Source organism: Sciurus vulgaris (assembly GCF_902686455.1).
Source record: "Sciurus vulgaris genome assembly, chromosome: 2".
NCBI lineage: Eukaryota > Metazoa > Chordata > Mammalia > Rodentia > Sciuridae > Sciurus > Sciurus vulgaris.
The window spans coordinates 104,554,359-104,698,537 of record NC_136462.1 but is presented as its reverse complement, the minus strand read 5'-3'; the positions used below and the strand labels follow the sequence as shown (position 1 = coordinate 104,698,537).

Genomic DNA, 144,179 nt, shown 5'->3' with positions numbered 1-144,179 from the left:
ACAGCTAGGCTAAGTTGTGCTTCAATTCCTAATCCAAGGAAACCATGAATAAATATTTGTGTTATTGTTTTAAGCCACTAAGTTTGTGGTGATTTGTTAGGCAGCAATAGAAAACTGATACAATAGCAAATCTGAAGTATTATCTTTGGCAACACAGATATAGGAGCTTCCTGTTCTGTGGTGGGGAAGGGCAGTCTCTCCAGAGCTTCCCTTCTGGAACTGTTGATTTGTTGGCTGGACACTGTACTTGGCCAGAGTTCCACATAAGTACTAAAGGCCAGCTTGAGTAAAATTCTTTCATACACTTATTCATTCAAAAAGTATTTGACAGGCAGGGGTTTCTATCCTCATATCAGATATAGTGAATTTTAAACCAAAGTTAATCAGAAGGGACAAAGAAAGCCATTTCATCCCGCTTAAGGGAATTATACATCAAGACATAACTATCGTAAATAGTTATGCCCCAAACAATGGAGCATTTATGTACATCGAACAAATCCTTCTCAATTTCAAGAATCAAATAGGCCACAAAACAATAATAATGGGTGACTTTAACATGCCTCTGTCACCACTGGATAGATCCTCCAAACAAAAACTAAACAAAGAAGTTATAGAAGTAAAAAATACAATTGATAATTTAGACTTAACAGACATATAGAATACTTCATCAATGACTAAATACTCTTTCTTGTCAGCAGTACATAGATCCTTACTTAATATAGACCATGTTATGTAAACTATCACATATGTTGGCATACCATTGTAATATTACAGTAATACATTTTTAGCATCTGTAGGGTTATTTTGATAGCTTCCTTTCCATTGATATTCATTTTTGTGTTCTTGCTTTTTTCTTGATTAGACTTGTTTATTTTTTATCAGATTTTGATTGTATTATTTCTTCTCTATTTCACATATTTCTGCTCCTAATCTTATTTTTTCCTCTCTACTACATAATTTGATACAATTGCACAATCTGATGCAATGATTTGTTATTCTAGCTTCTTTCTGATACAAGTACTTTAAGTTATACATGTTTATCTGATTATTGTTTCATCGCAGAGATGCTGATATTTTAAGCTTTTATTATCACTTACTTCAAAGCATCTTTTTTTAACTTTCATTGTGGTTCCTTCCTTGACTTCTGATATAAGTGTGCCATTTAATTTTGAAATAGTTGACATGTGGGGATGGGGTTCTATAGATCTTAAGGTGACTGATTTCTAATGTAAGAAATCATGCAGGAAACACAGTCTGCATGATTTTAAATAAAAAAGTAATGGAAATGCTTTTTATATTGATTGTATTGGTTATATACATGTCAAAACTGATCAAATTGCATACTTCAGATATATGCATTTTATTGTACTTTAATTTTACCTCAATAAAGCTATGGAAAAAAAAGTATTTGAGTGCTTACCATATACTAGGCATACTCCAGGTCTGCTTTTATTGATGATGTTGAATTTTGAGACCTACTCTATAGGAATTCAGTGTCCTCGATTCAGCTAATAGAAATAACTAACAGGAAGATTAAAGTGTAGAAGAAAGTGAAGTTAGGAAATTTATCTCTCTGGATTTTCCTCTCCTGGGCTGGTGACCTTGTTAGCTGCATTTTTCCACTCTTGTTGGCCCTTTTCCTAAGGGGTGCTCCCTCTCTATCCCTCCCTAGCCCCAGGCCCTGGACAATAAGAACTCCACACTGTTGGTAGCCCTGCGGTGCTGTGCTCTCTCTGGTTGGAATACGGATGCACCTTTGTAGACAGTTTCTTTAACAAACTCTCTTCATTTCTTTCAGTTTTGAGTTTGCTTTTTCCTCTTGAGAACTTGAGGTCTCATAATCCCCCAATAAAAGTTGGTATTTGGAAAGGCTCAGGGGACTGGATTCTAATCTCAGTTCATCCTCTACCCAGCTACTAGAGCAGTCTCTCACTATTTTCTTATCTGTACAATGAGAGAAAAGTATCTCTAAGGTTCTCATCAGGTCTTACAATCTATAAATGAGTGGGTGTGTGGTATGTTTTACATTATGTGAAGCAAGTGTCATTTCTTTATCTGTAACTAATCTGGACTTCCTCATGAATCTCAAGCCTTTGGTGTTGGAGAAACTATGTTCAGTCCAATCCAATGAAATAACTATCCCTTTAGGTAATCACAGGCTGTCTAGGTAAAAATGCTCAGTCTCTTGAATTTCTTAGTTCAGCCTTTGGTCCTTTTTCTAGCTTCTCTCCAGGAGTGCTTCTGGGTGTCTAGGAGTGGGGCACTTGTGTTAAGAGACCTCATGAATGAAGAGGCGTCTTTCGCTTTGGACTTGCCTGTGCCCTTCCGCTCCTCTCATCTCCTCTCACTCTGTCCGCTTTACTGCTTCTTGTCCTGCAGAGCACAGCAGCAGTTAGCAAACTTTTCCATAAAGGGCCAGCTAGCAAATATTTTAGGATTATGTGGTCTTTGTTGTAGTTCCCCAGCTCTGCAGCTCAAAAGCAGCCATAGATAATATGTAAAGGAAAGAGCATTTATTTCCAAATATAAGTCATCCAGCTGGATTTGACCCACGGGACCTAGCTTGCCTACTCCTGGTCTGGAGGCTGTGTCCTTACCACACAGGGCTCCAACCAGCCTCATAGCTCCCTGGCCCCAAGGGTCCACCCCAACCCCTGCCATGATGTCACCTCACTGATTTCAGGGTAAGCCCTCAAGGCCCCTCAACCCAGGACACATGGCAATAAAAGCAGGCTCCAGGCTCTTTCTCATGTGCTTGCTCCCTACATCGTGTGCTCTGCAGTTTAGCTGGGTGTTCTGTAACCATCTTGTCTTACTAATTTGTCCCAAGACAAGAGAGGAAATAAAAATCCTGGCACCCACTGTTTCTAGCTCCCTGATGTGTACTATTCCCCAGGGCCAGAAGGGTCAGTCTTTCTCTCCTGAAATTTATTCCTTTTCTGCCATATTGTTTATTATAAAATGATACATTTCTTGATCCATCTATAGAAAGAATACATGCACACACACACATACACACACACAATCTTCTCTGTTATGAGGGAACTCTTTTAGTTAGTGTTTCTAGACTGAGTTCTTAAGGTGTTCAAGGAGAAATAAAGGAATTTTGAAAATTCCATCTTGAGAAAATAGTCCAGTTTTAGGATTAACATCTTTCTGCAAAATATAATTTTTTAAAAATATTTTTTAGTTGTAGAAGTACACAAATGCCCCTGTTTTATTTTTTCATTTATTTATATGTGATGCTGAGGATGGAACCCAGTGCCTCACACATGCTAAGTGGGCACATTACCACTGAGTCACAACCCCAGCACCCGAAATACAATTTTCAATACCAAAAAATCTTTCCCTCTATTTACATGCCTTTTGGAGCCTTCACCATCACCACGAAACATATTTGGATGCCCTAGTGAACAAGGGGAAAGTCTTATATTCAGGAAAGTAAATGAGAAAAGCACAGTGATACATTGTCTAAATACTACCCCTGTTACCAGTGAAAGAAGATGAGGTAGCAGTGTAAGATACACCAGAAAAACAGCCTCATTCTCAACAGTTATATGTTATGTTTTATTCATATCAGGATTGATCACTCACCTTATTCAACAGATGTGGCTCCAACTGACTGGCTGATTACTATCCAATACACTCTAGAAAGACAAAATTTCCCTCTCCAAAGATGTCAGAAACATGTGCTGGCACCTCTGAATACTTCTTAGTTCAGGGAAGAGTATGTAGAGCAGAGGGAAGAACTTTACACTTTAGGGTCTTGCAGAAGCGCATTCCCATCTTTGTTTTGCCCCTCAGTCTTTGAAATTGTGGTCTACTTCCTTATTGTCTCTGAATCTCATGTTCCTTATTTTAAAAATGTTCCTTTTAGTATGTAACATACATATAATTGCCTAGAATAGGACCTAATATATGGCAGGTACTCAATAAAAGGACTCTGATGGCTACAGTTATTATTACTAGCAATTTTAAAAGTGTTTAATTTCATCAGAAGCAGATAGTCACAACTGTGTGTTTTGTAAATTCTGTGTTCTTATAAAGTGTTTCTCATCAGCTGAATTGAACTTGCCCTGTATTGGACACTGCCAGGATAAGGCTGCACTAACTTACACTGTGTTTCTTTGCTTCTTATGGGCAGATTCCTGAAGAGGAAAGCAATAATCAGCTTGTTGGTACTGGATATCAAGTGGACTTTGTGATAAGAATATATACATGACTACCTTTTCATTATTTTTTTTTTTTTTGTCTTTTCACTTGAAAAATCACAATTCTTGGTTAGCAAAGCATAAACACATTAGTAGAACATACTCCTTTAATTGACAGACTGACATTTAGAGCCTGTAGTTCACATCAAGGAAGGAGTAGGTTTCAGGGTTGTATAAGCGGTTTGAGGGTTTTAATGAGGTGCTCCACTTATCCTATTTTCAACAGACAAGAAAAACTTGCCCTCTCTCCCTCCCTCCATTTTGGCTTCATTCTCAACAATACTTAATGGGAAATGCATTGTTAAGTGAGGTCACCAAACCAATAGGCTCAGACCTGTTTAAAAGATAGTACCAATGGTTGCATTTCCCACAGCAAATCCACATGAGAAAATAATTAGATTTGGCAACAAACTCACTGATGCCAAATCCTAACTCCATAGAGATTCCTATTCTCTGAGGACAGGCAGATCCGGTCTTATTGCCTGAAGATTGTTTTATGATTTCAGTTTCTTAGTTCCCATGAGAGGGTTCAAATGGCCACAGCTGCCAGGTTTATCAAACTGTAGCTGCAGACATCTGTGCTGTTTTTCCTGATGTTTTTGATTTCCCTAGGTTTATTTGAATACAAAGTGGCTGACCTATAGCCCAATCAGTTTAACTTTAAACCAGGAGTTTACTGGGGATAGTGGAGGCAAGCCTCATGATGAAAAATTTCCTGTGCAGAGGTAAAAAAAGAGGTCATTGAAGAGAATGAGGAAATAGACCAAAGAGAAGAAAAAAGCTGGGTATGGTGGCGCACACCTGTAATCCCAGTGGCTTGTCAGGCTGAGGCAGGAAGATCACAAGTTCAAAGCCAGTCTCAGCAACTTAGTGAGGCCCTAAGCAACTTAGGGAGACCCTGTCTCAAAATTTAAAAATGAAAAGGGCTGAGGATGTGGCTCAGTGGTTGAATGCCCCTAGGTTCAATTCCTGCTACCAAATAAAAATATTTAAAAAGAAAAAAGAAAAGTTACATTCACAAAGGATGTTTGTGTAAGAACCCCATAATAAGAAGTAAAGAACTGTTGAAAAGAGGAAATAAAGTTAAGAAAGAGATCATGTGTCCTTGGTTCACCCTGCCCTCATTTTCTGTTTCCTTTTCCCATGTGGTATTTATCTAATGATTTAAGTCCTCCCCTGCTGACTTTGCCTGACCCAGAGAATCTCCCCTAAATCTCCCTGTTTTGCCTGTCATACCTTAATCCTCATGAGGAGGTACCTCTGAATCCCTGGTTCAGATAATGGAGTTGTTAATGTGGTAACCTGGCAGTCAGTGTACATTTGCTGGTGTCTGCAAGACACTGTCTTTGAATTCTGCAATGAGGGTTTGGGTAGCCTGGGACTTGTCTGACTCTAATGGAGAGAAGATCCATCATGGGAGGCAGCCATTTAGGGATATCTTTGTGGGAAGGAAGCTGCTCTGAAATGCCAGAATTCCTAGGATCATATCTGCTTAATATTATGGAATGAGCCAGCTCAGAACATGCATAGAACATCAGATTTCAGTTTGATGAGGATAGAAGTGTGAGACCGAGGGAAGATGGCAGGGTGGAAGGGCACAAAGGTGACGACAATTGCAGCAACAGCCCTCTAGGGAAAACCAAGAAGTCAGAGATACTAAGAAGATATATCTCCCCAGAACATGCCAGCTGCTGTTTCTAGAGTGATGGAGATGGAATGCAGGAAAAAGAAGAGGAGGTGGCAAGGTCTTTGACATGAGTTGGATCTTCCCTGAGTCCTTAAGAGAAGGAATCAGATGGTGAAAATTTTGAATATAATGCTAAGAAGTATAGGTTTTATTTTACAGGTGAAGGACAGGTTGATGGAGATTCATTTCAGACCCAGTTCACCTTCCTCCTTTCTTTCTTTCTGTAGGTCTGCACCCCCTTAAGAACGAAGAGCAGAGCTCACTGCAATCCTCCTTCATGGCACCCTGTCCTTGGGTCTATGCACAAACTCTTTCATTTAATTATATTTATTTTATTTTATTTTATTTTACTTTACTTTATTTCATTTTATTTTCCTCCTTCATCTAGGATCCCCACACCCATTCCTTCTTCCCTGTAGAGGTGTCCACTCTGATGGACCTGACACATATCCTCAGATATTGATGTATCATTGTAACTTGTGCTGTGCTATTGTGTTTAATTCACATGAATAGTAGTGTGATATGATTTTTTTTCATTCACCCTACATTTTGTAGTCTATCTAGTGGCTTCATGTATATTTTATTTATTGCTTCCTACCCCTGCATTATATCCCACAGAATCTGTTCACATTTTCTAATCCATTTTCTTCAAGTTGAACAAGGGATTCAGGGTCTTCCAGAATAAGCCCTGCAGCAATCAACATCTTTTTATATGTCTTTTTCTGGGTCTGGGCAAGAATCAAGACTGGGATGGAAGGAAAGGCCTGTGTGAATCTTTGGTTTCACCAGTTACTGGCAGATTGCTCTGTAGAATAGCTACACCAGTTTCTGCTCCCACTGATAGTACCTGAGAGCACAATGTCCCTTCATTCTCTCCAACATATTGGATTTTCTGACTTTGCCAAAATTAGCCATGTCAAGTGGTGTCTCATTCATATGTTTCTCTGATTACTAATAGTTGAGCATCTCTCCAGTGATTTGGTAAATGTTCGGATTTCCTTTTATATGTATTTATAATCTTCCTTATTTTCTGCTGGGTTTCCTTTCTTTATCTTATTGATTTGTAGGTAAACATAGATGCCCTTTCTGTGTTTCACTTTCTGCAATTTTGCTTACCAACAGTCAACATTAATCTGAATATATTAAATGGAAAACTCCAGAAATAAAAAATGCATGGGTTTTAAATTGCATGCTGTTCTGAGTTGCATGATGAAATCTCACCTTGTCTTGCTTTGTCCTGCCCTTGGCATGAATCATCCCTCTGTTCAGTGTATCCACACAGTATACTCTACACAATTCCTATGTCTTTCCCCTCGTTCCTCTCATATAGGCTTTACCTTATCTCCCATCATCACAAAAAGAGAAAAGGTGAGTATAGTGCAATAAGTTATTTCAAGGGATGGAGACCACATTCACATGACTTTTATTGCAGTATGTTGCTGAAATTGGCCTAATTGATTATTAATGTTAATATTTTATTGTGCCTAATTTATAAATTAGGCTTCATCATAGGTATGTATGTATAGGAAATAGCACAGTATTTATAGAATTTGGTGCTATCTGCAGTTTCAGACATTACTAGGATTCTTGGAATGTATTCCCCACAGAAAAGGTGTTAAGGTTTGGATGTGAGGTGTCCCCCAAAAGCTCACATGTGAGACAATGTAAGAAAGTTCAGAGGAGAAATGATTGGGTTGTGAGTCTTAACCCAATCAGTGAATTAATCCCTTGATAGGGATTAACTGAATGGTAACTGAAAGGATAGGGTATAGCTGGAGGAGGTGGTTTATTGGGGGCGTGGCATTGGGGTATAAATTTGTATCTGGTGAGTGGAGACTCTCTCTTTGCTTTCTGAGCATCATGTGAGCTGCTTCCCTCTACCACACTCTTCCACCATGATGTTCAACCTCACCTCAAGCCCTGAGGAAAGGAGCTGGCCTTCTATGGACTAATACCTCTGCAAACATGAGCCCTCAGATAAACATTTTCTCCTTTGTAATTGCTCTGGTCAGTCTTTGAGTCACAGCAGTGAAAAAGCTGACTAAAACACAAGGTAACATTCCTATTTTCATTGTGTATTTACAAATACCTTGACTTCTTTAATCATCGCAAACATTTCCCCCAGGTATCACCTGTTCATTTTATTCACAGTGTTCTTCATTGAACAGAAATACTCAATTTTAATAAAGTCAAATCCATCACTTTTTTTTCTTTACCCTACAACATAGACTTTTTTTTTTTTTCCTCAGTGGTGGTGACTGGGGGCAGTTATCGGGGATCAAATCCAGGGCCTCGCATGTGCTAGCCAAGGGCTTGTCACTGAGCTGTATATCTAAATCCATGACACAGATTTTTAACATTTTGTTTAAGTTCTCTCTTCAAATCTCAAGTAGGTAAAAATTTAAAAAAAAATTTTTTAATAGTTTTTAGTTGTTGATGGACATTTATTTATTTTTATTTATTTGCTTGTATGAGGTGCTGAGAATCGAACTCAGTGCCTCGCACATGCTAGGCAAGTGCTCTACCACTGAGCCATAACCCCAGCCCCCTAAAAACTTTTTTTTTTAACACTTTCTTCTGCTATCTGTATATATCTAATCTTTTATGTTTTTGACTCATTATTCACTTTTTTGAATGGTGAGGTAGGGATCTAAATGTGTTTTTCTCCAACTACTGAGCAAGTTACTCCAACTCTACCTATACAAGAATCCATCTGGTATGAGGTGCCATCTTTTTTTATTTATCAAGTACTGATACATCCATGGGTCCATTTCTGATGATTATATTTTGTTCCATGTTCTATTTTTCAATTTCTACAGCTTTACCACAATGCTTTATGATAAACCTTGTCTCTGATAAGGTAAATGTCCTCAACCCTCTCCTTCATTTTCAAAATTGATGATGTTGTATTTTATTCTGTAATATGCATTTTGGAATGTTTGTCAAGTTCCTCAAATAATGCTATTGAAATTAAGATAAAATTTCTTTGCATTTATAGGTAAATTTGAGGAAAACTGACATCTTGAAGTCTTCTGTTAACATACAAAATCTCTACATTTATTCAGATCTCTCTCTCTCTCTCTCCCTCTCTCTCTCCCTCTCTTTTTTTTTTTTTTTTTTTTTTTTTTTTGGCTACTGGGGATTGAACTCAGGGGCACTTGACCACTGAAACACATCCCTAGCCCTATATTTTATTTAGAGACAAGGTCTCACTGAGTTGCTTAGCATCTCACTTTTGCTGAGGCTGGCTTTGAACTTGCAATCCTCCTGCCTCAGCCTCCCAAATTGCTGGGATTATAGGCATGTGCCACCATGCCCAGCTCAGATCTTTTTTTAAATGTCCTTTAATAATTTCATATTTTTCTCCATAGAGGTCTTATATATGCTTTGTTATTTCACTCTGAGGTATTGAATAGCAATTGTTATAATTGTGAATGGTGCCCATTTTAAAGTTACATATTTTTTCTTTAATTATTATTGGCATTAATAGAAATACTATTGACTTTTTATAAATTGATATTGAGTTTGTCACACATTTATGAACTGTGTTATTAATTCTAACAGGTTTTTGATACTATAGAGTTTTCCATTCTCTACTGGAATCCAGGAGAGTTGAGAAACTTTCTTTTTCCTCTTTCTGGATCACCTAGCACATGGTGGGAACTGTATATTTCCTGAGAACTTGGTAAAATTTACTTGTACAACAGTCTGTGGATGGAGACTTATTTTTAATGGATGAGTGAATTCTTTATTTTTTCAATTTAATTAATAGTTTGAGTCAATTCTCATTTTTAATTTTATCTCTCATTAACTTTATGTATTTGTATTTGGCATTTGTATTGTCTCAGATGTGCTTGAAAAAGAAATGTATTATTTTCTCTTAAAGATGATACATACGTGATGTATGACAGATATAGGTAGTTAGACTAAAGTTCTTAATTTTATTATTCAATCATATATATGCATATATATATATATATATTTGAACACAAGTTGGCCATTCGTGCTTAAAAATCTCACAATCCAGAATTTAGTTTTAATGAAATAATATTGGCCATGTGCGGGGTGATGGCAGAAGGAGTATTTTGATGCTCTTTATCCAACATGAGTAGATTATGCTGAGAACCTACTCTCATAAAGGTGTGTGTTTTATTTACAGTTGTTGTGTGAAGAGTGGAAGTGGAAAATGAAGGAAGAAAGTAGAGGAGACTTTGCTGGATGCATCCTTCACATGGTGGCCTTACAATTAAAGAAAGCTACTTCAATTTAGACCTTGTGTATAGAACATAGCCTGAAGAAAGTATGTACACACACACACACACACACACACACACACACACACACACCAAAATTTCTTCGCTTTGGGACATCATGAATGTTGGGGGAACACAGAGAGGGAGCACATTTTGCTATTACCTATGAACTCCTGCAGTGCAACAAAATGACAAAGCTCTACACTGCAGTTTGCAGGGGCGCGAATTTAAATTGCAACTATTTTTTGTTTACAGTTCCCTTGTTTGTGTGATCTAATCTCAAATTTATCAGAAATACTGATAAAGATTACACATTAATGGGATGATTGGGCCTGAGACTAATATTTCTTATGCATATGAGTATTCCTCAGAAATATACTGGGAAATGGACTTTGTAAAAGACTGGAAATCAAGCAGGATAAGGGCCCACAGTCATTGTGTTTTGGATATTAAATGTTAATATGACTTAACTTGTGCTCATGGGATGGTGACCTAGTGGATTTTATATGTGTGAATTATCATATTATATGTATTTAGAAAAATATAAATAACATCTATATAACTTTCTTCATGACAGTATATAGCTGCGTTAACCTGCTTCATTCATTCAACAATATATCATTGATGTCGTATAATAGTCAAAAAATTGCTAATTGTCCACAGCCAGAAAGAATTAACACATTAAAAAATTTTAGGTATTCACCCACTACTAGTCTGTCTGATCAAGCCCAATTTACTTAGTAGGGATATAGCCAAACATTTAAGTATGCAAATGTATAAAGCCAAATGAGACATCATTTAATTTCTTTATTGTCTTACAGTGAAAGAGAGCAAATGAGCAAGTTGATGGCTTTATGCCAATTATTTTTAGTACGATTTCTTTTATGCTAAGGTATAGCTGAAGGCAAACCCTCAAATGCTAGCACGAGCATGCAGCAGCAATAACATGAATATTTTAGGAGCCAGACGATTCTTTTCGTGGGTTATGTTTGGAAATAAAATTTTTAAGTTGCAACTGCTTTGGCAAATATGTAACGAACTACTGGGAATAAGTAAGAATGTGTGTGTGGCTTTGGTCCCAGATCTGCTTCTAAAAGACCCAGATTAAGTCCTGGTTTTCAAGGCCATCCATAATGTGACTCTTTTTCCTCTTATCTTTTGAGATTAATCTCCCCCATCCACTTAATTCAACCCATCCCTCCCCTCCATCACACAAACTTATTGAGCAGGGCCTGCATTTTCATATTCAAGGCCTGTGGCCTACTCCTTCAAATACCAAGGCCAGCAATAGGACACTGGCAGCAGCACTGACCAGCTCAGAGTGACTGAAGAGAGTGGCTGACAGGGCTTAGTCATGGGTTTGAGCCCCAACATGGCAGCGGCCTTTCTTCTATTCTTTGCTACGAGACTGCACTGCACTTTACCTCTTCATCTTACAGAGTGGTTCTCTTGGTCAGAACTGGGTTCACATAAAACCCCTGCATTCAACAAACCTCAAAGCCCTGTAATGACAGCTGCTTGGGAACATTCATTCACTTTCAGAGGGAACTGGTCCTCACAGGCCTTTATTCCCCCTACTTGGAAGGCTGAGGCAGGAGGATCACTTGAGTTCACAAGTTTGAGACCAGCCTGGCCGATGTAGTGAGACCTTTATTTTAAAACAGAACAAATAAAAAAAGGAGACAAATCCAAAGAGAGATGTTATTATTCTTGAGTAGAACTAGCCAATCACATATTTAATCTATTTGTTTAAAAATGTTTTTCCCTCCTCCAGAGGGGAAAAAAAAAAAACATTGAATTTTTGTGTTTAAGGCACTTCGAGAATTAATGAACCTCATTCTCTTTTTCTTACCTAAGGCACATCACTGCTTAAAACCACAAACAAAGTGCTGACCTAGCCAGTGGTTCCAGAACCTGGGGCCTCAGCACAGCATTTTAAAGGCTCATCCTCATAATAAATTACGACTTTAATGATAGTCCTGGTAACATATGGTGAATGGAAAGCACTTTCTGTAGATTAAGCAACACAGTTCCCATTAATGCTTCACTGTACTTGAGACCTTAAAGAGATTTCACTAACTGTTCATTTGGTGCAGTTTCTGCTGAATTATTTAAAACACCTCCTTCCTGCTCTAACTTTGAATTTGCATTAGAAAGTACAATGCCAATTAAGACTCCTCCATTGCCTCAAATGCTCTAAAAATAAGTACAAGCTTAATTCTCACCACAGATACATTTCTTTCCCTATGACCTTTATGTTATTCTAAGCTTAGGCAAAAATAAATAAACAACACACAGAATTTATAGGAAGCTGCCAGAAGGTTGGGAAATTATTTACCAAGGTAACAACAATTGTGCTGGAGACCCGGGGTTCAGAATTCTTTACTTAGGTAGAAAAGTCAGCATTTATATTTGACTAGTACAAGTTGAACCAGCTGCAGAATTACATAATTTAAAATATAAGTGTAAGTACTTACACTCATAAAAATGTTGGCTCAGTTGGCTGATTTGAATTCTTAATAAAGATCAAAAGCAAAAACTGGATGCAAGGAATAACTTTGACCAGCCATGTTGTTTGTTTATTTGTATGAAGCTGATGTTTCTCTTGAAGCCCACCCCCACCCCCACTTTCTTCTCATTATATGAAGTTTGGCTATTGACTTTAAGTCTGTCTCAGATGACTTGTTCAAAGCAGACTCATCGTACTTCTTTGGTTTCCAAGAAACCTTTCTAGAGGACACTTCTCTCTGGAATGGCTGCTGCTTGCTGCCCCACGTCCCTTCTGCTCCCTTCCAAGCAGTCTACTTCATGAATCCCATCATGTTCTCAAGGAATCCCATCTGGTTCCAAGCATCCTGATGACTCTATTATGACTGGCACTGAACCCACGTACACGTCGACTTCTATAAAATAATTCTCAAACATCAGCTTGAGTTACGTTTGTGTTTCCACACATTTTCACTGGGGTACATCTCTGCAGTGTCCTGTTTACAGTTACCACTGAATAAACGGATGGATGGACAACAGGGAGAGTGGGAAAGCAATTTGAATCAGGGTGCCATCTACTGGTGTAATGCGGCATCACCACCAAGCTTACATTCTGCTCAATAGGTATTTAGTTCTCACAGTTTGATTAAAGAATAATATGCTACATCAAGCCAATCCTTTGCTCCCATCTTTGGTACAACCAATTTTTTTTTCCAAAAAGACATGACAATGACATTTTTCAAAAATTCTCTATGAGAATCCTATAAATGAAACTATCATCTCCAAAAGATAGATAGGAATTCTGGATCATACGCTCTGGCTGTTTTGTAACCTAGGTTTCTTTCTATTTATTGAAAAAAAATCATATGTGAAATGAAAAACTGAAACAATGTACAATAAAATATCTAAATGTCATCAAATTCCTATGCGAGTGGCATTGTTTTATGAAGAAGCTACTTTTTTATTTTGCTTTTTTGTTCCAGGTAATTAGCACTTCTAGAAGGTGACCTGTCCGTGCAGGATTGACCACCTTTGTCATGAATGGCTGAGTGAGCATAATTTCTCAGCATAAAGTGGAGGAATTATATAATGAAACAATATAAAAAATAATTCCTACTTGTCAGGATAACATTTTAATCTATTGAGTATTTTCTCAACCCCTTTAGCAAATCCAACCTTTTTACTTGCTCTAAGGAAAATTGCCTGGTAGGTAGATTTAAATAAAAAGCACAGAAGTAGGTCCATAAATTAGAAGAAAACTTTTCTTTCACACAGAGTCTGATTTGGATAGCGTGGGATCATTAGTGACCAAACAGATGCCCCATCTATAGCCCAGAGACAGCTCTCAGCTGTACATAGAACCCTTCATTTCCAACAGAGAGGTGAACTTAGAACTTGTCACTGATTTTTTGCACCCTCTTAATCTTCCTGTTTATTCTGTGCTTCATTAAAGTCAATCTCCACGGGGCAGACTGTCATCTGAGCTCGGCCTGTCCTGCTGTCTGCTCTCTCCAGAGAGCATCCTTCATCCTGATAAACGGGCTCTGAGCTGAACACGTGACTGAGCTCCTTAAGGTAAATAGATTACAGACAGTCGCTCCTTCCACGCTGGCTCAACAGAATTTGATAAGCAGGATCGTTGACATGGGCATCTCAGTGCAGACAATGCTCTTCGAAAAGATGGGGTTTCAGATTTGCTGTTATGAAATGAGATAGAGGATATTTATTTTTATCATTGTGTCACACCATAACTTCAAGACTGTGTTAGCTCGTGCCATTCATCTGCCAGGTGTCTCCCTGGGGATTCAGCATCATTTATAGATCGTTTTCTACATGCCAGGCTCTGTGCTAGGCAAGGAGGAGTAAAGATAACTTGGAGGAGGGAAATGGTGGCCATAGGAGGAAACAAAGCCAAGTTCCTTGGGAAGTCATAGGGCCTGTGTTCTTTCTTTAGCATATGCCTATTTTGCTGGAGCTGCAGATCATGTTATCCCAGAGGAACTGTCCAATCTGGATGAAAAGGCAATGCTGGGGCCAAAGACTGGTTTCTAAGCATGCTGTTTCCACTCTGTTCCCACAGGCTGCTGTTCACATCCATCATGTTGACAGATAAGACAACAAATTTATTCTCTAATGGTCCATGACTTTTCTTCCTACCTATTAAACCAAATGTATTTGTCTGTTTTCTGTTGCAGTAACAAAATACCTGGGACTGGGTACTTTATAAATAAAAAGGTTTATTTAGTTCACTCTTTTGGAGATTGAAAAGTTCAAGATCTGGCACCCCCATCACTTTGGGATAGCATTATAGTAGGAATGTATATAAGAGGGAAAGATTACATGGCAAGACAAGAAGTTAGAGAGTAGGGAGGGGCCAGGCTTGCTCTTTTATAACTCAACTCTCGTGGAATCTAACCAGAGTCCCATAAGAACTACATTAATCCCTTCCGAGGGCACACCCAAATGCCCTAATAACCTTGCACTAAGCCCCACCTCTTCAAGATTCCACGACCTCACAGCATTGCCACACTGGAGATCAAACTTCTACCACATCAGCTCCTGGGGGACATACTCAATCTATATTGGAACTTACGCCACAGGCAGACCAGACTGGAGGATGAAGGTTGGAGCTCTCAGGTAGAGGGCTTTGTCAGCATCTTAGGTCCCTGAGCACAATTAAGTTCCTATGACCACCAACTGAGTTGTGGAATCACTTTCCCTGTTGGAAGGATGGACACCGTGAAGAAGACACTGTGAGTGTCATGGCAAGGCAAGACAGTAAAAATAGGGGCAGCTCCCAAGTTGGAAGCTTCTATCCTGGATGATCAGGAAAAGGTCTATGCTTGACACTCAGAAAACATTACAAGCTTAACTTAGCTGAGCCTACTTAACTGAGAAAGATGAAGTCAAGGAAGACTCTCAGCCCAGTTTTCTCAAGCTCTGAGTAGGAGAAATCCAAGAAAAGTCCTGATAGTTGTCCCTTCTGGGTAACTACTGTAATATCTGCCCGGGAGACTGAATGATCAAGATAACAGGATGGTCCAAGGAAATAGTGTCCTGTTCTGCCAGGGACCATTCTGGGCCCCTGACTCAGCTTCAGTTTTCTCACCATTGGTCAAGTCCTGCACTAGCCTGATGTCAAGGGCAAGGGCTGCAACATCTGCAGGGCTGTGACCTGGGCAGATGCCACCCATCCTCCAAGTTTAGTTCAACAAACTACTTTTCCTTTTAGCTTTCCATTCCTTTTCTGGACCACATTCCTTTCTCCTACTTCTAAGCTCCTCTTAACAATGTACAATTTAGCATTTTTTTCTATTCAGTCTCAAAACCTAAGTGTTCCTCGTTATGTTGTATTTCCACAACAAAATCACAATTGTCTTTCACATCTTTGAAATCAAGAGACACGTGATCAGATGAATGTGGCAAGTGTTCAATACTTAATTTATTTATTTATTTATTTTTATTAGTCTTAATAACTGTATGTCAGTAACTGATCGTTGATATAGATATTAGGTGGCTGTGATTTAAAAGAACAATGTGCTATAGCGGAGGCTGCTTTTAAAGCTCTAAGCAGGAGTCTTGTCCTGTAGGACTTTGGCTTCAGGTGGTCTTGAGCCTCATCTCATATAACTACCACCTCCAGGAGGTTGTTGTCATTGTTTTTTTTTTTTAATTTTTTTTTTTTGAGGCAGGGTCTCACTAAGTTGCTTATAGCCTGACTAAATTGGTGAGCCTGTCTGTGAACTTGCAATTCTTCTGCCTCAACCTCCTGAGTTGCTGGGATTATAGGTGTGTGCCACCATGCCTGGCAAGGGGTTAGCATCTTGTGTGGGCCTTCCTGCTCTGTCAAATATAGTAGAAGGAATCACATGGCAAAAGCATGCCAAAAAGCAAGAGGGAACTAAACTAAACTAAACTCAAGAGGGACACATTTAAAAGAACCAGTCTTGCTATAATGAACCCATTCCTGAAATAATGGCATTAATCCATTCATGAAGGTTGAATCACATGACTAATTATCTCTTAAAGATACCTCCTTTTTTTTTTTTTTGTACTGAGTATTTTACCCAGGGGCACCTCACCACTGAACCACATCCCCAGCCCCCCCTACTTTTTATTTTGAGACAGGATCTCCCCAGGTTGCTGAGACTGGCCCTGAACCTGCGATCCCCCTGTCTCAGTCTCCCAAATTGCTGGAATTACAGGCATGTACCACTAAGCCTGGCTAAGATCCCATCTCTTAATGCTATTGCTTTGAGGGTTAAGTTTCCAACACAGGAGTTCTTTTTTTTTTTTAATTGCTTGTTCTATTTAGTTATACATGACATCAGAATGCATTTTGATTCATTGTACACAAAAGGGGTACAATTTTTCGTTTTTCTGGTTGTATACGATGTAGAGTCACACCATTCATGTAATCATACATGTACACAGAGTGATGATGTTTGTCTCATCCCACCATCTTTCCTTCCCCCCACCTCTCCCCTCAATCCCCTCTACACAATCCAACATTCCTCATTCTTCCCTTATAGCTCCCCTTCCACCTTTATGTATCAGCATCCACTTATCAGAGAAAACATTCTGCCTTTGGATTTTTGGGATTGGTTTATTTCACTTAGCATAATATTCTCCAATTCCATTCATTTACCTGCAAATGTCATAATTTTATCCTTCTTTATGGCTTCTTTATGGCTGAGTAATATTCCATTGTCCAACACACAAGTTTTGAGGGACACATTTAAATGACAGCATCTGAGCTGCATTTCCATCTGAAGGCTGATAGGTGATGAATCTGATTCTTTTTTTTTTTTTATTGTAAGCAAATGGGATACATGTTGTTTCTCTGCTTGTATATGGCATAAAGGCATACCATTTGTGTAATCATAAATTTACATAGAGTAATGTTGTTTGATTCATTCTGTTATTTTTTCCCTTCCCCCCACCCCTCCCACCCCTCTTTACTCTCTATACAGTACTTCCTTCCTCCATACTTGCCCCCCTCCCTAACCCTAACTCTAACCCTAACACTAACCCTTCCCTCCCCCCCATTATGTGTCATCCTCCACTTATTAGCGATATCATTCGTCCTTTGGCTTTTTGAGATTGGCTTATCTCACTTAGCATGATATTCTCCAATTTCATCCATTTGCCTGCAAATGCCATAATTTTATCATTCTTTATGGCTGAGTAATATTCCATTGTATATATATACCACAGTTTCTTTATCCATTCATCAATTGAAGGGCATCTAGGTTGGTTCCACAGTCTGGCTATTGTGAATTGAGCAGCTATGAACATTGATGTGGCTGTATCTCTGTAGTATGCTGATTTTAAGTCCTTTGGGTATAGGCCAAGGAGTGGGATAGCTGGGTCAAATGGAGGGTCCATTCCAAGTTTTCTAAGGAATCTCCACACTACTTTCCAGAGTGGCTGCACTAATTTGCAGCCCCACCAGCAATGTATGAGTGTACCTTTCTCCCCACATCCTCGCCAACACCTGTTGTTGCTCGTATTCTTGATAATCGCCATTCTAATTGGGGTGAGATGGAATCTTAGGGTGGTTTTGATTTGCATTTCTCTTATTACTACAGATGTTGAACATTTTTTCATATGTTTGTTGATTGCTTGTAGATCTTCTTCTGTGAAGTGTCTATTCCTTTCCTTAGCCCATTTGTTGATTGGGTTATTTGTATTCTTCGTGTAGAGTTTTTTGAGTTCTTTATAGATTCTGGAGATTAGTGCTCTATCTGAAGTATGATTGGCAAAGATATTCTCCCACTCTGTAGGCTCTTTCTTCGCATTGCTGATAGTTTCCTTTGCTGAGAGAAAGCTTTTTAGTTTGAATCTATCCCAGTGGTTGATTCTAGCTTTTATTTCTTGTGCTATGGGAGTCCTGTTAAGGAAGTCTGATCCTAGACCAACAAGGTGAAGACTTAGACCTACTTTTTCTTCTATAATCTGCAGGGTCTCTGGTCTGATTCCTTGGTCCTTAATCCATTTTGAGTTTAGTTTCGTGTATGGTGAGAGATATGGGTTTAGTTTCATTCTGTTGCATATGGATTTCCAATTCTCCCAGCACCATTTGTTGAAGAGGCTATCTTTTCTCCATTGCATATTTTTGGCACCTTTGTCTAGTATGAGAAAATTGTATTTATTTGGGTTTGTGTCCATGTCTTCTATTCTGTACCATTGATCTACCTTTCTATTTTGGTACCAATACCATGCTGTTTTTGTTACTATTGCTTTGTAGTAGAGTTGAAGATCTGGTATTGCAATACCCCCTGTTTCACTCTTCCTGCTAAGGATTGCTTTAGCTATTCTGGGTTTCTTATTCTTCCAGATGAATTTCAATACTTAATTTAAATTAGGGAATTAGAAGCAAGAGTTTGTGGGAACATTTATGTAGCTTTCTCCTTTAACAGAACAGGAAACAGATCAAGAGAATTGCTTGCTTCATGAATCTCTAGTGGAATTTTCAAGTCACGCTGCTGTGAGGGAAACAGACATCCAAGAGATGGATCCAAGCCTCATGGACCTTTCGGAGAAGGATGAAAAAGTGTGTAACCAACCATGAAAGGCGGAAGCCCACAAGGAAGGGAGAAATAAAGCTTGGGGTTCTCAGGTGAGGGAGCAGTGGGTCCACTGAGGGAGGTTTTATGATGATTTATGGGCACCTGAGCCCAGTCTTGAAGGATTTGCTATATGGGGATGAGGGAAGAATATACAAGTGTGAACGCATTTCGGTCTCTAAGTCTGACTCAAAATCAGACCAGAGTCTTTTGTGACAACTGTGATTGTGGCCACCATCTGTGCTGAGTGCTTTGGTTTGACAGCCCCCAAAGTTTGTGTGTTGGAAACTTGGTCCCTAATGATGCAGGGGAAGTGGGGCCTAGGAGGAAGTGCTCAGGTCCTAAGGGTACTGCCAGATTAAGGCTGTGATTGAGGGAATGAGGTTTTGTCCTCTTACCCTGTCTTTGTCCTTCCATCATTTGATGCCTTCTGCCACGTGATAATGCAAGTACTGCTTGGACGGATTTGATTTTAGACTCTTCTACCTCTAAAAATGAGAAATACATTGGTGTTCTTTGTAAATTACCTAGTTTCAGGTACTCTGTTGACAGTAATACAAAATGGACTCAAGACACAGATTCTCCTGAGGAACTACTGACAGAGGATGCTTCCATCTGCTAGAATCGAAGCTCCTCTTCACGTGGCTGCCCTAACTCCCCCACACAGAGAACGCTCTCCTTTTGTTTCTCGTTTTCTCTTGTTCCCTCCTCTTCTCACCTCATATGTGCAGGGCAACTTCTAGGCTAACTTGCCTCTTGCGGAGGCAGGTGGAGATGGGGAATGACCCCACTTGGTCCTGCCCTCATGTTAGGCCAAGGGTCACCTGTGGGCACAGCATCTCCCTGCTCACACATGGTGGGCGTTTACACTCCCTGCTGTGGGCCTGGCCCTGGAATTTAAACGGTGCACGCTGATGTGGAGTGGCAGTGCTGCCCACTTCTCTCTGTCAGCAAGGTCCACGTGCTCGCTCTAGGGTTTGCACTTCCTCTGGAAGGAAGCCAGACTGGACCTGTTTCTGAGAAAAGCCAGAATGACTCAGCGGCTCAGCACAGGCAAGGAGCTGCGGCCCCTCTGCTGCTGGGCCCTGCACCTCCAGCCCCGCCCCTCTGCCTTCAGGTTGGTCCCCACAGTCCTCTGCCAGCACAGAAAGCTCCTTGGCCCAGTGTGGAGGCTCTTGGTTGCTCTCCCTGACCCCTGCCTGGACCTCCACTCCAGCCTTGTTCTCACTTCTGCTCACCGGGCTCCCCACACCAGGCTTCTAGAGGCCACAGCGATTCTCCCCACTGTGTTTGCTGTTGTTTCTTTTCTTACTCCTTTTGTAGAAATGGGGGGTGGGGGGAGAGAAGGCCTCAGGATGCCTGGACAGCAGCACAGGGCTGTGGGAGGTTGGCACAGAGGGACCCTGGATGATGCTTCTTTCTCCTCACCTCACCTTAGAAGCCCATCCCTACAATTTCTCTCCATTTTCCTTCCAGCACTGGGTCTTCAGTCTCCTGTCTTTGACTTAACCAGGAGCAGGGTGACAGCCTTGTGTGAGGAGTTCTGAATGAAAAGGGAGCCTGTTGGGTGTTCCCCTTGCCCTTCACATCTCTGCAGCGGCTGGTGAGGCCCTTGTGCCTTCTGATTCCTGTCATCAGTCGGGAAGACCCAGGGTAGGTAGCATGGGGAGACTCTCCATGCTGGGGTACCCTAGAGGGTCCTCTTGGCCCTGAGAGTTCCTTTACTCTTATGCCGCAGTGAGCTCCAGTTTACCGTTGCTTTAGAGTCAGAGGATCCTTTTTATTTCTTAAGTTCTTGCATCCCAAAGTTTAGAACAAATCAACACTTTTTTACACAGCAAAAAACCATGATTCAGTCTTTCAGTAGACATATGATTTCACATTGCTTAATGTCACACTGTTTGAGGTAGGGTAGCGAATCAGATTTACCCAATTGATTTTCGTACCCCCGACTCAACCTCTCCTCACTCTTAACACCTGCCACGGAGGAAGCCTCAGCCATAGGCCTGAACTGTCCATCCAGACCCTGAACAGGGTCTGTCTGGTGATGTTGGCCAGATCGACCTCACACTATGACCCCAGAACATCCAGGTAATTCTAAACACTACTAGCTTAGGACTTCCTGTGGGTGGGACTGATTAAAAAGACTAGAGGGGTGACCTCTGTGTCATGATCAGTCCCAGAGGTTTGGGATTGGGAAACATAGGGAGACCCTCTGGACACCAGGCCTATTGGGGTGAGGACCAGGGCTCTGAGAGCAGGGTCCCTGGGGCAGCCCAGCTCTGGGCCAGTCCAAGTGGGTGGGAGGTTCATGGAACAGGGTCCCTCATGATCCTCATGTACTTCCACCCCGTAGTGGGGTGGTTGTTAAATGTCTTAGATTAGCTCACCGTTAAGGCTCAGGAGACAGTCACTGGCAAAGCAATACAAAATAAAGACATCAGGTGCTTAGTGTTTATTTTCTCATAAGAGGTTTAATATCAGCCAACTGAAAAAAGACAACATAGTTTGAATTTTAGAAACTCTTCTCTAGATGCATCTGAATGTGTGATAAAGATTAACCTCTTCAACTTACTAAGCAAATGTTTTAGGATTGGTGAACCCAAGGCTGATTGAGTCAGGAAGCATTCTCTCCACACTGCAAGCCTTGGCTCCCTCTAGTGTCCCTGGCTCAGCCTTAAGTTGCTCAGGACTTCCAAACTCTTAAATGGGGATTCAAATCCTGGTTCAGCTAATGACTCTTCCATTTCAATAGTTCACGCTGACTCTTAATCACATACATTTCCTCCATCTAGAAGCAACTTTGTTATCTTCTGTTGCTTACAACTAACATCTTATTATATTTCACATATAAGCTAACTGTTTCTTGTCTATTATCCCCTTCCCCACAAAAAAATCACAATTTTCTTTCAAAATGGTAAGCACACAATATCAGATAGGTATCAGACAGTGGTAGGTGTCAGTATTTGATACCTACCATAGGTATCTAATGCTTTAAATTCAGGGATCAGAATGTTACAGTTAGTAGGAAGATTAATATAGCCTCCTTTCTTTACAAAATAGGGAACAGATCCAGAAAAATGCTGCTCTATGTATTCCACAAGTCTCTAATAAAACTTTCAAGTCAGGATGCTGGACACTGCTTAGGAGACAGAGGCATCCAAGAGAGGGACCCAGGTTTCACAGACTTTTCAGAGACAGGTGCACCAATCACCAGAGATGGAAACCAAAAAAGAAGGGAAAATTAAAGTCTTATGGATCTAAGGTGATGGCTCAGCTTGGGTACTGGAGGTGGTTTTATGGAGAGGTAGGACTTAAACTTGACCTTGAAGGATACGTAGGATTGGATTGTGTGGGAACAGGGGTGAAGTGTGACACTGTGAAAACACATTCAGGAAAGGTAGTGTGAAGGGAGAATCCCAAAAGCTAAGCCAGGAATGCTTTAAGCTGGGAAAGATCTTGAATACCAGCAAGAGCCTTAGTGCTCTCCCTAGTAAACAGCAAGGACTGACACAAATTCCCAGCTTTTTGAACTTGTACTGGGCTCCTTTCATAAAATGGAATTGTCTGTCTTTAGAGGTGTTTAAGGTAGATGTGCTTTTATTCAGCTTTCCACTTACCATTTAGAGATTCATAAAGGGCATTCATGAATGAACTAGGTAACTGCTAAGGTTACCTCTAATTGATTATTATACAGTTCAGATGTTTGAACCAGAAATTGACCTTACATTATAGGAAGACCTTGTTTTTTTTTTTTTTTTATTTGTGTGTACTTAGTAGGTTGTTCAATTAAAGTTCATGTGATTAACAAATGACATGAATAGTGTTGTGTTTCAAAAAGAGGAATCTGGCAGCAAGGTTTAACCTGGAGAAGGAAGAAGGGAGAGATTGTACAAATGGACTGGTTAGGGCATTATTAGTCATTTTCAAGACCTAAACTAGTTTAGTAGAAATGAGGATGGAAAACAGATTGATACTGATATAGAATCAAGATAATTATTGTGTTGTAATTATTTGTGACCCTCTTCCTCAGTAAATTGAAAATTTCATAAGAACAAAAAGTATCTTATTTGGCTTTGCATCCCACTGCCTAACAATAACTAGCACATACAAGTGTTAAATATGCACTAAATACGTTGCAGAATACCTGTTACCTGGTAAGTAGCTGAAATAGTGTTATTTGAAGGGCACTGGGTATCCTAGCACCTGGACAAGAGGAAGTCAGAGATGTTGGAATTGAGCCCTGAATTTGAGTGGCCCTGGCCCCAAATCCCATCCCTGGAACACAAGAGACAGCAGCTGTATGCATCTCTCCTCTATTCTCTCCCTAAACCATGCCAGGCAGGCCTTCATCTCCACAGCCTGTTGAAACTACTCATGCTCAGGCAACCCACCCATCATGCCCTTCCCTCCCTTCTCATTTTTTTAAAAAAAATATTTTTTAGTTGTAGATGGACACAACATCTTTATTTATTTTTTGTGTGTGGTGCTGAGGACCGAACCCAGTGCCCTGCATGTGAGAGGCAAGCGCTCTGCCACTGAGCTACTGCTAACTCTTCATCAGCATTTGACACAGTCGACCATTTCCTCCTTGGAACACCCTCCTAACAAAGCTTCCAAGACACTCCTGTCACGGTTTCCCTCTATCTCAATGACGGTTTCCTTCATTCCAGTCATTCCAGCTCAACTCTGTTGTCCCAATCTCTGGATCCATGGTTCTCCCTCTGAGCTGCACATTGGAATCACCGAAGAGCTTAGAAATCTCTTGACATTCAAACTGAACCCCAGACCCATGAAATCATAATCTCTGAAGGATGAATGCAGTCTCAATGTTTGTTCCATGTTGTTGTAAAACACCTCCCTAAATACTGAAGTTCTTCAACTCTGAGTCCTTGACCTCTTTCCTCCCTTCTCTAGCTCTGGCCCCATGGGTTTTGAGAGCCTCTTCCTCGGCCAATGTGTCGATGTGCACTTCTAGCCCTTGCTTCTCTGACTGCAGAGTTGTACCCACAACTCTGAGATGTAGGCACCTCAGATTTTACAGATCCTAACTCCTGACTTTTCTCGGCCTCCCAAATCTCTTCAATGACCTCATTATGTTTAATGGGTTTATCATCTATCCAATTGTTCTGGTAAAGACAACTTTGAAGTTATTTTTGAGTCCTCTTTTTTTGCCATTCCTCACATCTAATCCATCCTTGAGGTCTGTTTTGTTTTGTTTTTTTCTAAAATACATTCCAGAACTAACCACTTCCCAAGACTCCCTCACCTGCTCCACACCCATCAATTCCTAGCCTTATCCGACCTCACTCTTGCTTGTTTAAACAGTAATTAGAGGAACATTTCAAAACTTATCACGCTTCTCCCTCTTAAAAAAAAAAAAAAATCCTCTAGAGGCTTTTTGTTATTACTTAAAACAAAGTCTACATTGTTGATTCTGGCCCTCAAGATTCTCAGTGATCCAACACCTGCCTTCCTCTCCAACCCACCTCTCATTCTCCCACAGTGTTTGCTGGGCTTTTGTTACACGGCCTTTTTGCTGTTTGTGGAATATGGCCTTTGCGTAGAATGTTCTACCACCCGAATCTTCACATGCTCATGATGGCCATTCAAGTGTCTGCACAAGGTGACAGAAAGGTCTTCAGAAATGCCTCCACGGCCTCATCCTGCACAGCCAAAATAGCCACCACCATCCCAGCTGCCCTCTACCTGAACCTTGTCTTGTGTTTTTCTTAGTACTTCTTGTCATCTGAAATGGTAATGTTTGCTTATGAGTTTATTTCCTTGTGTTCCTCCAGCAAAAGGACATTTTGTTTACTACTATATCTCTCGCACTTGGTAGATTCTCAGTAAATGCCTGTTGAATGAATTGTTGAATCCATAGTTAAAATTTGAACTGATAGTGAAACAGCCTATATTACCAATGTGTCACTGTGAGCTGGATGAGTAATCTCAGCACAGGCATGATTAAAGATTCTATTAAAGGTGTCTCGGGAATATGTAGCTCAGACACTGGGTAGACTGTCTTCCCTAGTCATGGTATCTGAAGCTTTCCTATTAGCATTTCAGATTTATGCCTATATGCTGAAAAGCTTTGCCTTTTCTTAAAATCTCTGCTAAACTTCAATGGCCCATAGCATATTCCTATTGGCTAATAAAAGACTAGAGGAAAAATACTATTCTGAAAGATTAGATCAAAAGCACAGGAGCGTAGAACCGGAGGAAAGGCAGATGATGGACATACTAAATTTTCTCCACTACATCATAATGCCTTAACCAGGGCCCTTTGGAAAAATTGGTCCTGATCATCAGGAAGCCATATAGGCCTTAATAAAAAACTTTGCGTAGATCCCATTAGCAATAGCAACCTCTTAAATGCACATGCACACACACATACCTGCAATTCCATTCCCCAGTCTAATTTCCTGAATACAGGAATTTGATAATTTGTTGGTCTACTTCAAAAGCTCCTCTTGACTGTTATTTCCAGCACAGCAAATCTACCAGCCCTACCTCTTCCAGAGGAAAGTAGTTTTGTAGCACATAATTTTAAAATATCTAAACAATACCATGTTATCAACTTATTAAAAACTTGTGCCTCTTTTAATAACATGTTACAAAGAATTTGACTGCCCCAGGATTACAGTTTGAGTTCCCAGAAAAGCAAACTCACATATTAGCAAACAGAATATGTATTAGTGAGTGTTCTTGGGATCAACATTTGTGAAGGGAAGAAAGCCAGACTGGGCAAAGGGAAAAAGTGAACTCGAAGCAATATCAAAGAAAGACTTAGCTCCTCTCTTTGGGAACTCTAAAGCTGGATAGGCCCTCAGAGTTGACTCCCCTCCCACTAAGAAATCGAGGCCTTCATTCTTCCACATCATTCAATCACTGGATGCAAACTGATCCCAGAGAATGCTCTGGCCTGAAAGGAAATTTCCTGAGCAGGGCAGACAGCTCAGGGCTGTCTACTGATAGCATTTTTGGTACCCAGGAAAAGAAGTCACCAAACTTGAAGGCAGCATCCATTACAAAGAGTGTTTTCATATTGAGGTCACACTTTTTGGTTGCTAACATTATTCTGTGTGTCCGTGGTGAGGTAGTTGGATAAATGGTGTACTAGAGTCTCCGCTGGTTGGTTTTGTTGCTGAGGAATCTTTCTTGCTGATGCCGTGCCTCCAGAATACTTGGACTTTTTATTTTCAATATGTGGTCTAATCCTAGGCAGATAAGAATGTTGCTTTTGATGTCATCGTTTTTCCTATTTAACATCTTGTGAAGAATTCATAGTGTGCACCAGGTCCTGGGATTGTTTCTTAGTCACCTGCAGTGGCCAGTCTGGCTGATTAGGAAGATAAGAACCAACTCTTAAATGCTGCAGCCTCATCTACATTCATGTCCCCTGAGTTTTCTTTAAAATAAACAAAATAAAATCCTCAGCCTGGATGATGTTGGAAGAACTAATTATTCAGGTTTCCTATTATAGTTTTGCCTATGTAAGAACTGCAGATTGGGCCCTGAGTAAGCATAATTGAGAATTAATGTGTTCTGTAGCTTAGAGGTGGGAAATAAAGCAGAGGCAGCCCTCATGAGGGAAAAATGGATTCTCGTGTCAGTGAAGCAATAAGGCTTTATAACTCAGACCTGGCTAGTAGATACAGACAAAACACCCTCTTTCTACCTTGATTTTTCACCCTGGCAAGTTAAGTCTCTGAAATATGACTAAATTACACTGTTCCATCTTTCTGCAAAAACATGAATATGAAAGAGAAAGGAACTTATAGTAAATTCTGCTTGTGTCTGAACAGCATTTGGAAAATCAGATTCTTATTATGTTCCACTTGTCTGAAATTCTAACACTGTGGTTGGGCTAAGAGTTGGTACCAGGCACTTCTTAGGCCCAGTTCCTTCTCTCTGCACTACTCCCTGCATCTGGGGATGATGAGAAAAGCTCATCTGCTTTCCTCCAGTTTATTGCCATTCCTGTGTCGTTTGGCTAGCAATGTGGTCCAGTGGCTTGGCACAGGGAGTAGCGAATCCTACCTTCACCATTTCACAGTTGAATCATCTTAGATATCCTAAATTAACTGCTCTGGGTCTTCATTTTTGTCTCTATCAACAATAATCACAGTGCCTACTCCTAGAGTTGTTAAAAAGGTTGGATTTGTGCATGTGAAGTGCTAATAGCAATAGGAAAATGAGTAAGCATTAGGTCCTACTTGCTAGAATTGAGTTCACAGACATAAGATGAGGTAAAGAATCATTTGGACCATTTCTGGAGCATCCAGTCCTGGATAAATTGAAAATACTTTGAATTGATACCAAAAAGTAAATAGCGTAGCAATAAAGAATAGTTTTCATGTAGAATAGAAGCCAATGAGATAATTGCCTCTTTATATTTAGAATAATGGTGGGAGCTAAATTAGGCATCTATTTTGCAGCCCAGGGACGAAGTTATTTTGACTTTCAAGACTTACTATTTAAGAAATATATTTAAGAAATGTATTTTGCATTGCTTCTCAGCCTTTTGGCTAAGATAAAGTGAAGAAATACGTTTCATAATGTTGTAGTTTCCTTAGAGTGATTCCACTGATGGATCTGGGCAAAGTAAATGGAAAACTTGGAAAGGATCAACCATTCTAGATGCCATTAAGAACATTTGTGATTCACAGAAGGAGGTCAACCTATCAGCTCTAACAGGCATTTGGAAGAAGTTGATTCCCTCAAGGGTGCGTTTGAGGGATACAAGACTTCAGTGGAGGAAGTGACAGCAGATGGGGTGGAAATAGCAAGGGAACTGGAATGAGAAATGCAGCCTGAAACTGAAGTGCAGCCATCTTATGATAAAACTTTAGTAGATTTGAAGTTGCTTCATACGGATAGATGAAGAAAGTAGTTCCTTGAGGTGGTGTCTACTCCTTGTGAAGATGCTGTGAGCATTACTGAAATGACAACCCAAGGTTTCAGAATATTACATAATCTTATATAAGTAATGGTGGTGACAGGATTTGAGAGGATTGGATCCAATTTTGAAAGTTCTACTGTGGGTAAAATGCTATCAAACAGCATTACATGCTACAGGGAAATCCTTCATGAAAGGGAGAGTCAGTCAATGAGGCCAATTTCACCGCTTCATTTTAAGAAATCACCTTGGCCACCCTAGTCTTCAGCAATCACCACCCTGCCTAGTTGACAACCAGCTATATAGAGGTAATACCCTCCACCAGCAAAAAAAAAAAAAAAAAAAAAAAAAAAAAAAAAAAAAAATGATGACTTCTTGGAGGCTCAAATGATTATATATATATATATTTTTTTTTGGCAATCAATTACTCTTACATTAAGGTGTATGCATTATTTTTTAAGCATAATGCTATTATATACATAGTGGACTACTATACACTAAGCAGCATAATATAAATTACTTTTGATGTTCACTGAGAAACCAAAGCAACTCATGACTCACACTATTGTGATACTCTTTTCTTAGTAGTAGTCTAGAATCAAACCCACAATATCTCCAAGGCATGTTTAAAATAAACTCGGATGGCTAACTCACATTTGACAAAATATACAAGTACATCCTAGGTGAATTAAAAGTATGTCACTTAAAGCTTTATGATCTCATATTTTAAAGGATTGTTTAAGACAAAAGCATAAGACATAGGAAAAAATGATTAAATTTGACATTAAATTTAAATTTTATGTTCATTAAAAGGTATCTTAGAGAAAGTAAAAAAATATAAACCATAGCTTAGTGAAAACAAAGTAGATGTGCATGTAATATCATAGACTAACCTCACAGATAATGTGAAATTAAAAGTAGTTTGCAGAAGTATGATTCGATCTTACTAGAGCATGCAAAAAAGAATCACAAATTTTAGAGGCACGGCAAGCATAAAGACATGCAAAGGGATGACATCTATTAAATACAGAATGATGTTACCTCTTGGGAGGAAGGATACACAAAAACAGCTTCTATAGTTTTCATGTCGAGTTATAGGTACATGGGTCCTTGTTTGTATGTCAGAAATATTAGGGCAAGGAGACATGAGACAGAGGTAGAAACTGGATATTAGAAAGCTATCAGAATTCAATAAACTAAAGTTTATTGAAGTAGTAAGATTGATTTTTAAAATCTTAAGTAGGTAGCTGGGTATAGTGGCACATGTCTATAATCCTAGAGACTCAGGAGTCTGAGGCAGGAGGATTATAAATTCAAGGCCAACCTCAGCAATTTTTTTTTTTTTTTTTTTTTTTTTTTTGGGGCTGGGGATCGAACCCTTGTGTATGCAAGGCAAGCACTCTACCAACTGAGCTATCTCCCCAGCCCTCAACCCCAGCAATTTAATGAGGCCCTGCCTCAAAATAAAAAGGACTAAAGATGTAGCTCAGTGGAAGCACCTCTAGGTTCAATCGCCAGTACCTAAAAGAATCTTAAGTTAGGTGTACACTATAATATCCAGGAGGAAAGTGAGAAAATGTCAGCACTGTTTAAATGTATAAGATTAAAAGGATAAAATAGTTCCTTATAACTAGAAATCAAAACTGATTTTGTGGTTTGCTAAAAATATTGCTGGAAAATCAACCATGTTTTTCTACAAATAGCTCAAAGTTGACCCAACTGCAGTAAAGGCAAAGTAGGGGAATGCGTAAAGTCAGTAAGAAAACACAATGCAATTAAAGTCTCCGATTGGATATCCTCGAGCATTTTAGAAATTGGCAAAGAACTTCACAAAACCAGAGTCTATCATTGTATAAAACTTGGGTAGAGTACCTGCTGAGCTGTGTTTTTTTTTTTCTTTTTATTGGTGCATTATACATAACAGTAGAATTCATTGTTACATCTTTGAACATGCACATGATACAATAATATAATCCTGCTGAGGTTCTGAGTACTAGAAGAATAAAGAGAAAAAAGTCAGCACAATGACAACTTTTTTTTAAATGGGAAGGAATGAACTTAGTATTGTGATGTGTCTAGCAGGTCAAACTCCTTGCCCAGAAAGCTATTGAACCTTTTGTGAAAGCATTAATTTGCAAATCTTAAAAAAAATAATGTTGGACTTAAAATCAACATGAGTTTGTGAAGATTAAATCTGTTGGTTGAATCTAATTTTCTTCTGTGATGGGTCTCTTAAAGGGCAGCGACAGTGTAATTAATTGCTCCAGGCTCAGAAACCCAATTAATCTCTAAGTTGACTTTTATTTCATAGAACGTTATGCTAGAAGAGGCCTCAAGGATCATCTAGCCCGCCCTCTTCATTTTATAGAGGAGGAAACAGACGTCAGGGAGGTTAAATGACTTGTTCAAGGTCAAAGATACTGTTTATCCTTGCCACTGCACTCTACAAATTGATTCAGTATTGCATCTTTAAAGCTCCTATGAGTTTGTGTTTCAAATATTACTTGAATACTTTGTTCTTTTGTCATAGCCTTTCATAAAGTACCTGAAGATTTATCTCATGAATGTTTCCTTACAAGGTTGTCCAAGTCTCAGTTTTTAAAATTTAAATCTTTTCCGTATTGTTTATGCAGCAAGGGTTGCAAAAGGGGAGGGGGCGGATTGTGTCCTGATCTGCATACCTCACAGGTGAACTCTGGGAACAGAGGAGAAGCAGGATATGGACTCCTGGGAAAACAGGGGTTGTGGGTTGACAGCATGAGTGATTCCTGGCCCTGGTTGTACTTTGCTGGCTATGCGATCCCTCAAGATTCTATGTGCCTGATTACAAAATGTGGGCAGAACAGACTAGCATGTGGAGTGATTTTAGAAAACAGAGAAGGAGCGCAGCAATGACAAAGATGACATGGGGAGATCAGAGGAAGTGATGGCCACTATAAATGTGGGAAGCATTGAGGCACACCTTGTGTCAGTCTGGAGGTATCCTGCTCAGGTGTGCCCTTAGGGAAAATCTCTGGCTACAAACCTCCAGATGCTGCATGTCCATGTTTGCTGCTGCATCCATACTGAGACCAGGCTCTCCCTGAGTGCTCCCGGTCAATGCCTGAGCACAGTCAGGGTATGAGAGCCAGGACTTTGGGCCCATCGTGGGACATCTCTAATGGGAAGTCTTTACTCTGAAATTTCCAATAACCTGGTGGAGCCTTCCTGCAATTTGAGGTGTCTCCTTCCCCCCCCCCCTCCTTTTACAGGTGTCAGACCTATATTAAGTCTGAAGGCCCTCCCAGCCTTCCCCCGCTTCCCCACTCTCCTTTTATTCTTTATGGGCTTTTCCCCAAAGAAATCTCTTGACCGTTCAATTCCGAGTCGGTATTTGTTTCAGAAAAATGAAATCTTAGCCGATGCAAAGTGTAGTGATTAACCTGGTTGATGCCAAGGAGAAAGGAAAAAAATGTACCTGTAGGAAGAGTTAGGAACTCGCTCTTCTGGTGAGGGCCTAACAGCACTGCTTTCTGTTTGGTTGTAGTTGCCATTTTCACAGTTCCACATTTGTACTCTTTCAGTGGTAGCGTTGCATTCCGACATGTGTAGTGGAATAAAATTTACATCTTGGGAAAAAAAATCCATGCCTCAGATTCTAAGATACACATTTTTTTTAAAAAATTAAACTTTCTGCAATTGAGATGTCTATCAAAATAGATGATTTAGGATGGTTTGGTTTGCAGGGCTTTTTCTTTCATATTGATGAATAAAATGTTAGTTCAATTCCAGTCACCAGATGCCAGGTTCTTTAATAAATTCTAAAGAATTAAGGGGCTAGATTAGCCTTTGAGGGTTATTTTTTGACTATTTCCTAGGAATATTTACTAAGAAAGGAAAGTCTTAGGGAACAATGTGTGGTAGAGAGGTACAGAGTGGGTAATTGTTGATGTGAACACATTAATCTAGAAATTGAGAACCAAGGAAGCCCTAACCAAAAAAAAAAAAAAAAAAAAAAATCACAGGCAGCAGAACATGGGCTCTTGCCACTTGCAGTCTCACTTTTTTTTTTCTTTAAACGTTTTTTTTCTTTAAACTTTTTTTTCCTTTTTTGGCTATTTTTATGACTGATGCTTCTTTATTGGCCATTCAGTTTGTTTTAGTTATTCCATAATTTTCCCAGTAGCATCTTATAGAACAAGAGACCAATGATAATACAAGTTTTCACTCTATGTGTTTAGCCTCTTGTTACATGTGACCAGAAGTCACTGAGTGGAGAACCAAAGTTTACCAACTGTCTCAGAGAAATGGGTTTCCTTGGCACTGACTGCTTCTAAAATTAAGCTTGAAATTGTTGTTTCTTCTGGAGAGAAGCCGCCTTCGTGGCTATTTAAGTTTCCCCTAACATTCCCCATATTTCCAAAATGGGCAAGTTTTTGCCCCTGAGAAAATTAATATTTATCTGGACATAAATCAACCAGCACTGGATATTTGATAAATAGTTATCATTGCCGTAGAACATATATTGTATAATGCATTTAGTATCTGTATTTTATTGCATATAAAGTGTTATATAATATATATTAATATATGCTATGATTATAGTCATGCATATTTTTATAAAACAAAGTTGGGTCTATCTAGGAAAGAATAAATGAAAGGTCACTATGGTTTTTAATGCCGGAATCATGGGAAGAATTAGTACACTTTGTTAAACAGTTTAGACATGTTCGATTCAGTGATTCTTTGAAAGTATTGTCCTAGAGTGATGCCTGAGATACTGAGGAAAATATTCCATAAAATGTGAAATTTGCTATAATTCAGAAAAGGATTTTCCTAAGATTGAGAAAGAAAGGCATTGTGTCCTAAGCCATTTTCAAATTTTTTTTTACCATGACCCATAGCAAGAAATACATTTTCATCCTAATCCAATATATGCATTTTGTCTATTGTCTATCACTATATTTTCACAAAATGATACCTAACTTACCAGATCTGTTGTTCGCTAATGTTTTCTGGACTATTCTCTTCCATTTGTGATCCACAGTTTTGTTTTGTTTTTTTAATTTTTTTTTTTTTTTTTGATCCACAGTTTTAAAAACACTGGACTCATGAAAAAAATCATGAGCTGGGTAATCAGACTTAGTAAAAATTTCTGTCCCACTTGTGGCCCCAGTTTTGAACTTGGCTAGTTACTGCTTTGAAACTCATTTTCTTCAAATGTAAAATGAGTAGGGTGGTTGTGATGCGTGAGGACAATTAATATCTGTAGTGACTAGCATGTGATAGGTGCTCAATAAATGCTAAGGTAGCAGGATGGTGCTTTCCACTGCATTTCCTTGCACACTTTGTCGTCTGTTACCTTAAAGCTGTTCTTGTCTGCTTGTTCTTTTAGTTGATTGATTCGCTCTCTCTCTCCCTATCATCTCTCTCATTTTTCAGGCATGGAGCTCATATACTGTAAGTGACTTAGCTATCCCCTTGTAGCATTTTTGGATCACCCTACCCTCATTTTTTGCTAAATTTGAAAATCCTATAATAAATAAACTTATGTGTTTAGTGGTTTTAAATTTTTGGTCTGTTTAATTTTCCATGAGAAAAAAATATCAAATAGAAAATTTTGATCATATTGGGCACTATTTTTTAAGAAAAGAAAAAACATTTTAAAGGTATTTAACATGTATATGAACATATGCATCAATATAGGTATATATATTTTTTAATCAGTAAGACTTACAGGTTTTTTTTTGTTGTTGCTGTTGTTTGTTTGGGTACCAGGGGTTGAACCCGGGGTGTTTAACCACTGAGCCACATTCTCAGCCCTTTTTAATTTTATTTTTTATTTTGAGATGGGGTCTTGCTAAGTCGCTAAGTTCCTGAGGCTGGCTTGAACTTGAAATCCTCCTGCCTCATCCTCCCAAGTTGTTTGTATTATAAGTGTGCGCCACTATGTTTAATGTGATCATGTTCACCATTAATCAAATAACAGTCTCTATGTACCTCATGACAAATCCCTCTGTGACAGTCTGACCTCATGAGCTCTATACTCTGTGTAAGTGTATATAAGTACATTCTGGTCTCCTGTTTTACTACCAACTTACCTAGCTTTTAATGATTCTGTGCCTATATCTGTTGTGTACATATTCTCTCCTATGCTTAGAATGTGACTTTCAATGTGTGGAAATGGATAATTAAGGGAAATTATCTGGAGCAATTATCAGTTATATGGTATTTTAAACAAATTCATTAAAGTAAATTTAATGAAATTACTCAGATGAATTTGCACTCATACCCACAATGAATAAGCACTTTTTCTGTATAGCACTCCCCACTATACAGAAAATGAGGATAGAATAAGTCTGTCATTCTTTCCCAATTTCTTTTCTTTCTTTTTTTTTTTTTTTTAAGAATTCAGAAAGTCAGCAATCCCCTATTTCTGGTAGACTTGGTGAAGATGCAAGAGCAAATAAGAGTGAGAAAGCAGGAAAGACCACTAATAAGTGACAAGCCATTTAATAGTGTCCTTTTAACCTCCAAACAGCACTTGATCACATCATCACATAGTTAATCTGATTTCCAGACTATGGTGGCTAATATACCCAGGAACACATTTTAAAGTCTTAATGAAACAATCAGATTCAACATATGGAAACTGGTTTATTCTGAATCAACTGGAAAGTAGTCACTTTTTAACTGCATATAACAGAACAAGTAGGAAAAGAAGTTATATACAATGATGCCATTAAGTGCAGATTTGCCAGGAGGCAAGATGGTAATGCTTGAACATTATGAAGTGCAAAAACTGCATGAACACATTATATTTTAAACACTCCATCTATTTAACAAACTATGTACACTCTTCAGCTAAATAAGATAAATTGAGATTCAAGAGGCAGCACCGTACTGGCAAATCTCATCCTAAAGGCATCCATTAATATAAATCAACAGTAGCAATTTGGTTTGATCATTTATTTGCAAGAATCATTAAGGTTTATTAGCATAATTATTCCCTGTGGGATTTCATGTCGAGGAAATGAAAAATGGCATTATCAATATTTAAAAGATAAGTGTGTAATGTTCAGAGTGCTTAAATAGTCATCTGCAGGTGGTGTCCAGCTGCAGCAAATTAGATTAGATTTGGGCATTTTTATGAATGAAAGAAAAATTGTTTTGTTCTAATTGCTTTATTTCATAAAGCAATACAATTTGGGGAAATAATTTTTACCGTACAGTAACAAGTCATACTGCATACCCATGCTTTGTTTCAGATAGACAACTGATGTGTTCAACCCGGTTATGTTGTAACTCTCAGGAAACATTAATCAGTATAATCCATCACTTAATAGTAGGAAATCTCTTTCTCTTCAGTACCCAAGACCTTTAATATAGACCTGTAGGTTAAAAACCACTTTCCAAAGGAAAATGAAACAAAAAGTTTTACCCTAATGCTGGGAGGACATAAATCTTCCCTTAACAATAACTATTATTTATGATGGTAATGATTTATCCCTAGAAATAATCTTTTAATAGTTTTTTAAAATGACATACAATGGAATATTATTTAGTGATAAAAATAAATGAAGCTATTAAGACAGAAAATATGAAGGAAACAAATGTTGCTAAGGGAAAGAAGCTAAGGCCACATACTGTCTGAATCCAGCTACATGACCTTCTAGGAAAGACAAAACCATGGAGACAGTAGAAAGACTCATGGTTTCTAGGGGTTTGGGACCTGGGAGGGAGGGAGAAGGAGGAAGAGGCGAATCAGCACAGCACTGAGGATTTTGATGGTAGTGAAACTGTTCTGTATGATCCTATAAGGGTGTATGCATGACATTATACATTTGTTAAAAGCCATAGAACTGTACTAAATAGAGTGAGCTCTAATGTAAACCATGAACTTTCATTAATAATAAAGTATCAATAGTGGTTCATCATTTACAACAAATATACCACACAAATGTATAGTGCTAATTATAAGGAAAATTATAGGTGTGGAGGACATAGGGAATTTTGATGTATTCTGTCAAATTTTCTGTAAAACCCAAAACTATAAAGTCTATTAACTTTCAAAAAGTAATAACTGTTAGGTTGTTTTGCCCCATAATCTTTTTCTTGGACAGACCATCTATTAACTACATGAATTCTTCTATAATACTCATGGATAGATTAGAAGTAAGGAGCTATGACTGAAATTCCCTATAGAACCAAAGGACTTCAGCTCGAAAGGCAAATAATAATGCAAAAGCATACTTGTTTGCTAAAATATTTTGCAATGCTGCTATGTTGCTGTTAGGAATTAAATTGTTCTAACTCACATTCCATTGGGTGCAGGTGTTTTGCCCTCAACGTATCCCCATCTCCTACCCCGACCACAGAGACTCCAGCCCTTTGGGGAGATGACTGTGCCAAGAAGAGAAATCTGCTTAGCAGGTTGCCCACTTCTCGCAGTCCTGACCAGTTGACACAGAGCCACCGAGAGTGTGTTTGTGCCTTCTGTTTCTCTCAGACAGGAAAGCCAATGAGTAGAACAGTAGAGATAACATAGTTAGACAACCATGTTGTAAATGACCCCAGGACAGAGAGGAGCAAAAAGTTTGCAGCTCCCACATATTCATTTTTTAAAATTTGTTCTATTTAGTTACACATGACAGCAGAATGCATTTTGATACAGTGAAGTACAACTTTTCATTTCTCTAAGTGAAATAAGCCAATCCTACATATTATTTTTTAAAAATATTTTTTACTTTTGTAGATGGACACAAATCTTTATTTATTATTTTTATGTGGTGCTGAGGATGGAACCTAGTGCCTCACACATGAGAGGCAAATGCTCTACTGCTGAGCTACAGCCCCAGTCCCCACATATTCTTTTGAGGCTCAAGTTAAGCTTCTTTAAAATTTATGCTTTATGTTCTTTTCATCATGGTGTTGGTCCTTGGCTGCATATATACAGTTCTCACACTCTTCACCACAATTTCCTTCAACGTGCATGTGGTCTCTCCTTTCATTAGTTCACATGTTACTTATCATAATGCCATTATTTGAGGTGAGAGTCTTTTTGCCAAGGCAACTGGATCCTATCGCCAGTACCAGTGTGAGCACCACTGTACTTGGTCAGAGTTCTGTCGAGTTTCTGACTTTCTTCACCCTTGTGGTTAAAAACATGCAAACCATCTGATACTTCAACCTCTCAAAAAATTCTTTTACATCAACCTATATGTCTTGACTTACATGATTTACCCTTTGTTTTTCTATGGGTTAAAATGTATCCTCCTACAGGATAGATTCTCCTTCTGAATTACTCTTCTGATCATCCTCTCAAATTACTTCATTCTATAGACATGGTCAATCCTTCAATGTACATTTGTTAAGCTATTCCATGCTCAGGGCTCAGTGCTAAGGAAATTTTGGTAAATTTAGAGAATTAGTAATGCAATTAAACTATGGATTGCTGTATATAGTATTCTGAGATATTAACTGTGTTTTAAAAAGTGATTGGTATTTGACATATCTAACTGCCTGACTAAACTGATAATCTATATATTGACAAGTAAAGTACTTTGTGCATTTCATTGATGAATTAGTCTTTAAGTTAGTTATTTCCTGGCAAAAATAACATATTAATTTTATTTAGAAGTCTATTTTGTAAGTAATATAATTTTAGATTTAACAAAACATAACAGTGTCTACCTTTTAAAATAAGTGATCAGACTTCTACCTGGTTAATGTTTTAATGACATTTATATTTATTGATCTGTGAACATTTCAAGTAAACAATGTTGACCTGAATATGTGCAACCAAAATAATTTGTTATTTCGATGTCAAGAAATCAATTGAATCTTGCTAGATAAGAGCAAAGAAGAAATCATAATTTATTTGGACTTTAGTGAAGTAGTTTTGGAAAAATCCCCCAGTAAATTCTTATAGAAAAACTAAAGAAATATTGGTAGTACATTATTAGAATGAATGCATTGGTAACTAGTTGAACGACCAAACTCCAAGTTTGCTACTTTTTTTCTATTGGCAGAAATCTTCTAGTGGTGTCCATCAGGCCTCTCTCTTCTCCTAGTTCTGGCCTATATTTTTATATGTGAGATAGTAAAAAATATAAAATGCATGCTTATCCAATTTGTAAATGACATGACTCTTGGAAGTACCAGATTACTAGGCAAACATGTTATATTGATAGTTTGGAGAACAAAAGCAAGAATTGAAACTTGTCCAGACTCTGAAGCCAGGGATTAAAGGAAAGGACTTGACTTGTAGCCTTTGGAAGATAAAAAGGGGAAAGGGAAAATGTGAGAAAGAAAATCAGAGGTTTTTCACTCTACTTACTCATAATCTTTAGAATAAAATATCAATTAAAAAAAGCACTAAAGAATGTTTAAGTTTTGTTTTTCTTAATCATTTTACCCATGAGATTAAACAGAGATACTGGTTGTATCAGGTAGGAATTGCATTTGACTAACAGTAATAGACCGCTAGGGAGAGAGGCAGACATGGAGGCTTAGACTAATTAGGCATTCATTTTTATGTTATTTGTTTCATATATATATACACATATATATCAATATCATGAAGTCAGGAGTTGGGAAGACCAAGGCTGGTGTGGCTTCTCTGTGGTCACAAAGAACCAAGGCTATCTTCTGTTTTTCTGCTCCGCAACCCAAAGCACATATTATCTTGTGGACACATGAGCTGATGGATTTCCAGTCATCACATGCTCTTATTTGGGGGTAAGCTGGGGACCGGGCATTTAGCACCTACTATTATGATTTAGTTATGAAGTGTCCCCCAAAAGCTCCCATGTGAGACAATGCAAGAAAGTTTAGATATCCTGCTGCCTTCCCCAGGAGACTAGAACCTTCTGCTTTTCAGCCTGCGTCCCTCAGCCTTCATAAAGCTGCCCCAACCCGTGTTATTTACACAGTGAGATAAGTGCTCCAAGTATTTTACTACAATGAGAGATATCTGACTAATACTAAATACGTAATACAAAATAAGAGAGAAGACAAAGGCCTCCAACAAGCTCTTTTAGTATCATGTCCAATTTAAGAACTAAACATGTTAGATTTCTTCCACATCATTTCCAGGCCCGAACTAAATGGCTTCCTTGTTGCTGGGCCCCAACTCCAGTCACTTCAGAACATTCTCTCAAAGATCTCTGAGCAGCTTCTCCCAGTCTTGGCAGGGCAGACAATACAGAACTCCTGAATCTGGGGGTAGTGTGGCACCTCTCCTTTTCCCTCACTTGGCTCTCCTCCCCCTGGGGTTAGTAGCCTAGAAGGGGCAGGGAATCCAGAAAGCAGCACATCTGCCTGGAAGGTGAGTCTGAAAAGGTGGCAAGTCAAGGGGCCTACACATCCTAGGCCCTGAGGCCTGTTGGGGGTGGGGGCCGACTAAAACCATATCATCTGCTGAGAGCCCCAGTGGGTTATAGGGTGCCCCCTGGTGGGCAGGGATTGACATAGAATAACAGATGTGCTCTGAGAACCCTGTCCTGCTGGTTCCATCCAGTAGTTTTTTTTTTTTTTTTTTTTTTTTTTTCCCCTTTTGTTTTGTTTGTTTCTAGTACTGGGGATAGAATTCGGGTGCACTAAACCGCTGAGCTATGTCCCCAGCCCCTTTCATTTATTTATTTTTTAAATTATGAGATGGGGGTCTTGCTAAGGTGCTTTGGGCCTTGCTGAGTTGCTAAGGCTGGTTTTGAACTTGTGATTTTCCTGCTTCAGCCTCTGAGCCACTGGGATTACAGGCATGCACCACCATATCCAGCACCCTCTGGTGTTTTGAGAGCACAGCTTGTGCCCCGATTTGTAAATGTTCCTATGCCACATGTCCTTCTGCTGGCACCTAGATAATTTCTTTCACTAGAAATGACTCCAACAAAATGCTCCCTTGCCTCTGCTCCCTGATTTCCTCCCAGGTTCTTCATTATTGTTTGCAAAAATAAGGTAAAATGAAAACCTACCAGGACTTCCCTAATAGGTGATTTGCAAAGTAAGAATTTTAACTCAAGAATTCAAAAGCTGGGTCTTCATCCGTTCTGCTGTGTGGACCTCTGGTCACCCTGTGCTTCACACAGAATGAGCCGCACTTGGAGAGCAGTTCTTTCCTTCCAACTTTAGGCAGTGCCCCATTTTCCTTCTCTCCAGGTATGGCCCTGAAAGGTCATCCATGACTGGGGTGGAGAAATCCAATCCACAAGGACTCACCTGCATAACCCAGGAGCATACCTCTGGGCCCCAGGTGTTCATGTGCAAGCACATGGAGCCAAGTCCACAATGCAACTCTGGGACTGACCATTGGATATGGCACTAGGGCCTCATCCACAGTCCCATGGTGACCAATCCTATTGGCCAAGGTCATCCTCCCGCCAAAGCTCTCCCCTCACCTCTCCCTCTTCTGCCCACCCTTCTCTGGCTCTACTTCAAGGGCCGAGTTTTCAGTGAAGATCTTGATTTCTGTCTCCCAGCAACCTTTCCTGAGACTCAGTCTTGTTGGTTCAGCTTCCCACCTTACCCCAACAGTTAGCAAGCAGGCTTATTTTGCCCCAGATGATTCTTATCACACAAGGAAAATATCTAGTAAACAAATTAAGATGGTCAAGTATTTATTGTGAAAAGCCAAGCATTGTTCTAGATATAGCCAATAAAGTAGTGCACAGAATAGCAGAGCTTTGATATTCAGAAGTTTCAATTCTGCACCATACTGTGGAATGAGTTCGTGGTGGTCAACCTGGGGTCAGGGCATCAAGATAGGATCATGCACTACTGTGAGTGGGGTGAAAGCACCCAACCAACCTCCCTGGCAAGGTGATGAGAGACCTGTAGGAGGTGTCCAGCCCCTTAAACAGATCTAACAACTGCAGAGGCAGCCTGGGACCTATGTGTCCACAGTATAGCATGTGAGACCCTGGGGAAGATCACACAGAACTAGACACCAAGGTGGGGGCAGAGCAGATTCAGGCCATCCTGAGTCTGGCTTTGTCTGGCTCAGCTCTCCACTTAGTTGGAGTCACACTGTTTATGGATCTGACATGTTTCTTCTCTGTCCTTGGAGCCACTTTATTGCTGACACATGGCACACAGCAGCACAGTTGTCAGACACAGGTAGCGATCCTTCTCCTCACCCATTTCTAGCCATTTCTGTTGCCAGGGCCTTGACCTGTGGATGTATCTTGGGAGGAACTGCTACTGTCTGTTGTAGACCACTTAATGAAGATGGTGCAGGGAATGGGCATGTGGAACCCAGAGTCAGACTGGGAGGTACTGCTGAGAGTGGGGGCCCCTGCAGGCAGGAAGCAGAGAGGAAGGGCAGGTGGGTTGGCACTTCTGATGCCCTTCTACCAAGGCTGTTGGGTCTCCTCAGGCAGCTGAGGTTCACGGGGCAAGAGGCACGTTTGCTGGTGCTCCTCTGTGGAAGGACAGGGACATTAGAAAGATCACTGGGCACGGGCAAGGTATAATCCTCAGAGGCACAGACTTCCCCTGGAACATGCACCCTACCCCTTGGCCTTTCTGGTACTTCAGTATCAGGTATGTAGCCATCGTTGCATGGAACTTCCTCTGGGCCAGCGAACCCAGATTTTGTATGGATCAAAACCCATGTCAAACAGGATTGTCATTATTGCAGGGTCTGGGTGTTTGAGAAGTGCCTCACTATAATGATGGGGTACATACTGCTCACCCTGCCTCAGCCATGGGTGCTGTAGGATTTGCTTGACTGTGGGCCACTTCTTGGGGTTCACAGTCAGTATTTGTGGATAAGCTTTGATGGGAACAGAGTGTGGGACATGGTACCTTTCGAGAACGATCTGCTTCAGCATCTCCTGAGCCTTGGTCTCTGTAAGGTGGCTCCCTGTCAACATAAAATATACAATGACACCCAGGCTCCAGATGTCCCCTGCATACTCTTGCTGCAGGACAATTTTGGGGGCAAGGGATGGGAGAGTATCCCAGAAGTTATTCAGCTTCTGTCCACCTGTGAACCTGGTGTTGAGGCCAAAGTCAATGAGTGTGATGTTGCATCTGGAATCCTCCATGATGTTCTCTGGCTTCAGATCTCAGTGCATGATGTCCTTCTCATAGCAGTAGCCCATGGCACACACTATCTGCCTAAAAAGTCTCTGAGCCTCCTCCTCTTGCATGCCACCACGTGTGATGTGCTGTGATAGCTGTTCCCCACCTGCATGCTCCACCACAATGTAGATATTTTTGTGGGTCCCAATAAACTGAAGTGGCCGGATCACATTGGGATGCTCCAGGGTCTTCAACACTTGTGGTTTGAAGAGGACCAGGATGTTCTGCACTACCATCCTTAGGACTTTCACGGCCACCTCTGCCCCAGTGAGGCGATGGTAGGCTAGGTTTACCTACAGAATGGGAGAAAAATTACCACATGTACCTCAGAGTACTAATCTCTAGGATATATAAAGAACTAAAAAAAACTTAACACCAAAAAAACAAATAACCCAATTAATAAATGGGCTAAGGAACTGGACACTTCACAGAAGAAGAAATACAATCAATCAACAAACATGAAAAAAATATCCATCATCTCTAGCAATTAGAGAAATGCAAGTCAAAACTACTCAAGATTTCATCTCACTCCAGTCAGACTAGCAATTATCAAGAATACAAGCAACAATAAATGTTGGTGAGGATGTGGGGGAAAAGGTACACTCATACATTGCTGGTGGCAATGCAGAATGGTGCTGCTGGTGCAACCACTCTGGAAGGTAGTATGGAGATTCCTCAGAAAACTTGGAATGGAATCGCCATTTGACCCAGCTATCCCACTCCTTGGCCTATACCCAAAGGACTTAAAATCAGCATACTACAGAGATACAGCCACATCAATGTTCATAGCTGCTCAATTCACCATAGCTAAACTATGGAATCAACCTAGATGCCCTTCAATTGATGAATGGATAAAGAAAATGTGATATATATAAATGTACACACACACACACACACACACACACACACACACACACAATGGAATATTACTCAGTTTTAAAGAAGAATGAAATTATGGCATTTGTTGGTAAATGGGTGGAATTAGAGACTATCATGCTAAGCAAAATAAGCCAAACCTAAAAAAACCAAAGGCCAGCTGTTTTCTCTGATATGTGAATGCTAATTCACAATGGGTCGGGGTGATAGGGAAGAATTGAATTACTTTATATTAGGTAGAGAGGAGTAAAGGGAGGGGAAGGAGTATGGGGGTAGGAAGGATAGTAGAGTGTAACAGACATTATTACCTCATGTACATATATGACTGCCTGACCGATGTGATCCTACAATATGAATGATCAGAAAAATGAGAGATTACACTCCATTTATGTATGATCTATCAAAATGTATAAATGCATTTTACTGTCATGTACAACAATTGAGAATAAAAACATTTTTTAAATCAAAATAAAAAAAAAAAAAAACAAGACAAAACAAAAAACCCAAATCAAATAACCAACATCCAAAGATCACAACCACCAGCCACCAAACTCACTATCTGGGAGTCTGACAAGTCACCAAAAGCTTCCTATACTTATGGACAAAAATCCTAGCTACAGCCACCCTCTTATATACCTGCTGTTTGGAAATTTACTTGCAATGGCTACTTGTGAGGTCAGAGCAAGAAACGGCCCAGTCATGCATAATCCCCAGTAGTCATCTCCCTTTGGGTCTTCCAGAACTTTTTCCATTTTCAGAATAAGAATAAGAAAGGACTCCAGATTTTTTTTTAGCTAAAGTGGGTTATGGAAACTGATATTACTTGTTTAGAAATTAAAATTTGTATAATAAAAAGGTTTAGGGGTGAAATGATTGGGTTATAAGACTCTTAACCTAATCAGTACATTAATCTCCTGACAGGGATTGACTGGGTAGTAACGATAGGCAGATATGTTGTGGCTGGAGGAGGTGAGTTATTGGAGACATTTCTTTGGGTATACATTTTGTCCCTGGTGAACAGAGTTGGTTCTCTCTGCTTCCCACTTGTTGTGTTCTGAGCTGCCTTCCTCCACCATACCCTTCTGCCATGATGTTCTGCCCATCTAGGCCCAGAACAATGGAACTGGCTGTCTATGGACTGAGACCTGGGAAACTGTGAGCACCAAATGAAACTTCTCCTCCTCTAAAATTGTTCTTGTCAGGTCTTTTGGTCACAGCAATGAAAGAGCTGACTAAAATATCTACCTAGCACGCATGAGGCCCTGGGTTTGATCATCCCTAGCACTGTGCAAAATAAATAAATGAATAAATAAAATAAAGGGAGAAGGGACTAGATAAAGTAAACTGAAAGTGTCCAGATTTTGTATGGATCAAAACCCATGTCAAAGAGGATTGTCATTATTGCAGGGTCTGGGTGTTTGAGAAGTGCCTCACTATAATGATGGGGTACATACTGCTCACCCTGCCTCAGCCATGGGTGCTGTAGGATTTGCTTGACTGTGTGGGCCACAGTCAGGACAACATTTATTGTTGCTTGTATTCTTGATAATTGCTATTCTGACTGGAGTGAGATGAAATCTTAGAATAGTTTTGATTTGCATTTCTCTAATTGCTAGAGATGATGGACATTTTTTTCATATGTTTGTTGATTGATTGTATTTCTTCTTCTGTGAAGTGTCCAGTTCTGTGAAGTGTCCACATACAAAGACCTTCTGGCAGAAAGGAGAAGTAGTCTTAAATAAACATGCAAGCTTCCACAGAGAAAGAAAAAAAAAAAAATTAAACCAAAAGCAAACAGAAGGAAGTTTTGATAGTAAAAGCAGATGTCAGTAGACTTGGAAATACAATAAAGATTAATAGAAAAACTGAAAAACTAATGAAGCCAGAGATTCGTTCTTTGAAAATATAAATAAAACTGATGAAACTCTTAGCTGGACTCACAAAGAACAACACTTCTCCAAAGTAATTTCTGGGTAGAGCTTGCTTTGTATGCGTAATAGTGATCATATTTCAACAATCTGTTCATTTGACAAATATTTATTTAGCACCTATTATATACTTGTATTTTCAATACTTGGGGTACATCAGTGTTCAAAAGCAAAATTTCTGATGACAGCTCACTGAATAAGTTTTAATTAGGAGCTACTTTATAAGAAGCTATACAAGTCACAGTCATCTTGAACAAGAACAAAGCAAGAGCCAGGTATGTTGGTGCAAGCCTGTAATCCTGGTGGCTTGGGAGGCTGAGGCAGGAGGATTGTTAGTTCAAAGCCAGCCTCAGCAAAAGCGAGGTGTAAGCAACTCAGTGAGACCCTGTATCTAAATAAAATACAAAATAGGGCTGGGGATGTCAATAGTAAAACAACGAATAACCTGGTTAAAAAAATAGCAATAAATCTAAATAGGGATTTCTCAAAAAAAAAAAGATATACAAGTAGCCAACAAGTACATGAAAAAAATGCTCAACATCAATCATTAGAAAAATGCAAATCAAAATCACAATGAGCTATTACCCCAATAACAATGGCTAAAAAAAAAAAATGAAAATAACAAATGGTGAGAATAGGGAGAAAAGGGAACATTTGTACTGTTAATGAGATTGTAAATTGGTATACCTATTATGGAAAACAGAATGGAGTTTCCTCAAAAGCTTAAAATTGAGCTAAGATCTGATCCAGCAATCCTGCTACTGAATGTATATATATCCCAAGGATACCAGTATGTTGCAGACTATTCACAATAGACAAGGAATGGAAACCACATAAGCTATCATCAACTAATGAATGAAGGAAATGTGATAAATAAACACAATGGAAATACTAGTGAGGCAAAAAAAAAATATGAAATCCTGTTATTTGTAACAAGATGGATTGAACCAGATATCATTTTGTTAAGTGAAATAAGGCAGGAACAAGAAAACAGTATAGTATTGTTCTCCCTCATATGCAACATAAAATAGTTGAAGCAATCGAGGCTTAGAGTCGAAGAGTGGTTATCAGAGACCAAGGAAAGTAAGAGGAAGGAGAGAAAGATGGGGAAAGGTTGATCAATGGGTACTAAGTTAGGTAGGAATAACAAGTCTAGTGTGCACAGTGGGGTGATTGTAGATTACAATAATGTGCCATGCATGCTTAAAAACTAGAGGAAAGAATTTAGAAAGTTTTCAACATAAAGAAATAATAAATGTTTGAAAAGATATATATGTTTAACCTGATTTTTATATGCAATATATACATGTACTGAAACATTCCATGGTACCCTGTTAATATGTAAATTGTTTTTATGTGTCAGTTAAATATATGTGTGTATGTATAGGTATATGTATATCATATTATTTTGTAGAGTTCCTGTGGGGGTTTTTAATACTAACAGGGAATTTTATGCATGTAAGAGTTGCATACTGAATTCAAAAATTTTTGCATGTAAACACTTTTCAGTCAATTTTATATTTGTGGTAACTGGGTTTATAAGATCCTCAAAAGACCAAAACATTGATACCCTTCCCCCCATGCCTCCCACAAGTACTCTTTCCATGTAGGAGAAGAATTTGGGTCTAACATGAGGTCTAAATGCCCAATAGGGGTATATAAGTTGGTATTCATCTCTCTGCATTTCAGTTTGGAAACTTTCTGTAGATATACTTTCATGGTCACTGATTTTTCACTTGTGTCCATCAACTGATAAGCCCATCAAAGGTTTTCCATTTCCAGCATTTCCTTATGATTCTTTAAGTTTCTCTCTCTATTCATATTACCCATCTGTAATTTCATGTCATTCACATTTTTTTCAGTCCTTAGCACATTACTCAGTTATTTAAAATTTCTATCTAACAATTCTCAAAATGCATCATAGCTGAATCTGGTTCAGATGCTTACTGTGCCTTTTAAAATCAACTCACCTTTGGCCTTGTTATTGAAAGCTGATTGTTAATTTGTTGGATTATAGGAACTGTTAGACCTTTAGTGAGAGGTTATATATTATGTGGTTAGGACTTAGGCTGTGTTTAATATCAGCTTTAGCTGAAAGTGCCAGAGACTTCAAAGTATTTTTAGTTTGTTCAACCTTTATCTGGTGGTAAGGATGGGAGGGCGATTTCTTACAGTTTTACATATGGAAAAAAACGTTAAGTTCATTTTTGTATTAATCTTTAAGCAGGCATATTACTACCCAGGTTGGACTTCGAATTGGGATAACACAAACCAAGTTATGCTATCTTTTAAAACAAATTCAGCTTTGACAGTGTCTCAAATATATCACCTTTAAAATCAGTATATTTAACTAATTTCTCTGATCACTTTTTTTCTTAAAATTCTTCCATTTAAAATGGACGTTAGTGTCTAACCTGACAGTGAAAATTCAGACCAACATCGGGCCATCATCTGTTCTGTTCTCTCATTTGTACCTGGACCATGTGGCAAAATAAGACCCATATGGCTTCACATATTTTAACCCCAAAGCTTATTAACGGCCTCTGTGAAGTGGGAGGTGAAGGTTCCTGGAAGCACAAACCACCCACAATGCATCACAGTAACCCAGCACAGCAGCCGGTGACCAGGACTCCCACTGCTAAGGATGAAACCAATCACAGTTCCGGCTGAATAGGGCCAATATACTAAACGATAGTTTGTGTTTTTCTTGCACGTAGTTGACACAGGTCTCAGCATGGCTTCTAAACCAGAGTACAGCCGCAGGAGGGAAATCTTGAGCTCCCTAGCGGTCTGCAAAAGGCTTACCTCGGGACCTGCGCTGATCTGAACTTCGCGCCTGTCGAGTTCAGACCTATTAGAAGGCCCCCTCTGCCGGCCTGCGAAGAAACTCAATGTTGATTGGACCTTTCCGTGCCCAATGGGAAGCCGCGTCCTGCGCGGGCGGGGCGGGCGGGGCGAGCGGGCGGCAGCCGTTGCCCGGACACCGCGTCCACTCCGGAGCGCGCGGTCAGACCAGGGTCTTTTCTACCCAGCGGCGCCTGCATTTGCAGGGAGGTGTTGGCTGTGGGAGCCGGAGAGGGAGATTTTGCCAGCCAAGATGGTGAGCCAGTCGTGGGACTCAAAACTGCCTCTTTATGGTTTAGAGCTCGTCTGCCTCTGTCAGAGGATTCGAAGTGCCTAATCTGAGAATTCAGTGGGAGACTTTGTTTTTCAGGGGCGTTTGCACAGTGATTTCCATTCACTGCATTTCCCCCCGCACAGTATTACATCTATTTTAAAATCTGCCTTACAGAACCTCTGAACAAATGAGTGGAAATATAAGTCTGGGAGAGAGCGAACAGCCCAGTAGCAGCGGTTTACCTATTAGTTTGTATTAGAAAAATCTGACCAGCTTCTGAATAGTACTTTGTGGCCCTGTAGTGTGGTAGTGGGTGGAATGAGAGGAGGAATTCCCTGGGTCGTGGTCTCTACAGGGAACAGCTAGGTCTCTACAGTTCCACGGCCTATCTTCGAAGCCTAGTATTGGTGCTTAGAAGCTGCGGAACCTTGGGTTTAATTACTTTTACTTTTAATGCCTTATCTATAAAACAGGGAATAATATTAGTAGTTATTTAATTGATTAATGTGTTAAGCTATCACATTTACTCTTTTATTAGGTATACTCTGAATTTAGGAAGGAAACCAAAGACTCTTCTTCATTATTATTACTTATTTTGTTATATTACCTCAATATATTTTAAAAATTGGACTTTGGAACATTTCACTATGCCCATTTTATCCATTATAGACTTCCAAACAGAGAACTTTGAATTTTAGTGAAAGGCACCAGAAATTAGTAGATGAAAACTTTCAGAAAAATTTGGATATCAAAGCACTAAAAGAGATGCAGAGTCAAATCAGTAGCCAACTGGAAAAGAATAAAAATGATGACAGTATTGAGTGCAAGAGATTCCTCAGATTATTACAGAAGGAACAGTTCGAATTGGATATGGAAGAAGCCATCCAAAAAGTAAGTTTTACTGTCGATAGTTACATTCTTTTTCCCCTTCAGTTTCACCTTGGAAATCATAAAAACCAAAGGCTAATACTGGAGTTGACTAGAGAGACAAGTATCAGGTAAGGGATGCCGTATTGTAAGTCATCCAGAATCGTTATAAAGAGCCAACTTTCTGGAACTAGACTGTCTTTTAAAATCCTAACACTATATCATAGCTGCAGAACCTCAGGTGAATTGCTTTTACTTTTTATCTTCATCTGTAACTTGGGGAATAATAATGGTACCTCCTACTTAGAAATTTTTAATAATAAGTAAATACATGCACAACCTTTAGAATAGTTCTTGGCAAAAAGTTCCCAGATTTTTTTAACATAAATATGAAATCCATAATTATTAACTTCCACAGTTCATGTAAGTGTAATTGTGTTACTTTCTGTATATTTCTAAGGACAATAATATAAGGATGTCTTATATTTATTTACTGAAATTAAACATGTTCATTATCAAGTGGTAGAAAATGAACACTTATGTATTAGTTACAAATTAACTCCTATTTTTCATTTTTTAAATAGTACCTGGAAAAATTCAGGTACCACATATGTGTATGAAACTCCTAAAATATGGAGATTTTTTCAATGATATTTCTAAATATTTTAAAGGAACAAATTGGTAGAAAAAGAGAAACTGATAAGAAGTGAGATACATGAGAGAAATGAGTTCTCATAAATGTAAAGGAAATATGATACTATTTTTTTGAGTGCTGGCTGTATGTTCCCCATTTTCTAGGATATTGCAGGGAATAATAAAACCAAGTTTTAAAAGTGGTATCCATTCCTCTGTGTTCCAAATTCCAAAAACTTAAACATGATTTTTTTTTTTAAACTCTGAGCAGGCAGATTCTATTCAATTTTTTTGTCATTTTTCTTATTTTTCAGGAAAATCCCAGATAGTATACTGTCTTTCTGCTATTTTAGTATGCATCAAACAAATATGGATAGTTTCTTTCATGGAATACCCTAATGACATCATCTTACCCATTCCTTAAACAAATTTTCGTGATTGTGTCAAAAATTGACTTTTTCAATTGTTTGTTTTAATCAGGACCCAATTCAGTTCATACAGCATATTTGGTTGCTGTGTCTAAATAATCCCTCAGATTAAGAGGAAACAGCCCTTCTTTCATCCTTTGTATTTTTAACTTTGTTTTTTAAAAATGTATTTTAATTGTTGATGGACACAATAGCTTTATTTTATTTGTTTATTTTTATGTGGTGCCGAGGATCGAACCCATTGCCTCATACATGCTCAGCAAGTGCTCTAATACTGAACTACAACCCCAGACCTAGCTTCATGTTTTTAACTTGTTAAAATTAACTAGGGCATTTGTTTTATAGAGTATCCCACATTCTGTATCTGTTTGCTTCCTCATGTTTCCTTTCATTTGTGTCTCTACCTCTAATATTTCCTCTAAATGGAAGTTAGTCCTAAAGATATTTAGTCTGAGATCCAGGTCTCTTAGCAAGAATGCCAGGTGATACAAGCATTGTGTCACATCATAAGGCACATTAGGTCTGGTCATCCCACTTTTAGCAATATCAGTGCTAATCATTGGATTCAGTGAGATAGCCTCCTTCCTTCATTATAAAAGTTCCCATCAAACTTTCATAGATAGTTTCACAAAGTTTTTTTCTTTCATTAGGGGTTGCAGTACACTTGATTTTTCTGTTATTCCTTTCACATTTAATTAGTGAAAATTCCTCTGTAATGAACTTTTCTTCATCAGCTAGGCTATTCTTACTGGAAAGGGAGATAAATAGTTAATTTTAGAGTAAAGAAGTGGTGTCTATGTTGTTATAAAAATTTTGTTTTTAGTTTTTGACTATTTTTAAAAATATCTGAACTCATGGGTCTTTATATACTTATATTAGTATTCTTTTTGATGCTCAAATTATCTTGTCCTTGGCCAATGGATGCTTTTTTATATTGCTTCTGTGTTCTTTTGACAAGACACCCTTAATCTTTGATATCTTCCTCGCTTTTTATCAGAATAAAATGTTTCAGGCTTTTGGTCGTTAATTTTGTTTCAACTTGACCGGGCTGTGGGGTGCTCAGGTTATTTGATTTAACATTCTGGGTGTTTTGGGGTAAGATTACCATTTAAATTGGTAGATTGAGTACAAAAAGATTGACTCTTCACTAAATAGGAGAGAATCCCTCGTGTCTGACTGCTGCTTTTTTTCCTGCCTTTGACTTCATACTGAAACACTGGCCCTTCTTAGATCTTTATGCAGGAAGCTACTTAGGCCCTCCTGGTTCTCAGGCCTTCAGAAGCAACTGGAATGAAACCATTGCCTTGTCAGCTTGGCAGTGTAATTTGCATTTTAGTCTTCTCCTTTCCTTGTAATTGCCTTTTCCAAAACAAAGAAGGTTGGCTATTGTTATCTATACAGCTTTCCTTTATCCTTTCAACCCTACTGTATAAGTAAAGCTCTTTACAAATAGCTTACCTGCACCCCTATGAGAAACAAATTTACATCTGTAGTACAGACTGGTATAGTTCTTTTTGTCTTTATATCTAGTCAAACAATGTTTTCCAAAAGTTTACGTCCACTCCTGTTCTCCTTTGGTGTAGTTATGTGTTTCACTTTTAATAGGTTAATATGCTATAGTCTGCACTCCATTGTTTCCCCCACATCTGGTCATTTTTGTTCCTTTCTTTAATTTTTTATGTTGAAATAATTATAGATTCTCAGGAATTTGCAAAGATGGTATGGTTAGAGGTCTGTTGTGCTCTTGGCTCTTCCCCCCCAGTGATCAAGTCTTACATAATTGTAGTATAATATCAAACTCTGAAAAATGACATTGGCACAATATATGTGTATACTTAGATGTTATTTTTTTCTCATGCATAGATTTGCTCAACTACCATCTCAAAATATAAAACTGTTCTAGCTCCACACAGATCTCATGCCTGCCACTCTGTTGTTGTAACACCTATTCCTTTCAACCCTTCCTATGCCTGGCAACCATTATTTTTTTCTCCATCTCTGTAATTTTTTCATTTCAAAAATTTACATAAATGTATTTAAAAAGTTAAACACACTAATTCAGCAGTTCTTCTTCTAAGCATGTACCCAAGAGAGTTGAAAACATACGGGAACTCTTTGTATGTTTCTATGAACCCAAATTCCTAAGAAATAAAGTCTATCTTTTTAAAGAGATAATGGTAATGGTTGCACAATATTGTAAGTATACAAAAACTACTGAGTTGTGGATTGTGAAAGGTGAATTTTATTCTATGTAAATTATATCTCAATTTTTAAAAAAGAATATGTTCCAAGAATGTTACATTGGTAGCATCAGTCAGTATTTTACCTTTTGGGGATTGACTTTTTCCCCCACTCAGCATAATTCCTACAGATTGATCTAAGTTGTCATTTATATTTTTTATTGCTGAGTAGTATTCTTAAGTGTCGATATATCTCAAATTACTTGATCATTCACCTGATGAAGTTTATCTAGTATATTTCTTTTCTTTCCTTTTTTTTTGCGGGGGAGAGTACTGGGGATTGAACTCAGGGTACTTGACCACTGAGCCACATTCCCAGCCCTATTTTTGTATTTTACTTAGAGACAGGATCTCACTGAATTGCTTAGGCTGACTTGAATTCACAGTCCTCCTGCCTCAGCCTCCTGAGCCACTGGGATTCCAGGTGTGTACCACTGTGCCTGGCAGTCTTGTGTATTTCTAGCAGTGGCTATTATAAATAAATCTGTAAATGTTTGGGTACATAAATAAACATGTTTGGGGATGAATGCTTAGAGTGTAGCTGTTGATTTGTGTGGTAATTGCATGTCAGCTTTAAAATAAACTACCAGACTGATTTCCAGAGTGGCTGTACTACTTTACATTCCCACCCAACAATATTATAAGTATGCAGTTTTTCCCCATTTAGTGTTGCCACTATTTTTTATTTTAGTCATTCTAATAGGGATGTAGCAATATCCCAGTGTAATTTTAATTTGCCTTTCCTGACGGCTGATGATGTTGAACATTTTTTTCAAGTGTATTTTTCTTAAATATAGATCTGTATTTGTAGATCTGTCATTTTGTAGGAAATATAAAACAGAAACAAGTGACATACTTTTGACAATCAGTCAAATGCAGAATGTGGGATATTCTTTAAGCTGTCTGCCCTGATTTCTACAACAAAGCAATGGCTTGGAAAAACATTGCATGCATGAGGGAGCGGTAACCATTATAGAATATAAAAGAAACTTAAGAGGTAACTACATGTAGGGTATGGACCGTGTTTGGATTTTGATTTGAACAAACAACTGGAAGAAAAAACATAAGATAGGTGTGGAAACTTGAATGTGTACAGGTATCAGACAGTTTAATGGCATGGTTGTTATATAAAAAGAAATTCTTATCAGGTAGAAATCCATATTGAATTATTTACATGATAAATGACATTATGTCTAGGATTTGTTGTAAAATACTATAGCACAAAAGAACAAGGAAAATAGAGTGGAATGTTAATGTTTGAAAAAATGAGTGATGAGTAGCCATGGGCATTTTAAAAAATATTCTCCCAAATTTTTCCATGATAAAATATTTGAGAAAGGACTTATTTAAATATTTTATGCTTTAAAATAAAACATAAATAGTTGACTCTTGCTCTTAAGGCATTTACTTTTCCATTGTAAAATAAACAGACTCAACCTTGGTGAAGAAATAAGGATAAATAACTGAAGTTGTCTTTTTTTATTCAGGCAGAAGAAAACAAGAGATTGAGGGAACTCCAGCTTGAACAGGAAGAAAAACTGGCTATGGAATTGGCAAAATTAAAACATGAAAGTCTAAAGGATGAAAAGATGAGACAACAAGTAAGAGAAAACAGGTATCTTGGTTTCTACCAATTCTATTTATTGTCAAACTTTTAAGTAATTCTTAGAACCTGAAAGTGAAATTTCTTTGTTTAGATCATTGCACTTAATTGATATTTTGCCTGGAGATTTTGCTTTAAATCCCAAAATATTCATTTGAGAAAATAACTTGTATTCATAGAAGTGATTGATGACATTTACTAAATATCAGCCCCTTCTGTTCTTTCCTAACTCTAACACTTCTGTTCTTTCGTTAAGCATAAATTTTAAAATGACCTTTTATAAAAAGTAGGCTCACTTAATTCTAGTATCAATTTCTTTTTTCTTAGTTCATTTTATTCATATATAATATTAGGGTTCACTTTGACATAATTATACAAGCATAGACTATTACTCCCCAGTACTATCCCTTTTCTTCCCTTCCTCCCTTCCCCTGTTCCCCTTCCTCTACTCTACTGGTCTTCTATTTATTTATAGTTTTTTTTTTTTAAATTAGTGCCTTATGGATATATCTAAAGATGAGATTCACTGTGATATTCATATATGTAGATAGGAAAGTTTGGTCAGATTCATAGAATAGATTTCTTAATGCTGCCTAAGATTGAATTACTTTTTGGGACAACCATGTCACCTGTTGATCAGAACTTATGGCCAAGTTAATGTTAATCCTGTTTCTGCATATTTGAATATTGGAAATTTACTTTGATCATTGTTCTACTTTATCTTAAAGGACTTCTATGTGTATCATAGGAACCATGGATAGCTTCAGGAATTTTGAGCCTCATTAAAATATATATTCAGTAAATATACCCATGTTGTATTTTTCTGGCTCTACAATTTTAATCTAGATTCTCTAAGAAATTATTAGTCTTGGGGTAGAGGTGGGGGCTTAAAATTACTGCTAAAATCTATATGCTGTACTGATCTCAAACTATCTTTTTGAAGTCTTAATTCTCTAATCATTGTTAGCTATCACTTATGATATCATATCATCTGAAGATGAAACAAATATTTCCTCATGTCTTTGTCTAATTCACTGACATTAGGAGTTAAATAGAAGAGTTTTCCACTTCTGGCATTGCAGACTAGGTGATTCAGATTTATGTTCCCTCAGAGAAAAGAAAGTCTGGAGAAAATGTAAAAATAAGAACCGGGAGAGGAAGGAAACCAAATTGGTGAGCTTGGCTTTGGTAGCTACATTTCTCCTGGAGGATTCTGCTGAGACTGAAAGCATGACCGAGAGTTATGCAAAGCAGAGCTTGACTGATAAACTCATGGCAACGTGTTCAAAATTCATCAAGCTTTACTCTTAAGTTCTGTGCACTTAAGTTTGTTATTCCTTAATAATACAGTTTTAATAGATTTTATTACATAGGCAAGATGAATATTTTGTGAAAGGTTAGTATAAAATATCTAGAATAAAGCATGGAGAGATAAAAGGATCAAATATAAAGATAAAAACTTAAATATGGGCTATGGTGGACAATTCTAACAGGTACATAATTTTAGTCCTGGTTGCACAGGGGAAAGATCATGATGCAGAAGCATTTTTTGAAGAGATACTGGTCAAGAATTTTGTAAAAATGATACAAGACATAAAGCCTCAGGTTCAAACATACAAAATAATAAAAACTCTATCTAAACAGCCTTGTCAAAATTTTGAAACCCAACAATATAAAATAACAATTAAAAAAATCTGGGGAATATAGTTCAGTGGTAGAGCACTTGCCTAGCTCACAAAGAGGTCTTGGGTTCAATTCCCTGCACTGTTAAACAACAGAATATATAAAAATAATAAAGCAGCCAGACAAAAAAGGCCATTAACTTCAAATAAGCAATAATAGAAGTATGACTGAATTTTGAACAGAAACAATAGAAACTAGATGATAGAACTGAATGAAAATTGTAGCTCATCCAGAATTCTATGTTTTGTGAAAATTTTCTTCAAGTTTAAGGGCAGAGTCAGTCAGTTGAATACGCTTTGAAATTGAGTATGCTCACTCAGCAGTGTCAAAATTGCCAAGTTTTATTTTTTATTTTGTGTGTAAGCCATGCTGACATTTTGACCAACAGGCAGGAATAGATTATTTTTTAGTTTGGTGTATTTATCTGCAAATTGGCAGGTCTAAATTCAGAGAACTGTTTGCTGTGGTGCTCAAAATGTATCATAAGTAATTCAAAATCACCAATATTAAATTAGGTTATTTATTTTTTTTAAACAAATACTTGTTTTTATTGTCAAATTTTAGAAGAACATGAAGTGGATAGATTCCCTTTATTATAAGGCATTTTATGCAATCATTTTCCCCAAAGAAATTTTAAAATACATTTTTCCTAGATGCAGGAAACTAATCCCCACTCCCTTTGTTTTATTGGTGCATTATAGTTCTACACACTGATGAGATTTTGGGGGGGATTGATCCCAGGGGCACTTAACCACTGAACCACATCCTCAGCCCTTTTAATTTTTTTTATTTTGAGATGAGTCTTGCTAAGTTTTTTAGGTTCTTCCTAATTTGCTGAGACTGGCTTTGAACTTGCATTCCTCCTTCCTCAGCCTCCTAAGCTGCTAGGATTACAGGTGTGCACCACCACACTCAACATTTGTTGTTACATATTTGTATATGCACACAGTACACAATGTAACAGTATAATATGGCCAATATTACTCCCAGGCAGTTCCCCTCTCCTTCCCAACCTCGCACCCATTGGTCCCTTTCTTTTATTGATTTCCTTTTGATTTTCATACCCTCACCTTTTCCTTTCTCCTCCCTAGCTTCCACATATGAGGGAAAACATGGGACCTCTAACCTTGTGGGTTTTGCTTATTTCACTTAACATAATGATCTCTAGTTCCAACCATTTTTCTGTAAATTATATAATTGCATTTTTCTTTATGACTGAATAAAACTTCATGGTGTGTGTGTATGTGTGTATATATACACACACACCCCATTTTCCTTATTCATTAATCCATTGAAGGACACCTAGACTGGTTCTATAGTTTAGCTGTTGTGAATCATGCTGCTATAAACATGGGTATGCATGTATCACTGCAGTATTATGACTTTAATTCTTCAGGATAAATACCGAGGTGTAGCTGGGTCATAAGGTGGTTCCATGCCTAGTCTTTTGAGAAACCTACATACTGATTTCCATAGTGGCTGTACTAATTTACAATCCCACCTGCTGGGATTATAAAATTCTTTTTCTCCACATCCTCTCCGGCATTTGTTATTCATATTTTTATTATATGCATTCTTGATGCCTGCCATTCTGACCAGTGTGAAATGAAATCTTAGTGTAGTAGGGTTTTTTTTTTTTTTTTTGCAGGGAGCAGGGTGGTTTGGCACTGGGATTTAACCCAGGAACACTTTATGACTGAACTACATTCCCCAGCCCTTTTTAAAAATTTTTTTTCTTTTCAGACAGGGTCTCACCAAGTTGCTTAGAGCCTAGCTAAGTTGCTGAGTTTGGCCTTGAACTTGTGATCCTTCTATCTCAACCTCCTGAGTCACTGGAATTACAAGCATGCATCACTATGCCCAGCCTCATTGTAGTTTTGATTTGCATTTCCCTAATTGCTAATCATGTTTAACATTTTTTCATATAGTTATTGACCATTTGTATATCTTCTTTGACAAGTGTCTTTTTAATTCATTTGCTCATTTCTTTTTTTTTTTTTTTTTTTTTTTTTTTGCAGTGCTGGGGATTGAACCCAGGGCGTGCATGTTAGCAAGCACTCTACCAACTGAGCTATATCCCCAACCCCTCATTTTCCCCTTTATTAATTGGGTTATTTGATTTTTTTTTTTTTTTTTTTGGTGTAAATTGTTTTGAGTTCTTTGTATATTCTAGATATTCAGCCTCTGACAGAAGAGTAGCTAGCAGAGATTTCTTCCATTCTGTAGGTTCTCTCTTCACATTTCTAAGTGTTACCTGTGCTGTACAGAGCTTTTTAATTTGATGCCATCCTATTTATTAATTCTTGGCATTATTTCCTGAGCTTTAAGCATCCTATTGGGAAAGTCATTTCCTGTATCTATATGCTGGAGTGTTGACCCTATGTTTTCTTATAGGAGTTGCATAGTTTCTGGACTAATTCCTTGGTCTTTGATCCATTTTGAGTTGATATTTGTCAGTGTGATAGATAAGGGTCTAGTTTCATTCTTCTACATATGAATAACCAATTTTCCCAGCACCATTTGTTTAAAAGGCTAGCTTTCCTCCAATGTATGTTTTTGGCACCTTTTTCAAGGATCAGATGACTGTAGATGAGTGGGTTTGGCTGTGTCTTCTATTCTGTACCATTGGTCTATGTGTCTGTTTTTATGCCAGTACCATGGAATTTCTGTTAACATACCTTTATAATTTGAAGTCAGGTATTATTTTAGTTAGTTTTTCACTGCTGCAAGTAAAAGACCCAACCAGAACAATTGTAGAGGAGTAAGAGTTTATTTGGGGGCTTACGGTTTTAGAGGTTTCAATCCATAGACAGCAGATTCCATTCCATAGGGGTTCAGGTGAGACAGAACGTCATGGCAGCAGAGTTGGAGTGGGGAGCAGCTCACATGATGATCAGAAAGCACAGAGAGATTCTCACTGACCAGATAAAAATATATATACTCCAAAATCACGCCTCCAATGCTTCGCCTCCTCCAGCCACACCCCACCAGCCTTCAGTTACCATTCAGTTAATCCCATCAGGTGATTAATTCACTGATTGGGTTAAGGCTCTGTAACCCAATTGTTTCTTCTCTGAACCTTCTTGTATTGTCTCATGTGTGCTTTTGGGGAACACCTCACATCCCAACCATAACAGGTATTGTCATGTCTCCAGCATTGCTTTTTTTTGGCCTAGAATTGCTTTTGGCTATTCTGGGTCTTTTATTCTTACAAATGAGTTTTTGGACTGTTTTTTTTTTTTTTTTTTCCCCAGTTCTCTAAGAATGGTATTTTAATGGGGACTGTGTTGAACCTATATTTTGCTTTCAGTAGTATAGCCATTTTAATGATATTAATTCTGAAGATTAGGCTCTTTATAGTAAAAAAAATTAATTTTCGAAATACATTTTTGAAATGATTTTTAAAATCATTATTTTGGAAATATTTGTTTGATTTTACAAATCATGAGACTTACTGATTTTGAACACATGATTTTATAATCCAAGAAAATACTTAAAGGAATTAAATTTTATAGTGCTTTTAACTGAAGTTGGGAAACTTGGTGCTTATTTTTAAGAATCCTATTTTAATCACATCATTGATCAACTAGTACACTTTATAATAATCATAATTCATGGACAATTAGTAACTATATTTATTATATAGTTAGTACATAACTTTGTGAAAGCACGAAAAATACCTCAGATATAATTTGTACTTAAATTCCACAAAACCACCACAAAAAGAGTTTTCCCTTATTAAATTAAATTAATGCTAGATTGACAGGTTAAACCATTAATTCATAAAATGAAGTAGAAGAGGGGAATAAAAAGTGAACATAAAGTGCTAATTTTAGATTTAAAAAAAAACAATATTTTTATAGCTCAGGGCTAGAGAGCTTGTCTACTGTGCACAAGGCCCTGGGTTCAAATTCTAGCATCACAAAACAGTTAATCAAACAAATGAAAACAAACAAAAAGAAGATTGATAGAATCCTGCACTAAAGGAAATACTTGCAGTTGTTCTTTATGTAGAAGAAAAAGATGATCCTAAGCTTATTTTAGAACTGAAGGAGGTAAATAATTATTAAAGGTAGGGTAATTTGAGTGTAGAAAATCTTTACTATCATGTCTTTTGGGTTTTAAAATATTTAAGAAGTTAGAAATATAACAAAAGTGAAATAGGAAGTAAAAATATGAAGGCAAAGTAGTCACTCTTTCAGTGTCTAAGAAATAAGGACAAAATTTAATAGACTTTAAACAAAGAAGCATGCTATAATTTCTACCAAATATTTATAAGACTATATAATTGACAATAGAGGAGAAAATGATGACCTTAAAAAGTGGTTATGCAGAAAACAACTGACATAGGCTTGAGACTGCAATTCTTAGAAAGTCCTGCTTTTAAGTTTGGTCATTGGCAGGCATCTGGAACTTTGGATTTCCAGTAAGTACCTGAACTGGTAAGAGTGACTCATTGTGTCTAAACTGAGAAAACAATATGGTTTATACTGAACATTGTTTTCCTTCTTGGATTCTGAAATTTTGTATTTGATATGGAAAGATTTCTTAAGTGACCAGCCCCCAATAAAAATTCCACATGTGGTCTTTCTAATGAGCTTCCTTGGTAGACAACATTTCTCATGTGTTGATACAACTCATTACTGAGTGAACCAAGCATGTTATGGAAGATTCCACTGAGAGAGGACCTTTGGAAACTTGTACCTGGTTTCCTCTGGATTTCACCTCCTGTGCCTTCTTCCTTTGCCAATTTTGCTCTGTATCCTTTCACTGGAATGTGTTATAGCAGTTGAGTAAAACTACATGCTGAGCCCTATGTACCCTCTTAGTGAATCATCTAACCTGGAAGTGGTTGTGGAACCCCATTGAAGAGTCAAAAAGGGGAGAAAAGAGAACACAGAACAGAGGACAAGTAGAAGATACTAAAATTTTCAATTTAAACTCAACTCTATTAGTAGTTATAGTAAACATATTTGAACTATTTACCAAAATAGATGATACATTGTACCAGAATGAAAGGATCAACAGATTGTCAAAGGATTCAATTTATACATATTACACATAGTATGCTCTCTGATAAAAGTGGAATTACACTAGGTACCAGAAACAAAAATATTACCGATCTTTGTAGGTTAATATATTTAAAAATGTATTTCAAAATAACCTTTGAGTCAAAAAGTAATAACCAAAATTGAAATTCAAAAGTATTTTAACAGATAATAACTCATAATAAAAGTTGTAGGATTGGAGTGACTTGAGCAAAATAGCAGTGTGAGCAGCTCCAAACTCCTGCCCCTCCCCACCTCTTCCCCTACCAGAAACATCAAAAAACCTGGAGAAATTGTCAGAACCAACTTTATAAGAACTCTGGATAATATCCAAAGGTTTATAGCAACTAAGCAAATGCTGAATCAAGAAAAAGGCAACTTAAAAGTGGTAGGAAAGTTTTGTGGTATTTTTATTCACCCTTGCCCAATCCCCTCCCAGCTCAGAGGCAATTTTAAGATAGTAGCCCACGTTTCTGGTGAGACCTTGCTTCCTGGTTTAAGGAGGGAGCAGAGCATACTTCATTTACATTTATTGTGTATGTCTCTTCTAACTTACCTTGAGGCTACCTGGAAGATTGGCACAAAATGTTCATTTCCTTTTGACCTAGCTCAGAACTCATTTAGGTTGGAAGAACAATTTGCATTTCTGAAGGATTTAATATTCAGAATATATAAAGAACTATGATAATTCAACAACAAAAACCAAACAACCCAATTAAAACAATGGTCAAAGCACTTAAATAGACATTTATTCCAAGAAGATACACAATAGCCATAAGCACTTGAAAAGAGATTCAACATCATTAGTCACTAGGGAAATGCAAATTAAAGCCACAACAAGATGTTATTTCACACCTGTTAGACTAGTTAAAATAAAAACAATGGAAAATAACAAGTGTTAACAAGAAAGTGGAGAAATTGAAACCCTCAGACATTGCTGATAGGAATGTAAGGCATCCATTACGGAACTAACTTATTTCTCCTATGGATCTAAAATACCAGTTGTATACTATCTTTGAGAAAATTGAAAATGTTGTCACTGAATTTTCTGAGGAGCTTAATTCTCTTAGGATCTGCAGATTTAAATTTGACTTTTTTTTCCCCCACAGTATTGAGCTCAGAGAATTGGAGAAAAAATTAAAAGCAGCTTACATGAATAAGGAAAGAGCAGCCCAGATTGCTGAAAAGGATGCCATTAAATATGAGCAAATGGTAATGTTGTTTCTGGTTATTATGCTTTTAGTGTCATATAGAAAACCAAAATAGACCAGTTCTTTTTTTAATTGTTTCATTCTTTAAAAAATTTACACTGCTAGATTTCAAAAAACTGGTATACCTTTCAGATTCTTAAGGTCTCAAAATCTTCAGTGATTTCATAGGAAACCTTGTTTAACTTAATATTAGAGCCTTTCAGAGGCCCAGACAACTCTCAGCATTCTTTATGGCCACTGATTATTCTTTGACAAACTAGTATAGTACAAATTGCTACCTAATAAGTATATTTTTGCATGTTATTTATTTTTAAATGATACATAAAATTTTAGAGGTGATATCAAAATAGTTAATAGTGCAGTGCAGTATGGGTATTCATTAGGAATAGATGAAGGCTATAAATGGTACATGTTTTATGCATGTATGTATATTTGTGTTACATTTATTTTATATAGCATGCTAATTAATAGTGAAAACCTTAGGTGTGGCAAGTTGGTAGGAAAAGGTGAGAGAATTTATTTCTTAGAGCCATGTGAATTCTATCCTTTCATAATAAAATAGAACACAATGTATGGTTTGTTCCATGGTTTGTAGTTTTAATTATCCTGATAGTTGAGGTTATTCAAGACCATTACAGATATTTTAATCAGATTTCTTAAAGAATCGCTACTATTTTCTAAGTCAAAATTGATTCACAAAATTAAAGCCAGATACTCCAAGGACTTGACTAGGTGTCAGGATATTTAGATACTAGTATTTGGCTCTGTCTCTCTGAGCCTAAATCTGTAAAATGAGAACAATATATTTCTATAAGTATGTAGTAATCTGTACATAAAAGTTTTATCATTTTGTACATATTGTAGGCATCAGTTATATCAGGAATGACATTTATCATTCATATTCTAATCTGCTTTTAAAAATTTTTTAAATTCATTTTTATTGTAAACAAATGGGTACATCTTGTTTCTCTGTACATGAAGCAGAGGCATACCATTTCTGTAAACATACATTTACCTAGGGTAATACTTTTTGATTCATTCTGTTATTTTTTTTCTTCTCCCCCACCCCTCCCACCCCCTTATCCCTCTATAGAGTCCTTCCTTCCTCCATTCTTGCCCCCTTCCTACCCACTATATGTGTCATCATCCGCTTATCAGTGAGATCATTCGTACTTTGGTTTTTTGAGATTGGCTTATCTCACTTAGCATAATATTCTCCAACTACATCCATTTGCCTGCAAATGCCATAATTTTATTATTCTTTATGGCTGAGTAATATTCCTTGGTATGTATATATACCACAGTTTCTTTATCCATTCATCAATTGAGGGGCATCTAGGTTGGTTCCACAATCTGGCTATTGTGAATTGAGCAGCTATGAACATTGATGTGGCTGTATCTCTGTAGTATGCTGATTGTAAGTCGTTTGGGTATAGGCCAAGGAGTGGGATAGCTGGGTCAAATGGTGGGTCCATTCCAAGTTTTCTAAGAAATCTCCACACTGCTTTCCAGAGTGGCTGCACTAATTTGCAGCCCCACCAGCAATGAATGAGTGTACCTTTTTCCCCACATCCTCTCCAACACCTATTGTTGCTTGTATTCTTGATAATCGCCATTCTAATTGGGGTGAGATGGAATCTTAGGGTAGTTTTGATTTGCATTTCTCTTATTACTAGAGATGTTGAACATTTTTTCATATGTTTGTTGATTGCTTGTAGATCTTCTTCTGTGAAGTTTCTGTTCATATCCTTAGCCCATTTGTTGATTGGGTTATTTGTATCCTTTGTGTAGAGTTTTTTGAGTTCTTTATATATTCTGGAAATTAGTGCTCTATCTGATGTATGAGTGGCAAAGATTTTCTCCCACTCTGTAGGCTCTCTCTTCGCATTGCTGATAGTTTCCTTTGCTGAGAGAAAGCTATTTAGTTTGAATCTATCCCAGTTATTGATTCTTGCTTTTATTTCTTGTGCTATGGGAGTCCTGTTAAGGAAGGAAGTCTGATCCTAAGCCAACAAGTTGAAGATTTGGACCTACTATTTCTTCTATAAGACGCAGGGTCTCTGGTCTGATTTCAAGGTCCTTGATCCATTTTGAGTTGATTTTTGTGCATGGTGAGAGATATGAGTTTAGTTTCATTCTGTTGCATATGGATTTCCAATTCTCCCAGCACCATTTGTTGAAGAGGCTATCTTTTCTCCATTGCATATTTTTGGCACCTTTGTCTAGTATCAGAAAATTGTATTTATTTGGGTTTGTGTCTGTGTCCTCTATTTTGTACCATTGATCTACCTGTCTATTTTGGTGCCAATGCCATCTAATCTGCTTTTTATATTTGATGCTGCTAAAGCTAAGATATGATCAGAAAGGCAAAGGGTAATTTCAAAAATTGCTCCATTATATTTAATTTAAAACTTATTTTGTTAAATGATTTGAAACCGCTCAAAAGAATTAATCCATCCAAGAAAAGGATTGTCTTTAACTCCACGGGAATGGTATTGAGTGAGTGTACTCAAACTGCAGAAAACAGGCATAGTAGCATATAGGACCCTTTTAAGTTAAAGAGATTACAAAAGGCTTTAATACATGAGAAAGAGAAAACTCAAGGGCGCATGGCAGGAAAGAAAGCTTCAATTAGGAGAAACTTAATAGGTGCTCAGAATCATTTCATAGCAGACCTGTGTGAAAATGGCAGTACTATCTTGACTCCAGATAGCAACTGATGAACAGGGAGCTAAAAGCCATGAAAATTGATATGTAAAAAAAGATAACTACTGCTTTGACAGTTTAAAATGGTTTTTAATAAAGGACTTATAATTTTACTTTCTGTTTTTCAGATGTGTACTTACTAATTATCCTTATCCTTATTCAGGTATTACCCAAGCATCTCTAGAGGCTGCTCATCATTCAAACCCATTAGGTCACAATGACTTACTTTGATTTTTTAACCTAGACAGCTGAAAAAATTTATTTTATATAACAGGCTTTAAAACATTCAGTTATATTTATTTGAAGTATTCTATCATACTGGGTTGTGATTTGACAAGGGAAAGATAAATTTTGTTTTAATATCAGAAGCGTGACGCTGAAATAGCCAGAACCATGATGGAAGAGCACGAGAGAGTAATGAAGGAAGAGAATGCTGCAGAAGACAGACGAAACAAAGTGAAAGCCCAGTACTCTCTGGACTTAGAGAAACAACTGGAAGAACAAGAGAGAAAAAAGCAGGAAGCTTATGAGCAGTTGCTGAAAGAGAAACTCATGATTGATGAAATTGTTAGGAAAATCTATGAAGAAGATCAATTGTAAGTGTATCATGTAAACTTAAAATTCTTATGTGCCTGAATATTTACTTCAGATTTGTCTTAGGTTTGTTGTGAAGAGGTGGAGCACATATAACAGTGTGAATACATAGTAAATGCTCAATAAATATTAGTTATGATCACAAAAATTGAGACCAGCTTTTCTTCATCTTTGTCAACATGATTGTTAATAAGTTATCTCATAATTAATAAATGCTTATTAACTAGCCGAGTGACCTAAATCTTTGTTTTTCTTAAATATGTCCATACCATGTTATGGGACATGTTTTCTGATGAATTTTCTTGGTGGACGGCTTAAGTGTAGATTATGCGGCTCATGTTAATAGGTTGTAGCCTTTCTGAAATGAAATGCTTAAAACTTCATTAGTCAGTTAGAAGTACAGTAGGATTTTATCCTGAGAAAATTTGTAGTGGCCACATAGTAGGCACTCAAAATGTTTGTTGTATTAATGAACAAATTATAAATAGGAAAGTTGTTTTCCCCCACATTATTATCAACAGAAGTAAATTACTGTTTATTTTTTGATATTTTGTTATTTCTGTTACTATAAAACTATACCCACTATTGCTCTTTAGGGAAAGGCAACAAAAGTTAGAAAAAATGAATGCAACAAGAAAATATATTGAAGAGTTTCAGAAAGAGCAGACTATCTGGAGAAACAAGAAACGTGAGGAGATGGAAGAAGAAAACAGGAAAATCTTAGAGTTTGCCAACATGCAGCAGCAAAGAGAAGAACATAGGATGGCAAAAGTTCAAGAAAATGAGGAAAAAAGGTTGCAGCTTCAGAATGCGGTATTAAAATAACCACTTCTCTGATACTGGTGAATTTCTGAAATATTTGGTATAGAATTTGGATCCTATAAATATATATATATATTTTTTAATTTAATAGCTGACTCAGAAATTGGCAGAAATGCTGCGGCAACGTGAAGACTTGGAACAAGTACGACAGGAATTATATCAGGAAGAGCAAGCTGAACTATATAGGAGGCAACTAAAAGTAAGTTTCAGATATTGAAAGAATTATTAACAGAGAAGAATATAATATTCAGGTGAAGGAGTAGAATGAGTAAATTTAAACCCAGCCTATCAGTAATCACATTGTATATAAATGGTGTAAACAATGCAGTTAAAAGACATTTTCAAGATGGATAAAAAAGCTCCACCCAGGGAGCAGTTCATAGACTGCATCATAAAAGGTATACTATAACTATGTTGTCTACAATCAGCACAATTTCAGTATGAAGACAACATGCAGTTTCAAACCAAAGGGATAGAGAAAGACATACCACATAGACAACTAGTCAATTAAAAGCAAGTTAGAGTGCCTGTTTCAATATAAGACCAAGTCAACTTCAGAACAAGGATTAATGTAGTGGAAGTAATAACCCTAAAGGCATATGGACCTAACTAGCAAACCTTCACAATACCTGAAGCAAAACTGACAGATTTGAAAGGAGAAATAGACAAATCCACAATCAAGAGTTGAAGATTTTAATACTCTTTTCTTATTAATATATACACTAAGTGGTCTGAATCACAGGATACAGTGCTGAGCAACAATGTCAACAAATCTGACCTAAATGACATTTAGAGAGTACTTCACCCAATAACTTCAGGGTGCAAATTCCATTCAAGTACACATAGAACATTCACCAAGACATAATATTCTAGGACATAAGTAACTCTTAATAAATTCACAGGGTTTTAAAATATACCAAGTATATTTTCTGACTACAGTGTAAATCAATTATAAATCAGTAATGAAAATATACCTGTAAATTCCTTAATATTTTGTAAACAAACAATATACTTTTATATAAGCAGTGAGCACAGGAAGAAATCATAGTGGAAACTAGATTTTTCAAACTGATGATAAGAGTGTACCAAAATGTGTAGGAAGCAACTAATGCAGTACTTAATGGGGAGTTTATGTCTTTAAATACATGTTAGAAAAGAACAATAATTAAAAATTAATGATCCTAAGTCTACACAAAAATTTGTATATAAATGTTCATAGCAGCAGTATTCATAAATGGCTAAAAGTGAAAATAACCTAATGTCTATCTACTGATGAATGTAGAAACAAAACATATCCATGTAGTAGAATGTTATTCAGTGATAAAGAAATGAAGTGCTGATATGCACTGAAGTATGGATGAGCCTTTAATTTTATCTTAATTTTTAAAAACTACCTCAGGAATGTTATGTAAGTAGGAAGAAACAAATGTGCAACCTTTTGAGAGTGACTCCTTTTGCTGAGCATAATTTCCTGGAGATTCATTCATGTTGCTTTTATCAATACTTTGTTCTTTTTATTATTGAGTAGTATGTTTTGGTATGCATGTACCAGCTAATTTGATACTTCACCCATTAAAGGGCATCTGAAATGTTTCCAAGTTTGGGCTCTTATGAATACATCTGCTATAAATATTTAGGTATAGATTTCTGTATAAACATAAGTTTTCATTTCTCCTGGGATAAATGCTCGAGAGTAACTCCATTAGTCTTGTAAATGCCAAACTGTTTTCTAAAACAGCCATATCATTTAACATTCTGACCAGCAGTGTATGAGTGATGCAGTTTCTCTGCATTCTTGCCAACATTTGGTATTACCACTGTTTTTTAATTTTAGCCATTTTAATAGCTATGTAGTGATATCTTATTGTAGTTTTTCTTATTTTGTGTTCACCTTCTGACAGTTTTGAATATTGCTGCTATGAATATTTGTATATAAGTTTTTGTTAGAATGTCTTTTCCTAATTATTTGTGGTATATTCCTAGAAGTAGAATTGCTAGGCCATTTTGTGTGTTAGTTGGAGAGACTGGAGACTGAACCCAGGTTGTTAGGCATGCTGGGCAAATGCTCTATTGCTGAGCTATCTACCTTAGCCCTAGTACGGTAATTCTGTGTTTAAGTTTTTACAAACTGCCCAACTTTGTTTTTTACAAAGGCTCTACCATTTTATATTCCCATTCATGCTATCAATGTCTAAGTGTTCGAATGTCTCCACATTTTTACCAACACTTATTTTATTTTGTAACATATTAACTCAAAATGGATCTCAGATATGAACAAAAAAGCTAGAACTATAAAATTTACAGAAGCAAAAACTAGAGGGTCTTCATGAAATTTTTGATAAGCTAAAAGAAGTTATGTCTATTAAAAAACATTTAGAGATCAGTCTTTTTCAACATTAATAACTTCCTAACATTTCTAGGAAAATGAAAATGCAATCCACAGTCTGGGATAAAATATTCCCTATTCTGAAATAATTTTAAAGGCTATTAGAAATCTAAAGGAAATTTACCAGCAAATGCAAAGGGGGGAAATGTTTGACACATTACAAGAAATTAGAAATATTTTTATCAACTAACTAAAAATCCAAAAACATCCTTCTCAGTTATTATTGATTAAAGAGGAAAACTGCAACTATTTAGAGGATGCCATTTCTACACATCAAATTTGATGAGATTCTATAATACTGATACCTGTAGCAATTATTGCAAAATTCTGTGAAAAAAAAATAGGCAGTGAACTTTGAAAAAGGATACAAATTCAAGTAATAAGCAAGAATGAAGAAGGAAATAAAGATTACAAGTAGACATTAACTAAAATCAGGAAAACACTAGCATTAATTAATTCAATTTCTTAATATTAGGGAAAAACAAAAACATTTTATCTTCTAAAAGATAAGAAAGAAAAAAGTCTGAACAAAATTAGAAAGGACAAGTGGTCTATAAAGGAAACAGAGAAGACAGGAAAAAAATCAGAGGTTACTTATTCCATTATATATTAATATGGAAATCTCAACCACCTGATTTTCCAAATTAAAAATAATTTCAAAAAATGTAGAATGTTCAGGCAAAATAATATGATGGCCCTCTCCTGTCTCCAAAACCTTTTGTGCCTTGCCTCACATCCCCTTAGTCCCACCTCTGATTTCAGTGACAGCTCTGGAGAACTTTTGTGAAAGCTTAGACAGACTCTGCCCTGACACTTTCTGGGAGCAGAAATATCCATGCACTCCTTACAAGGTCCTGGCAGGACTGAGTCTCAGTTGTCCACGGTGGTCACTCAGCAATGTGCCATTGTTTTAGCTTGCTTTCTTTCCTGTTTGACTCTGCTTGTCCTTCACTGCTGTTTATTGCAATCATCTCCCCAGTAAAACCTATCAGTCTGTTTAAAGCTGTCTTTTAGAGGAGAATGCAGACTAGGAGATCTCCTGAAAGTTCTCAGAATCAAAGTAGGTCTGCAGCAGATCATTTCAGACTTTCAATGAACAGCTGTTTCTGAAACCACAGAATGGGTTTTATCGTGTAGTTCATACTATATAATTAGCATAATACTGATCTAGACTTATCAAAGGGTACAGGAACACTCCATATTTGAAACATTTTATTTTTGCCAAACATTTACCTGATTTTTAGCCAGATGCCTTCACTATTGAATTGAACTAAAATTTTTTATGGAAGATGGATTTCAGGAAATATCAACTATATTACTATGTTAAATTTGGTATATATGACATTTCTGTGAGCAGAATGTTATGATAAACTCTAGAGGAATTCCAAACCAAATGAGACAGTAACTCTGCCGTCAGTGAGCCTTCTATATAATACTGAGCAAACAAACAAAATATATATTATAAAAACATTTATGTACCCAGCATCCCAAAGAAAAACAAGATATATCCTATAGGAATTTATTTTCAGTGAGGAGATAAGACATATTGTATATATGAAATACAATTAGATGATAGAGAAATTGGAGTCTCTTAATTAAGAGGCCAGAAAGGAAGACAAATATTAGACTGGAGAAAATCTTAAGGACAAAGTAGGATTTGAAAGGGCATAATGAAGAAGGGATAAAGAAGGAGAGAATGAATACTCAGAGTAGCAGAACAAAGCTAATAAAGCTGATTTTCACTTACTCCTACCCACCCTTTTTGGAAACACTTGTTTTGCTATATTATAAAAACTAAAAAGTAAAAACTACACTTCTTTTAGTTAAGGTCTTCATATGACCTAGATTATCTCCAACACTTATCTCCCTTCTTTTAAGGTGTAAAGATACAAGTGAGCAAAATGAAATAGCAGCCACACAACAGGAAGAGCAGATCATTTGGAGGCAGTTTTGACAGCATTGTCAAGGGGAAACATTGGTTTCCTGGTCCTTCCGGAAGTCCTGTGTGCAACCTAATGTCTTATAGTAAATCCTTTGTAGTTTCTGTTATCTCTAAGACCCCTGAACAATGTGGGGATTAAGGCAGATTTTATTTTATTTTATTTATTTTATTTTGTATTTTATTTTATTTTACTTTAACTTTACTTAGGATTGAATTCAGGAGCACTCAATCACTGAGCCACATTTATTTAGAGACAGGATCTTACTGTGTTGCTTAGCCCCTTGCTTTTGCTGAGGCTGGTTTTGAACTCTTGATCCTCCTGCCTCAGCCTCTAAAGGGCAGTAATTTTAGGCGCATTGAGAATATTGGCTTGCATGGGAGCCTGTGCTAGAATTGGGCAAGGGTTGGTTAGATAAGAAAAAAGGAATTATATCAGTCCTTATCAAATAGATGATAAAGCAAGACTTGTAAAACTTAATTGGAATTTAGGTGTTAGGTATGTGGATGATCACTGTAAAATTCTTTAAATTTTTTGGTGTGTTTGAAATTTTTCATAAGTATTTGGAAAATAAAAGCTTGCAGGAAGAGTTATGCTGCTCCAAGTGAATTTGAACTTCCCTGAAAATTGTCTAATTGTCACAGTTAGGTTATTGTTTTTACATTTTAGAGAATTTTGAGAATGAAAGGAGGACTAAAGATGGATAAACGCAGCTTTGATAAACAGGAAGTTGGAAACTGAAAAATACTTAGTGGTTTGGACAGCTGTTTCCGGCAAGTTTCTAGAATGATTCATAGTTGGTACACATTTCAGAGACCACAGATTAAAAAACTCAGGGGTGCAAAAAAGTTTTCATATTAACTCTTTTCAAAGTGTTATATGTTAATTATGAGTATAGAACCAAGATTATAAATATGCACAATAATAGAAGGCTGTCCAAAGGAACATGTCCTTTATCCAAATAGTTTTAAAGGGTGGTGCAAAGTGTTATGAAAAGGCATTACTTTTTGGTTTTTCATAATTGATTTCATTTTGTAATATTAAGCTTGACCAGATTGTCTCACTCTTTGTAAATTAGATTTAAGGAAATGATTATTAAATTAACTTTTATCTGCATTGTTGTTTAGGAAAAAGCAGAAGAGAAATTGAGAAAACAAAGAAAGATGAAGCAAGATTTTGAAGAACAAATGGCTTTGAAGGAATTAGTATTACAGGCTACAAAAGAAGAAGAGGAGGCCTTTAGAAAAACTATGCTAGCCAAACTTGCTGAGGATGACCGAATAGAATTAATGAATGCTCAGAAACAAAGAATGAAGCAACTGGAACATAGAAGGGCTGTGGAAAAACTTATTGAAGAACGTCGTAACCAGTTTCTCGCAGACAAAGTAAGAATTTTTTTGTTAACATTGAACAGCAGCCAGCTTATCTGTTCATCCACTAAACGTTTACTGAGAATTTTTTATATGCCAGTGTTAGATATCTGTTTATCAATCTGTGATATGTTTTCCGACCAATCTTTTATTAAGGCATTAAGAAACTACTTATTGATGTTTATATGTGCTACATACAGTCTGATGTTGAGAAAGGTAAGTACAACTAAGTCCATGACATTTGTGAATTTATGGTCTTGATTAAGAGAACAATACAAAAACTAATTATAAAGATATGTCACATGCTGGGGCTGGGGTTGTAGTTCAGTGGTAGAGCCCATGCCTAGCATGTGTGAGGCACTGGGTTCAATCTTCAGCACTATATAAAAACAAATAAATAAAATAAAGGTATCGTGTCTATATGCAACTAAAAAGGTACTTTAAAAAAAGATGTCACATGCATGTGCTGTTATATAGATATGCATGTGTTGGTATAGCAGAGAAGAGCTGTAGATCATGAATACCTGGAATACTGTGTTACCATAAACTTTTTCCAGTGGGAGTCACTGAACTGGAAGGCCTGGGAGGTCAGGCAAAGTGTAGCAAGGTCAGAATCCCTGCAGGCAATCCTTGAGAGGGCCAAATGTAAAGCTGTTCTTATCAGGTATTTTGGTCACAGCGGCAAAAGCCTAACATACCTTGGAACCATTCCCTCTTACTCACTCAATGATTTTTAGTTGGTCACCAAATTCTGATTCCACCTTAGCAATTACTCTGAAATCTAGTTTATTTGTAACTTTGTTCAGACATTCAATAGCATTTCCATAGACTATGGAAATTGTTTTCCACTGGTCTCTTTGTAACTTTAGTCTGTCTGCCACAAGTTACCAGGGTTTTAAAAAATCTTATGTCCTCTCCTGCTTAAACTTCAGTGGCTTTTGTAGGATAAAATCTCAATTCCTTAGCCTTAATATAAACCAATCATGATTTAACTATACTTTAAGGGAGATGATTATTTATAAAGCATCTAGCAGTCTGCCTGATGTGGTAAATACTTTATAAATGCTATATTAATTAATGTGATCAACCATGTTAGGAAGTACAGTAATTAAGAAGGCAGAAAATTAAAAGACTTTTGGAATTCCCTTAAGGCTTTAAATCTTGCTTATAAAAAAGTAGAACCAGTGCCTGACTGTCCTCTCTCATGGCTTGCAGAGATGGTCAGAAAGACCCTAGAGGAGTCAGCAAGACAGCTACAAATGGCAGTGAAATAAAATCACCTGAAGCAAAAATTGTAAATTATAAAATTTTTGTCTTAATTTAAAAAAAAAAATCATAGACATCCTCAGTATGAGGCTGTGGACTTAGCTTTAAGTGTCAGGAGGATTGGGCAATGTTTTTGTTTTGGCCTCTGGCAGTGAAAAATGATCATTCCATTAGCCTTACACTGCTAGGTATAAGGCTCTAATTCTTCTTTTTTAGAGTTCAGAACTGCTCCTAGCTACTGATTACCTCTGAAAAATTTTGAAACTCCCCATAATTTCCTATAAGAGTTATTCAGAATTTCTCTTATATGGGTAATAAGTCTCATGCTTTCTAAACCATTTATACTATTTACTAGAAAATTTTTTTAGGATTTACACATAATGTGGCGTACTGTATCCCAAGAACGAAGATCCTATATCATACCCAAATCAGAGACTCTACATCATTAGACAAAAATCTAAGTATGCTTTCTCCACAACATTACAGAAGTTTCTTGCATCTCCCCTTTATAAAGAAGGGCTCAGGGCTGGGTTTGGGACTCAGTGGTGGAGCACTTGCCTAGCATGTGTGAGGCACTGGGTTTGATCCTCAGCACTACATAAAAAAATAAATAAAATATAGGTATTGTTTTATCTACAACTAAAAAATATTTTTAAAAAAATGAAGAATGGCTCAATCAGGATTAGGTTTGATTAGAAATTGAGTCTCAAATTAACAGTGGATTAGTTGGTAGTTTATTGTTCTCTCACATGAAAATCTACAGGTAGGCAATTCAGGGATGAAATGAAGGCTCTGTTCCATAGTCTTCAGGGACTCAGGCTCCTTTTAGCTTCTCACTATGGCATGTGTATAGCCCTCATGTGTGTGATCTAAGCCAGATATTTAGCCTTTGTATCCACGTTTCAAGCAGCAGATAGTGATAAAAGGTTGAAGTTTCCATATGAAGGTCACTTATATTCCACTGACCTTGTGGCCATAACTAGCTATAAGGAAGCCTTAGAACTGTAATCTCAGAAAAAAAAAAAAAAAATCAGGTACAACAATTTCATGGCAAATTCTATTATCCTATTTCACCTTAGAGATAAATTAAGAGCAACTCAACCCTTGATTCAGTAGCAAGAAAAATCAGTGAGTAAAAGTTTTTTCTCAATTGACCATCACCATTTTCTTATTCTGTAAAAAAAATAAAAATTCATCTAATATAGTAGATAAAAATATTTTGAGAAGCAGTTCCAGTTTTAAGTGGCATTGGATATGGCTGTGTGCCAGCATTTTAATTTTTATCCAGTAACTTAGAAGAGTTATTACCTTATGTAGAAGTTTGCTTTTATTGTATCAAAGACAGACATCCTCTTTTATGGTTTACATATCTTTGATAAGGAGTAGACTGAATTAGTAGTGACCTCAGAATATTATTTCAAGGGAAACTTTAGCATTACTCTAAAGCAGTTCTTGGCAGAGATTCATCACTATTTCAATGATCTGCATGTTGTATCCTTAACCTTTTCAATAGGCATATTTGGATACAGTTCTGTGAGTCCCTTTAAGACCTCAAACTTTGAGCTACAGTCATAAAACCTGCATTATATGGCATAGAATTTTAATGTGGATATCTAAGAGTGTTAAAAGAGTTTTTCCTGAGAAATACTGGTTCTTCTGGAATTCTTATTGTTACTCTTGTGCTTCATGTGGACTTTGAAAAATATGATGCATATGAGAAAATATTTATTCTTTGGATATCCCTGTTTTATTCACTAATTGTTTTTGTCCTACCCTATAAACTGTTTTTACACTGTTTATTAGGAAATCAGTGGGTATTGACATTTTGCTGTATGCACTTGTCTCCTTAAAAATTCCAGTCGTAACTATTACTCTTGTAACTTTAAAAAACGAAAAAACCTGTGTGTACATATAAGATACGAGATATTATACACTAGTTTTTTTGGACTTAGTATCAAATAATTCAACAATTTTATCACATAATTCACTGAAAGTTTTGTTTTAGTTTTGTTTGAAAACTTCTTAAAAGATTAACGTTTTTCTTGACCATTAATAAAACCTGATTTGCGTTTCCAGCAACGTGAGCTGGAAGAATGGCAGTTACAGCAAAGAAGACAAAGGTGTATTAACGATATTATTGAGGAAGAAAGGCTAAAACTTCTCAAAGAACATGCTACAAAATTATTAGGATATCTCCCTAAAGTAAGTGACCTTTATCTCAAGGCCTCTAATAGTGAAAAAAAAAAAAAAAAAAAGTGATATTAGAATATCAGAAGATGAAGATGTCACACACATCTTGCTGTTATAAAGTAACAGTGGCCAGGCATTGACTCTCATTGGGGGATCATATTTAAACGTCTCTAAAATGAGGGAGTTGGTCTTGGCACATTGAGCTATGACATAATTTACTGAATTTAGATTTTAGGTTATTTTCTCCCCTTTCAAGCACTGGAGATCCAAAAATAAACCACCCTAAAGCAACTACAATACTTTATATTCCAAAGATGATAACTTATGTGAAAACATTATAATTGATAACCCAAAGATAGGCCCAAGCTTGAACTGAATCTGAAACAGATCTTTTCTATATTAGGAGGGTATGTTATAACTAGGTCTAGGTAACATCAGTTTTTAAAAATAATTCCAAAAGATAGTAAATTTTCATATATATATCATAGTGAGTTTCATAGGTCACGTAATCATCTAGATTCACATAATTAAAATTACCATCCTTCAAATATAGAAATCTACCTTTTGATTTATTAATGTGGTAGAATTGAATGCATCTTTAATGTTCAGTCCAAAACTAAGGAAGGAGAAAGATAGATATATGAATAATTATTGCCTGGTTTCAGGACATTATAACCTAATTGCTTAGAATTAACGAATTATATATATTAATGCTAATGGACTTATGATAAAATCCATTCATAATAGATAAATTTCATAAAATAGATTATTAATTCTAGGAGAGTATCTGGGTGTCAATATTTTTGTGGTGAAAATAACTATGGAGGCAGGAGGATGATTTAATAATCCTGATACCCCAAAAGGACCTTTATCCTTTGTCCTAATGGCCCAAATGACCTAAATGATTTTTTAAATTCTTTAGAATGCAAGACAGATATTTCAGTTTAATTTTGTTTTAAAGAGACTTTTGCTGTATTCTATAGGGGAAAAGAAAAATGAGTGGAAGTGTGAAGAATTTCAAAGGCTTGCTTAAATGCCTTAACTCTAAATCTGAATTCTTTCCTGCCAATTCTTTCCTGTTCACTGATTAGCTATAGAACAGAGGCATGGAGAACTGATCCCATGTGTGAATGTAGTAGAGCTTAGTGTCTTCATCTTTAACCTCCCTCATATTATAGAACTGTTTAGACAAGAGTAGGGTACAATATAAATTAAATTCTTTTCCTTTCAGGCAATCCTAATTTTAAAGTAGAAGAGCCCAGATTCCTATCACAAGTACCTGCTCTGGATCTGATAAATAAGGAAATTGGGTCAATAATATAAAGTCATATTTCTGGAAAACATTAAGTTTATTGAATAGATTTAATTGTTTTGGATAACTTTACTAACCTCATGTCAGTGTATTTGTTATCTTAAAAGTATTTAGTGCATATTCTGGCATTCAAAAGTAACACAAAATATTGTTCTTGTAGGGAATATTTAAAAAAGAGGATGATATTGATTTTCTTGGTGAAGAGTTTAGGAAAGCATACCAGAAAAGGAGTGAAATTTGTGAAGAAAAGTGATACCATCAACATTTGGTAAAACCTGGATTTTTCTGTACATTACCACTAGATGTCAGTGTAACTTTCGTTTTACAGTTTAGTGACAGGAATGTTTTATTTGTATTTTCTATCACTGTATTTCATAATTTATAAACAAGTGTCAGATTAATATTTTAACTGAAAAATTTATATATGTGCATATGTGCTCCCAGGCTGTCCTGTTCAGAGATTTTTCTTGTTTGCCTTAGCTAGTACTGAGTTCTAGTTTCTAGTGAACTGCCCTTCATCTATATTTATGTTTGGGAACTTTACTAATTTGGTTTGGCCAGGGAAATGCATATTTAGATTTTGGTTTTAAAGTACATTATTCTGTCTACTATAAAGGAGGATTAAAGTAAGTAAAAATAATTTAAAATGCTTTATTACTAAATGAGCTTGATCATCATAAGTACTTAAAAAGAATCTTTATAGTTCATAATTGAACATAAAATTATTAGAACATAAAATAATTTTTAATTGACAATGAAATTATATGTATCATGTTTGACAGTGTTTAGAAGTATAAATACATTGTGGAATGATTAAATCTAGCTAATTAACCATTTTTGTGTTAAGAGCACATAACATCCAGTTTTGCATTTTTTAAGAACATATTGTCATTAACCAGCCACCATGCTATATAATAAATATCTTATTCCTCCTAGCTGTGATTATGTATCCTTTGTCCAACATATTCTAATATCCCCTCTAATCACTCATCCTCTGGCAATTATAATTCTATTCTATTCTCTACTTATGAGATCAGCTTTTTTTTTTATATACCATATATGAGCTAGATTGTGCATTGTCTTTCTGTGACTGGCTTATTTTAATAATGTAATGTCCTCTAAGGTCATCCATGTTGCAAATGGACAGCATTTAATTCTTTGAATAGAATTACATTTATCTTTTACATTTATCATTTTCTTTATCCATTCAACCATTGTTAGACATTTAGGTTGATTCCATATTTTGATTATTGTGAATAGCGTTACAGTAAACATAGGAGTACACATCTCTTCAACATATGGATATCTCTTTGGATATATATCCAATAATGGGATTACTTTTTTTAACATATGAGGAACTTACATACTGTTTTCCATAATGGCTCTACTAATTTATATTCTCACCAACAGTATGCAAGTTTTTTTCTCCATATCCTTGTCAGCACTTGTTACCATTAGTCTTTTCAGTAATCACCATTCTAACTAGAGTGAGGTGGTATCTTGCTGTGGTTTTGATTCACATTTCCATGATCATTAATGATATTGAGCATTTTTTTCATATACTTGGATTTGCATGTGTTCTTTGGGAAATGTCTATGTTTTGTCCATTTTTAAAGTGGAGTGTTTTTTTGTGTATTTTTTATTAAATTTCCTTCACTCAGTATTCTGTAGCTTTCAGAACAGATCTTTCACCTCCTTGGTTAAATTTACTGTTTTGTTTTTTTTTTGATAACTATTTTAAAAAGGATTGCTTTGTGTTTTTTTCCCAGATATTTTGCTATTAGCATATTGAAGTGTTATTATGTTGATTGTCGTATCCAGTAACTTCACTGAATTTATTTGACCTAACATGTTTGGTAGAGTCCTTAGGGTCTTTTATATGTACGATTAGATCATTTGCAAATAGGGACAATTTCTTCTTCAATTTAGATACATTTATTTCTCCTGCCTAATAAAATGCTCTGGCTAGGACCTCCTCTACTATCTTGAATAAAAGTAGCAAAAATGAGCTTCCTTGTCTTTTTCCAGATTTTAGAGGAAAAGTTCAACTTTTCTGTTTGGTACGATGTTAGCTATGGGTTTGTCATATGACTTTGTGCTGAGGAACATTCCTACTATACCTAGTTTGTTGATCATTTTTATCATGAAGGGATACTGAGTTTTATCAAGTGTTTTTATGTATCTGTTGAAATATAGTTTTTGTTCTTCATTCCACTAATATGATATGTTTTTATGTTGAATCATCTTTGCATTCCTGGAATGACTCCCATTTGATCATGGTGAATGATTTTTATGTACTGTTGAATTTGGTATTTTGTTGAGGATTTTTACATCTGTGTTCATCAGGGATATTAGCCTCCCTTTTTTTTTTTTTGTTATGACTTTGTCTCATTTTGGTATCAGAGTGTTGCTGGTCTAGTAGAATGGAAGAATTTCTTTCTTTTTTTTTTTTAAAGAAACAGAAGAAATCCTATTTAAATGATTGGTATAATTCAGCAGTGAAACCATCAGTCCCTGTGCTTTTATTTGGAGACACACTATTGGTCTGTTAAGTTTTTCTGTTTCTTTGTAATTGTTTTAATCAGCTTTTTTCATCGCTGTGACTAAAAGACCTGATAAGAACGATCAGAGGAAGGAAAGTTTATCTTGGTGGAAGCCTCCATGATCCCCTTAACTCTAGCATCCTGCATTCCTGCAGAACCAGCACCACATGGTTGATGCCAAGGTCTCCTGCCATCTTTAGCAGTAGCCAAGCTACTAAGGACCATGGCTGTAGCAACCTCTGAGTGGCTAGCAAGGTGAAACTACTTCCTAACCCTCCCTGCACAGGGTTCCCACAGGGTCTCTTCTCAAAATAACTTTTACATCCTGGAGCCTGAGATGGTTGTGATCTTGCCAATTTCCGAGATTCCTCAAGCCATCTCTCCTATTGTTACTAAGTACTTAGCAGTGTCTCTTTAGTAATAATTTCTTTAACAACCACACTTTCCTTAGCACCAGTTTTACTCACACTTCTCTGACAAAGTTTTCAAATCTTTTTGCTTTCAGCTCCTAATTATCACAGTAAACGTGGCTAAAAGCTGCCAGCTATATCCCATGTTGGGCTGTCTTGAGAAATTTCCTCCACCAGATTAATTAGTCCGTCACTTAAATTCAGCCTCACAAAGTCTTAGATGGGCAAAATGTAGACAACTTCTTTGGACTGTAGCTTAATTTCTAGTAGAGTCCTCATCCTCTGAAACCTCATGCACCAAATCTTTGTCCTGTGGGCATTCTAGTCTTCTGAGCTCCCACTAGAATCGCCCATTAAGCTTTGCTTATCACATTTAAAGCTCTTTCAGTTTCCATCTCCAAATTTTTGCAAATTCCTCTTGTATTTACAACAGGTTATTATGTTAGACTGATAACTGATCACATAAAGTCACTTCCCATTTTATATATTTTGTCAGTTTACATTTTTGTGCATTTATATATATCCCTTAACAAATTGGTACTTTCAATTTTGCCAGTAAACCTTCGTACTAAACATACATGACTTATATACCACCATTAGAGTCTTCCTTGGCTGTGGAGTATTGGAGACACTAACAGCAGGCCCACTGCAGTAATACCCAATGCTGGGCAGACTTAGCCTTGACTCCAGCTAGTACACACACCCTGGTACCATATAGGAATTCATATCCCTGTAAGACAGACTCAAGCCTGCTAGCCAACTGCAGCAGCCTTAGATTATGTACAAACCTTATCAGCAGGCAGACCTCAGTACCTGTAGGTTTCTGGTACTAAGTATTACACCTGTGAGAAGGATCACTGGAGAGTCCTGTTTACCATTTGCTTCATCTTCTAGAATGTAAAATATTTTTAAGTGCAGTTATAAAAAATCAAAAAGGATATGGTCATAAGAAATCGATTAAAAATTAAGTCTTGCTAATTTTATACAATATTTCCTTTTTATTAATAATTACATATCAGAAAAAGTTTTATACATCTAATTAGGGAATCTTTGAAATTATTTTGATTTCACAAATATCTTCAAACCCCTTATAAGTTTTTAAAGTTATAGAGACCAATTGAAGTAGATCATTTATGAATTGCCCCATTCAAGTGCCTTCATAAATTCCTCTTCAGTGAAAGATAGCATCTTGGCAGCTTCAATATGCATCTGTTTAAAAAGAAATCAATATTGTCTGACTTAATATTGAGTAGACCATAGAACAAGGAAAAGTTTGTAGATAATGCTATCAAAATATAAGTTGTAGAAACATGTATTAGAATACAAGCAAACTATTTAAAAAGGCTTTCTTATCCAACAGTAATACTGAACCAACCTACCATTAAAATTCAGTATTGTAAAATACCTGACCTTTATAAAAAAGGAAAGTGGGAATATTATGAGTTCATATCCTTTTACCACATATTTAGAGCAAGGAACAAAACTGATTTGGACTGTGTTCTTTAAGGTTTGAAAAGGAAAATAGTCACCTAAGTAGTCATTGTTATATGTGAATCTATATTTGGCACATAATAGTACCAGTCCCACTTTCCACATAACTAATTTACTTGCATGATACATTATACAAGCGTATGTGTAATAGATTTTATTTAGATAGAAATTTGTCTAGGGGTGTCAAAATAAAGTAAAAATCTAAGTATTTTAATAGAAAGGACCAGATAATATCTATAGTCACTCATTGATACTCACCTTCTGCCTTTTTAAAACATCAATTAATTTTAATTGTTTCTTAAACCCTATCATTAATTCTCCTTTTTGTTTTTCTAGCTTCTTGTTTTCTGTTTTTAACATTTCAATTTTTTTGTGTTCTTCATTTGCTATGTCCTACAAAAGAAAAAAGTTTCTAATATGTAATCTTTATAATTCTTTTCCTTAAGACTATCACATCGGTAATAAAAATTTTTAACTGAAATATACATGTATTTAAAATTTTCTTTGCATTACCAAATAACTGGAATTTGATAGGTTCAAATCATGGTCAGGTCTCATTAAAAAACTTGCATTGAATGAACTCTCCTGAGAGTAACAAATAAGTCATAGATGAGTAATAAGTAGTAAGCAAAATATGATCCCTGAAGGACACACCGGTTGAGACCACATTCACCTCATTTTTCATTAGTGTACTTAACCAGTTCATGAGTTCATAGGGATAAACCTCAAACCAAAAATAGCCATCTTGCTGGAGTAACAATACTGCCAGGGTGGTACAGGTTTCTATGTGAGAAATCCTTTGTAAAAACCCCTTGGAATCTGCATACATGTTTCCCTCTTTATAGGACTGAGGGTCTTAGGAACCTGTGAAAGGGAACAGGTACAGTCTGAGCAGAGAATACATGCACTGCTCATAAGGTAGACTAAGTCTATAATCTTGGTAAAATTGACTTGGACAATGCAAAAAAGAATCAGTGAACTTTAAGGTGGATCAGTAGAAGTTATTAAGTACAGAAAGATCTGTACTTGAAATGTTTAGTCCTTCATACAATAAAATGATAACAAAGGAAATCTCTACCACTGAGCATCCCAATTCCCTTCTGTTTTGAGACAGGATCTAAGTTGTTGAGGCTGGCTTTGCACTTAGGAGACTTTTACCTGAGCCTGAATCACTGGAATTACAGGCATGTACCCAGCTATACTTTTTCTTTAGAAAAAACAACTCTTTAAAAGTGATGTTAGCAAGATGGCATGTTAGGAAGCTCCAGGCCTATGCACTCCCATATCCAGACCAAAGTAGTTCTGTGAGAACTCTAGAACATAGGCAGTGATGAAGAGAATGCTAATCAAGCAAAAGCCACATTAAAAATGGGCAGAAATCGGGGCTGGGGAGATATCTCAGTCGGTAGAGTGCTTGCCTTGCAAGCACAAGGCCCTGGGTTTGATCTCCAGCACCCAAAAAAAAAAAAAAAAAAAAGGGCAAAAATCAAATGGTGTTTGCTCTTTCCCCACATCCTCCCTGGTATAGCCACTCCCCATTTCCTTCTCTGAGATGGAAGGGAAAATAGGCTAAGTCAAAACTGTTAATTATAAATATTTATGCATCAAACATCAGAGTGCCTAAACGTATTAAGTAAAAATTAACATATTTAAAGGAAAAAACAGCTCTGCAATAATAGTAGAAAATATGAGTACTTTGCTTTGAATAATAGATACAACCACTAGGTAGAAAATGAAAAAGGAAACAGGGGACTTGAATACTACAAACCAACTGGACCAAAGAAAAATATAAAATACTCTTCCCAACAATGGATGAATAGTTTTCTCAAGTGCACATGGAACATTCTCTAGGACAGATTATCACAGACCACAAAAATGTCTTAATAAATTTTAAAATGCTGAAATCATACAAAGTATCTATTCTATTATTGGAATGAAATTAGAAAAACTGGAAAATCCAAATTAAGCAACACAGTCCTGTGTTAGTCAACTTTCCATCACTATGACAAAAACCTGAGATGAATATTTAAGGAGGAAAGGTTGATCTTAGCTCATGGTTTCAGTCCATGGTCACCTGGTTCTGGTGCTTTGGGCACAGTACATGACAACAGGGGGTACCTGGCAGAGGCAGCCTGTTCACCTCATGGCAGCCAGGAAGCAACAAGAGGAAAGGGTTGGAGTCCCAATATCCCCTTCAAGGGCATGCTCCAATGACCTAACTTCCTTCCATAGGCCCTATCTCCTAAAGGTCCGTTAATGCTCATAGAATCATGGGCTGGCAACCAAGCCTTCAACACATGAACCTTTGGGGGACATTCAGGATCCAAACTATAGCACATTCAAACTACCAGTGGGTCAAAGAAGATATAACTAGGGAAATTAGAAAATCAGTACGCCAAAACTTAATAGGGCAGAGTGTAAACATTGCTGATACTAAGGATGTGATACTTATATTAAGAGTGGACAAAGATCTCAGACCAACCTAATTTAACATATTAAAGAACTCAAAATAACTAAACTCAAAGCTAGCAGAAATGGAAAATAATAAATATAAGAGCAGAGATAAATTAGAGAAAAAAATCAAACGAAACAGTTGATGCTTTGGAAAGATTAACAAATTAATGAAACTGCAGGTAGACAAAGAAAAGAGAAAGAGAATTCAAATACTTAAAATCAGAAATAAAAAGGGAGGGCAATACACCAATTTTACAGAAATAAAAAGTATCATAAAACTACTCTTGTGGCTTAGTGGTGGAGTGCTTACCTGGCATGTGTGAGGCACTGGGTTCGATCCTCAGCACCACATAAAAATAAATAAAATAAAGGTATTGTGTCCATTTATAACTAAAAATTTTTTTAAAACTACTATGAACACTGTAGCCAACAAATCAGATAACTTAAATGAAATTGATAAATTCTTAGAAACTCAGCCTACCAAAACTGAATAATGTAAATTGTGAGTAAACTTATAATTAGTAAAGATACTGAATGAGTGAACAAAAACCTTCCAATAAAGTCAAGCCCAGAAATGCCTGGCTTCACTTGTGAATTCTACCAAACATTTAGAGAGGAATTAATACCATCCATCCTCACATACTTCCCCCAAATTGAATAGAACACTTCTGTATTCTACAGAAAACCATAAACCAATATCCCTGATAAATTTTGATATAAAAATCCTTTACAGAATAATAGCAAACTGAAGTTAACAGCACATTTAAAGAATTATACATGGTGACCAAGTGGGATTTATTGCTAGAATGCAACCATAGTTAAACATTCAAAAATCAATGTTAACATACCACATTAAGAGAATAGAGGAACCCCACATGGTCATCTGAATTGATGCCAAAAAAGTATTTGACAAGATTCTGGATCAAAAGTCTCCATAAATTTACAGTGATGTAAATGAGACCACATACATTCTCTGTCCATGATATAATTAAATTAGAAAGGTCAAAGAAAATCCCAAAATATTTAGAAATGAAATGGTAAACTTATAAATAATTATGAATGAGTCAAAGGAGAAATCAAAGAAAAATTAGAAAGTATTAAAAATAGAATAATTTTAATTTGTGTAAAGTAGCTAGAGGAATGCACAGAAGAAAATTTTTAGGGCTAAATGCTTACATTAAAAAAGGGTTCAATTCAGCAGACTCCACTATAAGAAATGAGTAAAGAACAAATTGAACCCAAAATAAAGAGAAGGAAAGAAATAATAAAGAGCATAAATCTTTAAAGAGACATAAAATAGAGAAAAATCAGTGAAATTAGAATTAGTAAGGCTCTAGTGAGAATGATAAGAAGCAAATTACCAATAAAAGAATGAGGAAGCTGGTGCGGGGTGGTCAGCAAAAAAATGTAGAAGGAATACTCAGGAAATAGTATAAAAACTTTAAGCCAATAAACAACATAGGTGAAATGGACAGATTCCTTGCAAGATGCAAACATAAAAACAAGAATATTTCTTTAACTACTGAATATATTGAATTTGAATTTTAAATTAGTTCTACAATAAAACTGCAGGTCCACATGGCTTCACTTGTGAACTATACCAGACACTCAAGGAAGAACATACCAACTCTACAAAAGCTTTTTCAGAAAGTTAAACTTTTCCAGAAAATTGAGTTAGGAATTAATTACATGACATCTCTATTACCCTTATACCAAAAGAAAACAAAAAATTTTATAAAAAACTATAGACTGGAAATAATTTACAAGAAAAGTAAAACAAGGGCTTGAGGATGTAGTTCATTGGTATAATGCATGAGGCCCCGAGTTCAGTTCCAACACCACAATCTCACACATACAAACTACGGACTAAAAGTATGTTCCCATGTGTACATACATACAAAAAAAGAAAAAAAAGTCTCTAAAATTTTCACTAATTTGACCCAATATTATATAAAGTGGATAACGAAACACCCTCAAGTGAGGTTCATCCCAGGAATATAATGTTGTCTTAGCATTTGAAAAATCAACCAATGTTATTCATATTAACAGACTAAAAGAAAAATATGTTATCATCTTAAAAGATCAAGAAAAAGGCGACTGAAAAAAATTCCATAGGCATTCCTGATAAGATCTTCTAGGAAACTGCAGTCAGTTTTTCTATAAGGTCATGAATTAAAAATGTTTTTAGTTTTAAAGGGTTAGATGAATTTTAAAAAGAAAACCAGTAAAGAGTACACAAAAAGGGACCATATATAGCCTATAAAACCTAAAATATTTACTAATTGGTACTTTATCCATGATTTGTACAGAAAAAAATCCTAAGGAATAAGTGAGTCTAGCATTACTGCAGACATATAGGATATACTGAAGTTAAATTGTATTTTTCTATTCTAGCAACAAAGATAAATTTGAATTTAAAAAAAGCATTTATAATAACATCAAAAATATGAAATACTAAGATAAGTTGAGACAAAGGTACAAGACCTACATATTAAAATGTATAAAATATTGCTTAGAGAAATTGATGCCTTAAATATAGTCTCTATTTGTGATTTAAAAGACACAATATTGTCAAATTTCCCAAAATTTGTCTATGGATTAAGGTAATGCCAACCAAAATTTCAACAGGTTTTTTGTGGAAGCTGTTAAGATAGTTCTAAAATTTGTAAGAAGAGGACCCAGAATAACCAAGCGACTTATAAAAAGAAGAAAGTTGAAGGACTCACTGATATCAAGACTTATATGGCTCTAATCAAAACAATGATTAGCATAAAAACAGGCATACAGACCAATTAAATAAATATTCCAGAAATAGATCCACACCTATCTGAACAACAGATTTTCAACAGAAGTTTCAGGATAATTCAATGATGAAAGAATCATCTTTTCAATAAACAGTACTGGGATATATGCCCCAAAAACGCAAAACAAAACAAAATAAAACCTTACTGTTTATTTCACATTGTATACAAATACTAAACCAAACATAAAAGCTAAAAGGCATGCAGCTTCCATAAGAAAAAATCTCTTACCTTAGATTTAGCAATATACAATATAACTCAGACATTCATCTCCTACGTATTTACTCAACAGAAGAGAAAACATATGTCTACACAAAAACTTATACGTGAATGTTCATGGCAGGCTTTGTAATAGGCCAAAATTAGAAACAACCCACCTGTCTATCAACAGGTTAATGGATGGGCAAATACTGGTGCATTTATACCATGGGTAAAAAATTTTATTAAATGAACTATTGTCACATGAAACAACATGGATGAATCTCAAAATAACTGTCCTGAATAAAAGAGGTCACACTGGGAAAAAAAAATTAAAGAAGATAAAATTCTAGAAAAAAGTAAACAAATTACCTGGGGATAGAGGATTATAAAGGGACACAAACTTTCAGAGGTGACAGATATATAATGGGCGGTTATTTCATAGGTGTACAGTCAAAAATCAATACATTTTATACTAAATATCTACAGGTTTATTGTAAGTTGATTATATCACAGTAGGTATATTAAAAATAGAAATTTTAGTTAAAAGATAGGCAAAAAAAGTTCTGGGACTTAGCTAAAGCATAATTTAAGGGAAACTAGCTTTAAATGCTTTAGAAAAGGAGGGTCTAAAAATCAATGATCTAAGCCTTCAACTTGAGAAGCTAAGAATAGAAGAGCAAATTAAAACCAAAGCAAGTACACAAAAGGATATAATAAAGAGCATTCAGTGAAATAGAAAACAAATGATAAAGAAAATAAAAACAAAAGTTGAGTCTTTGGAAAGAATAAGATGAATCAAGAAAAAATAAAAACTCAACATAGGTCAATCGTATGATCATGATTATGCCAAGTGAAAGAAGCCAATGAAATCAGAGCAATGCAGTCTCTGGGAGGGACCTAGAAAGGGAAACAAAGGCACTTTGGGGAAATGTAAATATTCTATATAGTGACTGGTTATACAGGTAAGTAGAAGTGTTTTGGTTTAGATGTGAGGTGTTCCCCAAAAGCTCACGTGAGACAATGCAAGAAAGTTCAGAGAAGAAATCACTGGGTTACAAGAGCCTTAACCCAATCACCTGATGGGACGGAGTGGTTGGTGGGGTGTGCAAGGAGAAGGGGGCATTGGAAACGTGGCTTTGGGGCGTATATTGTATTCTGGCAAGTAGAATCTCTCTCTGCTTTCTGATCATCATTTGAGCTGTTTTCCTCCACCATATTCTTCCACCATGTTGTTCTGCCTCACCTTGGGCACCAAGGAATGGAGCCAGCTGTCTATGGATTTTGACCTCTGAAACTGTGAGCCCCCTAATAAACTTTTCCTCCTCTACAGTTGGTCTGGTCAGGTCCTTTAGTCATAGCAGCGAAAAAGCTGACTAAAAGGAGCAGCCCAAACTCGGTGTGCACTGTACAATTTGCATTTTATTGTACGTAAATTATCCATTAAAAAATTCACTCAACTCTGTCCCTCCAACTCAGCCCTTTTGAGTGTCTTTGAAGAATTACACACATATATATTCACTATCTCCATTTCCTCACCTGCATTCATTTTTCATTCCCCATGAAATCTGGCTTCTTCCCTTACCACTCTACCAAAACATTTCTCAGGTGATCACTTTGGTATGGTTGAATATAGCAGTTTTTTTTTTTTTAACAGAACTTGACTTCACAGCCTCTTAGCAGCATTCAACACTACTGACCACTCCTTAGAAATACTGGAATACATCAAGGCTCAGTCTGGCCCTTGCTTTTCTCTCTCTCTCACTTAATTCTGTCTTCCTACTCTTTGCAGACTTAGCCTGAGAAATACAAGAGGAAATGTATAATATATAACTTCAAACTTAATATATTCTTAAACAACTAAAAATTTTCTTCTCCAGAACTATTCCAGTGTTTCTTATTTCAGTGAATGGTACTATCTAGTTCTTAAAAACCAGAAGTCAAAAAATCCTCCCTTAAGCCTCCCTTTCCCACATACCATATCCAGTCCATCACAAACCCCTAATGCATTGAACCCAGGGGTGCTAACCACTGAGCCACATCCTCAGCTCTTTTTATTTATTTTTATTTTGAGGCAGGATCTCACAAATTTGCTTAGGGCCTCACTAATTTGCTGAAGCTGGCTTTGAACTTTCAATCTTCCCACGTTAGCCTCCTGAGCTGCAGGGATTACAAGCATGCACCACTGTGCCTGCCTCTAAATGTATTTGGGTACTTAACTCCTTCCATTTCTACCACTATCACAAACTACATCATCATCTCTCACACTTACTCTTAACCAGTCTATATGCATCCATTCTGGCCTGCTTGCCATCAATCCTCTCTCTGCCTTATAGAGAATAACTGTACAGTAGTTTTGCACTGCTCTTTGGATGAAATCTAAAATCCTTAACCCTGGCCTAAGGGAGTCAGATGATTTGATCCTTATGTACTTAAATTTGAAGACTCATTTTGTATCACTCCCTTCACATCTGTTTTTGCCTTTCATTAACTTGTCCTCTTTTCCTGCCAGAGAACCATTTTTACATAGTATTCCTTCTGTCCATAATTATCTCCCTTGATATTTAACTCCTATATATTATTCAGAGCTTAGCTTACCCACAGCATTTCTCATAGTTGCCCCTTAATTTTGCTTGATGGGTTATCTAAACATCTATTCCAATCCAATAAAAGCTGCATGATTGCAAAGAACACATTTAATTTTCATCTCCTTTATATCTTTCAGCCTCTAGTAAAGGTCTGGCCAATACAGTACTTATCAGGCCCTAATATTCCTACATGAATTAATGAAGAATCAGAAATTATGTCTTCCTAAATGAAGAAACATGGACTTTGGTGTCATATTGTAAAAGGATTTCAAGCGACCATCAAATCAAATGCCCTGTTTTTAAGTGGAATTCCAATTAAAACCTTACTTCTATCACTCCTTCCTTCCGTGTGACTTCAGCAATGACCATGTGCCAGGCCCTGAGGACACAATAGTGACTGAGACTAAGGTTGTACATTTATACAGCACCTGGTTTAAATTGACTGACTTTACATTTCAGAAGTTACTCTTACTTTAAAACCAAATTTGCTTCTTAACCTCTGTGGAGAATAAGTTTGCCATTATTTTTAAAAACAGATCTTTAACTTTCTTATGACTAGGAGGTAATCTTGTTCAATTTTGTGGAAACATGACTTTTCCCTGTTATATTCTTTAAACATATAGACTGGAATAATTTTAATTGCCTATTTAAAAATAATTATATGTTTAATCAGAATGAGAAGCACAAAGAATTAAATTGAAAGAAAAAAACTGCTCACAAAACATACAGATTAGACTCTAAGAGAATTACCATATAACCCCAAAACATCCCTCAAAGATAAATGTTAGGCAGAATAATTGTTTTAAAAAATATAAGACAAATACATAGTTTTTTTTAAATTCTAAAATGTTACATTTTTAAACTCCGGCCTCAAATGTCTACATTATAGTACACAGTAAGCAATATATTCACAAATATTATGCCACTGTATTTAAATCAGTCACCCATAATACATTTCTGGGGTCAGAAGTCTGTATGTTGAATGCATCTAAGTTGTTTTTATAGTGTTAATGATTTTAAAATAAGTTGTTCACATAACAAGTCTTCGTCATCTGAATTTTTAAGATGGCCGGATAGAATAAGGGGAATCATCTGCTAGAAACTGAGTTTTCTTTCTACTTTTCTAATGTGTGCTAATATAAAGATCAGTTCTGCAACCAGAATTGCAAATACTGATATACACATGGTTACTCTTCCTTTTACTATCTTCAAAATCCTTTTAAAATGCAAATTAGAAATATTCTAATATGCTAATTATTGTCTGTAAAGATGACTTAATTTGTCATCTGATAACTTCTACTAATAAATCTCAGTTATCATGCCATCATTGATGGCCCTTGAACATGAAAATAGTTTGATCAAAATAGCATAAATGATCTCACAGATGATATTGTTAAAACTGCAGTCACTGTCACATTTTTGCCTCTGTTAAACATGCTGGAGGACTAATCAAGGCCAATTCCATTCTATGCCTATTAAATGTTACTAATGTAATCCAGAATATATTATCTGTGTATGAAGTAAAGGTGGTTCCTAATTTCCTCATATAAGTCATTGTTAAATTATTAAATGTTGTCCTATGGGAGAGATTCCAATGGAGTATCAACTTTTGTCCTTTCAGGTTGACAGAGAACCAAAAACTAATGGTCAATATTTACAGAATGTACAGATGTCTTCATATACATCAGTACTTGAGCCTTCATTTATTTAACAGTTATTTAAGGCACTGAATGCTATTCCTATGCCAAGCACTGGCTAGACCTTGGAGATGGTGATCCTTCTAATAGCTCTGTAACAGTAGTTATTGAACTATGGTTTCAGAACCAGCAGCAGTGTCACCTAGGAACCTCTTAAATTTCCAAATTCTCAGGCCTCTTCCTGTTTACTAAATCACAATCTCCAAGGCTGGGACCCAACAATCTGTGTTTTAACAAACTTTTCAGGTGATCCCGATACAAGCTCAAGTTTGAGAACCACTGCCAAGTAAAATAGCCCATCACTTTCTATACAAGAAAACTGAGGCTCAGCAAAGAATATAACCAACATATGATGGAAAAGACACTCCCCACCTCCACATTACTTATCAAGAGCTCAGAAAAGTGTCTGGCATATAACATGGGCATCCATAAAGATCTTTTGGATAAAGAAATGAATGAATCCTCTAAAGAACTGTGGTATCACCCAGTTATGGTAACAGCCCCAGCATGTAATCCTAATTTGCTGAAAATGAAAAATGTTCATTTAACATCAGGGATTATAATTTTAAAACTATTATTTTTGATGCTTGCATAAAAGGAAGTTACCAAAAGCAATCTCTACCAAAACTGTTTAATCTTTTCATACCTTGTTACTTTGCCTTAATTTACTTAACTCCAGTTTATACTTCTCTGCTTCTTCTAGGGCTCTATTCAAGCGAACCTCTGTGGTGCTCTGGGTAGTGGCAGCCTGTTTTTGTAGTCTTCTTTTATTTTCTAATTCCTGCATAGTAAAAAAGATAATTTCCATTTTTATATTTTCCACCTTTTCATTCTTTGCTTTTCCCCAAATTTCCCTGCAAACAACCCCCGATCCACTACCGGCCCCATACACAGCTAGTGGCTGAACACTAGAGTTCTCAGGGACTTCTTGCCCCAAACTGGTATTAGAAAAATATATCCTAAAAATGTAGTTGTGAACTAAACTCTCAGATTACCTTGGAATTTTCTCCCTTTATTGATCCACAGCAATATAACACATTCCCTATTTTTTTTATAAGCAACTTTTTATAACTACAGTAGTTCTTTCAGAAGCCTCCCAAAAGACCAATGTAAGACATTCACTCTCCCACACTTTTTGTGTAGAACTGGAGAAATATGTAAGAAAATATTCATCAAGTGCAAAACATTAGTCCTATAGGAAAATCCCAATTCTGAGCAGAAAAAATAATTTATGGATGATGGTTTTCTATATCTTGGGTTAGGATTACACTTACATTTCTGTAAATAACCTAGGGTATTCTGTTGCAGAGAGTCAACAGGCCAACATGAAGAACATTAAGAAACATGAACATATTGGTAACTTCAAACTTCCACCAGAATCTGGCCCCTGTCAACCAGCCTCATCTCTCACAGATATTACCTTCAGTAATATCAGCAATACTTGGATCACTCCCAAACAGCCATGTTTCCTGCCTCTCAGTCTCCTGATCCCTTAACCTACTCATTGTTTTAATATTCAGCTATTGTTGTTCACAGGACTTTACCTCCTCCAGGAAGCCTCCCATCTCTAATCCTGACTATCCACCCAGGTTGGATTAGGTGCCTTTCCTTAGAGCCTCTAGGACATCTTGATACACATTTATTATAGTGCCTGCTGTGTGGCACTGAAATTGTCCATTTGCTTTATTTTCCCCACCACAGTGTAAACTAGATCCTTGAAGACAGAAACTATCTTAATTTCCAGCACTTTAGTGGCATACAAAAGGAACTAATCACATCTTTATTAAATTGAACTTAATACTTAACCCACTCTTTTTGTACCCCCTTCAACATAAGGCCTAGTCTAGGGCCTTACAGAAAGCCGCGACCCAAAAAATACTGTAGAACTTAAATGATACAATAAAAACATGGTCTGTATTCTTTCACAATTTTTTTTTTTCCTGGATATATCACTATATCATCTTTGGATACTGATCTCCTTGGCTTTGAGTAATTAAGGGGGAAAACAAAACAACACATGCTGTTCTTTATGTAGGTTTCTAAACAAATCAAACTGCGTCTGGATACCATCTGCTGTCACAGTCTTCTTCACAGCTTTGTGGGTGGCAGCTCCACTAAAAGCTCATATGATTTATCTCACTGTTCACATGGAAAAAGCAAAAGAAGCTCATTAGCTGCAAAGTCCACAGTTCTTGCTACCTCATTTCAGCCTCCTCTCACAGACCAGGGGAATGAAGCCATCCTTCTCCTTCCTGATGGTGACTTGGAACCTACTTCACCAAAAAATGCAAAACATCCTTCACTACATGATGTTCTCCCACCAGTTCTTTAATCAATACTGTCCCCTTCTGGGGAGGCATGAAGAAGAAAAAGGATAAAATGTAGTCAGAAGAATAGTAAAGCAGGAAATAAAATCGTTCTATATACATAAAGCCAATAAGAAAAGCAAATCTAATAAACTTGAAAACATTTCTGTGTTCAATCATACTCTAGTATCTTTTACTAAGTACAGACAAGATACTATTGGCATCCTGAAAACAGACAATAAAATTAATGTTATTACCCCCCAAAAAGCAGTTTGTACACTGCTAGACAAAAGTTTTATGAAAAATCCCAAGTTCTGAATGTCATATGTTTTAAAAGAAAAAAAGCTGGTAGCATAAAGAAAATAAAATTTAACTTTAAAACCCAAATGCTAAGACCTTCAAGAGGAAATAATTTACATCCTCTCATAATTCTTAAAGCATTCATAAAAGGCACTGGAGGCGAAAGAGATACAAATGCTGGCAGAGTGACAAAGTTCTACAGTAATTCAGGTGAGAAAAATCAGATAAGGATAAATAAGTGATCAGATCAGGTTTCAGAAACAAGTGACTAAGGGAGAATAAGAACAGACTTGGCAGCTGTGGAAAATGTAGCAATGATGTAGGGTGGGAGGAGATATGGGACCTAAACAGGTTTTAAATAAATATATGTGTGTGTGTGAGATTGTATGGCTTGTTTGTATACTCACGAAAAAGAACACAATAAATTTAATTTTGCAAGACAAAGGCAGGATAATAGCAAGGTGCAAAGTCCTTGAGTAGGAGTGAGCATCTGGGATCCATGTACAAGGACCAGCTTTAAACAGAAGAGGTAGTAATCCATTATAACGGGGCAGAGTATATTAGTATAGAAGCAAAGAGGCTGGAAGATTTCATGATAGGATGATGACGTTATCTTTTGATTTTGTTTTCTTAATGAAACGGGAAAGTCATGAACTCAGAGAGTCTAGAAAGGGTGTTGGAAAGTTGAAGAAAGAAAACCAACTATGTTATAATCATCTCTGAAAGAGGGAGGGAAAATGTATTAGAAAATGCATTATACTTAAGATTCGTAAATAAATTTAAAGTAGGATTGGTTAAAAATAAGACAAATTATGAATATCAGGAATGAAAGGGTCGTATTATAGGTCAGATAGGTGTTATAAATTGTAAATTATAAGTTGTATTATAAATAAAGGAATATTATAAATAAATTTATGCCAATACATTTGACTACTTAGATGAAATGGACAAGTTTCTTAAAAAATAGATTACCAAAACTGATTCAAAAAGTAATGTAGAATAGATGTATGTATTAAATAAACTGAACTGGTAATTAAAATCCTTTCTAAAAGAAAATTGCACATGATTTTACCTACAAATTATATCTTATGAATTATATAAAAAATAGATCAATGTAACAAAGTAGAGTCCTGAAATAAACCATATATACGCTTTATATATAGCATATATATGGTGTCAATTCATTTTCTAAACAGGTGACATGGTAACCGAATGGGGAGAAATTGCACACACACAAAAAAATTAAACATTGACCTAACCCTTATACCACAAAATTTGAAAAATATGACACTATGTAATTTTTATTTTACATTATACACACAAATGTGCGCACATGCACACACAAATTATAGGAGAAATCCTCATAACCTTAGGGCAGAAAAAGGTTTCTGGAGAGAATGAAAAAAAGAATGTATGGAATGCATCAAAATTTAAAACTGCTGCCTTTGGAAACATACTGTTAGGAAAATTGAAGTCAAGTCAGACTAGGAGAAATTATTCATAATACATATGCTTCTAAAAAAAGGGATTAAATATAAAGAGGCATAAAGAACTCCTACAACGCAATGTTTTTCAAATAGGAAAAAGGTTTGAACAACACATAACAAGAAATGAATGAACAGCCAATAAGCGCATGAAAAGATGTTCAACATTAATAGTTTAGAAATAAATTGCAATGATATACTACTACTTCTCCCTTAGTAGAGCTAAAATTATTAAGACTGAGAATACCAAGTGTTGATAAGGATACAGAGGAACTGAATTTTCATATACTGTTAGCGGAAATACAAAATTCAATGATCACTTTGGAACAGTTTGATAATTTCTTTAAAAATTTAATAAATAGTTTCTATAAGACCCAGAAAATTTATCCAATATTCTGATATTAGAAATGTATTCACAAAATATGAATCTACACAAAATACTTGCATATGGAAATTCAGTGGCTTTATTTCTAATAAACTGGAAAAAATTCTAATGCCCAAATCAACTAGTAAACACATAAACAAAATGTGGTATAAATACTATAAATGTGGCAAATAAATATTACTCAGCAATATAAAGAAATGAACCATAAAACAGGTTACAACACTGATGAATTTCAAAAACATTAAGAACAAAAATATCCAGACAAAAATTGCATATTTATGATTCCATCTATATGAAATTTTAGAACAGAGAAAACAAAATTGTAGCAAAAGAATGCAAATCATCAGTTGCCTGGGTCCCTGGTTAGAAACTGGAAGTTTATTGGAGAAGTAGTACAAAGGACATTTGAAGGAGAGACAAATTTTCTTTATCTTGATTGTGGTGTTTATAAGGATATATTAATTCCTCAAAACTCATTCAACTGCAACTGGGTGCACTGGCACATACATGCCTGTGAGGCTGAGGCAAGAGGATAACAAGTTCGGAGCCAGTCTCAACACCTTAGCATGACTCTGTCTCAAAATAAAAAATTTTAAAAAATTAAAAAAAAAAAAAAAGGACTGGGGATGTAGCTCAGTGGTAAAGCACCCCCCCCTAGATTCTATTGTCAGTACAAAAAACAAAACCACCTCATTGAACTGTGTATTTTTAAAAGTCTTAATTGTATTTAAGTCATTCCTCAATAAAGTTAATTGTTAAAAAGATCATTAACAGAAAAAGTCTAATGCTTTTTGTTTTTATGCTTTAGAAAGTAATCCATCTGTCACCATCAGCTGCTAGAATAACTTAATACACATAATTTGAAAAACAGTTGACCTTGTTTGTGGGAAGAATGCAGACTTTGGAGTCAGACAAAACAGTTGGAATTCTGTTTGCTTAACCACTCAGACTCAGTTCCCCTACTATGTAACATTAAAAAAAAAATTATTCCTCTTTTTCCCCAAAGGAAAGGGTATAAGCAGTGCTGCCTTTGAGAAAATTTATCCATTGATAGAGTACAGGATGACAAAGAAAATGAACATAAAATCACCCATTAAGAGGATTCAGAAATAAGGTAGTAATTGCTTGAACCAAGTGGTGACAATGAACTGAAAGAGATGAATAAAAACATTTGAAAGAAAGAATGCATAGGATAGGATATGAGAGCAAACAAATATGTAACCAAAGTCTTGATATTATTTGAGACTAGATTAGACAAAGGGCCAGTACTTGGGTGTGTGGTGACAAATGGTAGCCATAACAAATTAAAATAGCATAGCCAGACACAGTGTCACATGCCTATAATCCCAAGTAACAGGAGGCTGAGGCAGAAGAATCCTAAGTTTGAGGCCAGCTGGGCAACTTAATGACCCTGTCTAAAAAGGGCTGGAGATGTGGCTCATTTTAAGATGCCTCTGGGTTCCATCCTCAGTAATGAAAAATAAATAAGATAGATAAAAATAGATTTTAAAAAAGAGGTGGTAGAGTACTTGCCTAGCACACATGAGGCCCTGGGTTCAATCTCCTATACCACCAACAAAAAAAAAAAGTTGATTTCCTAATCACAGCTTTTTTTTATACTAATCATCTATATTTCTTAAACTGACAGAAGTAAAATATGAACTACATGTTTATATTTTCTAGTAGCTACTTTGAAGAAGTTAAAAAGAAAAAGGCAAAATTAATTTTAATAATGTATTTCACTTAACTCAGTATATCTAAAACATTATTTCAACATGTGACCGATATAAAAAAATAAGATTGATTACATTCTATCATGTATAACTAATAAATAAGATTGAGATATTTTAAATTATTCATTCTTTTACAGTAAATCTTCAAAGTGTATGTTTATTTTATACTATAGCACATCACAATGTAGCCTAGCTACAAATAGTAAATGGCTGCCTTATTGGATAGCACAGACTTAAGCCATTAGATACTAAAGTTATTTTTTATTACTAAATGAGTGGGTAAACGAACTGTGATATATCATTCAACATCTACACTACTTAGCAATGAAATGGAATGGGCAACATGGATAAATCTCAAGTGCTTTAGGGTAAATGGAAAAAATAAAGGATATAACTTATGTGATTCTGGAAAAGGCCAAATTATCAGTGGTTGACTGGGGCTGGGATTAGGGGAAGAACATGACTAAATTCACAAGGAATTTGAGGGTGATGAAATTGTTCTACATCATGATTATGGTAATGGTTAAACAACTATTTATCAAAACTCATAGAACTGTATACTAAAAAGTAAATTTACTGTATATGAACTTAACCTAAATAAATCTGATTATTAAAGTTATTACCAAGAGACAATGGCAATTATACCAAAATGAAATGTCTAAAAGTAGGCTCTCATACAAACATATTAGAGAGATCACAATGATGTATTAATGGAGGCATATTTTCTTACAAAAAATCTCAGTAAATGCTATATTATATTTTTATCATCACTAAGTTTTGCAAAGTAATCCTGTATATTTAATTTTTATTATAACAATGGTAAATAGAAAGATTTTAAATAGTTCATTTAAAATATATTCTTTCCTTAGATATGACATTACAAGTCTAAACAACCAAAAAATTAGATCAAATTTCATACTTCAAAGGATACTCTAAGGAAAATAAAAAGCAGCGCACAGATTTGGAGAAATATGTGCCAATTATATACCTGATAAGGAACTTAAAGCTATATATAGAATATATTAAAATATTATCAATAAAAAAAAATCCAATTTTAAAAATGGGCGAAGGATGTGAATCAACATTTCCCCAAAGAAGAGATACAAAATGCCAATAAGCACATGAAAAGATGTTCAACATCATCAGTCATTAAGGAAATGCAAAACCATAATGAGGTAACTACTTCACACCAGAATAGTTACAATAAAAAATATCATGTAACAAGTTTTGGTGAGAATGTGAAGAAACTGGACCCCTCCTTCCATTGCTGGCAGAATATAAAATAGTGCAGCCAGTTTAGAAAACTGAGCAGTTCCTCAAAACATTAAACACAGTGCCACTAGATAACTCAAAAACCATATGTTCACATAAAACTTGTACATGAATGTTTATAGTGGCATTATTCAAAACAGTCAAACAGGGAAACAATCCAAATGTCCAATGGATGAATGAGTTATAGCTATGTATGGAATATTACTTGCCAATAAAAAGGAATGAAATACTGATTGGTGTTACAACATGGATCAACCTTAAAAACATCATGATAAGTAAAAAGTCAGTATAAAAACCACATATAATATGAGTCCAAATATATGAAATTTCTAGAACAGACAAATCTATTGAGATAGGAAATAGATTAGTGGTTGCCTGGAAACATTTGGGGGAAGAGAGGTTGGGTGTGGTAACCAAAGGGTGCACAGTATTTTTTGAGACTATGAAAATGGTGTAAACTGACTGTGGCTGTAGTTGCACAATTCTGTGAATATACTAAGCCATTGAATTGTGTACTTCAAAAGAATAAAATATGGTATGTGGATTATATTCTAATAGAGTTGTTTTAAAAGCAGAGTTTTCAGTAAATACTAATAACTGAACAACCAAAAGTGGTGTTTATACAAATGTTACTTTAATAGTTTTAATATATCTTTGGCATTAAGTTCAGAGAAAATAGCAAAATCATTACCCTTTCTATTGAAGACAACTGTTGTTGTAATCCATCACATTTTTTATTTGCTTCTTCAAAAAGACTTTTATATTTTTCTATTTGAGACTGTTGCATATTAATTGTTCGTTGCTGTCTCACATAATCTTCTTCAAAATTTTTTACTTGAGACTTTAAATCCTGAATTTCATCTTCCTAGTTATGAAATTAGAGAGTGTGACAAAATACACATAATTTCATATCCAAACAAAGCAGAAAAGAGGAGCTTCAGAATATGGTCTTTGATGAGATATTTATACCCATTTAATGAAGAAAAACAAAGCATATTCCATTTTCATCTTCTAAAATGTAAGTCTGATATCTTATTTGTGTTTAATAGCTTACCTTTGTAAGTAGGAAAAATAATTCTAATTAATGCACTTTTAAAACTTATTTGTCTTTGTGATAATTCAACATCTCAGAATAAAGTTCCATATTTATATATAATTTTAATTCAAAATGAATCATACCTAAAAATAAAGCTATTTAAAATATAATTGAAACTGCCCCAAAATGTCTTTAAATGTTAGAGCATTTCTTTTGAGAAGTTTTAAAATCATACCTTTTTATTGCATTCACATACAACATTATCCAATTCCTCCTGCATAACATGGAGTTTGGCCTTTAGAAATCTGATCTGTGCCTCTGTGGATTTAAATGATTGAATTTACTTTCTTTTGCTGAATCTAATGTATCAGCAGTTTTAAGACACACTACTACTTTATGAGGAAAAAAATGCTTAAAATAGTGAGTCTACTGATATATCCCTGTTAAGGGACACTAAGGGCATTAAATACTTCTAAGATAAAGATGAATGAGAAATAAATCCTCTCAACAGAAAGGAACAACAAGGAACTATTCACATCTCATCATTAGAACTCAGTTTAGAGGAAGAAAATTTTCTCCTGAGAATCTAACCTGTACCTGGACTCCCATAGTTTACAGACCAAATTCATACTCAGTAGGGTGGTCCATAATAAACAGAATTTACAGTGGTCTCAGGTCAGTGTTGTCCCAAAGTGACTGACAGAAATGAATACAAATCTTTTCTAGTGAAAGTCTATTTCAAATCTTATAGAGCAGATTTGATTTTTTGATCTTTTCCTCCAACATATAACCCAGCCATTCCAAGCAATCATCTGGAGTAAGAGAAAATTCTCCCACTTAGGTCAAAGATACTAAAAAAGGAAGATACTGAGAGTGGCAGAGATAATTCAGCAATAAGAAAAAAGTGGCATTAAGGTAAAGGTGGTTTGTCCTGGTTCCGTTCTCTGTATATGGGAGCAGGAACATGTGGACACGGGTGACTGCCTACCCATGGTCTGGCCATCACTTCCTTGAGAGCATCTTAAGCAAGACTGAAAGGCCGCTGATTTATGATTTCACTTATCTCCCTACCATACTTAGCCCTGGAAAGCTTGATTAGGCCAGTAAATGTAATAAATATGGAAATTAATTGCTCTCCATTTATGACTGACCAGTATATAGTTTGATATCATTACACATACAAATTTACAATTTTCCAAAGAATCAAGAGAATATTATGATTATATAACAAAACTGCTAAATTTCAAATGACAGAAGGGCTTGCATGAAGTCATGATTAACTGACTTATTATAGTTCAGCATTAACTATGTTCATACATAACTGTCTTATTTACTATTCAACAACATAGCTAGCTCCTCTTAAATTTAACAAATTTAGAGCCATTACTGATATTATAATGCTTTTAGATGATCTAAACTTCGTATTATTCTTATAGTGATATGCAAAGGTTGAGTTAATAAAAAGGAAAATTATATTAGAAAACTTATTTGATTATTGTACCTGATACATCATTAATTCATTTATCTTTCTGCATGTATTGATTTAACATGCAATATATAAAACATAACAATAAATGAGAAGCAGAGATTTTTTTAACATTTTAATCATGAGCTATGCAACACTATTTTTGGTTGAAAAGTGCTCGATAAACCCAAAAAACATTATAGTCATTTTAATTTTTACTTTTTATAATAGAAAATATCAAACATCTACTGAAATAGAAAGACAAGTTCATGAACTCCCACTTACCCACCACCCATCTTCAACAATTTACGGACTCACAATCAATATTATTTCATCTATAATCCCACTCATTCCTCGCATCACCACATCCCACTAGATTGTTCTCAAACAAATCCACGACATTGCAATAAATATTTTAAGTGCAAGAAATGTTCCCCCAAATCATGTTTTGTTTTTCACACAAGGGATTGAACCCAGGGGTTATTAAACACTGGGCTACATCCCCAACTCTTGTTTATTATTTTGAGACAGGGTCTAAGCTGTTTAAGGCCTTATTAATTTGCTAAGGCTGGCCTTAAAACTTGGAATGCTCCTGTGTCAGCCTCACAAGCTACTGGGACTACAGGAATAGGTCACTGTGCCTGGTCAAAATCATTTTTTTCTAAGTAATTATGATATGAAGAAAAAAATGACAAAAGAAAATCTACCTGTTCCAATATCTTTACTAACACTGGAGAAAATGTCATCATCTTCAGGTAAGCCCTCTTCCTCCAGCTGCCCTTCAATTTTGCTAATTGTTTTTGCAAGTGAGAAGTCTGAGAAATCCTCTGGAATGGCAACATCATCAGCAGTTTGTACATCAGAGTGTTTCAATTTAACACTAAAATTAAAAAATATGAACACATGAAGATAAATGTGCATATGTGTGTGGGGTGTGTGTGGACATGTGCACACAAAAATAGAAATGTAGAAAGGAGATACAGCCTTGCCCAAATATCAAAATTATTACAAATGTTAAATTCATGATGCAATCTATGATTGAGACTTTGAAGGACTATATAATAAAAGACTGTAGACTTTCAGTCTTTATAAATCACACAAGCTAAGAGATGACTTTATGAGGACAGTTGGTCTAGACATAGCCGCCGAACAAATGAACATAAAAACTAAGCACTGAACTCGGCCACCTATGTCAAAATACCTGTGGCTTTTAATTTTATGTGCCGCCTGACAAGAAGTATAAAAATTGACACCTGGCCATAATTCTACCAACAAAGAATAATACCTCAAAAAAGAATTATAGAGTAAATAGTTATTGGTGTGCTCATCTCAACCTTTTTGTTCACCTAAAGAATCACATTCTCACTAAAATCAAAGTTGATCAAAAAGTTGGATTTCTTTTTTTTTTTTTTTTTGATGAATTAGAAGATCTATGAAATAAAGGGCCTTCACAAAGGCACTGAGACATGGGCAAGGCCTTACACATCAACAAGTCTATGGTTCCAAAAGGTATCAGAATCCTGCCCAGAAATCCTTTCTTTAAAAAAAAGTATATGTAGGGTCTAAAAACAAGTTAACCTTTTCCAGTGATATACACATGCTACAAATGTTCTTCTCTTCAGTATTTTTTGTATTTCTCTTTTTATCCCTTTCTCAATTTTTCTTTCTTTTTAATAAAATGGAAAAGTTATTTAAGCAATTAAAAGACAAGAATCAATAAAGAGTTTCCCTGAATTATAATGATTATCAGATTGGGTAATAGTCATATAAATATAATAAAACTTGCTAAGAATTAGACTGGTTGGTACAACCTAAACTCTTCCTTTTCTAGAAAAAGTCTACTATCCTAGACAGCCTTTTGGGTGCCTTTTAAAAAATGCTTCTAATTCTAAGGATCACCTTGAATTCATTTCACCAAAACCAACAGAAGGTAAATTATAACTGTACAGCAGTCTTAGAGTATGCCAAATCATTCTTATTTCAACATTCTTGTCTTACATAATAATGTATGGCATTCTGTTAGATACTCAAAAAATAGAAGACTATTTAGTGTTTTGAGAGAACTAGGCAAAGTGACAAAAGTTCTAGCCCCAGTTCTAAGAAAATATCTCACTAATAACATTTAAAATATTTGAAATGTGGTGGTTGTGTCTAAGAGAAAAATATAAAATGTTCATACTCTGGTTTCTCTTCAGATCATATAAATCTTTCCCCTTTTACAAAATGTTCATTAACTGTTACAAAACACTTGAGTATAAAATGTTCAAAATAACCAAATGTGAATAAGATATATGCATTGTAACTTTATATATTTTGGGTATATATTTTATAAAACTAAAAAAGAATAATAATTTTAAAATTATACTATACCTTGAACTTGTTTTCATTCCTTTATTGGCAGAGTGTAGTTTGTTTTGAACCTTGTTTACAGAACCAATACTTTTGGTCTTTGACTACATGAAAAGAATTGAAATGCTTGATTAGTCTAATCACTTGCCAAGGAAAGCAATTTTGTAACACACTGAATTGCTATTTTACAACAAAAAAATTGCTATTTTCATGAAATTAATTCAATTGTATTCTTAAGAATTCCACAATTGTGTACCTGGAAAAGACCAAAGATTCAGCAATAAGTCCCAAAGATTCAAGGATATTTAGCACAGGTAGTGAAATATTAAATTTGGATGCTTTGATTCAAGAAATCTAGCTTTCACTAATGAACTATTCTTTAAGCAGGCCTTCCTTGACCTTCAGGTATGCAGTTCCCTAGGCCTAGATATTCATAGTAGGAAACTTGTAAATGCCAGGATTCCCAGTACCTGAAGACTGATCTCTACACGGTGGATATTTAAATGAATGACTTAACCATTAAAATCACCCTCCTTGTATATGAGTACCTTTCTTTTTCAGGTCTTCTATTAGATTATGCTTCAGAGAGAAAACCGAAAAGTCGCAGGTTACAAACTCAATCCACCTGGAATTTCTACTGTAATCCAAATTGTTCAATGAAATTATGAGATAAAATGATTCATTTTATAAGCAGCACTTCATGAATGCATCCCTTCTGAGTATCAGCTTTTGTATTCTATTTCCTCCAAGTTATAGTCCTTTTCTGTATGTTTAAGTATGTTAAGTAAATTCTATTTCTATCAAGTTTTACCCCTTCTCTGTATGTTTAAATTCTACAGAATGTAATTGCATTAACAGAAAGTTTGACTTCATACCTTACTTTCTGAATGTAGATGAACTATTTCTTCAGATGATAATAGACCTCTACACAAAAACAAATGTTACATATTAATAATAGATAATACTGAGACAATGAAATTCAACATAAATTATATTTGAAAACATACAACTATTGCTATAATTCTAGTTATCCACATGTTAAATCTGAATAAATTATATAGGATTACTTCTATAATTGATTATATTAATAAATTATGTTTTAGGACTGTTTTGCTTTAATTCTTATTCACATGTTAATTTATTTTGAATGAGTGTCAGTAGAAAAAAGTGCTTTGCTCCATCATATAAGTGCTGGCACCGACTTCCTTAACAAAAAACCCAAAGGGCAACAAATAAAACTAATAATCTATAAGTGAGAAGCCATTAAACTAAAAAGCTTTTGCACAGCTAAGGAAATGATTAAGAGCACAAAGAGAGAACCTACAGAATGGGAGAAAATCTTAGCCAGCTACCCCTCCAAGAGGGAATTAATATCCAGAACACACAAATGATTCAAAAAAACTTTAAAAAAAAAAAAGCCTAATCAATAAACGGGCAAAAGAACAAAACAAACTTCAATAGAAGACGCACAAAAGGCCAATAAATAAATGAAAAAATGTTCAACATCTCTGGCAACCAGGGAAATGCAAATCAAAACTATACTAAGATTTCATCTCACTCCAGTCAGAATGTCAATGATCAAGAATATGAACAACAATGAATGCTGGTGAGGTTGTGTCAGGAAAAGGAACATTTGTACATTTTTGGTGGGACTACAGACTAGTATAACCACTCTGAAAAGCAGTAGAGAGATTCCTCAAACAACTAGGGATGGAACCACCATAAGATCCTGCTATCCAACTCCTGGTTATTTTACCAAAAATCTAAAATCAGCATACTACAGCAACACAGCTACATCAATATTTATAGTAGCACAGTTCACAACAGCTAAAATTATGGAATCAACCCAGATGCCCACCAACAGATGAATGAATGAAGAAATTGTGGCATACACACACACACACACACACAATGGAGTTCTCTTCAGCCATTAAAAAGAATTAAATTATGGCATTTGCTGGTTAATGGATGGAAATGGAGAATATCATGCTACATGAAATTAGTCAAACTCAGAAACTCAAAGGTCAAATGTTCTCTCTCATGTGCGAAAGTCAGTAAAATAAAGGAAAGGGGGAGGGAAGGATAAGATTACATAAAGAACTAATCAAATACAAATTAATAGAAGAGTGAAAGGAAGTCTAACAGAGGAAGGAGAAAGGGGAGGGAGGTCAGGAAGTAAAAGCAGGGAATCACGAACCAAAACTGATTTCCATGCATGTATGGTTTGTCAGGATGAACCCAACTACTATGTATAACCATAAAGCTCTAATTAAAAAAAAAGAAAAAAGAAAAAGGTGCTTTGGTTAAATAATTCACCTTTGAGAAGTTACATTATAATGCCAATATTTTTATAGGTAAAGGTAGCCCAAATTTTAAAGGATGGAAATCACAGTCATTATTGGCTACACAGAAGGATTATCCATTTTACAAAAATGATATACCACAGGACTCCCCCCATCCTCCAACCCCAGTACTGAGGACTGAAACCAAAGGCACTCTGCCACTGAGCTATGTCCCTATTCCTTTTTAAATCTGTTTTAGTTGTCAGTGGTTCTTTATTTATTTATATGAGGTGCTGAGAATTTAACCCAGTGTCTCACACATGCTAGGTAAGCACTCTACCACTGAGCCACAACCCCAGCCTCCCTGACCTTTTTTGAGACAGGGTCTTGCTAAAATTGTGGAGGCTGAACTAAAACTTGTGATCCTATTGCCTCAGCTGCCCAAGTCATTGGGATTACAGGAGTGTGCCACCACAGTGGGCACCACAGGAGTTTTTCTGTTTTGTTTTTTGGTGAGCACAGTGTTGTTCTTCTAATGTATTTAAATACTTGACCAGTGTCTGTTTTCCTCATTACACTGTGAATGCCATGAAGGCAGGAATCAGATCTCCCTTTTCCATTACTCAACAACTAGAACTTGGCACAGTATCTCACTCCTAAGTTCTTATGTTGGCACTAAAATATATGTTGAATGAATGAATACATTCAAAGTGTAATTCATTTTTATGCACATTTTATTTTAGGTTTTAAATTATGCTTATAGTTTATAACAAGAAGTGTTTATAGTGGTCAGCAAAGTATAATCCACAGGCCAAATTAATCCATACCCATCCATTATGTGTTAACTGTGCCATCTTCACTGTACAATAGCAAAGCTGAGTAGTTCCGAGACTGTATAGCTCACAAATTCAGAAATATTTACTATTAGTCTATTACAGAGAAAGTTCACCTACCCTTCAATTGCCTACAGCATCCACACTAATACCTCTGAAAATATACAATAATATTTATTTTGCTATGAAAAAAATTCCATCACATTACCTTAGAACTCCTTGCCATAGGAGACATGAAATTACTTTCCATCAGATGCCACTACTGAACTAGCTATGCATAGATTTTTTAAAATATTAAACATAAAATGTTTAGATAATATTGAATATGACCTTTTAATGATTTACTAAAAACACCTTAAAGGGAAAAAAGGTTTTTCAAAATATCTTAAAATTACAGAGACTAAAGAGTCTCACATGACTTGAAAACACTTTCAATTACACAAATTTTCAGTGTCTTCTTTAATCACTCTAATTTTCAATTGCTTATCATTTCCTCTGTACCTTCTCTCTACCTTCCATTCCACCCTGACCCCACTCTGCCCCAAACACATTCATATTGGGCAAAAGACATTTAGTAGTTTTATGCTTCCCTTTCAGTGATATTACTTTACTTGTATATTTCCATGGAAAATGAACTACAACACAGTATTCTGCTTACTTCTGTTAGATTTTTCCATGAAAGGTTTCTTCATAATGTGACTGAAATTATTTGTGTGGCAAATCTTGCTTCCAGCAGTCTGGTAGATATGTATATTTAAAGAAAAATTAAATCCTGGTTTCCTACCTTACTTTCTCCAAGAGTAATACTAAGTGGTGAAGACCTGTTATACACTGCTTGATTATAATTATTTAGATGGATTATCATTGTTCTGACCTGAAATGGGTGGTCTCTTTATTTAACTCCCATTTTCAAAGATTCCCAATCAAGTACCGTGTTTCACATGGTTAAAAGTCATCTGTTCAAACACTAGTAAAAATCCATGTGACCTAGGTAAACAGGTATTTTCACCACTTTTCACTTAAGGAAAACTTGGTAAAAGAAAAATCAACAGATTCATGTTCATGCTTGTGCAGTCTCTCGCGTCCTTCAAAAGAAACTAGGAAATCATCTGTTGTTATCATCATTTCAATCCTTTAGTGAATAAAAGCCAAATTTGTAATATAAATTTTGGAATTTTGAAACCTTTAAATATATATTTTTTTCTTTTTTTTTATTGTAAACAAATGGGATACATTTTGATTCTCTGTACATGGAGTAAAGGCATACCATTCATGCAATCATAAATTTACACAGGGCAATGTTGTTTGATTCATTCTGCCATTTTTCCCCCTTCCTCCCCACCCCACCCATCCCTCTTTTCCCTCTATACAGTCCTTCCTTCCTCCATTCTTGCCACCCTCCCTAACCCTAACCCTAAACCTAACCCTAACCCTAACACTAACCCCTCCCACCCCCCATTATATGTCATCATCCGCTTATCAGTTGAGATCATTCGTCTTTTGGATTTTTGAGATTGGCTTAGCTCACTTAGCATGATATAGTCCAATTTCATCCATTTGCCTGCAAATGCCATAATTTTATCATTCTTTATGGCCAAGTAATATTCGATTGTATATATGCGCCACAGTTTCTTTATCCATTCATCAATTGAAGGACATCTAGTTTGGTTCCGCAATCTGGCTATGGTGAATTGAGCAACAATGAACATTGATGTGGCTGTATCTCTGTAGTATGCTGATTTTAAGCCCTTTGGGTATAGGCCAAGGAGTGGGATAGCTGGGTCAAATGGTGGTTCCATTCTAAGCTTTCTGTGGAATCTCCATACTGCTTTCCAGAGTGGCTGCACTAATTTGCAACCCCACCAGCAATGTATGAGTGTACCTTTTTCCCCACATCCTCACCAACACCTATTGTTGCTTGTATTCTTGATAATCGCCATTCTAATTGGGGTAAGATGGAATCTTAGGGTAGTTTTGATTTGCATTTCTCTTATTACTAGAGATGTTGAACATTTTTTCATATGTTTGTTGATTGCTTCTACATCTTCTGTGAAGTGTCTGTTCATTTCCTTAGCCCATTTGTTGATTAGATTATTTGTATTCTTGGTGTAGAGTTTTTTGAGTTCTTTATAGATTCTGGAAATTAGCGCTCTATCTGTAGTATGAATGGCAAAGATTTTCTTCCACTCTGTAGGCTCTCTCTTCACATTACTGATAGTTTCCTTTGCTGAGAGAAAGCTTTTTAGTTTGAATCTATCCCAGTTGTTGATTCTTGCTTTTATTTCTTGTGCTATGGGAGTCCTGTTAAGGAAGTCTGATCCTAAGCCGACATTTTGAAGATTTGGACCTACTTTTTCTTCTATAAGATGCAGAGTCTCTGGTCTGATTTCAAGGTCCTTGATCCATTTTGAGTTGATTTTTGTGCAGGGTGAGAGATAGGGGTTTAGTTTCATTCTGTTGCATATAGTTTTCCAGTTTTCCCAGCACCATTTATTGAAGAGGCTATCATTTTTCCATTGCATATTTTTGGCCCCTTTGTCTAGTATGAAAAAATTGTATTTATTTGAGTTTATGTCCACGTCCTCTATTCTGTACCATTGATCTACCTGTCTATTTTGGTACCAATACCATGCCGTTTTTGTTACTATTGCTTTGTAATAGAGTTGAAGATCTGGTATTGCGATGCCCCCTGCTTCGCTCTTTCTACTGAGGATTGCTTTAGCTATTCTGGGTTTTTTATTCTTCCAGATAAATTTCATAATTGCTTGCTCTATTTCTGTAAGGTTTGTCATTGGGATTTTAATTGGAATTGCATTGAATCTGTATAGCACTTTTGGTAGTATGGCCATTTTGACAATATTAATTCTGCCTATCCAAGAATATGGGAGATCTTTCCATTTTGTAAGGTTTTCTTTCATTTCTTTCTTTAGTGTTCTGTAGTTCTCATTGTAGAGGTCTTTCACCTCTTTTGTGAGATTGATTCCAAGTATTTTATTTTTTTCAAGGCTATTGTGAATGGGGTAGTTTTCCTAACTTCTCTTTCTGAAGATTCATCACTTATATATAAAAATGCATTGGATTTATGAGCATTGATCTTGTAACCTGCTACTTTACTGAATTCACTTATGAGTTCTAAAAGTTTCCTGGTGGAATTTCCAGGTTCCTCTACATATATAATCATGTCATCAGCGAACAGGGATAGTTTGAGTTCTTCTTTTCCTATTCGTATCCCTTTAATTTCTTTGGTTTGTCTAATTGCTCTGGACGATGTTGAATAGAAGTGGTGAAAGAGAGCATCCCTGCCTTGTTCCAGTTTTTAGGGGCAATGCTTCCAGTTTTTCACCATTTAGAATGATATTAGCCATGGGCTTAGCATAGATGGCCTTTACAGTGTTAAGGAATGTTCCCACTATCCCTATTTTTTCTAGTGTTTTGAGCATGAAGGGATGCTGCATTTTATCAAATGCTTTTTCTGCATCTATCGAAATAATCGTGCGATTCTTAACTTTTAGTCTGTTGATATGGTGAATGACATTTATTGATTTCTGGATGTTGAACCAACCTTGCATCCCTGGGATAAAACCCACTTGATCGTGGTGCACTATCTTTTTAATATGTTTTTGTATGCGATTTGCTAAAATTTTGTTGAGAATTTTTGCGTCCATGTTCATCAAGGATATTGATCTGAAATTTTCTTTCCTCGATGTATCTCTGTCTGGTTTAGGTATCAGGGTGATATTGGCTTCATAGAATGAGTTTGGGAGGGTTCCCTCCTCTTCTATTTCATGGAATACTTTGAGAAGTATTGGAATGAGCTCTTCTTTAAAGGTTTTGTAGAACTCGGCTGAGAACCCATCTGGTCCTGGACTTTTCTTTGTTGGTAGGCTTTTGATGACCTCTTCTATTTCATTGCTTGAAATTGATTTAAGTTGTGTATGTCCTCCTCATTCAGTTTAGGTATTCATGTCTCTAGAAACTTGTTGATGTCTTCGAGGTTTTCTGTTTTGTTGGAGTATAGATTTTCAAAATAGCTTCTAATTATGTTTTGTATTTCACTCGTGTCTGTTGTGATATTTCATTCCGAATTTTAGTAATTTGAGTTTTCTTCCTCTTTCTCTTTGTTAGTGTGGCTAAGGGTTTATCAATTTTGTTTATTTTTTCGAAGAACCAACTATTTATTTTGTTAATTTTTCCAATTGTTTCTTCTGTTATATTTCGTTGATTTCAGCTCCGATTTTAACTATTTCCTGTCTTCTACTACTTTTAGTGTTGGTCTGCTCTTTGTCTAGGGCTTTGAGCTGTAGCGTTAAGTCGTTTATTTGTTGATTTCTACTTCTTTTTTTGAATGCGCCCCATGAAATAAATCTTCCTCTAAGTACTGCTTTCATAGTGTACCAGAGATTTTGATATGATGTGTCTTTGTTCTCTTTTACGTCTAAGAATTTTTTTATTTCCCTCCTGATGTCTTCTGTTATCCATTCATCATATAATAGTGTATTATTTAATCTCCAGGTACTGAAGAAGTTTCTATTTTTTATTCTGTTATTTATTTCTAATTTCAATCCATTATGATCTGATAGAATACAAGGTAGTATCTCTATCTTCTTGTATTTGCTAACAGTAGCTTTGTGGCATAAAATATGGTCTATTTTAGAGAAAGATCCATGTGCTGATCTATGGTTTCCTTATTCAATTTTTGTTTGGAAGATCTATTCAGTGGTGAGAGAGGTGTGTTAAAATCACCTAGTATTATTGTGTTGTGGTCTATTTGATTTCTGGAATTGAGAAGGATTTTTTAAAATATATTTTTAAATAAAGTATCACAGATCATTACATATAAGCATAAGTGGCTTCATGTTATCTTTACACATGGTTATATCAAGTAATAAAATACCTTCGTTGATTTACCAAAAAATTACAAAAGCAACATATTAGATATTAAATTCTTGGGAACAGGGTCAGTTGTTTTTCATTACTGTACTGCTAGTAGTAAGATCTGATACTAACAGTGTTCAAATATTTTTTTCAGGTTGAGATTATAATTTACCATGATAAAATATACCCATCTCAGGTATATAGTTCCATAGACTGTGTGTGTGTGTGTGTGTGTGTGTGTGTGCTGGGGATTGAACCCAGGGCCTTGTACTTGTGAGGCAAACACACTACCAACTGAGCTATATCCCCAGCCCCTAATTCCATAGTTTAACCAACTATGTACTCACACAACTACCACAGGAACCAAGATGGAGAATATTTCCATCATCCCAAGAAGTACCATATGCTCCTTGGTAGTTACCCACCCTAACCCTCAGAAAACAAACCACTAATCTAATCTGTTTTGTATCCCTATAGTTTTGAGTTTTCCAGAATGCCAAATATAGTAATGAGCCCTGTTATAACTTAGATGTGATATGTCCCCTAAAAGTTCATGTGTGAGACAATGCAAGAACATTGTGTTCTGGTGAAATGATTGTGTTATAACAGCTTTAACCTAATCAGTGCTTTAATCCCCTTACAGGGATTAACTGAGTGGTAACCACAGGCACGTAAGGTGTGGCTGGAGGAGGTGGGCATTGGGGGCTTGCCTTTGGGGTGTATATTTTGGATCTGGGGAGTGGAATATTTCTGCTTCCTGATCATCGCGTGAGCCACCTTTATCTGCCACCTCTTCCACTATGTTGTTCTACCTAACCTCGAACACGGAGAAATGGATCCACCTATCTATGGATTGAGACCTCTGAAACTTTTCCTCCTCTAAAATTGTTCTTGTCAGGTCTTATAGTCACAGCAGTGGAAAAAGCTGACTAAAACAAGCCTCTTCAGGATGTTTTGGTCAATAATGAACTGCATACACAATGGCAGTCCCGTAGGATTATAATGAAGTTGAAAATTCCTATTGTCTACTATAGTCATACTCTGAGGTTTACAGTGATGAAATCACTTCTGTATTCCTTTCAGTAAATGATGTATGACTACAAATGGAAAGAGATTATGTTTTTGAGTCTGGTATCTTTTCACTTAACCATATTGTATCAGTAGTTCATTTCTATTAAATAGCATTCTAGCACATGGATGTACCAAATTTGTTTATCCATTCACCACGTGATGGAAATTTTGTTCATTTTTGGCAATTATTATATACAACAACTGTTATTTTTAAACTTATTATTTTTTAATTTGTTCTAATTAGTTATACATGACAGAGGAAGGCATTTTGACACATTGTACACAAATGGAGCACAATTTCTCATTCCTCTGGCTGTACATGGTGCAAAGTCACATCCACAGTGTAGTCATACATGTATATGGAGTAATAATGTCAGTCTCATTCCACTGTCCTTCCTAACCCCACACCCCTTCCTCTCTCCCCTCACTCCCCTCTGCCCAATCCAAAGTTCCTTCATTCTTCCCCACCCCCTGCACCCCCATTATGGAACATTTAGACTTTAGTTTTGTAGTTTGGCTTATTTCCCTTAGCATAATATTCTCCAGCTCCATCCATGTACCTGCAAATACCATAATTTCATTCTTCTTTAAGGCTGAGTAATATTCCATTGTGTATATGTACCACATTTTCTTTATCCATTCATCTACTGAAGGGCATCTAGGTTGGTTCCATAGTTCAGCTATTGTGAGTTGAGTTGCTATGAACATTGATGTGACTATGTCACTGTAGTATGCTGATTTTTAAGTCCTTTGGGTATAAACTAAGGAGTGGGATAACTGGGTCAAATGATGGTTCCATTCAAAGTTTTCTGAGGAATCTCCATACTGCTTTGCAAAGTGGTTGCACCAATTTACAGTCCCATCAGCAATGTATGAGTGTACCTTTTGCCCCACATCCTCACCAACACTTATTATTGCTTGTATTCTTGATAACTGCCATTCTGAATAGAGTGAGATGAAATCTTAGTTTTGATTTCCATTTCTCCAATTTCAAGAGATGATGAACATTTTTTCATAAATTTGTTGACTGAATGAATTTCTTCTTCTGCGAAGTGTTCATTCAGTTCCTTTGTCCATTTGATTGGGTATTTGGCTTTTTTGGTGTTAAGTTTTTTTGAGTTCTTTATATATCCTGGAGATTAGTGCTCTGTCTGAGGTGCATTTGGTAAAGAATTTCTCCCATTCTGTAGGTTGTCTCTTCATGTTATTGTTTCCTTTGCTGAGAAGAAGCTTTTCAGTTTGAATCTGGCCCATTTATTGATTCTTGATTTAACTTCTTGCACTTTAGGAGTTTTGTTAAGGAAATCGGGTCCTTAGCCAACATGATGAAGCTTTGGGTCTACTTTCCCTTCTATTAGGCGCAAGGTCTCTGCTCTAGTGTGTAAGTCTTTGATCCATTTTGAATTCATTTTTGTGCAGGGTGAGAGGTTTAATTTCATTTTGTTACATATAGATTTCCAGTTTTCCCAGCACCATTTGTTGAATAGCTAACAATGATTGCTTTTTAATAAATAAAGTCCCAGTGTTTCAAGTATAAGCCAAATAACTGACACTTTAGTAACATACTTCTTTTGTTTCTAAGCCTTGTGAGGTGTTTAAACATTATTCCCTCTTAGGATTATACAGTGTTCATAGACTGCTTCTTGATCTTAGAAAATTGGGGAATCCAAGATGTTCTAAGATTCATATTGGTACAAATAATCTTAGGCCACTCTTAAAGTTTCACTGGTATATAGTTGTATATTTATTTCTGTAGAGTTAATTTTTTTTTTTTTATCTATTTCATTCTAGTCAGTTCTATGTGCCATTACTACACCCCCAATGAATGCCAGAAACCACAACATTACCAAACTCCATAGGAACTGGTTTTCCCTCTAGAAACCTAACTCTGGTAAGTTTAATTTATAAACTAAGCACAAGAGATAAACAATATCTAATAATTGAACAGAACAATAATAACAATATACACTTTAATCAAAGCTGTGTGGATATGGACTCTCAAAATCTTCTATTGTACTATATTTCTCTTGTAATGATATAGGATGATTCAATGTGATGAGATGAAGTGAGGGAAATGACACGGGTACTGTGACATAGCGTTAGGCTACTATTAACCTTTTTACTTGAACACAAACATTGCAATACCACAAAAATTGATCTGATCTGAGGTGGCTACTAAGTGACTAATGGGTTGATTAATGGATATGCTGGACAAAGGGATGAGTCACATACATGGCAGGATGGAGTAGGGTGGAAGATTTCATCAAGCTCCTCAGGACATGTGCAATTTAAAACTTAAGAATAGTCTGTTTCTGCAATTTTCCATTAACAATTGCTAGAGACCTGTATTGTTTGATGATCACTACTGCCTCTATTACAATAGGTTTTACAAGATGTTTAGCAGTGCCGGGGATTGAACCTAGGGCTTTGCCCATGGAACAAGTGGTATGAGCCCTCTACTGCTAAGCTATAACACCAGCCCTTAAAAAAAAAAATTGTATTTTGAGACAAGGTCTCACTAAATTAGCCAGGCTGGTCTCAAACTTGTAATCGTCCTATCTCAATTTCCCAAACAGCTGGGATCATAGGCACAGACCACCATGCTCTGCTGCTCTTATACTTTTCCAGTTAAATTTAGTCATAAATATTTTAAGGTTCTCTAATTTCTTGACATTTCAAAAGTTCACATGAGATTCAAGAGAAAAATTTTGATATATATTATCTTTACTAATTTATTTTTTACCTTATCTTCGTATGCAGTTTTGAGAGAAAGGGAATATACAGTATGTCAGAACAGGTTTAGAAATATCAACTGTGGTTCAAATCTCAGGGAAAGGATGTACTTTCTCTGTCGCTGGACAAGCTGCTGAACCTCTCTAAGTTAAAGATTTTTAAATGAGGACATTGATATCTATTTGAAAATAATACTTCAGGGGAGGTTTCAAGATGGCGGCCTAGAGGGTGGCTGCATTTCATGTTGCTCCAGGACTCAGGATTCAAAAGAGGAGATATTGAGACACTTAGGATCAACTCAAAGCAGGCGGGTGACTCTCACCCGTTGGGAAGGTGTCCCGGATGGGACGGTAGTCCCGGAACGCAGGAAACTTTGTGAAGTAGAGCTGCCGGCGAGACACCCCTCCCCCCGCTGGAGCAGTGCACGCGGACAACTGGGAGCGCCGTAAAGGAGGCCGCTCGGCACAGCGCTGGGACTCGGAGCAACCACTGGGGCTCCGGTGGCTGCCCAGGGGAGGAGTGGTGAGGAGAGCTGTGTGGACTCAGAACACCGGGGCCTGCCCTGAGGAGGAGGAGGAGGAACGTGGCCGCTTGGGTTCGGAGTGACTGCACCAGAGCTACAGGCGGTTGCCAGAGGAGAAGCCGCGCGGCGAGCTGTTTGGACTCAGAACGACTGCTTCTGAACCCCGGGGCCTGCCCTGAGGACGAGGAGGAGGAGGAGGAGCGCGGCCGCTTGGATTCAGAGTGACTACACCAGAGCTACAGGCAGTTGCCAGAGGAGGGGCTGCGTGGCGAGCTGCTTGGACTCAGACCACTTCTGAACACCGGGGCCAGCCCGGAGGAGGAGGAGGAGGAGGAGGAGGAGCGCGGCGGGTCCTTTGGACTCGCAGTGACTGCATTAGCGCTCCAGGCGGCTACTCAGAGGAGAAGGCGAGTGGTGAGTTGTTTGGACTTAAAGTGACAGCTCCTGAACACAGGGGGGCTGCCTGGAGGAGAAGCATGGTTGGTCGCTTGGTCTTGAGTGGCTGTACCAGAGCTCCGGGCGGTTGCCCAGAGGACCCGTGCAGCGGGTCACGTGGATTCAGAGTCACTCAGCGCGACCGCTCCTGAACACCCGGGGGGTTATCTGGAGAAGGAGGAGGAATGGGGAGGGTCACTTCGACTCGGAATGATTGATTGCCCAGGGCTACGGGTGGTTGGTGGGAGGTGGAGGCACACAATGAGTTTCTTGGGCTCCTACTGACCGCACCAGAATACTGGGCGGCTGTCTGGAGGAAGAGGCGTGTGGCGGGTCTCTGGGACTCAGAGCGATTGTACGGGGCCCCAGGTGGCTGCTCAGAGGAGGGGCCGCATAGCCAGGCGATTAGGTGCAGAGCAGGGCCCCAGGATCTAGGAGGCTTCTTGGTGGAAGAGCCGCACAGAGACAGGCTTAGGGCGGAGCGAAGGTTCCAGGCCTGCGGGCAGATTCTCTGAGGAGGGGCAGCCTAAGGAGATTCATCTGCGAAGGGTGAGGCTCCCAGGCCCAGGAGGTAGGGCCGGGCCCCTGGGAACTTTGCAGAGGAAGGCAGCCCAGCCCAGGCGGTAGCTGTAAATTGAGGGGAACCTCTAGGAGGGAACTGACCAGCGAGACCTCCCCACCGGGTGAGTCTTTCCTGCTGGGTGAGGTTTCCCCACAAGGACAGTAAAACCAGAGACTCAGGCCCAAACAGGCCTTGCCTCAGCCCACAGCCTAAACTGAACGAGGAGGACATAAACAATTTAAATAGACCAATTTCAAGTACTGAAATAGAAGAAGTCATCAAAAGCCTACCAACAAAGAAAAGTCCGGGACCAGGTGGGTTCTCAGCCGAGTTCTACAAAACCTTTAAAGAAGAGCTCATTGCAATACTTCTCAAAGTATTCCATAAAATAGAAGAGGAGGGAACCCTCCCAAACTCATTCTATGAAGCCAATATCACACTGATACCTAAACCAGACAGAGACTCATCAAGGAAAGAAAATTTCAGACCAATATCCTTAATGAACATTGACGCAAAAATTCTCAACAAAATTTTAGCAAATCGCATACAAAAACATATTAAAAAGATAGTGCACCATGATCAAGTGGCTTTCATCCCAGGGATGCAAGGTTGGTTCAACATCAGGAAATCAATAAACGTAATTCACCATATCAATAGACTTAAAGTCAAGAATCACATGATTATTTCAATAGATGCAGAAAAAGCATTTGATAAAATACAGCACCCCTTCATGCTCAAAACACTACAAAAAATAGGGATAGTGGGAACATTCCTTAACATTGTAAAGGCCATTTATGCTAAGCCCCTGGCTAATATCATTCTAAATGGTGAAAAACTGAAAGCATTCCCCCTAAAAACTGGAACAAGGCAGGGATGCCCTCTTTCACCACTTCTATTCAACATCGTTCTTGAGACTCTGGCCAGAGCAATTAGACAAACCAAAGAAATTAAAGGGATACGAATAGGAAAAGAAGAACTCAAACTATCCCTGTTCGCTGATGACATGATTATATATTTAGAGGAACCTGGAAATTCCACCAGAAAACTCTTAGAACTCATAAGTGAATTCAGTAAAGTAGCAGGTTACAAGATCAATGCCCATAAATCCAACGCATTTTTATACATAAGTGATGAATCTTCAGAAAGAGAAATTAGGAAAACTACCCCATTCACAATAGCCTCGAAAAAAATAAAATACTTGGGAATCAATCTCACAAAAGAGGTGAAAGACCTCTACAATGAGAACTATACAACACTAAAGAAAGAAATTAAAGAACACCTTAGAAGATGGAAAGATCTTCCATGTTCTTGGATAGGAAGAATTAATATTGTCAAAATGGCCATACTACCTAAAATGCTATACAAATTCAATGCAATTCCAATTAAAATCCCAATGACGTACCTTACAGAAATAGAGCAAGCAATTATGAAATTCATCTGGAAGAATAAGAAACCCAGAATAGCTAAAGCAATCCTTAGCAGGAAGAGTGAAACAGGGGGTATTGCAATACCAGATCTTCAACTCTACTACAAAGCAATAGTAACAAAAACGGCATGGTATTGGTACCAAAATAGAAAGGTAGATCAATGGTACAGAATAGAGGACACGGACACAAACCCAAATAAATACAATTTTCTGATACTAGACAAAGGTGCCAAAAATATGCAATGGAGAAAAGATAGCCTCTTCAACAAATGGTGCTGGGAGAATTGGAAATCCATATGCAACAGAATGAAACTAAACCCATATCTCTCACCATGCACAAAATTAATCTCAAAATGGATTAAGGACCTCGAAATCAGACCAGAGACCCTGCAGATTATAGAAGAAAAAGTAGGTCCAAATCTTCACCTTGTTGGTCTAGGATCAGACTTCCTTAACAGGACTCCCATAGCACAAGAAATAAAAGCAAGAATCAACCACTGGGATAGATTCAAACTAAAAAGCTTTCTCTCAGCAAAGGAAACTATCAGCAATGCGAAGAAAGAGCCTACAGAGTGGGAGAATATCTTTGCCAATTGTACTTCAGATAGAGCACTAATCTCCAGAATTTATAAAGAACTCAAAAAACTCTACTCCAAGAATTCAAATAATCCAGTCGACAAATGGGCTAAGGAAATGAACAGACACTTCACAGAAGAAGATCTACAAGCAATCAACAAACATATGGAAAAATGTTCAACATCTCTAGTAATAAGAGAAATGCAAATCAAAACCACCCTAAGATTCCATCTCACCCCAATTAGAATGGCAATTATCAAGAATACGAGCAACAACAGGTGTTGGCGAGGATGTGGGGAGAAAGGTACACTCATACATTGCTGGTGGGGCTGCAAATTAGTGCAGCCACTCTGGAAAGCAGTGTGGAGATTCCTTAGAAAACTTGGAATAGACCCTCCATTTGACCCAGCTACCCCACTCCTTGGCCTATACCCAAAGGACTTAAAATCAGCATACTACAGAGATACAGCCACATCAATGTTCATAGCTGCTCAATTCACAATAGCCGGACTGTGGAACCAACCTAGATGCCCTTCAATTGATGAGTGGATAAAGAAACTGTGGCATATATATACAATGGAATATTACTCAGCCATAAAGAATGATAAAATTATGGCATTCACAGGCAAATGGATGAAATTGGAGAATATCATGCTAAGTGAGATAAGCCAATCTCAAAAAGCCAAAGGACGAATGATATCGCTAATACGTGGAGGATGACACATAATGGGGGGGAGGGAAGGGTTAGTGTTAGGGTTAGAGTTAGGGTTAGGGAGGGGGGCAAGTATGGAGGAAGGAAATACTGTATAGAGGGTAAAGAGGGGTGGGAGGGGTGGGGGGAAGGGAAAAAATAACAGAATGAATCAAACAACATTACTCTATGTAAATTTATGATTACACAAATGGTATGCCTTTACGCCATGTACAAACAGAGAAACAACATGTATCCCATTTGTTTACAATAAAAAAAAAAAAACTTCAAGAATTACATGATAAAGGGCTTCCCTTTTACCTAACTAGCTAAGCCCATAATTATTATTTTACATATTATTCTTCAAATTGTAAATTTTCAATATTTGCATGCAAAAAATTTTATATAATAAAAGATTCACATAGATCCTGAATTTAAAAATCAATCAATGGCATTTAAGAATTTAAGTCTCTTACCTTGTATTAAAATCATCTTCCTCTTCATGAGATTTATTTTGTGTTGAAAAAGGCCTGGCTCGTCCCTCTTGCTGATCTCTCTAGTTAAAGAGTATATGTAAGTCACAGGTTATATATGAAAAAATCCAACAAACTAGGATATATTCAAGTGCCTCTCTAAACATTAATCATTTCAGAGTTGTTCATGTTTTTTTAGGATACCAAAATACAGAATCTGAAATACTATGGTATGAAAATAGAGTCTGGTATGTTACAGTTTCACTTTTCATTTATCTTCAGTAAGAAAATTAATCTGAACAGAAAAAATCCAAATAACAAGGCCCCTATATTTGCAATTCTTGTTTCTTTCAACTATATCAGTCTTTCATCTTAAGTAGCCTACAATGGAAATTAGAGATATAAGAAATGAAAAAATCCATTTAACAGGTAGAAAAACTTGTCTCAAAACAGGTAACACTTTAATATTGAGATGACCATGAAGATGCTAAAAATGAAGTATCAGGAGTAAAAACCTTTGGCAGACATGAAGAATGATAAAATTATGGCATTTGCAGGCAAATGGATGAAATTGGAGGATATCATGCTAAGTGAGATAAGCCAATCTCAAAAAACTAAAGGACGAATGATCTCGCTGATAAGCGGATGAGGATATATAGGGGGGGTAGGAGGGGTTAGCGTTAGGGTTAGGGTTAGGTTTAGGGTTAGGGATAAGGAGGGTGGTAAGAATGGAGGAAGGAAGGTCTGTATAGAGGGAATTAGGGGTGGGAGGGGTGGGGGGAAGGGAAAAAAATAACAGAATGAATCAAACAACATTGCCCTATGTAAATTTATGATTTTTAATTAAAATAAAAAAAAATTAGGAAAAAAAAAACCTTTGGCAGATATGTATCAAGAAATGAAAGTGAGCAAACAAAAATTCAGTATGGCAAAAAGTTACATTCAGTTAGCTTCTGTGGTGGGTTGACAATGCTTCTTTCCATTTCCCAGAATTTGCTCAGTATTTCCCCTCTGCTCCTTTTTGGGGAAAAAAAAAAAGTTCTTTTTAGGGGACTCAGAGAAGAAAGGGATCCTTCTGTACAGGTATGTGCCTGCTTTTCAGATACTGTCAGAACTATAAAATGGAAAACATTTTTAGTAAATTGCTTAATTACAAATGCAATGGGCATATCTGTAATCATTATCTATTACTTCAAAAGTTATGATACATTTCTTATTCCTAAACTAACAATAATGGATTTGTATAGGGCATTCAAATATTACTATATTTCTTTCCCTGCCTCCATCAATTCCACTTTTGGGGCCAGGGAGATGGGGATTAAAGGAAGAATTATACCTAAATTTGGGTAAGAACTGGTAAGTCTGAAAGCAGCTACTTTGCTCTTCTAAGGAGGGCTACTCCTTCCTATCAATTAAAAATAGGAATGCTAATGCTTAAGGAGGAGTGCTTAAAGTAGGAATATCCAATCTGGTACCAGAATGGCAAATAATATGCTTAGATACAACCTCACAACATTTTTCCTGACTACAAGTGCAATTCTAGTTTAGCCTTAAGAATCTCTTAAGATTCAACAGAATTCAAAAAACAAATTATCTGAATATTAGTAATAATGGTTATAACTTTCCTCTAGAGATCATTTATTTCTATCCCTACTGAATTATCAGTGTTAATTCTATATAGGTACTCTCAGATATTAATTTTTGGTACTAGAAAAGACTGTTAAATATTAGTATTCTTGTTAAAGACTGGAGCATCTAAATGGAAGACAATCTTTCAGTGGTTTTTAGAAAATGTATGCTTACCCAAAATAAATATATGTACACATACCTATACATATGCATAGATATTCATGTTCAGTTTGTGATCATTCATTGAGTTGAATACTTATGCTTTGGCTACTTTTTTGAACATAAGCTATACATCAAATTAAAAAGTTAAATGAGCACTTACATGGAATTATTAATAAATGTATATTTACTTACTATTACTTCCTCAGCCTGTCGAACCAGGTCAGCTGTTTTTGCCTCCAATTCTGCATTTAAACGCCTAAAAAGAGAAAATAATAACTGAGTTATATTGACATTCTAATAAAAATTTTAAAATTAAACTGCAGCAATTACACTTTAGCAGGTGACCTAATCAACAAATGTCAGAATGTACACATGACATTTGTACTCTAAAATAATCACAGTGATTGGAACTTATTCCCAACCCTCCATGATTCTTCCTCCTCTGTGTTGGGAACTCAAACATACTAAGTACTAGCCTTTCTGAAGCCTTTTACTCCAGGTGAAATAACATATCTAATAAATTTAGGAAGAATAAAGTGGATGAATAAGCAAGAATTCCACTTGTCATCCTCTCGGGCTTAGCCTATCTGTATATATATCACAAAACAGGTCCTAGAATAGTTAAGCTGTAGTAAAGTGAAATTTACAGACCTAAATATGTATGTATTAAAGAACAAAATTAATGAGCTTAACAAGTAAATTCACCATAAGAATAATTTATATTTCTATAAGGACTAATGATATAAAAACAGATGAACAAGAAAACTATTGCTTGTTCTCTGAAAAGACCAATAAAATACACAAATCTCCTGGCAAGATAGAAGATAAAAAACACTAAAAAGGCACCAAAAGTACGTATATATATATGGTTACACATATAGTCAACATTTAAAAGAGTATACAATAAATTTATGCTAATACATTTTAAAACATACATGAATGCTTTTCTAGAAAACTATCAACCAAAATTTATTTTAGAGGCAACAGTACATCTAAATAGATGCATAATCATTGAAACTGAATTCATAATCAAAAAGATTTTTAAAAGTGGGTTCCTCAAAATTAACAGCCAAGAAGGAAGTACACCATGTCTTTTTCTATTCTATATTACCTTGCTCTAGGCAGTAAAAGTATGAGAACTTAGAAAAGGGACAAAACTATCATAATTTGCATATGACCATCTTCATCAAAACTTCAAGGGACTCTATAGAATGAATAAATTCAGCAGGGGAAGATCTTTGTCTACATCAGATATAGCACAACATGCAAAAATTACTAATGTTCTTACTTATATAACCAATTAGAAAATGTAGTTTAAAAGTCACTCAAAGCAACCAAAATTGTTAAGGCACCCTGAGACTGTATTCAAGATTTGTATGTAGTAAAATAAATTATTAAATGAACCCCAAAACTATGTAAGTGAAAATGTATCATATTCACAAACTATTCAATAGCATGAAGATATCAATTCCCTGAAAATTCATAAATCTTATGTAACTGGGATTTATGAGGTGGAGGGCTTGCTCTACCAGCTATGGTGTAATCTAGTTTTGTTCCCTGGTTTTATAATAGAGACATGAAGTCTGAAGAATCTATCAACTGGAGTGATTATCATGTTCCTTAGTCTATCCCTTCCAATAGTGACTATTTCCTCCAACTACATGACAGGAGCTGAAATGCAGCAGATTCTAGATTGAGGTTACTGGGAAATGCTGTGTTCTGCTAGATGACTTTATATACCACGATGATTAATACTAAGACAACAGGTGGCAAAATACTGTTATAAACTTGCTTATAAGGATTGTCAGACATTCTACACTTAAGTATGGCACAGAAGTACTCTAGAAGTTTTAGGCAGAGCCAGGGAGTTACTCTCTACATATGCCTCAGATTTGCAGACCTTATAGTACAGAGAACAGAACTAGCAACTGGCCACTTTCACTGCTGAACAACTCCTACTAAAACAGAATTATTTCCTATAGATTTCTGACTTTTAGCAGGATTCTATATCCTTAATGACACACCAGAGCCAGCTGCAAAACATTCTCAATAACTTAAATTAACCTTATCAATTTAGATATTTAATATTATCTAGTGAATGGCAACAAAAACAACCATTCTGGTTCCAGCACCACTGATAACTGTATATGGACAACATACTCAGCTGTTTAAGTACACTCTTCAACTGAGACAACAGGCATTTCTGAACAGAAAGAGTAAGATGGTATCTTTCTACCTGCTGTAACAAGTTGGCTTGTCTACTTCATCTAAAAACAGTACACTACTGCTCTAGTGCAGTTTACAGAGAGTGGAGAAGCAGAAATTTTTAAAAAGTAAACAAGTGAATTCACTGTAACATTTTATGGCTTGGATGTGAGGTGTCCCCCAAAAGCTCACATGTGAGACAATGCAAGACAGTTCAGAGGAAAAATGGATTGTGAAAGTCTTACCTAATCAGTGAATTAGTCCCTAATGGGATTAACTGAGTGGTAACTGGAGGCAGTTGGGGAGTGGTTATGGGGTATATATTTTGTATTAGGAGAGTGGAGTCTCTCTCTCTCTGCTTCCTGATCGCAATGTGAGTGCTTTCCTCTGCCACTCTCTTCCGCCATGATGTTCAGCCTCAGCCTCACTTCCAGCCCTGAGGAATGGAGCCAGCAGTCTGTGGACTGAAACCTCTGAAACTGTGAGCCCTCAAATAAACACCTCCTCCTCTACAGTTGGGCTGGTTGGGTCATTTACTCACAGCAGTGAAATAGCTGACAAAAACACATTATAAATGGGAAGAAAATCGATAATAAAAATAAAAAGAACCACGGGGTGGTCTGTTTAGCATGGTCAAAGAAGGCATTCTGGGCATGACTGGTGGAAGATTGCCTGCAAGGAAAAGAAAAAAGCTTGAGGAAATAAAGGTCAGTTCTAGGCACAGAGACAGACAAGGGTAGCCGGAGATAAAAGGAGGTATATGGAGGGACATCAAATAAAAAGGAGGAGGTGGACGGGGCAGAGTTTTTGAAGTGCAAAAGGAAACCTCCGAGGTGTTTAAAACAATGGAATGATATAGTCAAAATAAAAGATTACCCTAGATGTTGTGTGAAAACTAGGCACTGATGAGAGGAATGGGACAAGGATCACTGTAGTGTTCTCAGGATAGTTGCAATGGCACTGAAAACAGATAAAGGAAATCCTCCTCTTAACTCCACCAAATATGGATAAGAACATAATTCTTGTTGCCCTGAAAAATATGCTCTCAATTTAGAAAACGAGCTTAAAAGAAATCTACATAACGTTATCTCTAGGAACTGGAAGTTAAGCGGAAATACCCTACGCTAGAAACAACGTGGCAACTCTGCTATCCTAATCACTTTGAACAATATCCTCCTGCGGACTAATACGTTTACTAGGGCTGAATCTCCTACCACTTCAAATATTTTCTAGGACACAATCGGGATAATCAGGTGAAAGAAAAGATAGGGGGCAGGTGGTCCAGAAAGTTCTGCTGGTCTCCAGTAAAAAAAAAAAAAAAAAAAATACTTGTAAGCAGCCTCGTTTAGATGAAAGAAAACTCAACCGCCCAATTTCTTACTTATATTCTTCCTCCTTGGCGAGGAGATCCAGTCGCGGTGTAACAGGTTTCTGCGCACGCGGCGGAAGTGGAGTCCCTGGAACACTACGTCTCTGTAAAAAAGGCAGAGACTTTCAGACCTGAACTTCAAGGAGGCTGGATGTCCTCGTTGCCCGCAGCCCCATTTGCCGACAAGAGGTCTAGGAGGATACTGACCCTAAGACCAAGACTTCGACCCGCCATCTTTCAAGCGACTGGGACGCGGTTACCGAGGCGACGACACATCTTCCCGCGAGAGTTTCCCCAAGCCCGGTAGCCTCCCGCTCTTTTGCTACTGCGGTGCCGCGCCCGGGCCGTGGACGGGGCTGTGGGCGGGGCTGTGGGCGGGGCCGGCGCCCTGAACCTAGGCAGTTAACTATCCGAGAGCCTGCTCTGCTCCCGGAACCCAGAAGCTGACTTAGTGCTTTGACGTACAGCAGGTGAAAGTTCTCGACTTGCGGGGTGGCTGGGATTCAGCCAAGGAAGGCAGGTCCTTTTCTAATGCAACCTGCGACTAAAACCCCTATCCTGTTGTGTTTTACAGCCAGTCCCACTCCCCCTATCTTTTGTTTAAAATACACTTTCCAGTAGAATTCTGAATTCCTGATATCTAGCATTTACTAGATGCTTACTAGATGCTCACGCTCTCAAGTCAGTCAGCCCAGATTTACATCCTTGGTCTGCCACTTACTAGTTGTATGGTCTTGGATAAATCGCTGTGTGTCTCAGCTACTTCATCTGTAAATGGGAATAAGAATACTTCATCTGTAAATGGGAATAAGAATAGTGCTCACCTCAAAGTTAGAGAGTAAATGATCTCATTTACTATTAAGACTGTCGAGCATAGTTGTCAATAATCCAGTTAAAATTGAGAGTTCAGAAATCCTTCACATTTACCATCAACTGATCTGCAAGGGTGCTAAGACCATTCATTGTGAATACTAGTAAAAAAATGGAGGACAACTGGATATCCACATGCAAAAAAGAATGAAACTGATCCCCTAATTCACACATGTACAAAAATTAACTCAAAATGGATAACAGACCTAAACTACAGAGCAAAATGTAAAGTTATTCAAAGAAATCATTAGGTGTAAATCTTCGTGACATTGAATTATTTATGGATTCATTGATATTATGCCAAAAGTAAAAACAACAAATGAAAATAGATAAACTGAACATCACCAAAATTAAGAACTTTTTGTTTCAAAAGATACCGTACAGTAAAAAAAAAAAAAAAACCACAAAAAGGAAGGAAATTTTGCAAATATATATCTGATAAGAGACTTGTGTCTAGAATATATAAGAAACTGTTAAAAAAAAACACTAAAAAGATGAAACAAAAGTAAAACAAAAAAGAAATGGATAAAGGATCTTGAATAGTCATTTCTCCAATGACGATATACAAATAACTAAAACTCACATTAAAAGAGGCTCACTATTATAAACTTCTAGCATTATTATAAGCTATTATAAACCTCTAGCAGTGCAAACCGAAAAAAGAGAATTCACAAATTAAAATTGTTCTGTATTCTTTCATGTGATGGTCAGTCAAGGGCAGCAAGAGGGATACATAGAAGTCATGAAAACCAAGTATTATATTCAAAGACCTAGAAGTGAGGCATTTTATGCCACACAGGGCTACATGTGGAAACCTCAGGGTGGTGGTGAGGAAGAAAACATGATTGAGGGGAAAACCTGAATTACAGCCTTTATTGGAGTTTCCGCAGGAAAGGCAAGAAAAGGGAGAAAAAGTAGATGCAGTTTGAATAATTTGAGAAAGCTTTGCTGTATAGTCATAGTTGCCCAGACTTGGCCCTGGGATGGTTAAAGCAGAGGAATTAAGTCTTCCTAGATAGAGGAGTTATGCCTCTAGATTGATTAGTTTACAGCTCAGAGGCATACCCCTGCTAAGCCCTTTGTTGTCCTTAAGAATTGACTTCCCCGAGGTGGAGTATCTCTCTCCAGCTAGAGATGATTTTTAAGATTTCAAAAATCATAATATACAGAAAAATATCTACAAAAAACCCCTACAGTGAATATCAAACTTATTGGTAAGAAGCTATTCACTTTTCCTTGGAATCAAGAACAACACAAGTATGTCTTGTCTCACCATTCTTATTTAAGATAATACCTAAACTCCTAGCTAATGCAATAAGTCAAGAAAAGGGCGGGGGGGGGGGGAGAGTATACAGATTGAAATGTAAAAAAAAATAAACTATTTTCCCTCAGATAACATGAGACATGAGTATCTATGGAAAAAAGGCAAAAGAATCAAGCACAACAACAAAACCAACAAACAAACCCTGCTGGAACTAGTGAGTAAAATTGATCAATAAAATTTGGTGTGTATATATATATATATATATATATATATATTCACATACAGACACAACAGACTATTCTATTATTTAGCCTTTAAAAGGAATGAAGTCATGATATATGCAACAATATAACTGAATCTTGAAAGCATTATGCAAAGTGAAATAAGCCAGATACAAAAAGACAAATATTGTATGCTTCCACTTATATCATGTACCTAGATCTGGCAAATTTGTAGAAACAGAAAATAGAATAAAGTTTACTGGAGACAGGAGATAATGGAATGAAAAATATAGGGCTTCTGTTTAGGACAGTGAAAAAGTTCTAGAAATAGATGGCAATGGATCATTGCACAACACTGCAAATGTTAGACACATTAAATATGCCACCAAATTTTACATTTTAAAATGGCTATAAGGCTAAATTTTATATTTTTTACCACAAAATATTCCAATAGAGGGAAATCCTACAAAATACCATATTATTATTCCTCACTTACCAAGGTCTTCTGAGGCAAGGGAAGTCTGAGATACTCTTACAACCCGAAGGAGCCTAAGGAGCATAAAATGATATTCCCAATAGAGTCTGGGAACAGAAAAAGAAGTCAGATAAAAAGCCAAGAATCTGAATAAATTACATACTTTTGTTAATAATAATATATTAACAGTGGTTTGTTAATTACAACAAATGTAACCATATTAAGGTAAGATGTTAATAGGGGAAACTGGGTTCAGGACGTATGGGAACACTAACATTCTCAATTTTTCTATAAATAAAAACACTTCTACAAATAAAGTCTACTTTAAAAATGAATTAAAAGTTTCTGCTCTAAAAGACTTATGACACACATGATCTGGGGCACCTTCCTACTGCAAAATGACTATATTGAAAAATATATAACATTGCTAAACTTGAAAGAAGTAAGAAAAATGTCCATCATGTGTCTCACTGACATTTTCCCTTCCAGATCTCCACCTACCCTCCCCTGCAGTCAATGAAACTGATCCTTGGAGTAGGCAACTAAGAATAAAAGGATTAATGCAAGAAAATGTCTATAGAAGAACTGTGTTCATAAACAAGGCTATGTCAGCAGTAAGATCAACAAGCCAAGCCAGGTACGGGGGTGCACACCTGTAATCCCAGCAGCTCGGGAAGCTGAGGCAGGAGGATCAAAGCCAGGAGGTCAAAGCCAGGAGGTCAAAGCCAGCCTCAGAAGAAGCAAAGCACCAAGCAATTCATTGAGACCCTGTCTCTATATAAAATACAAAATAGGGCTGGGGATGTGACTCGGTGGTCAAGTGCCCCTGAGTTCAATCTCTGGTACCAAAACACCCAAACAAACAAACAAAAAAAACCACACACACACACACACACACACACACACACACACACCCCAAAACAAACAAACAAACAAACAAAAAAAACCCTGAATCTGAAACCCTTATTCTAAGCTAGAAATTACATTTCCCTTAAAATATTTGAGAAAATTATTCAGAATGAACAGAGAACAATGACATGGGAAATATAAAAGAAATGCTAAATGACAAAAGTTTGAGAGGATCAGACATATGAATAATCAAATTCCAAGGACATATTTTAAATATTGAGAAGCAATATTACAAAAGTTCATTGCTTAGAATTTCCCAAAATTTAGGAAAGAAACAAATGCATAAATTCAAACAATACAGTGTATCATAAGGAAAATAACTTTAAAAGTCTTCTCCTAGACCTGCCACAAACTCCAAACACCAAAAGAGAAATGAGATCTTTAAAGTATCTCGAGAGAAAAGAAGACAGATAACCTACAATAAGCAATTTATTTATTGAAATACAAAAAGAAGAGGAGGAGGAGGTATTTAGACTAAAACCATATGGTTTAATAGTAATGGAATTCAGAAAGACAAAATAATGGGTGAAATTCTACAATAATAATAACTTGGATCAACTATTACAGGTGATTAACCACTAATTAATTAGAAATGATTGGTTGCCTTCTATCTAGTTTCATAGGTAAGATGAACTTTACCTTCTTAGTGGGTAGGGTAAGAGCTCTTCAGAAAAGGGAAAAGCCTGGGTAAGAGAGAGTAAGCATCCTTCCTCAGGAAACAGGGAACACAGGGTGAGTATTGATATACATTGTTTAGATATACATCTAAAACAATAACAATAAAAAAGAAAAACCCTAAGCCACATGATTTAAAAATAGGCAGTAGATCTAAATAGACATTGCTCAGAATAAGGCATACAAATGACCAACAGGTATATGAAAAAAACATTCAACATCAGGAAAATGCAAATTCAAACCACAATGAGATATAACCTCACTCAATGAATGATTTTTATCAAAAAGACTGAAGATTACAAGTGCTGGTGAGGATGTGAAGAAAAGGGAACCCTTGCACACTATTGGTGGGAATGTAAATTAGTATAGCTTATGGAAAACAGTACGAGGGTTCCTCCAAAAATTAAAAATAGAACTACCATATCCAGTAATCACAATGCTGGGTATATAGACAAAGGAAATGAAATCAGAATGTTGAGGAAACATCTGCACTCCCACGTTCTTTGCATCACTATTTACAATATGCAAGAAATAGAAACAACCTAAGGCCCATCAACTGATGAATAAAGGAAATGTGGTATGCATACTATTCAGCTCTAAAAAACTGAAATCCTGTCATTTGTGGTAACATGAATGGAACAGGAGATCACTATGTTAAGTGAAATAAGCCAGGCACAGAAAGACAAGTAGTGTATGATCTCACTCACGTGTGGAGTCTAAAAATGTCAATCTCATAGAAGTTGAGAGTATAATGGTGGTTACCAGATGCTAGGGAAAGTAGGGTACAGGGAGGAATGGAGACAGGTTGATCAATGGATAACAAGTTATAGTGAGATAGACGTTTTGGTGTGCTATTGCACAGTAGGGTGACTGTAGAGAACAAAAATGCACTATACATTTCAAAAAACTAGAAAAAAGGATTTTTGAAGTTTTCACTACAAAGAAATGACAAATGTTGGAGGAGATGGACATGTCAAAACTGATTTAAAATTTATGCAATATATACATGTATGAAACATTACGTGGTACCCCACTAATGGGTATAATTTTGTTTTTATGTGTCAGTTAAAAATAAGTTTAAGGGGCTGGGGAGATAGTTCAGCTGGTAGAGTGCTTGCCTCGCAAGCACAAGGCCCTGAGTTCGAACCCCAGTACCAAAAAAAAAAAAAAAAAAAAAAAAAAAAAATTAAAAGAAAATTTAGAAAATAAAAAAGATTGTTCCACTATTCACTTTTTTCCCTGGAATTTTCTTCCGTGTCTCTAACATCTAACACCCTTTCTGCAAGTTTGTTTAGTTTTTGTTTGTTTGCAGTACTGGGATTTGAGCCCAGGGACACTCTACCACTGAGCTGTATACATGACCAGTGTAACTCCACATGTACAACCACCAAAATGGGAAGTTACACTCCATGTATGTATGATATGTCAAAGTACATTCTACTGTCACGTGTAACTAAAAACAAATTTAAAAAGAAACTACCCAAAAACAGAGCTTATTTTAAAAAATCTTGTGCTGTGATAACAAATGTGATTGCTGTTTTACAATAACCTGGTATAAAGTGTCATATGGTGAGAATACTGAAACAAGAGATAATAAACAAGAATAGAAGTGCCATCGGTCACTGGATTGTGAAAAGAGTAAATTATTTAAATAGGTTTATACTAATGTAAGACACATAGCAAAATTTGAACTAGAACTGCAGTAATTAACCTCTGGCTGTGCCTTTATCTAACACTTTGTCACTCAACACTTTCCACCATCTCCTATTTGGAATTCCTTTAAAACCTATGCACACACCCACTCCCTGGAAATGAAGTTCATTCCCCAAAGCATCAAAATTGCTTCTCTTTCAATCTTGTCCACTTTAGAAGAGCTTTAAGCTCACCTAAAGTGATGCCTTCAGACCAAGGGCTTCCTTAAGTACTTCTTATGCATCTTCTACTCACCTGAAGCACCAAGTGCCTTGTTATCAAAGCTACATTCTAGGACTTAGAGAACAAGAAGCAAAAATTTTGTAGATCCCAACTTGGTACTTTAGTTGGAATAACATTTTGAATTAAAGGAATACACAATGCCAAATACACTACACAATGCAGTTTTCTCTTTCACACAAGGTATTATTAATCCAAATTTGTACCTTTATGAAACCAGAATTTTTAGAGCTCAATATTTCAATAATTGCTAAGTCTTCTTAAGACATTTACTGAAATTAAGGGTAATAACCTCTGGTGAGGTCTAATTTCTTTGCATAGCCAAAGATTTAGAGAGCAGTTAAGGTAAGCCTTGCATAGTTTTAATCCTCTGCTTCTGACACAGTTTTTGACTTTTGGTTGGTTTGTTTGTTTTGTATAGGGGACTGAACCAAGGGCACTTTACCGCTGAACCACATCCCTGGTCCTTTTTACTTTTTATTAGGATCTCACTAAGTTGCTCAGGATCTCACTAAGTTGCTAAGTTGGACTTGTGAACCTCCTATCTCAGCCTTCTGAGTCTCTGAGATTATAGGTATATGCTACTGTGCACAGCTGTGACATAAATTTTTTCATATTCAAGAGGAATTACACATCCCGACTTTTTGAGGGCAGACTGAGAAGCTTTTTGCCTATATTCTGATATTTCCTTGTTATGGTCTAGAATTAGAATGACCCCCAAAAGTTCATATGTTGAAGGCTTGATTCACAATGCAACAATGTCCATAGGTGGGGCTTTTAGGAAGTAAAGTCTCAGACCTCATCAATAGTTGAATGGACTACTGGAAGATGGTGGAAACTCAAGGCAGGTGGGGCATGTTTGGAGGAAGTAGGTCACTGGGGTGTGCCCTTGGGTACTGTATCCTGTCCCTGGTCCTTCCCCATACCTCTCTTTGCTTCCTGGCTTGTGCGACTTGAGCAGCTTTCTTCTGACACACTCTTATGTCATGATGTTCTGTATCACCTCAGGTGCAAAGCAATGGAACAAGCCAACCATGAGCAGAAACCTCTGAACCCATGAGCCAATATAGATCAGTCCTCCTCTAAGTTGTTTTTCTCAGGTATTTGTCACAGTGACACAAGTCTAACAAACACATTCCTTCAAAAATGATCAGAGTTCTCATCATCTTATAATTGCTTTTAGGGTTGAAATGTTCATCTGTAATGATATCCTAATAATTCCACTATCTGCTTGAGAAATTTTATTAAGTGGGTTTTTCTTTGTCTTTATAAGAGACAATAAGCAGTAACCAGGCATAAACTTAGAATAAAATTACTTTGGATCCATGTACTTCCTGAGTATTGCTGTAATGTGAAAATTATCTTTCTTAGAATGCTGCATAAAATCTGGGTAAGACTTATGAAACATAGTTAATACCCATAAGTCTTTATGTTCATATTTTTCTCAAAAGAAAGAGAAACTATTATTCATAGAATCCTAAGTGTCTGGTGTTGGTAGCCTATGAAGGGAAAATTAACCGAGGCTCTCCTAAAATACTCTCAAAGAAACTACATAAATATTTTACAGTTGCCATTCTTCTACCTTACCCATGCAACCGCCAGACATACTATAATACCTTTCCTTAATCACTTAATGTCACATTTCTTCCTGGTCTTCGCCTCAGTTATTTATCTTTTAATTGACTATCTTCTAAGGTGTTAATGGTTGAATATTACAAGGCTAAATGTTGAGACTCACCAGGTTCTAAGACTATTTTAAACTGAATGAATGAATCGGGAAGTAGTTGGTGTGAAAGGAATGAGAATCCTCCACGCACCTGTAGACCCACCATGTGATTGCCTTCTTCTCTTCCTCCATCACCAGTGCCTTCATGGTGTAGATCCTACCTCAGTTCCTAAATTAAACTGTCATTTCTATAGCTGCATTTAGAAGTCTTGTTAGGACCCCAGTCTACTTAGCAGTTCTCCAGAATTGCCCTACTATTACCAGGTTCGTGTTGGCCCTTGAACTTTGTGATTTTAATGGATGTTACATACTTGCCAATAGGAAAGCACAAAAAATAATGTATTTATTTTTCCTTTAATTTTAATTTAATTTTATTTTGGTACCAGGGATTGAACCCAGGGGTGCTTTACCACTTGGCCACATCCCCAGCTCTTTTTATGTTTTATTTTGAGACAGGGTCTTGCTAAGTTGCTTACGGCCTTGCTAAGTTGCTGGGGCTATCTTTGAACTTGAGATCCTCCTGCCTCAGCTTCACAAGCCACTGGGATTACAGGTATGTGCCTATATTTTGCCTTTTAATATGGAGTGTTCAAGAAATATTCAATACATGTCTACTAGACTTTGTACTAAACATTGGGAGTACAAAGGTGAACAAATGAAGTAGGATTTCAAAGCTTAAATTCTTGGAAAAGAAATGTAACAGGTGATTGCACTACAACAGATAAGTATTATCTGCAAATTTGGCACAGGGACCTATTAAAACCCAGGGAAGGAACACTTAACTTTCAACCTGAAGGAGGAAAAAGGGAGAGTTTCTCAGAAGAGATAATGTCTTAACTGGTTCTTGACAAAATGAGCAAATGTTCTTCAAGTAAAAGAGAGGAACAGATTTCAACTTTTGAGTTAATTTACTGACCCAATCATTTTGCAAATAGCTACAAACACACAAAGTAAACACACGCACATGCACACACACACACACACACACACACACACACACACACACACCTGTGAGCACTAAAGAATGTCCAAAAGCAAGCAATTTATGAAAGGAAATGATACCTGGGTGAAGGGAATAGCGTGGGGTATTTCCCATTTTTATAATTTTCAGTGTGAGGTCAAACAGCAGTTGGCACAACATGGGGTGCCTAAAACTCTGATATAAAACTCTTAGACTTCTGGTCTGAAAAACAAGAGAGCAGATATTGGCACAACTGGAAGAGTGGGAAGGCCCAAAATTTTGTGTATAAAGTCTACCCAGATCTCCAGTAGACTACCAAGTTACACATGCCTGATCAGATTTCAAGCAGCTCAGCCATTCCTGAATATCTGAAGTGAGATGTTTTCCAAGAGATAAAGTTTGCAGATTGAGTCTAACCAACTTAATTACATGATAAAATAACTCATTGAAAGAACATGAGACAATCCATAGTCTATACATTAGTATTTATGTAGTCCAAGATATAATTCAATTTACTTAACATAAGAAGATACATGAAAATGTGATCCATTGTCAAAATAAAAATCCATCAAAAGAGACTGACCTTGAGATTACCCAGATGTTGGAATCAGCAAATAAGGAATTTGAAGTATGTGTTCACTCATTGAACCACTCACTTCTTTTCCCACCACTCATCCAGTGGGAGGAAATTTATAAGCTTTCCTAGGAATATCTGCATTTATAATATTACCACTAGGGGCTGGGGAGATAGCTCAGTCGGTACAGTGCTTGCCTTATAAGCACAAGGCCCTGGGTTCAATCCCTGGCACCCCCCCCCCCAAAAAAAAAAAAGCTACTAATATTACCACTAATGTTTGGGAGAAAGTAAAAGAATTCAGATAGATAGATCAGTAAATAGATAAACAAGTAAGATGGAGATACTTTCTCTAAACCATACTAGCTGCCATCTACCTTACTTACTGAGTAGACTGAGTTGAGGTAACAGATTTAATAACAGGAATCATGGATAGGGTCTAGGGGTTATTTTGAACAGGGACAAACAGTACTACTAATGAAAAAATACTTAGCCTTTCTGAAATTCTGCTTTTGAGGTTAAAAACAAGAAGAAAACAAATTTTTTTCATTAGGCTTTTGATTTTTTTTTCTAATTACCTGTTTAGCTAAATATTCAAATATGATAGTGTTCACCCAGTGTGGTATCATTAGGGCAAATAGTATATAATTCTCCCATTTAAAGTGGATTATTTAGTAGTTTTAGTATATTCAGAGTTTTCATAACCATAATCACAATTTTAGAGCATTTTCATTATCCCAGAAACCCCACATCCATTAGTACTCATTTCCTGTTTCCCCTCAACTTTCCAACTCCAAAGCAACCACTAACCTATGTTCTGTCACTTAGCTGTCTTGTTACCTGCTGTCTTATTTCTTTAGGTTTGATTTGTTATTCTTTTTCTAGTTTCTTGGAAGTTTTAAAAATTTTATATTTAGTTTTCTTTCCTTTCTGATATAAAGATTCAAGCCTATCCATTTTCTCTAAGCTGTACTTAAATAACTTCTGACAATCTTAAGGACTATATTCAGTATCAAGCATTTCAAATATCTTCTAATTTCTGCAACAATTTCTTCTCTAATCAAAGATAGAGCTGTATATACATGTGTATTTATTTATTTGTTTGCTTATTTATTTACTGAGGAGGGGATTGGTGGTGCTGGGGATTGAACCCAGGGCCCTGTGCATACTAGGTAAGCATTCTACCACTGAACTACACTCCCAGCCCTGATCCATGAATTATTCAACATTATTTTTACAAGTTTCTCTGAATTTTTTTCCTCTTCATCATAGGGTTTTCTTTTAAAAATTTTTTTATTTGTTCTAATTAGTTATACATGACAGTAGAATGCATTTATGCATTTTGATAAATCATACAAAAATGGAATATAATTTCTCATTTTTCATCATAGAGTTTTCTTTCCATAGTTTTCTTTCTCCTGCTGTGTTGCCATTTTATTTTTCTTGCTTCAAGGCAAGTTGGAACATTATATGGCATCTGGATTCTTGTATGGTAAATTGTTGTCCTTGGAAGAAGATTAAAATTATTTTTTCTGAATACTATGGCTTAATTTTCTCTTCTTTCTCATCTGGCTGACAATGTTTGGAGTTAAGTAACTTGGGAGTTACTCCATTGGAATGCATATATCCTGCTAACTGTTGAGAAAGAACAGCTGAGAAGTTCCATTTCTCTCTCTAGGAGCTGCCAATTTGGGTACAACTGCAGGAAACTTCTAGAGTAATCACCTTTAGAAAACCACATTTGTTGGGCAGGGGCTGTAGCTCAGTGGCAGAGCACTTGCCTAGCATGTGTGAAGCACTGAGTTCAATCTTTAGCACCACATACAAATAAAATAAAATCATTGTCGCCAACTTAAAAAAAATCTTTTTAAACCCCACATTTTTCCTTGCGGATTATATTTCAGTCCCAATGAAACTTTTTGCTTATTTTCTTTCTTTCTTTTTTTTTTTTTTTTCCAAGGACTTTACCGTCTATTTGGGAATTCATTGCACTGGGCCAGTTTTTAGGTGTGTCTGTTTCTGCCACTCCCCAACACCAACTTTTCTGCTTCATACAAAAGCTACTCTTTCTTTCTTTCTAACTAAACACTAAATTCTCTGAACCATAATATTTGCTTTTACTTCTTTTCTTGACCACAGATGGGCGGATGGAAGTTTGTTGTTGCAAGTAAAACAAATGGTTATTGAAAAGACAAGTATTCTTTAGTTTTGACTTCTTAAAATCAGTTATCTTGGTACAGCATTTCTAAAATGAGCAGAGGTAACTATGTGTAGCTCATTTATTTATTGTCTATGTAAACTTTTCACTTTACCTCTCTGAGCCTTAGTTTTGTAATCAGAAAAGTGGGAATAATAACTGTAAGCTCATGGCCCACAAATGACGGAGGCAGGAGATGGGAAGCAAACCTTGGATCAGCAAGCTTTCCTTTATTCTGCAGTGAAGTCTATAGATCAGGCAGGGAGGGCCCATTTTCTGGATATGGAGTTAGCCCCCACGTTTCAGGAGGAATCTGGGTTTTTATAGTTTCATTGGAAATTGTGGACGTGCGGTTTGGACAGTCAGGAGCTAGTTGTACAGGTTAGAACTTAACTTAGGAAGGTAGTTGTAAAAAGGTTGAAACTCATTATTATCTGGGGAGACAGGAGTCCAGATCCTGAGGGATGAGTACTCAAATCTTGCCCATTGCTTTTTTTTCTCTGGAATCTATTGTTTCCCAGAGTTTCAATATTTGCTATGCCTCCATTTAGGGCTAATTGCAATGGGGGAATGTCAAAGTCCAGGGCCCAGTATGTCAGTATTTGCCTCCTTCCTTCAAGATGCACTGAGGTTGGGAAGGGGTAAATGTTTGCTTTTGATGAAGATACTGGGGATGAATCTGGGAAGGGATGAAAGTTTGCTTTTTCCCTTCAGGGCCCATTGTTATTGGGAAAGGATGTATTGGGAGAGGTTTGATATTTGGCTAATTTCCCCTCCCTCCTCCCAAGTCACAATGTCCCTCCATTTTTCTTGGGGAGCCGTCTTGTAGGAATATTATTTTCCATAATCCTTCAATAACATTTCCTTCCTTAAAAAGTTATTGTGAAAGGAAAGAGTAATGAATATGGAGTATAAGGAAAGTGTCTGGCATAGATTGGTTATTATTATTATGGGATCAAAAAAGAAGTAACAAACAACTGATGACCAAGTTAAGTGTAGAGGATGGGGTGATATTTTAGTCCTGAGTAGAAGTTCTTATTTGAACTTTAAAAATTCTACATTCTAGGCTTCATCAAAGTGGTTAGCAAAAAGCTGAAGCTGTATCAATGTAGTAGAAATATCTCACATTTCAAAAACAAACACAGTTGATGAGAAAATTTGAGAACAGCCACATGATGTGATAAACTGGGAAGATCAATATGAGCTCATTACTTAAAAAAAGAACTATCTTTTCCACTTCTATCTCTAAAATCATCAGCAGTTTTGCTTATCATCAACTCTCATGTGCACCTAGAGTTAACATTAAACAGCTTCTATTAAAGTGAAATTTTGGTATTTATGATCACCTTTTTATGTACTTTATATTAATTTTTCTCTTTTGTGTGTCTTGTCCACTTATGAACTTTTATAAACTCAACTTTTTAAATCGATTTTAAAATAATGATTACTTATATTACTTTAATGTTTAAATTATCAGTAGACAAGCGAGTATTGCATGTTCTTTCCTCTTCCTTATATTTCTCCTCTTTCTTTCTTTAGGGTTTTTCCTGAAGTACAATCCCTCAGTAAAACACTTGTACCTAAATCCATGCTTCATATTCTGATTTAGAAAACCACAGCAATGACACGTTGGTATCAGGATGAGCCAGAAGTCAGGCTCTCATAATGACACATAGGAGTTGAATCATACACTAGCCAGCTGTCAATGAGTATACTGCAGATGATGGTAGGTAGGGTAATGATAGTTTCCAATAATTTCTGTATACTAAGCAGTAAAATTGTTAAGACTTTTTGAGTTTTGTAAATCACATAGACATTGACTGGAAGGGGATGTACTGATTTTGCAATATCCTGGCATTTTGGAAGTATGTTGGAAGTAACAATTATAAGCATTATGGAATTGTATAGCTGTTGTGGAATAGCATCAATGCTTTGGAAAATAAAACAAAGTAGGCTAAGTGTTATGGTTTGGATATGAGGTATCTCTCAAAAGCTCATATGTGAGCAAGAATGTGCAGAGGTGAGATGATCAGATCCTAAAAGCTGTAATCTAATCAGTGAATTAATCTACTAATAGGGATTAACTAGGTGGTAACTGTAGGAAGGTAGGTTGTGGTCAGAGGAGGTGGGTCATTGGCGATGTGCCTTTGGGGTATATATTTTGTCCCTGGTGAGTGGAGCTCTATCTCTGATTCCTGGCTGTTATGTCCTTTACTGCTATTCTCCACTACACCCTTCTATCATGATGTTCTGCCTCATCTCAGATCTAGAGCTGTGGAATTAGTTGACCATGGACTGAACCTCTGAAACTGTGAGCCAAAATAAACTTTTTCTCCTCTATGCTATTCTTGTCATGTCTGCTAGTAGCAGCAGTGCAAAAAGCTCACTAAAACAGGAAGGGTGATTATTCATCAATGCAAAGCAAAGTGTAAATACTAAAGATCCTCACTGGTAGCATTTAAAGAAACTTTCAGACTCATCTCCTAGGAAAAGACATCTATAGATTGAAATTGAAAGATTGGGAAAAAACATATCACTCATATGGAGAGCATAAACAAGCAGGGGTTTCTATCCTCATATCAAACAAAGTGGACTTCAAACCAAAGTTAGTCAGAAGGGATAAATAAAGACATTTCATACTGCTTAAGGAAATCATACATCAACAAGACATAACAATCGTAAATATATATATACCCCAAACAATGGAGCATCTATGTACATCAAAAAAAACCTTCTCAATTTTAAGAATCAAATAGACCACAACACAATAATACTGGGTGACTTTAACACACCTCTATCATCAGTGGATAGATCTTCCAAACAAAACTAAACAAACCACAGAACTAAATAATACAATCAATGATTTAGACTTAACAGACATATATAGAGTATTTCATCCATCATCAAGCAAATACACTTTCTTCTCAGCAGAACATGGATCCTTCTCTAAAACAGATCATATGTTATGCCACAAAGCAGCTCTCAGTAAATACAAAAAAATGGAAATACTACCGTGCATTCTATCAGATCATAATGGAATGAAGCTAGGAATCAATGACAAAATAAAAAATAGAAGATATTCCAACACCTGGAGACTAAATAGCATGCTATTGAATGATGAATAGATAGCAGAAGAAACCAGGGAACAAATAAAAAATTACTTAGAGGTAAATGAGGACACCAATACATCATATCAAAATCTCTGGGACACTATGAAAGCAGTGTTAAGAGGAAAGTTCATTGCATTAAGCTAACATATTTAAAGAATAAAAAGTCATCAAATAAATGACCTACCATTACATCTCAAAGTCCTAGAATAAGAACAAATCAAAAGCAGTAGCAGATAGGAAATAATTAAAATCAGAGCTAAAATCAATGAAATTGAAATGAAACAATTGAAAAAGCAAAAAGTTCTCAACCTAGATGTTCAACAGATGAATGGATAAAAAAAAAAAACCTGTGGTATATATACACAATGGAATATTATACAGCCATAAAGAAGAATAAAATTATGGCATTTGCAGGTAAATGAATGGAATTGGAGAATATCATGCTAAGTGAAATAAGCCAATTCCAAAAAACCAAAGGCTGAATGTTTTTTCTGATAAGTAGGTGATGATACATAATGGGGATTGGGAGGCAGGGGGTAAGAGAAGAATGGAGGAACTTTGGGTTACATAGTGGGAAATGAGAGAGGGGAGGGGGTGGGAATATGAAAGATGGTGGAATGAGAGACATCATTACCCTATGTACATGTATGATTACACAAATGGTGTGAATATATATCATGTAGAACCATAGAAATGAAAAGTTGTACCCCATTTGTGTACAAAGAAACAATAAGCAGTCTGTTAAAATAAATAAAATAAAAAGAGGTTGTGTTAAAAAAAGTTGGTTCTTTGAAAAAATAAAATTGATAAAACCTTAGCCATGATAATGAAGAGAGAGAGAAAAAACTCAAATTACTAAAATTCATGATGAAATTTATACTAAAATAAAATAGAAAATCCCAAAGACATTGCCAAATTTCTAGAGACATGATCTACACAAACAGAAGCAGGAGGACATACACAATTTAAACAGATGAATTTCAAGCAATGAAATAGAGGACACCAACATCAAAAGTCTACCAACCAAGAAAAGCCCAGGACCAGACAGACAATTAGCCAAGTTCAACAAGACCTTCAAAGAAAAACTAACACCAATACTCCTCAAATTATTCCATGAAATATAAAAGGAGGGAACCCTTCCAAATTCATTCTATGAGACTAGTATCCCCCTGATACCAAAACCAGGCAAAGACACATCAAGGAAATAAAACTTCAGACCAATATCCCTGATGAATATAGACACAAAAATTCTTAATAACAAAACATATTTAAAAGGTACTGCCCCATGATCAAGTGGGGCATCCCAGGGATGTAAGGTTGGTTTGACATAGAGAAATCAATAAACATAATACATCACATCGACAGATTTAAAGACAAAAAATCATATGATCACCTCAATAGACATAGAAAACACATTTGACAAAATATAGCACCTCTTATGTTCAAAACGCTAGAAAAACTGGGGATAGTAGGAACAAACCTCAACATTATAAAGGCTATCTATGCTAAGCCCATGGCCAACATTGTTGTAAGTGGAGAAAGATTGAAAGCATTTCCTCTAAAAACTGGAACAAGACAGGGAAACCCTTTAAAACCACTTCTATTCAACATAGTCCTTGAAACTCTAGCCAGAGCAATCAGGCAGACAAAAGAAATTAAAGGGATACAAATAGGAAAAGAAGAACTCAAACTATCACTATTTGCTGACAACATGATTCTATATTTAGAAGATCCAAAAAATTCCACAAGAAAACTTCCAGGACTCATAAATAAATTCAACAAAGTAGCAGGATATAAAATCAATACCCAGAAATTGGAGAATATCATGCTAAGTGAGATAAGCCAATCTCAAAAAGCCAAAGGACGAATGATATCGCTAATAAGTGGATGATGACTCATAATGGGGGGAGGGAAGGGTTAGTGTTAGGGTTAGAGTTAGGGTTAGGGAGGGGGGCAAGTATGGAGGAAGGAAGGACTGTATAGAGGGAAAAGAGGGGTGGGAGGGGTGGGGGGAAGGGAAAAAATAGAATGAATCAAACAACATTACTCTATGTAAATTTGTGATTACACAAATGGTATGCCTTTACGCCATGTACAAACAGAGAAACAACATGTATCCCATTTGTTTACAATAAAAAATAAATAAATAAAAAAAGAAAAAAGAAATATAGCACAATAAAAAAAAATCAATACCCATAAATCAAATGCATTTCTATACATAAGGGATGAATCCACTGCAAGAGAAATTAGGAAAACCACTCCATTCACAATAGCCCAAATAATAAAATAAAATACTTGGGAATCAATCTAACAAAAGAGGTGAAAGACCTCTACAATGAAAACTACAGAACACTAAAGAAAGAAATTAAAGAAGACCTTAGAAGATGGAAAGATCTCCCATGCTCTTGCACAGGCAGAATTAACACTGTCAAAATGGCCATATACCAAAAGTGTTATACAGATTTAATGCAATTCCTATTAAAATCCCAATGACATTCTTCAAAGAAATAGAAAAAGCAATCATGAAATTCATTTGGAAAAATAAGAAACCCAGAATAGACAAGGCAATCCTTAGCATGAAGATTGAATCAGTAGGCATCACAATACCAGCCCTTAAACTATACTACAGAGCAATTGTAAGAAAAATAGCATGGTCTTGGCACCAAAATAGACATGTAGACCAATGGCACAAAATAGAAGACATAGAGACAAACCCACACAAATACAGTTATCTCATACTAAACAAATGTACCAAAAACATATATTGGAGAAAAGATAACCTCTTCAACAAATGGTGCTGGGAAAACTAGAAATCTATATGCAGCAAAACAAAATTAAATCCCTCCCTCTCACCCTGCCCAAAAAACTTACACTGGATCAAGGCACTAGAACAGATACCTTGCACCTAATAGAAGGGAAAGTAGGCCCAAAGCTTCATCATGTTGGCTTAGGACCTGATTTCCTTAACAAGACTCCTAAAGTGCATGAAGTAAAACTAAGAATCAATAAATGGGATGGATTAAAACTAAAAAGCTGCTTCTTAGCAAAGGAAACAATAACATGAAGAGATAGCCTACAGAATGGGAGAAATTCTTTACCACCTGCACATCAGATAGAGCCCTAATCTCAAGGACACATAAAGAACTCAAAAAACTTAACACCAAAAAAAACCAAATACCCCCATCAAATGGGCAAAGGAACTGAACAGACACTTTGCAGAAGAAGAAATACAATCAATCAACAAATATATGAAAAAATGTTCATCATAGCAATTAGAGAAATGCAAATCAAAATTACATCTCACTCTCAGAATGGCAATTATCAAGAATACAAACAATAATAAGGGTTGGTGAAGATATGGGGGAAAAAGTACATAAATACATTGCTTATGGGACTGCAAATTGGTGCAACCACTCTGGAAAGCAGTATGGAGATTCCTCAGACAATTTGGAATGGAACCATCATTTGACCCAGCTATCCCACTCCTTGGCCTATACCCAAAGGACTTAAAATCAGCATACTACAGTGGCACAGCCACATTGATGTTTATAGTAGCTCAACTCACAATAGCTAAACTATGGAACCAACCTAGATGCCCTTCAACAGATGAATGGATAAAGAAAATGTGGTATATATACACAATGGAATATCACTCAGCCTTAAGAAGAATAAAATTATGGCATTTGCAAGTAAATGGTAGAACTAGAGAATATCACGCTAAGTGAAATAAACCAATCCCAAAAACCAAAGGCCAAATGTTTTCTCTAATGAGTGAATGCTGATCCATAATGGGGGTGTGGGTAGGGAAGCGTGAAGGAACATTGGATTGTGCAGAGGGAAGTGAGAGGAGGGGTGGGATGGTGGGGATGGGAAGGATAGTAGAATGAGGTAAACATTATTACCCTACATACAAGGTGTGACTCAGCCAGAGGAATAAGGTGTACAGCCAGAGGAATAAGAAGTTATGCTCTATTTGTAAACGAAGTGTCAAAATGCATTCTACTGTCATATATAACCAATTAGAACAAATAAAAAAGTAATAAAGACAAATAAATAAATAGATAAGAAGAATTGATAAATGGGGATGTCAGAACACTAGAAATCACTATTTTTAAAATTATTTTATTATATTGGTACCAGGAATTGAACCGAAGGGTGCTTAACCACTAAGCCATATACCCAGTCTTTTCTATTTATTTATTTATTTGATTTTGAGACAGGGTCTTGTTATGTTGCGTAGGACCTCACTAAGTTGCTGAGGCTAGCTTTGAACTTGCAATCCTCCTGCTTCAGCCTCCCAAATCACTGGGATTATAGGAGTGTGTCACAGGGCCAGCTTACTTTTATATTTATACTTTTCTTACATTTAACAGTTTTCTATTTTTTCTAGCTACCTATTCCTAGGAATTCATACTTAACATCTAAATTAGTAGATTTGGTTTTGAGTTATAGTCTCCCTTGTTTTTCTTTTTCTTTCACCTTTCCCTTTGCCACAATTAGGTAAATGTGAGGAT

General features: G+C 36.4%; 2 protein-coding genes across 8 annotated transcripts; one reads left to right on the top strand and one right to left on the bottom strand.

Moving 5' to 3' along the window:
• Window positions 1–47,942: 47,942 nt before the first annotated feature.
• On the top strand, window positions 47,943–114,893 carry MNS1 (meiosis specific nuclear structural 1). Of its 5 annotated transcripts, none has more exons than XM_079129947.1 (11): window positions 47,943–48,077; window positions 48,765–48,986; window positions 53,751–53,878; window positions 61,707–61,809; window positions 64,881–65,110; window positions 65,705–65,921; window positions 66,022–66,129; window positions 71,384–71,641; window positions 74,969–75,094; window positions 76,555–76,662; window positions 113,759–114,893. In XM_079129947.1, the coding sequence occupies exons 1-10, from the start codon at window positions 48,075–48,077 to the stop codon at window positions 76,645–76,647; spliced, it is 1,488 nt and encodes a 495-aa protein (XP_078986073.1). In that variant the 5' UTR covers window positions 47,943–48,074; the 3' UTR covers window positions 76,648–76,662; window positions 113,759–114,893. The 5 variants fall into 5 exon arrangements, with proteins under 5 accessions (XP_078986073.1, XP_078986070.1, XP_078986072.1 ...); XM_079129944.1 differs by lacking the exon at window positions 113,759–114,893 and adding an exon at window positions 91,885–92,768; XM_079129946.1 differs by lacking the exon at window positions 113,759–114,893 and adding an exon at window positions 89,017–91,216.
• On the bottom strand, window positions 80,320–125,081 carry TEX9 (testis expressed 9). Of its 3 annotated transcripts, XM_079129978.1 has the most exons (12): window positions 124,959–125,081; window positions 124,764–124,855; window positions 121,370–121,433; window positions 119,390–119,469; window positions 103,782–103,830; window positions 102,928–103,010; window positions 101,265–101,437; window positions 99,328–99,410; window positions 98,748–98,921; window positions 91,223–91,357; window positions 81,097–81,231; window positions 80,320–80,556 (listed from the first exon to the last, which is right to left on the bottom strand). In XM_079129978.1, the coding sequence occupies exons 1-12, from the start codon at window positions 124,983–124,985 to the stop codon at window positions 80,479–80,481; spliced, it is 1,173 nt and encodes a 390-aa protein (XP_078986104.1). In that variant the 5' UTR covers window positions 124,986–125,081; the 3' UTR covers window positions 80,320–80,478. The 3 variants fall into 3 exon arrangements, with proteins under 3 accessions (XP_078986104.1, XP_078986105.1, XP_078986106.1); XM_079129979.1 differs by lacking the exons at window positions 103,782–103,830; window positions 121,370–121,433; window positions 124,764–124,855; window positions 124,959–125,081 and having other exon boundaries at window positions 80,324–80,556; XM_079129980.1 differs by lacking the exons at window positions 101,265–101,437; window positions 103,782–103,830; window positions 119,390–119,469; ... (1 more) ...; window positions 124,764–124,855; window positions 124,959–125,081 and having other exon boundaries at window positions 80,326–80,556; window positions 102,928–102,992.
• Between the last annotated feature and the right edge of the window lie 19,098 nt (window positions 125,082–144,179).

Coding starts and splice junctions, on each gene's coding strand:
- MNS1 (XM_079129947.1), top strand. Junction 71,642..74,968: donor ACCAGTTTCTCGCAGACAAA/GTAAGAATTTTT, acceptor TTGCGTTTCCAG/CAACGTGAGCTGGAAGAATG. Junction 75,095..76,554: donor TATTAGGATATCTCCCTAAA/GTAAGTGACCTT, acceptor TTGTTCTTGTAG/GGAATATTTAAAAAAGAGGA.
- TEX9 (XM_079129978.1), bottom strand. CDS start 124,985: ATGGCGGGTCGAAGTCTTGGTCTTAGG. Junction 124,856..124,958: donor GTCGAAGTCTTGGTCTTAGG/GTCAGTATCCTC, acceptor CCTTTTTTACAG/AGACGTAGTGTTCCAGGGAC. Junction 80,557..81,096: donor ATGTTTTAAAAAGGCAGAAG/GTGAGTATCAAT, acceptor CTTTTTAAACAG/ATGCATATTGAAGCTGCCAA.